The 144,179-nt window shown below is 45.0% G+C and overlaps 2 long non-coding RNA genes across 2 annotated transcripts; one reads left to right on the top strand and one right to left on the bottom strand.

The window, feature by feature from the left end:
* The first annotated feature begins 59,098 nt into the window (after positions 1–59,098).
* On the top strand, positions 59,099–85,607 carry LOC142469520 (uncharacterized). Its single transcript, XR_012789059.1, has 3 exons — positions 59,099–59,340; positions 61,191–61,280; positions 85,381–85,607. It is a non-coding gene; the product is annotated as an uncharacterized LOC142469520 (long non-coding RNA).
* On the bottom strand, positions 79,271–103,961 carry LOC142469508 (uncharacterized). Its single transcript, XR_012789058.1, has 3 exons — positions 103,403–103,961; positions 99,165–99,342; positions 79,271–79,910 (listed from the first exon to the last, which is right to left on the bottom strand). It is a non-coding gene; the product is annotated as an uncharacterized LOC142469508 (long non-coding RNA).
* Positions 103,962–144,179: the final 40,218 nt, after the last annotated feature.

Below are 144,179 nucleotides of genomic sequence, written 5' to 3'. Positions count from 1 at the left end.
TGTTAAGCTAGTTTAGAAATTATTTTAATTTGATGCCCTATTCCGCTCCCTCTTTACCCTTAGGCTGCGCTTCTGGTGCAGGCTACATTGACTGCGACACGACTGGTGACATCACCCGTTGCCGTCGCATTACTTGTAATTCATGTGATTGTCTTATTGCCGTCACGTGGTGCGGCCATCCCAGTAAAAATCAAATTCAATTGATTTCAGCGATTTTGGTCGAGCCGTCGCGGTCGGGCCTACTATAGGCGCACGCGACGGATTACAGTTGTTTGTTTTGATGCGGTGCGCCGTTGCTGTAGCCGGGACTATAAGCATGGCCTAAGAGTAAACTTCTACTTATAGTAATATTAGTGATAGTTAAAGGCATTAAGCATGGGTGACATACAGTCCTTCAGGAATACTTCGCACCTTGCACAGTGAATATGGTTGCAGCATACACCTATTCATCAATACATATCATATTACTAAGGTGTAATAATATAGCCCTCCCCCCCCCCAGTTAAAATTCCTTACCTGGCTATGGAGGTCCTCCCTGGCCCTGGAAGTTTTCACATTCTTCCACGTCGCAAGTTTGGAGCACTGGGGCGTCCTCTGCCACAGACAATACCACCCTCTTCCTCTACAGTGCACACTTCCTCTTTCGATCTGCGACTGCTCTGCTCCTGGCCTCCCGTGAGTCATGATGCTGCCATCACCCGCCACCGCCCCCCAAAATATGCCACTGTAGGTTGACTAGTGCTTGCACTGGCCCTGCCTCCTCATCGGCTTCTCCCCACATGCTCCCCTCCTCAGCAGCTTTGTCCTTCCTAACCAGCTTCTCCCCACATGCTCTCCTCCTCATCAGCTTCTCCCCCACATGCCTTCTCTCTCACTTCACCTCCACCCCACTCAATCACTCTCCCCTCCAAACCTCTCTTTCTCACTCCCTCCACCCCTCTCTCACCCCCCTTCAACCACTCTCTCTCTCACCTCCCCCTCCACCCCTCTCAACCCGTCCACCCCTCTCTCTCACCTCCTCCTCCACCCTCTCTCTCTCACCCCAGTCCACCCCTCTCACCCCCCTCCACCCCTCTCGCCCCCTCCACCATTCCCTCTCTCACTCCCCTACACCCCTTCCTCTCTCATCCCCCCTCCACCCCTCTCTCATCTCCCCTACACCCCTCTCTCTCTCACCCCCATCAACCCCTCTCCCTCTCACCCCCTCAACCCCTATCTCTATCTCTCTCTCTCACCCCTCCAGATCTCTCATCCCTCTCTGACCCCAGTTCTCTCTCACCACGCCTCTTACTCTGTTTCCCCCCTCCTTCGTTTTATACCCCGCCCTCCATTTTACAACCCCCCCTTTGTTTTACACCTCTCTCTTATCCTAAAGAATAGTTGTGTGCAGCAGCAGGGAGAACATGTAGCTGCAGCAGGAGAATGCTGCAGCACAAGCTTGGCGGGCCGCATGGGAGGTAAGCAGCCTGCTCTGCTCCTTACCTCCCTCGCGCTGTCTCCACAGCCCCCCAAAATGTGCCGCCCTTGGTGACCATCTAGATCACCTAGTGGTTGCACTGGCCCTGGTTAAAGCAGCGATAATAAGGACCTTTTCACAGATGGGATGTCAGCATTATTTTTGAAAGCGGCATATGCAAATATGTATGCAAATCTATGCAAAATTAATTGTCGGTGTCACAGGAGACCAGGACTTTTGACACTTATTTACAGTATATTTATACCGGGATCATTCACTAGGCAAAACAAGGTAGTAAAAACAAAATGTAGTTTATTCGGGTAAACCTGTGTACAACACAAAATACAGATAAAAACACACTTACTGGGGGTCGTTGGGTGAAATCTAGGCTCTACTAGGCGCAGGGCGTCTGCTTCGGTAGGCTTACCCTGACCGGGATATACACCCGGGCTTCCTGGTCCTCTTTTCGGCTTAACTTCCTAGCCGCCACCACTCATTCAAAAACGAGAGAACTTGGCCCTCACGTCTGACTTGGCCCTCACGTCTGACTTGGTCTCTGCAGGGCAGACTTTCCTAGCTTCAAAACAAAGCTGGTTGCTCTGCTATTCATGATAGAGCAACTTTGAAAAGCCGGCCCTAGCTTTATCGACACAAGCCACTAGATCGACTGGTTCTCTGACTGGGGCATCTCCTTGCATGCACTCCGCTAAGCTATCCTTAGCATGGAGGTAGGAGGAGCGACCAATCAGAGCATGGGAACCCTATCCCACTAGCCAATAGACTCGGGATGCTCCGTGGGCGGGACATATGAATTGACCAATGGTAAACGCGATGACATTCTGCCGCTGTCTACCCATTGCCCCCTACTGGGCAGGCTCCACTGAGTCTGGCAGACCAGAGTGTTCTCATCGCAGGGGGTCTCTGTTCTCCAGACCCAGTACTCCGCCCTGCCCCGGCCACTTAGCACCCCAACACCTCTCAACATCCCCTCTCCTCTTTAAACTCCGATGTCTAGCCAGACTTCCCGACACCTATATGGATGCCCGGCCTGACTGAATAGACATTTATAGTAAAAGCACAAATGAAATAAAATATACTTTAATACATGGGAACACTTGAGGAGCAAACGCTGATCACCCCATGTGTGTCCTATAAGCATCATGTCCATCCTCCATTGATAATCCGGCGATGATGTCATCATTGCGCATCCATCTTGGTTGAATCCTGTGGTCTCACAATATCTACATCATCGGTGACATCACAGTGGGCGGTCCTTCTAGTGCCTCTGTGGCCGTAGCAGGCTCCTCCTATGGTTGTCTAGGGCAGCGGTGCACAAAATGGGGGGCGCGACCTCAAGGGGGGGCACGAGACTGCCGGCGGGGGGGCGCGGGGATTACAAAGGCCCCGCGCGCTTCCCGAAGGCACTTAAATTAAGTGCCGGGGGAGCTGCAGGGCCTCTATAAACCTAATTTACCTAGGCTCCGGCGGCTTCCTTCCTGCGTCGCCATGGCAACGCGGCATCAAAATGACGCCGCGAGGTCATGTGACGTCACGTTGCTATGGCAATGTGACGTCATGATGCCGGAGTGCAGGTAAGTGGGGTTAGGGGGGGCGCGGGAGTAAGGGGACAGCCGGCAGGGGGGCGCAGGGAAAAAAGTTTGCGCCCCCCTGGTCTAGGGCACACCCCTTTCGTGATGCATCGTGGGCAGTCCTAAATGCTCCCTGGAGTTTAAAGCTGTATCCTCCTCTGTCCCAACGCCATGAAGCATTGAATAGATGCTAATTCAGGCATGAATAGCCCCTTGTAGTGTTGAAGCACATTGGGGATCTCTTTGGGGGGGGGGAGGAGGGAGAAGACACGGCTCGTCAGCTCACGAGGTTAATGCGGCACATGTAAATAATGGAGGAATAAAGGATTAATAGATGTGTAACCCTGCTTCCCCCCTTCCCCCAGACTCTACGGTGGTGTCTAGGGTGCATGAGGGCAGATTACATGCGGTGTGGTGCATACCTGTGAGGAACAGGAGGGCCTGAGCTTCCCGCGATGTTGTTGGGGAGCCAGGACCAGGCTTCTGGGGTGGTAGCCTCCATGATCTCTTCGTTTTGCAGCGCCTCCATCTTCTATACTCCCAGGAATATGGGACAGGACCTGTATAGAAGAACCCCTTGGGTCCCAGAGTAATAGCTTCCAATTCACACACAGTCTTGGGTAACAAAGGATAGTCTCTTTTATTAGCAGATCAGCAATTCCTCACGGTAGTGGCGTCCAGTAGCCGCAACAACAACAGCCAAGCTGTACTTATTTCTCCGCTCTCCTCCCACACAGATAATTCCTCCTCTCCTTCCCTCCAAGTCTCTCCTCCGACAGGATGGTCTGGGCTAGGGCTTCAATACCCCGTGGCCCACCCCCGAGGTTATCCTCGCGGTGGGGCTTGGATTCTCCCCATCACTCCTGGCAGTGGGGTGAGGGGCATTGGTCCACCAAGTCTATAATTCTATCAGTTCAACTAAAGGAAGCTGAATCTCTCTACTCCTCTCTCTCTGCTCCTGCACTCTGCGCAGGGGAGACCGCGGTCTCCTCCAACTCCTCGGACCGATCCGCAGGACTCTTCGACTCACGGCATACTAACTGAACTGCATACTCTCGGCATAACTAACCGGCAACTCCAGACACTCGGTATAACTAACTCTACTCACAGGAGTTGGCTGCTAAATATAGAGCTAGCCCCGCCTCTCGTGATGTCAGCAGAACCTCCCCTCTTGCTCACGCCTGCAGCAGAGTCCGGGCCTGCATCTACCACTCAGGGCAGGGCTATGAAGGGGGAAAACCCATGATGATTACTGGAGCCTGATCTTAACAGGACTTACCACAGTAGAAGGAAGATAGGTATAACCTGTGCTGTTTACAGGGGGCTACAGATGCATAGGATGAAATGAGTGCACAGTGAAATAAAACATCTATAATATATACATAACAATGGAATAGATCTGCAAACACACGTTTGCTGTGGGGTGGTGTGTTTGCTCACCTGTTTCACTAATTTGGAGGGATATATAGATGGGACATTGTGTTGTTTGTTCATTACCAGTCACTTGACAAAGGCCTAAGTGAGGCCGAAACGTTGTGCATCTTGAATAAATTCTTTCCTAAATAAACCCGTGGAGCCCTGGATCATCTTTCTTGTTGCTGTATACCTGGATTGCTGCAGATAGCCATCCCTGAACCAGGAGCTCCGGCATTGCGCAAGTATCGCATTTATTTGCAATTTTTTGGAGTGCTGCACACCCATATATCTCAACACTAGAGGAGACCCATATTTGTAAGGGAAATAGGACTGGGATATCTGGGCTTGAAAACCAGGAGTCTGGGGGACACTGGGCAGCCCCGGTGTAATTCAACCCGCGTACCAGCCAATCTTGCCTTCACGCCATGGAGAATTAGGGGACTACAGGTATCTTTGGCCCCTGAACTCCTGCAAACAAAGCAATTACATTTCTACCCAAATATCCCAACTAAAACTTACATATAGCAAGTTTCATGAGCCTAGGGTACAGGGAACATGAAAAGTGGAAAAGCAGGGGACACTTTAACTTTTACATGTTACAATCCCTGGCCCCTGGCTTGTGGTGCTAAGTAGGTGCCAGTGGCCCATGGCTCTCAGGGGTAACCAGAGGGGCTTGACCTTTATTGCATGGCCTGGTTACCCCCTTACTGTCACAGTCAGCTAATTACTTATTACTTAGGTACACACTAGCAGGACACAAAGGCTAATAAACGAAAAAATGTATTATGAAAAGGTACTAGTAACAACAATATAGAGCAATACTGACAAAATAAAAGGTGAGAAGCACATATACTGTAAATACCTGTCGTCAATAGCTATAACTAACTGATTATGTGTATACAATCCCTTATAAACCAAAAGAATCTCCAGCAGGGCTAGCTTGATTATACTTTCCCTGGTTCCCATTCATAATACCGGAACGGGGCGTAGCCATTCAGCGTCATCTCTTTAACTTGCTGACCTATCCTGGAAATCGGTGGCCGCGATGGACCAATCACAGATTGGGGCACAGTTTTGGACCTTCCGCACAGCCAAGGGGAGTTCCTAGAGTGGTGGGAAACACAAACAGGCCAATCAGGGAAGCCTACCCAGCATGCAGCCAGAGTGCAAGGTTCCCCACAGAGCTTGGTGCCTAGCTGCCCGTGTAGCACAATGCTCCGGCTTGAAGGGCAAGTAACCTTCTACCACCATGCCACAATGTCCCTGAAAATGTAATGCCCTCAACAGTAATATACTCACCATATATACTACAGTTGCCCAAGTAGGTATTTAACATATACAAAAGGGTAGACCTATTGATGGCCAGAGGCAGCATGGGGGCTTGACCTTTATTTTGAAGGTGCCTGGCTGCATCTTTCATCACAACAATTGTGATAATCCATGTGGGATTCATCATTAATGATTTATAGTGTTCTACGTTAGCCAGTTATTGTTATTACTTTATAATATTTCGTTTTGTCATTGGTGACCCTTTGCCCTTCCCTTATCTGCATTTTTATTGCCAGTATCAGGAGCCCCTTCCATCTGCAAAGAGCATCCCTTCTGACGTACTAATGCTGAATCTATACCCTTTACTTTTGTGACCAATTCGATGTCTCTACTTCCCTGAGATGAGTACCACATTTCAAAATGTGAAGAGGTCATAAATATTTAGGAGTGGAGAGAAACTACTATTACCTTCACACATTCTTAGATCCGTAGTGTTACATGTTGCCTTAGGCTTGTTTATGTCAGAGTAAGTGGGAAGAGAAATCTACAGAAGGACGAGTCAACAGTACTTGAATCTAAAAAGACACTCCAAGTCACCTTTGAAGTATGTAAAGGTTTAATAGTCTATTAAATAATAGACTATTTTGCACAACCACTAAGAGGTTGATGTCGGGAGAGGTTACTGTTGCAGAAAGGAAGCAAAATGGACATACCTGTTGAATAAAGTATCTCCTTATGGTCTTAAGGAACGGATATCATTTCACTCTCTCTTATAATAGTTTCCGCTTGCACCCCTAGACTGGTGTTATTTGGACCCTGTACCTATGTAGAGAACTAAGGAAAGTCGACATTGTTGGAGCAGACTCTTGGAGGCCTAACAATCCATTTTCACCCTATTAGAACTGGAATCCTGTTGGTGCCATAGATAAAGGAGAAGGAGTATAGTCTGCTGATAATATCCATGTATTTTTCTGATACAATGTGTTCTCTCCTCCTAACATTGTTCAAAACCATTGGTTCAATTGATTAATATGATTTTCTAACCCAAAGATAGAGGACTACTACCTTGTGGAATTTTCTTAAACTTTTTTGTGTTACTGTACATCATTTTTTTTCTCCCTATGCTCTACCTATAATATATGATGTAATCTTTACCATGTATTTTTGTGCCTTGCATGAGTTATTTTTTCGTGAATCCATTGAATCCGTGTTACTTGACATCCTACTCTAAATGGGCGTTTATTTGCTTTTGTGTAGGGATACATACATATTTATAGACTGTGGTACAGGCAGGCTACTGCCAATACAGGTTGAAAGATACACACCCTGGGTACAGTACCTTGCAGCGTATTTAACTAGTGGCCCAATCCATGACCAGCAGTAAGGGTGTAGTCTGTAATCTATTTGAACAGATCCTCTTTTAGTTTAATTGATGGGAGATCCTTCACTTGCTCTAACATTAAAGCTGCTTCACAATCAGGCTTATACCCTGTTCTGTCATATGACACAATTGTATCTATACTTTTGATACTGACCAGTATATTTGTTTCCATTGAATCTGTATAAAAAAGGACCTGCAACCAGACCCAGTGTGCACCACAGTTTAGGTGAAAATGCTGAGCATTGGTGCTCTGAACTAAGGCTCAGACCATAGATATTTCTCCCGTGCGGAGGCGCGCTGAGGCTGAGGGAAAGCGGGTGCTTTCCCTGGCCTTACTACATGCGCCGTCTGGGGGGGTGTCTTTGGACGGACCAGTGATGTCACGGAGCTGGTCCGCCCTCATTGGGCGAACCGCTCACATGACCAACCCTCCGCTCCCCTCAGCGCTGAAACAAAAAAAAATTTGTCTGCTACGCCTCCGCACGCCTGTGGAAGCGTGCGCTAGCCCCTGCTAAAGCTGCTCTCATTGCGGCTCACTGACAAGCGTTAGCGCGGCTCAGCGCGGGTCAGCAGCTAAGCGCAGACCATGCCCGCGGCCTAAGCCTTCCAAACTATCAGTTTACCAGTGCACACCATTTGCAGTTGCTAGTGTCTAGGCAACTGCTCTCAGTCTGGTACACAGTACGGGGGGTAGAACACCCTTTTCAACTCACTAAATTTAGAAGCACCAATAAATGTTTGTTTTATGTCCTTGCTGTAACTATTTTACTTATGCCTATTAAACATGACATTTTATTATCTAGAAATATTTCATTTATTACTGTGATAATAGTGCACCACTAAGGGATTTATTTTCTCTATGTACATACTAGTACATGTTGTGTTAGTCTTATAACATCCCAGGTAGCATACACCTTCCTCATACAGCACGTTTTGAGTTTGTGCGAGTTCCCTCTATCTGTTTCTTCTTGATTTGTGCCCATTTGATGTTTTTGGAATAAATGCAGATTTGCCTCCTGTAAAAGCTGTGTAACACAAAATTGAACAGGCCAGTAACAATATATTGTGTTCAACGCAGCCCACCGTGGTTTATGTTTATCTGCAGTTTTCATTGTAATGCAGCTCTGTGGTATTGTCACTGCCTTTGAAGCTGATGAACTAGGCTCAAATTGCAGTGTAAGTTCTCCTTATGACCTTAAACAAGTCACTGTGCCAAAGCACCACAATTAGATTGTAAGCTCTTCAGGGCAGGAGCTCATTGTTCCTGAAAATTTCAATGTACTGTGCTGTGCATATTGGCTGTCCTATATAAGTAAAAACATCATTTTTGAGCCTTGTGTTCACATGCTGACAAAAAAATACCCCAACACGTTTCACTCTCAGAATGAGAGTTTTCCATGAGCCCTCTCCACATGAGTGTTTCATAATGTAGTCTTGAAAAGGTGCAGTGCGCGCTGTCCTTTCTTTCAATCTCTTCCTGGTCTATGCACTTCTCCCAGTCTCCCGTGATCAGCGGGGAATATCCAAACGCAAACACATATAAAGGGGCGCATAAGAAAAGAAACAAAAGACAAATGAGTCAATTAAAACACAATTTATAAGTACACTAGGAACATGTACAACTTACATAAAAATGTGAGGTGGATCACAGTGATACCAAACGTCTGCAATATCCCTGAGGTGGGCCCGGGATTGTCTGAAACCCCACGCCAAAGTCCCAGTATAAAACAGCCTCCGTGATGCATATAAGAGGCCGGATCAACTCTCAATGGTGTCCTCGTTGGTATACGTGACTGCAGCTTCCGTGGTTCACCTCCCCTGAAGAAGTGTCGCTTCAGACACGAAACGCGTCGCGGTGAAGTCACAAGCAGCGATGTGTGTCTTGTGACGACGTACCACGGAAGCCGCAGTCGCGTATACCCACGAGGACGCCATTGAGAGTTGATCCGGCTTCTTATATCCATCACAGAGGGGATTCCTTTTAAATACTGGGACTTTGGCGTGGGGTTTCAGATAATCTGGGGCCCACCTCAGGGATATCGCGGACGTTTGGGGTCACTGTGATCCACCTCATATTTTTATGTAGTTGTACATGTTCCTAGTGTACTTATAAATTGTGTTTTAATTGACTAATTTGTCTTTTGTTCCTTCTCTTATGTTTGATACTGTACGTGGGCTGATGATGCTCTGGTATTGCAAAATGTGTCAGGATATTTGTAGATCAGCCTGTTGGCAGTAATCTGTTAATAATATATATTTTTACAGTGGAGTCATTGGGGGTTATGCACTAAGCAGTGATACGTGGTTTTAAGTGAGATAAAAAGCCATTATAGCGTCATATTGCCTGCTGTGAGATTCACAAAGCAGTGATAAGTCTTTTAAGTGAGATAAATGCCTTTATAGCGCAATACTGTCTGCTATGAGATTCACAAAGCAGTGATAAGTGCTTTTAAGTGGGAAAAAAAGCCATTATAGCACGATACTGCACTGTTATCACTGCTTTGTGAATCTCACAGCAGGCAGTATCACGATATAAAGGCAGTTATCTCACTTAAAAGCACTTATCACTGCTTTGTGCATAGCACCCAGAAAACCCACTTATCACTGCTTTGTGCATAACCCCCATAGACTTGGATGTTATCTGTTACTTGCTATAGATGTTATAGATATTGGTGTTTTTGTAAATAAATTGATTATTCGCTGGTTTATATATCTTTTGGACCAGCATAAAACTTCTACAGACTCTAAGCAATGAGGAATTAATATTTATCTTAACTACATCAAAAAATTCAACTTTAGATACAAGTGTGGTAGTGAAGCATTTATCCGCTCACAGATACTGTAGTAATCCAACCACATTTCTAATAATCGAATAATCACAGTAAAACATGTTTTTGTTGATCCTTCAGCAAATATGCTGGAATTCCCCTGAGTTCACCCATGCAAAAATAGCCGTAACTTCCTAAAGGTGAAAAAGCACTGACACGTACTACAGCTGCACTTTTGTAACCTGGAGATAACCGTTGAACAAGCTAAAGGTCACTTATTAATATATTACACACTTTCCCTTCTGAGATAATTTTTTCTCCCTCACGCTGCAATTTTTTTACATGCTGCAACCTTATTCGTTCCAAAGCAGAGAGCTACCTTTGCCCGAGGCACATTTAATACTTTCAATTGGAAAATGTGACAATTACTGTATATAGTTTAAAAAGCTATACAATTATTTGATGAAAAAGGCATAGTGGTCTACCTGTGACCTAAGAAAGCCCTTTGGTGTTGCTGTTTGATTTCAATACCTATTATTAATTTCATCCCCATTTAAAACCTTACCATTTCATAAACTTCTATTTTATAATTTTATAAATGGTGAGAGCTGCCACACATAATTGTCACATTTATTTCCCCACCTGTGGTGCGTTTGATAATTCATTAGATAATCAACTCATATAAGACTTAAGGTGCAGAATCTCAATGTAACTTTCTGCAACTTACAGTAGGTTCTCTACATCAAGACAATGAAAAAACCTGCAATTTTGTCACTAAAGTTAGTGGTGAGAGGCATGTTCTTCCTGTATCACGTGTAGCCCTCGTTGGTTTTGGGCTTTATGAGTTTTTACTTTTTACTTTATTTAGAGTGCTGTCTATTTGTGTATATATTGTATTTAAGGCACTGCACTTCCTGTATTTAGGCAGTGTTGCCTCTACCGTGAAAGAGGTTAGTCTACCCGAGAAAAGTGTGCAGGGCTCTGTACACTGTGTGCCCTCCCTCTGGGGATCGGTGGGAGACTGTTCCTCTTACTCTATTAGGGAGTAAGGTAAGAGCTGGGAGTGAGGTCCAGGGACATCCTGAGGGTGGACACCCTACAAGCTGATATCTTGCTGCTGAATACAGAGAGACTCAATGCACAATGTGTTTTACATACTTCTGGCCTTAGAGTGAAGTCCATTGGGAAGAAGGTAAAGAGATTCTTCTGCAGAGACTTCTCCCCATACACCTGGGGGCTGCAAACAATGGAGGCGCTGCACCTGTGAGTACGATTTGGGCAAGATGCCAGAAGCCTGTCCTGTCATTCCCTTTTAACACCATGCGGGAGACCCAGGGCCCTCTGTTACCAGCAGGTTTGCACCACACTCAACCATGTAACCAGAGCAGCTTTCCCCGAGATAGGGCCGAGATGAGATGGGGGGGGGGGGGGGGAGGAGGGGAAACAGGAACAGGTTACACACGTATTGCCAGTACTTACACCAACTTCTTCCTCGTGTGTCAGCATAATTTCAGGGGTGTTAGTAAGAGATAGGAGAAAGATAAGCAATACGTTATAATAGGATGTATTACATTCTGCCTTTCTGTATGTTCATTGTTCTTCTTTTCATAAAATTGAAACGTTTTGCCAGTTCTGAAGTAGTGTAAATTCCTCTGACTAACAATCTATCAGACTCAAATAAAGGACACTTGGGGGACAGCACTTCTCCCAGCAGCACTGACACCGTGACACCTACAGTATCCATGTTAATCCTGTTATTATCGTGCAATCTCATATAGCCGGACAAGAAAAAAAAACAACAGCCTTTTATCAAGAATCTATTCAAAACGAAGGTAACCACACTAAAAGCAAATATTTGGATTATTTTGTTTCCATGTAAATGAATTGCAAATTGCATTTCCTAAAGGCTTCTGAATTGAATTGACCATTAACCCTATTTTTTTTTCAATGCAGTGGCTCATGTTTATCTTTATTTACATGTTTCATCTATTGATTAAAATAAAATGAAAAAATTGAAAAAAACAAAATTTAACAGAGAGAAAAGGTAATTTCTTCAATATGGTACCACAGCCATACTATAAAAATACAGAACACACAATTAAATACTGTATGTATAAGCAGTTCCCTTGAGTGACAGGGGGGAGGCATATGGCCTGGGTACTGCCCATACGGGGCTGAGACCTGGAGCAGTTCCAAATTTAGTGTGTGTGGAAGTGTGGAGCCAGGGCTCTGGTTCACCTTCCCTCCCCTCCCTCAGGGGAGTGGGATCATATATATATATATATATATATATATATATATATACAGTGGTCGACAAATCACCAAAAAATCTACTCACCGAACAAAAAAATCTACTCGCCACCTAGTACCACACGTGTGCTGCTTGGGCCAATAGGAGCTCGCCACGATGTTAAATCCACTCGCCCGGGGCGTGCAAATGTATAGGTTTGTCGAACACTGTATATATATATATATATATATATATATATATATAGACTATAGTTTATATATATTTACTTTTCCTCATGCAAGACCTTTAACCTCAGCTGATGACATGGATCTAATTGTATTCTCTTCACAGGCATGTCCCTGATCTGCAAGTCCTGTTTTAAAGAATTACCCACGGGCCTGTAGTATTGATATTTTGGTATGTCCCTGATCTGCAAGTCCAGTTTTAAAGAATTATCCACGGGCCTGTTGTATTGATATTTTGGTATGTCCCTGATCTGCAAGTCCTGTTTTAAAGAATTACCCACGGGCCTGTAGTATTGATATTTTGGTATGTTTGAATATAAAAAGATGTTTTTTTTCCCCCTAACTGTGTGCTGCTAATTGACCAACTGGAACAAGCTGGTTTATTGGGGAGCGGGAGGGTCATGTGACTGCTTTAGCTGTATAAAACCATTTAAAGTGAGCTTTTTAAGTGAGAATATATAGTTAGATTATAGTTGGACTAGAGGTGACTGGGGACTTCATCTTTCTACTAACTCTTCTACTCAAGGCAACAAACGGTGAGCTTATATGACCGCACTATGATCCTATGCTTGTTTGCCTACACAATTTAACCCCCCACCCCTTTAGAACTTATCTCACTACAGCCTCACCCGACACTGACTGCACACAACTACCTCCTGCACTACTATTAACTCAGCCCACTGCATAGACCCAAGCATTGCAATGCAGAAAAACATTTGACAAGGCAAAGGCACACCCCTGCTCTTTAGTCTGTACACACTTGGCTCAAAACAGCTCCATACAGCACTGCCTACCTCTGGCATAATGAACCTGCTTTTTACCTCCACTTTGTTCTTTCTCGTGGCCTCATGGAAATGTTACCCCCTCTATCCACTACAAACTCCCCCCTCCTGGCACATGCCCAACATCACCATACACTCTGGATTTCTCAAAAGCCTTGCACTATCTACTGAATGTTGGTGGACAATTTTGAAGACCAGCACACCAACCACTGCACACACAAATGGCAAACATCATAAAGTTACAACTTGCAAACAACTACTCACATTTCTACTCATACCATTACTCTCTTTAGCAGGTGATATTGAACCTAACCCAGGCCCTCCCATTTCAACTATGTCCCATAACTCTGAGTATACCCCCTTCAAATTCCAAAAAGGGCTCTCTGTTGCCCATATAAATATCCGGAGCCTGCTGCCCAAACTGGATGAACTAAGTGCATGGTGCCTAATGCATAAACCCAAAGCCATCATTCTTACAGAAACATGGCTAACCCCTAAAACTCCTGATGCACATATTGCCATTCAGGGATACTCAATTTCTAGGAGAGATAGGTCAAAGAGAGGAGGAGGGGTGTTATTTTATATTGCAGACACCTTACAATTTACACTGTTAAATTGCCTCCCAAGCCCAACCTCTTTTGAAATCCTAGTTGGCAAAATCTGCCTCCCTTTTTCTAAGCCTATCTTGGTTGCTGGCATCTACCGCCCCCCTAAAGCCCCTCTACAGTCCCTGACTGATATCACCCAGTTTCTTGGCTCCATTTCCTCTCTCAATGAGAAGAGTGAGCTGCTAGTTCTTGGGGATTTCAACTTCAATTGGCTTGACCCTTAAAACCACAAAATCCAGATACAAATCAAATCGCTTAACCTATCGCAACTCATTTCCCAACCCACACGGACAAACCTGAAATCGCACAACCATTCCTTGCTAGACTGGATTCTCTCCTCAAATCCCAGCAGAATCCAATCCTCTAGCATCCTTCCTGACATTTTCAGTGACCATGCAATAGTGTACTGTGTAAGGAAAATTAAACCACCACAATCACTAGAACATTTAGAAACTTTAACCCACAACAGTTTATGGCTGACCTTACCAACTGCCCCTAGCACAGAATCGATTTAATTCCCGACCCTAATTCTGAGCTTGACTATTTCCAGTCCGAGTTCTTAAAACTCTGTGATACCCATGCTCCACTACGCAGAATAAGGGTACGGGGTGCCCACCTTCCATGGGTTACACCTGGCCTTATAACACTCTACCAGTTCAGGGATGCCTTGTGGAAAAGCTACAAAGTAACTGGCACTACCAAGGATCTCATTCACTACAGATGCCTGCGGAACATGTGCACAAGGCAAACAAGGCATGCAAAAGCACAATATTACTCTGACAATCTCATCCTGAATACATCAAACCCAGAAAACTTCTGGAAGGTTATCAACAACATATTCCAGCCTTCTAACCAGCCAAGTAATATCACTAAGGGGGATATTACTCTGACAAACCCCACTGACATTGCAAATGCATTCAATGATTACTTTGTGGGGTGTGCTACTAATTTATTAGCGAAACGCAACCAAAACCAAAAACCTGAATCTCATCCTGGGAGTACCCATATAGCCCCACCCCCTCCCAACACTGCCCACAATTTTCAATTTGGCCCATTATCTGAAGAGGAGATTACACAAGCGCTCCTCAAATTAAAACTAAGCAGTCAATGTGGACCTGACTTACTACAATCTAGGTTCCTAAGACTTGGTGCCCCAGCAATTGCCAAACCAATTGCTTCCATAGTCAACTCTATCCTGTCTGTAGGCTATATCCTTAACACCTGGAAAACTGCCAGAGTTGTCCCATCTTCAAAAGTGGGGACAAAAACACTGTCTCAAACTACAGGCCAATCTCTCTTCTCCCAATACTATCCAGAGTCATGGAAAAATGTGTCCACTCCCAATTAAGCGATTACTATACCAAGACAAATTTCCCTAGCCAATTCCAATCTGGCTTTCGCCCCAAACACTCCACCGTAACTACCCTGCTAAAAGTTTGCAATGAAATCCAGTGTGGAATGGAACGGGGCCAACTCACTGGTGCACTATTCCTAGATTTTGCAAAGGCTTTTGATACTGTTGATCATGCTATCCTGCTTAACAAACTCCAGAGCACTGGAATAGGGCAGCATGCTTTAAACTGGTTTCAGTCCTACCTATCAGGTAGATCCCAAGATGTGTCCATCTCAAGCTCTAACTCCAATCCCTTGGATATCATCTGTGGCGTCCCACAAGGCTCTGTTCTGGGGCCCCTACTCTTCTCAGTGTTCATCAATGATCTTCCCACAGCTTGCAAGGAAGCTTCCATACACATGTATGCAAATTACACAATCCTATATGCGCACAGCCATAGCCTCTCTGACCTTCAAAACATACTTCAGACTGACTTTTTGAGACTCGAAAACTGGATTTCCCAAAACAAACTGTTTTTAAACACTGACAAGACTGTAACAATGGTATTTGGGACCAAGACTAATTTTTTAAAGCTTCCAGTGACTGAGCTCCAGATCAGAACCATCGCTAACACCACCCTAACTCGTGTTACTAGTTTTAAATACCTGGGCATATGGTTTGACTCCCACTTAACATTCAGGATGCACATTGATACCCTGACATCCAAAACCTATGCCAAACTAGGTGTACTTTACAGGAACAAATCCTCCCTAAGCCTGCTGGTCACAAACGTATCGCACAGCAGATGCTAATGCCAAATATCAACTATGGAAACATAGTATATGGCTCGGCACCCAAACCCACCTTAGCAAACTTGACACCCTCTACAATTCAATTTGTCGTTTCGTTCTCCAATGCAACTACAACACACATCACTGCGAAATGCTCAAAGAACTAGATTGGTCATCACTTGAGTTGTCATGTAACAGGATTCCATATTTCTCTGTCTCCTTTTGTAGCTTATGGGATTCATATCTCCCTAGTTTAGCGGCCTGTTATTTCCCCTGTCTCAGCAGCTTGCTGCATGTGCAAAGGCAACATTTTTTTATACACATGTTGTTTACTCAGACATGGCCAGTGAGTTGCTATAGCAACCTCAGCCTTTCTATCAGAATGGGCTAGTCTACTCTCTCCCCCTCAGCCTTGCTCACAGATGGTCTGTCCCCAGGCTATCCTGTTACCCAGAATTCCCTCACTGCTTCCTTTTACATTCTACACTGGCTGAGTGAGTACGTTTTCTGTTTACTCTCTACCGGCAAGGCCTCATCCTTTTCACCTTTCCCCACTATCAAGCACACTCACCATAGAGACATTCTCCCACAACATCATCATTCACAAGTGCCTTTGTAAATCCATGCTTTTCTCAATAAAGTGAAGAAAGACAAAGAACTTGTTGTGCTTGTAAAAGGAATGAGTTTAACCTATCTGGGCTATTCATACCACTCATGACTCTGGCCTCAGAATATGAGTCTAGGCGCAAAGTTCACCTTTGCTGTCTTGCCTTCAAATACTTTCTGGGCAAGCTACCCATCTATCTGAACAAGCTCCTCACCCCTACCACATGCAGCACTTACACTGGCGACACACTTTATTCGAGCTTGGCTAGTCCCACGAATTCGGGTATACCCGGGTGTATTGAGGTTTGTGACTGTTTTCTGCCCGAGTGCATTGAGGTATTTTCCAAGCAGGGATTGAAGCATTTTATTCCCGCTGGCTGCAATACTGCACAGTATATATATATATACTGCATTACAATTTATGAATTTATGCCATCTGGTAGACACGCGAAGCATTGCAGCCTATTAAATCCTAATCATTATCATTTAACAGATCAGCCGCCCGTCAGCCAGGCATGAACCCAGGCTGGGAAGGCAAACGCAACGGGGCTTGTCAGAGGTGAGGAGCGGCGCATTCCAGGTATCTGCCAGGTACATACTGGGTATTTGCTCGAATAAAGTGTGTCGGTGCAGTATCATCTGAGATCAGACTCCAAAAGACTGTTCATGGTCCCAAGGCTCAAGCAAGTATCTGGTCGCTCCTCCTTCTCTTACCGTGCACCCCAAAACTGGAACAACCTACCGGAGACTCTCACATCCACCACCAATTTAAGTTCTTTCAAAACTAAGGCTGTCTTACATTTTAATCTGGTCTGTAACTGTTACATACGCCTATAATATACATCTCCTCTAGCTGTGCATGCAATGTATTGTATATAATGTATACCTTGTTCATTTATGTAACTGTATTTGTAACCATGTATTATTTGTCATTAACTATGTCCAGGACATACTTGAAAATGAGAGATAACTCTCAATGTATTACTTCCTGGTAAAACATTTTATAAATAAATAAATAAATAAATCTACCCCATACTCCACAGAGAGTGCGGGCTTTTGGTGCTCATGCCCCGGGGGTTGAGTGCAGGGACCAAGAGAACAGCAAGCTGCGAGGCGACACTCCGCTGGGTTATGTAGGGTCCAGTGGGGGATAATCTATCTTGCTGCCAGGGAAGAGAGTGTACGAATGTATGCTGTATACTGTATGTTGGTATGCCGTTGCTGTATCCTGAAGAATCAGTTACTGTTTTATACTCCTGCCTGAGGCTGCAGTTCTTCAGGGAGAGGGTGGGAGTGTTTTCCACAGCGGACTGCAACTATCTGAGATAGGCCCTGTGGGAATGGAGGCGCTGCAACACCGAGAGAAGAACTAACAAAGCACCAAAAGCATGTCCTGTCTATCTCCAACAACATCGGTGGATGCTCAGGGCCTTCTGTGAGCCTAACAGGTAGCACCAACCGCAGGTAACAGCAGTGAATCTCCCTTGGGGTGGGGGATCATGTGTTACAAATACGTAATATAAAGTGAAGCCTTAAGATGCAACAGTATGTGCTTTATGAGATGTACTGTACCATTTGGCTTCTTTTCGTCTGTGCTGCTACAATACACTTGAAAAACAGACGTATGTGGTTTTGAAAGTGCTGTGCACCATAAGGTCATTCATCTGTAAAAATTGTCCTAATGAACCATTAAAAGTATCACAATACCCGCAGAATAACAAGACTTCTCCCTTACCAATGCGATGACTAAATCGGTGAACTGTACATATGTATTAGATTACCAAATGGCCCTGTCTTGACTGTGTTACCCCTTCCATGCTTGACAGATCTGCACCACATTGCCTTGCAGGGCACGCAGCAGATAAATGCTGCAATCATCATCATTACGTTTCCATATATGAAGTTAGAACTAAAGATATCAGCTGCAGAAAAGGGTGCATTTTTGGCCAAAGTTCTCATTCGTAGTGGATATGTTTTTTTTTTTTTTTTGCAGTAAATATTTGCACATTCGTTTGGGGGAAAAAAGGCACTTGGTGTTTTATTATTTCATTTGAATATTCGATAATACAAACATTTGTGCAAGTTCGAAAACTCGAAAAACAAAACCGTTAAAAAAGGTCGTTCTATATTTGCAATAACTTTTTCCCCAAAAAGATTGGAAAAAAAACGTGAATCGAATTTAGAAACATGTGCCCAGCTTTAATCAGCTGCACAGATATGCCAACTATACATAATTCAATCATTTTCTGGAGAGAGGACCCTCCAACCAATGCAAGTCATTGAAAGAGGAAATGTCCCACATTTTCCTGCCATACTGAATCTCACTGTAATCAGATTCAGTGTATTGTAAAACAAAGGGATTAGCAGTTTATTTACTCATGTCTTTAACATTTATGTTTTTAACATAAAGTCAGAAAATACTGAAGAGTATATCATACATCCCATATAGCTCATTCAAGCCTCTGGACTCTAAAACATCCCACTTCTTACAAACTACAGACAAATATAGACGCTATTTGAAGACATCACTTTTTAACTTCCAAATTCCTTTTTAAGAGGCATTTTCTCGTAGATGTATCCTGAATGAGTATTATAACATTGCAGAGAGAGGCTACATTTAATAAAGGGGGTGAGGGGGGGAGGGGGGGGGAGGGGGAGACTTTACTCATATTAGGAAAGCTATAATATCATTGTAATTAGGAATATTTTTTTAAATTTTATTTTATTGAACTAGTGACATGTCTAGACTTTGACACTCAATTATTATTTGTAATGCCATTTAGAAATCATTAAACTTTGTAACTCTTATAAAGTAGTCGGAGATATGTATAAGAACTTTGCCCAGCTGCCGTCACGGTTCTTTTGCATGGAAATATCTGCAGTTAAAATAAAACTCCTGAATGTCGATAAAAGCAATTGCTTTCATCTGGAATGTATCACAGAGTGTGGTACAGGCATACCCCGGTTTAAGGACACTCACTTTAAGTACACTCGCGAGTAAGTACATCTCGCTCAATAGGCAAATGGCAGCTCACGCATGCGCCTGTCAGCACGTCCTGAACAGCAATACCGGCTCCCTACCTGTACTGAAGCTGTGCGCAAGCAGGGAGACTATAGAGCCTGTTACACATGCGTTATTTACATCAGGTATGCACGTATATGACGATTGCAGTACAGTACATGCATCAATAAGTGGATAAAAGGTAGTGCTTCACTTTAAGTACATTTTCGCTTTACATACATGCTCCGGTCCCATTGCGTACGTTAATGCGGGGTATGCCTGTATTGCAGTTACAAAACTGATTGAATACTGAGGGAGGGCATTTTTGTATTTGAATGTTGGAAGAGAGTTACGTAACGAAGGTTTTATGCCAACTAATGTAGCTAGCTCAGCACTCATTCCTCACAAGTGGAAAATACAACCTTGTTTATTGTTTAAATAGTTTAAAATTCATGCGGAAAATATAGAACATAGACAATTGGTGTAAAACCCTAATGCATTCCCCTCCAGGACTTTTTTTTAATGACACAGGCCCTTTTATAAGCTGCAATAGCGCCAAGCTTAAAAAGCTCTATTGACTTCTGCGTAATAGCATCAGGACCTAGCCTAAGGCGTAAATACTGGCCTACTGGTATGCCTTTTTTTCAAAGGTTCAGTGTGATGACTGTCGGCTTGCAAATAGTAGTTAGTTTCTGTGATTTTCCTAAAGGTGGTGGTTTGGATGGTTCCATTTGCATTTTTGGGGATTGTGAGATCCAGAAAATTGATTTTCTGGGTATATACTTCAAAGCCTTTAGATCATATTAGTTTTTATTGAGGGCCTTGATGAAACTGCTGAGATGTTCTTTTGAGAACTTCCAGATTAGTAGAATGTCATCTATATACCTAATCCAGAGGTCTATGGACTCTGTATATTCCATCATACGGTTTTCCGTCAAATACAAAATAATTGTGGGTAAGGACAACATTTAGCAGATTAGGAATGAATTCATTATGTTTGATGTAGTCCATGCTCCTAGATCGTAGAAAGTGTTTCACTGCATGAATCTGCATGAGAAATGCTTGTATATAGGGATTCCACATATAGATTAACCAATAGTGCATTATCGTCTAGAGTGATGCCTTCAAATTTTAGCAGAACATCTTTGGTATCTCTTACGTAAGATGGTAAAGAGGTCACAAAACTTCGGAGTGCCTTGTCCAGATATATAGAGGCCTTCTCACTGAGATTCTCATTACCAGATACTATAGGTCGCCCTGGAGGTTTTCTAGCATTTTTGTGTACCTTAGGAATTGAGTAAAAGGTTGCTATTGTCAGGTTATTGACTGTCGTGAATTTTAATTCATTTTCGTCAATGACTTTATTTTTAAGGCCTTCCCGCAGAATTTTCTTTAATAAACTCTATAGTAGGGCCCTGGTTTAAGATTTTGTAGCATGCGTGTCACCTAATAGTCTTAGGTTTTCTTTTTTGTAGTCATCTGTTTTGAGTAAAACAATGTTGCCACCTTATCAAATGGCTTCACTGTTATATTCTCATCTTTGCTCAAAGCTTTGAGAGCTTCCCAGTTCTTCTTTGCAAAATTGTTTCCTATGCTATGTTTCAGCCGTGATAATTTTTCAAAATCTTTAGACACAAGGTTTACAAAGGTCTCAATGTAGGCACTTATGTTAAGACTGGGAGTGAATCTGCTCTTTGGTTCAAGCGTTGTAAAGGGTCCATGCCCTGGTTGATGATCATTCTCTCCTAGAAGTGAATTTAATAGATTTAAGTTTTCCAAATCATCTGAATCAAAGTTGCTTAAACTGATTGTTTTTATGGTGTTTCTGTCTTTGTTTTTAAAGAGCTTATGTAAGGCCAGCTTCCTTGCAAATAAATTCAGATCTTTGGTATTTTCAAATAGATTACATTTGTGAGTGGGTTGAGAACGACAGCCCCGTAGTGAGGATCTCTTCGTTGTCCTTGTCTATTAAAGAGTTTGCGAGATTTATCATTCTTGTTTGGTCCTCCGCTGTGTTTAGATCTATCAGAAGCGTCTTTGTCTTCCTCTGCGTGGCCTGAATCCCCAAATCTGACAATCTCTTAATTCCACCGCTCCCTCTCCTCGTCTTGTATCTATGTGGTACCCCCTAGTGTTCGGGGTGCCCTCGTCTAAAAAAAAGAGGACCCAGAGGAAGAGGCGGACGTAGATGGGTTGGACTGATACATTGTTCCTTGTGTTCTCCCCCTAAAGTATTTAGATTTTTTATTTTTACTTTTAGCAGTCTTCTCAGTCTGAGTATTCCCACTCTGTTGATGATTCACTCAAGTCGTTGTTAGTATCTGTATTTTTTGGCACTTTTCAATGGTGTTACATTTTTTTCTGGTTTTGAAATCTTGACGTCTCTTTGGAATGTTTTGGGGTTTCTTATTTTGAGTTCCTGAACTTATTTCTCAATATTTTTCTCCAATAATTGTTCAAAATTACCAAAATCTGGTGGGGTATTCCAGGTTGTGGCTCCACTTTTTTGTTTGTCCAGATCTAGTTTAACTATTTTTAGGTCCTTTAGGTCTCTTGCTCAATCAGAAGTTCAATCAAATCATTAGAGCATTTAAGCAATATGGTGTCCCAATTAAAAAAAAGAGTTCCACCCACCATTTGGTGTGAGGGACTTAAATTTGCCCTTACCTCTTGGGAAAAGATTACATTTTAGGTAGTTTTGTAAACTTGTAATTTCCCACCAGAGGCATGATTGATGCTTATATGTCTTCTCTAGACTGAGGAAATATTGTGTAGTGTCCAGAGATACTGAGCTGATTGGGGTTGTAGCTCATAAAGAGAAAATATGCTCAGAGTCTGCTTGCCAGTTGCTGAAATTAATTGTTTGAGATGGGAAACCAGACATCCTGGTGCAGTGAGCTGAGCGTAAAGAGAGGATAAACATCGGGGGCATGATAGACAAAGGTAAAGAAATAGCTTTGCGATCTATTTCTGTACCTTTGTCACTTCTATTTTTTAATCAGTTTTACCTGCACCGTAGCTCACACATAGCATACACAGTGCTCCTTAATTTTAACCCCTTAGGCAACACATACATGTCACGCATCCCATGCTGTTGGCTATGTTATTCTTTAGATTCTTCTTTTCTCTATGCAGTTGTAGAAATACAAAATACATCATATAAAATAGGTAGTGTAGGACCTACTGAGAGGGTTTACCTTGGCATGGTTGCAGTGTTGAAATGTTTTGGCCAAAGGATTGAACTAAATACCCTATACTTATGAAAAGAACAGAGAAAAAACAGATAGTAATGAACTAAATAATGTGTCACATTGGATGTAGCATTGGGGCCTCTTTGTCTATTGTATACTTTACGTCACTATCCCATTAGAACTCAAATTGACACAAACAAATTCATCAATTCATATCAATTATATGTGTAGCCCTGATTCCTCTTGAATACAGAAAGGCTACCAATGCTGTAATTAACCTGTTGGCTCGCAGGGCCTGAGCCTCTGCCACGGAGAGCCTGGGGCGATGTATTACCAATACTTGATGCAGCGCCTCCACCTGGGAGGGATCCCAACGGAGTGGGAGTTGCCCCTCACAGGAACCCAATACAATAATGTGCACACTTGATATTAAATAACAAGTACCTTTACTGATATAACATATAGGCATATCACTCACGAACCCTTTCTCTCTAGGAGTACAACTAGCCAAAGTGTCTCGCAGGACACAACCCTCGACCGTGACCCCACACTGTGTCCAATGTCCTACACCCAAAACTCCTGTATGTGGTGACCGCGTGGCCACTATAAAGAGAGTGTTACAGTTGGTGCATGGTTCGCTCAGGCCAGCAGACAACTTCAAAAAGGATCCGCTGACACACAATCCCTTCCGTGACATCCTTCAGGGGCGATCCCACCCAGGTAGTATCTCTGTCTATGGAGAGGCTTGGTCCCAAACCACTTCTAGGGAAGTGCAGCGTCCGCTGTGTCCCTGAACTATAAGCAATAATGGGGCAGGTTCCCCATTCTAGGGCCTGTCCCTACAGCAACCACGAGCTTTAAGGTGACTGGGGCCTACCTGGGGCCTAGGGGAGTTCTCTGGCCTAGTGGAGAGGCTGCTTGCCTCTCTACACAGACACCTCCTACCCCTCTCCCTTCCTGGACCTGACTGACTAGCGTGCTCCCCTGTTTGCCACCTACTTCCCTTCCTACAAGAATCCTGGCACCCTATTGGCTCCCTGGCATCAGGTGGTTGTCACAGAGGCTCATGGGACTTCGTGGTCCCTGCCAAGGGCCTTCTCCTATTGGCCGTGGCTTCGCGCGTTTGTCCCTGTGCATGCGCGACATGTAATGGCCGCCGCGGGTCTTCCTGCACATGCACAAGTTGTCTGACTAGTGTGTGTGAAGTGTTTAACCAAATCTGGCGCTCATATACATTTACAATAACAGTGATATAATCAATACAATACAATAGTGATAATGGTGATACTTAGACAAACACAATGGTTGATTGCAGCTGTGACCTGGTGTAGGATTTCTTTCTCAATCCTCATAGAAAGTGGCAAGTGGATCATCAGGAAGCGCATACCATGTGGGAACATATAAAAGAAAATGCTTTTGGTGCAATATTGTGCAAACAGTGGTGGAGTAAAATTGCTAGCACAGAATGTATACACAGAATACTCACAAACGTGAGGTAGGATGAAGGCACATAAAGGTATCTTTAAGAGCTGGTGTCAATCTGTGGACTATGGTGTTGCCAGAATAGTGTGGTTCCCAGCTGACCTTAGGACAGGAAAACACTGGACATAGCGTAGACCGTATAACAATTTAATAAAAGAAGTAGTTATAATCCAATCTACTCACATGTTGAAAAATTAAAAACAGCATTTTAGATCTCAATGATCTCTGCAAATAGCGCTCGATGCTGCCACCGGATGGGGCCTCTCTCTCGGGTCTCCCTCCTTCTCTGCTGTGCGTGTCACGAGTGCGTATTAGCAACCGGAACTGACGTCATCGGCATCCGAGGGTTCCGGTGGATAGAGACAGCGTCACTCTACGCGTTTCACCTTTCTTGGAGGACGCCAAGAAAGGTGAAACGCGTAGAGTGACGCTGTCTCTATCCACCGGAACCCTCGGATGCCGATGACGTCACTTCCGGTTGCTGATACGCACTCGTGACACGCACAGCAGAGAAGGAGGGAGACCCGAGAGAGAGGCCCCATCCGGTGGCAGCATCGAGCGCTATTTGCAGAGATCATTGAGATCTAAAATGCTGTTTTTAATTTTTCAACATGTGAGTAGATTGGATTATAACTACTTCTTTTATTAAATTGTTATACGGTCTACGCTATGTCCAGTGTTTTCCTGTCCTAAGGTCAGCTGGGAACCACACTATTCTGGCAACACCATACTCCACAGATTGACACCAGCTCTTAAAGATACCTTTATGTGCCTTCATCCTACCTCACGTTTGTGAGTATTCTGTGTATACATTCTGTGCTAGCAATTTTACTCCATCACTGTTTGCACAATATTGCACCAAAAGCATTTTCTTTTATATGTTCCCACATGGTATGCGCTTCCTGATGATCCACTTGCCACAAGCTGTCTGACGCCTCCACAACTCCTGTCCTCACTGTGCTTGCAACCTCGCGCAAGATGGTGGCACCCTCAGCCGGAGACTACCACGAGCCGGGGTGATGTGCTCGCCCCCCTTACAACACCCCCACCCGCCGGCAAGGTAAGCGAGGGGAACCGGAGCACCAATGGGGACCGGGGCTACATATGATATTGTGGGTTTGGGTTTTGAGCTTGCTAAGATTGTGTATTTCTAATTGTAAATTGGAAAGATTGAATTCCGCGTAACCAACTTTTACATTTTTTTTTCATAGATGTCGATTTTGATGCCCAGATTGGATGTAATTCGAGTGGAGTAATGAGCTTTCAACTCTTATAGCCGAGGGCTCATTCTTTGGCAGTGTTAGATTTAGTGGATTGCTAAAGGTACCATCATAGCTGAAGGCGCTTTCAATGGCTCTGGCAGCGAATATTGATCAAACACAGATTTAGCAAATAAACATTGCAGCATCATTCAGATGTTACATAGTTACATAGTAGATGATGTTGAAAAAAGAAATACGTCCATCAAGTTCAACTAATAATAATAATAATAATAATAACATGTTCTTGTATAGCGCTGTTAGTTTTATGCAGTGCTTTCCAGAGACATTTTGCAGACACAGATCCCTGCCCCATGGAGCTTACAATCTATGTTTTTGGTGCCTTAGGTACAGGGAAATAAAGTGACTTGCTCAAGGTAACAAGGAGCTGACACCAGGAATTGAACCAGGCTCCCCTGCTAGTCAGTGTCTTTACTCACTGAGCATCTCCTTCTCCCTATGCTAAATTTAGACGACAGTTACTTTATCCCCTATCCGTACTTACAGTATATTGATCCAAAGGAAGGTAAACATCATCCAATGATATCTCATAAGGGGAAAAATAAATTCCTTCCTGACTTCAATGATGGCAGATTTCTCCCTGGATCAACATCCTTACCATGTTTAGTTATTAGGTATTTCCCTGTATACCTTTCCTTTCTAAAAAGATGTCCAACCTTTTAACAGATCTATTGTATCTGCCACCTCAGTCTCCATGGGTAATAAATTCCACATTGTAACTGCCCTTGCTGTAAAGAACCCTTTCCTTTGTTGCTGGTGAAATTTCCTATCCTCCAACCTTAAGGGATGGCCCCGAGTCCTTTGTACTGCCCGTGGGATGAATAGTTCTTTTAAAAGCTCCTTGTACTGTCCCCAAATTTATTTGTATATAGTTATCATATCCCCTCTTAGATGCCTCTTTTGTAACGTAAACAAATCTAATTTAGCTAGCCTCTCCTCATAAGTCAGATTGTCCAACCCCTTTATTAATTTGGTGGCTCTTCTCTGCACTCTCTCTAGTTCCATAATGTTCCAGATGTAATGGAGCAGCTTTCCTAGTTTGTTTTGTTTTACTCTTTCCCCCCATCCGTCCCATTTTTTTTCATGTTCATTTCAGCTCCGAGGACCTACTATTTCCCCAGTTAAGCACCGGGGAAGGTGCTGCCGGCAGCGGTTCCTCCAGGGGGAACAAAACGGTGGGTTGAATCTCCCACATTATGGCTTCTTATTGGCCCACGTTACACTCCTGCTTCCCACCTGTGTAAAGAAAAGAAAAAAAGAAGTGATCAAGGACTGCTTCTTTAAAAAAGGCTGACTGCAGTGTGGCAGAGAGTCATAAGGTGAAACTGTCCCAACCCTAAACACAGGGTTCAGAGAGATGGATCCCCACCTCAAAACTGAATGCTGGCTTTTATAATCATAACGGTGCCTCAATAACAAAGGTGCATAACATGCATTGCAGAGCTATCAAACAATAAAGGCTCTTATGTCATTACCATAATGACTGAAGAGGTGAGCAGGACAGGAGTATTGTTCTAATGCAAAGAGAGTCTTTTCAAATGTTTATTTCGCAGTACATTGTAGGCCCCGCTGGGAGAAAAAAAGTTAAGAATGAATGCTCACTGAGCGAGCACAAGAGACAAGAACACCGTGTCTGCTCTGCGCTGGTAACCACCATTCACCGTGGGAAATGTCCATAAGCAGGGGCGGACACTGCAATATCCTTTGTATGCAGCACTCTTGGCTTCATGGTCTAAAAATGTTGTCGTAATATAGAACAGAAACAACTTAATCTACTTTATAAACCTTTGTTTATTTTTCACTTGGACTCCCGAGATGAAATAAAAGTCTGGATATATGCCAGTACTAGCTTAATATAAATAGGGTATCATTTTATATGAAACTCAGAGGTTGCTGAGGCACAACTTTGTACATGTTTGCAAACATTTTTTGGTATAACAAGAGTGTGTTTTTTCTCTATATAGTTCACGTGGTGATATAACAATGTACTGATGTGATACTTTTGGAAGATATTACTTATTAATGGTATTCATTGCCTCATTGTATTATAACCATCCAAGATTCTTTACCACTCTTATTTTGAATGGATATATTTATGGTCCAATATTTGCTAATTATGACATTGACGTATACTAATGTACCTACTGCTCACCTAGTAGTCTTAGTTATTTACGAACGTATACCAGGTGCATAAGGGAATATAATACCTACGTATATATGTAGCCAGGTCCCCCTCTGCCTTGCGGACCCCCCCTTCAGGTACTCACCGCGACAGCCGGGAGCAGAGCGGCCGCTCGTGGGGAGGTGCGGGGGCATGTGCGCGCTAGTGCGCCTCTTCATGTAGTGAGGGGAAGGTTGCCGGGGACGCCCGGCGGTGCCTGCCGAGGGGGCTGCCATCTTAGATTGCGAACGCATGCGCAGTAGCACGGGAAGCAAGGAGACAGGTCGCGCATGCGCAGTGATAAGCGTGCTAAACCCCACCAATGAGGAGCAGGCTCTGAGAAGGGACTAGAAGTCCCATGAGCCTAGGACACCCCACCTGGGAACCAATAGGGTGTTAGGCTCCTCTGAGGCAGTGGAAGAGGAAGCCGTCACAGAGCCCACGCAGTCAGTCAGCGCCAGGAGAGGCTAGGGGAAGGAGGTGAGGGTGCAGGGGTCAATGACTCACTGCATTAGGCCAGTAGCCCCCTAGGCTCCAGTTAGCCCTGAGCCACCCAGTAGTTTGTATTGCGTCAGGGACAGGCCCCAGGTTAGGGACCCTGCCCCTTACTATTACAGTGCTAGTTAGGGACACAGCGGACGCTGCGCTTCTCATCCAGAGGCTTGGGATCAAGCCTACTCTGCAGAGAAAGCGGAACTGTACCAAGGGTGGACAGCCCTGACCGATCATCTCAAAGGAGGAACCGGACGTCGCCTAGAAGTCGTCGGATCCTTTGCGAAGATCCGTTGAACGCCCAGGTGCCGTCGCACTGGGCAGGTATCGTTAAGCACGTGCACCACACGAGTACTCACACATTGTGGCTGCCTGACCACGGGACAAGTGGGGGTTATACTGTGGACATGATGTGGGGGGTTACGTTATATTCTACCCCAGTGCTAACATTGAATGTGATTGGTACAGAGTATAAGTTATGTGCATATGTTTAGTAAAGCCAGTCCTGTTTTACACCCGTGTGCTTATCGTGATTGTTTCCTGTGAGGTGTGGAAAATAGCTGAAGCGCTCAAATGCAGGTATATCTCAAAATGATAATAAGCCAGACCACTGTACCAGGGTACTAACAATTGATATAGTACCTATTGTGTCATATAATGGGTACTATCCTCCTGAAGACAGGTGGTGTGTGGTGCAACCCACTCACCATCAGTCTCATTGGCAGGTTCCCCTGAAAAATATGCAAATACTCACATCCTGGTAGGGCAGGCAGGCAAGCTGTGCAGCTACTCAATGCAATACAGGGAAAAGGGAGACCAAAAAGCGCACCAGCACAAACGGAGCAGGAAGAAACCAGGACAAAAAAATGATTAAAAAGGCACTTTAATGTGGCAAAAGACCCATCCAATGCATTTCGAACGTCGCAGCGTTCTTTTTCAAGGATAAAACACAATGTGATAACATCCATTATATACCCTCTTACCTGTGGGCCATTTCGCGCCAAAAATCAGACCCTGATGACGTCATAACAGAGCGACTCAGTGCCGATCTAAGGCCAAAAGGAAGTACCAAAGGCAGTGTGGCCATTTTGGATGTGGGCAAACATAGGAACACAATAACAAAGCTTTATTGACCATTCCAGCAGAACAAAATACATTGCTGCTAACTGGACAAGCATAATTAAACGAAATAAAGCTATATTAAACTAAACTAATGCTTAATAAAGGGTACTATTATATCAAGGAAAAACATGAACAAGGTGGATTAAAAAACTAGCTGTGTTGCAACTAAGTTATATACAAAAAAAAGTTGAAAATAAAAACCTCTAGACATGATTAAAAAAATGTGCAAGAAAAGTAAATTTAAAGACATATTACACATACATACTGCATAAGAAAAGGGGAAGGGGAAACACAAAATGAATGTGCCCCCAAAAGAATTCACTTAAATGCACACCACCCAAGTGTAAAAATTTACTTTTAATAAATCCTTAAAACATATATTACCAAAGTAACGTGTGATGTGAATTAAAATTGTATTAAATCATAGCTATTAAGCAATCGTGTCGTAAGTTATTCATACTATCCCAGTACCAGTTGATAGGATGGGATGTTAAAGACAGGGAATGCTATGAATAGGGTGTTAACCCCTCTGGGGCAACGATGAGACTAATTGTAGAGTTGTATATAAATATATTCAGGTGAGTGGCCACCGGATTTAATATCCTATTAATGCTAAATATAGCTCCCTTGCACATTGACATAGAGATTTAGTCTGAACAATAGCGCTGGCATGTGATAGTATAATAGCTGTATTATAGATCTTCCAAACACAGCAGTGCTGGTTTGAATACACAGCAATTGGTTAAAGACACCTCACATAAGGTGCAAGGATAGCAGGCTCACTGACCATAAATGATTAATAAATGGTTAACTCATATGGTCTTCACAGTTACACCCAGGATACTGCAAACACTACATTAAAAACAGCTCCAAGTAGGAGACTGACAACATTGCGCGTCCAATGTTGTCAGTCTCCTACTTGGAGCTGTTTTTAATGTAGTGTTTGCAGTATCCTGGGTGTAACTGTGAAGACCATATGAGTTAACCATTTATTAATCATTTATGGTCAGTGAGCCTGCTATCCTTGCACCTTATGTGAGGTGTCTTTAACCAATTGCTGTGTATTCAAACCAGCACTGCTGTGTTTGGAAGATCTATAATACAGCTATTATACTATCACATGCCAGCGCTATTGTTCAGACTAAATCTCTATGTCAATGTGCAAGGGAGCTATATTTAGCATTAATAGGATATTAAATCCTGTGGCCACTCACCTGAATATATTTATATACAACTCTACAATTAGTCTCATCGTTGCCCCAGAGGGGTTAACACCCTATTCATAGCATTCCCTGTCTTTAACATCCCATCCTATCAACTGGTACTGGGATAGTATGAATAACTTACGACACGATTGCTTAATAGCTATGATTTAATACAATTTTAATTCACATCACACGTTACTTTGGTAATATATGTTTTAAGGATTTATTAAAAGTTAATTTTTACACTTGGGTGGTGTGCATTTAAGTGAATTCTTTTGGGGGCACATTCATTTTGTGTTTCCCCTTCCCCTTTTCTGATTCACTTTCAGTTCACAGTTTGCACCCACCTTCTGATTACCTCACTTATGAATATAAATACTTCATTCAATTAGTATGGTCCTGTGATCACTCCCCACTCTTTGTTGTTACATACTGCATAACACAGATTGTGTACCTAAATCATAGGAACCAGGGAAATACAACCATTATAAAATATGAAGTATTATCCACAAGATACATCAAAGAACAATTTAAGCTTACATATTAGCATAATATTTGCATGATAAGGCATAGGTTCAAAGGTTATAATGATAAGAATATAATGTCCAATATAATGACAATTGTCTTATTTAATCTGTATTACCAACTAATTACACCATAATTACACCATTATGACGTCATCAGGGTCTGATTTTTGGCGCGAAATGGCCCACAGGTAAGAGGGTATATAATGGATGTTATCACATTGTGTTTTATCCTTGAAAAAGAACGCTGCGACGTTCGAAATGCATTGGATGGGTCTTTTGCCACATTAAAGTGCCTTTTTAATCATTTTTTTGTCCTGGTTTCTTCCTGCTCCGTTTGTGCTGGTGCGCTTTTTTGTCTCCCTTTTCCCTGTATTGCATTGAGTAGCTGCACAGCCTGCCTGCCTGCCCTACCAGGATGTGAGTATTTGCATATTTTTCAGGGGAACCTGCCAATGAGACTGATGGTGAGTGGGTTGCACCACACACCACCTGTCTTCAGGAGGATAGTACCCATTATATGACACAATAGGTACTATATCAATTGTTAGTACCCTGGTACAGTGGTCTGGCTTGTTATCATTTTGAGATATACCTGCATTTGAGCGCTTCAGCTAAAAGAATGCTGCGACGTTCGAAATGCATTGGATGGGTCTTTTGCCACATTAAAGTGCCCTTTTAATCATTTTTTTGTCCTGGTTTCTTCCTGCTCCGTTTGTGCTGGTGCGCTTTTTGGTCTCCCTTTTCCCTGTTTCCTGTGAGGGCCTCCTCCCACTCCGTTGGGATCCCTCCCAGGTGGAGGCATTGCACCACGAGATAGTTATATGTATGTACCCCAGGCTCCCTGAGCGGAGGCTTAGGCTCCTGAGAGCCATACAGGTAATATACAGTATCAGTAGCATCTGTATTCACAGGGAATACCCGTTACATATATATATATATATATATATATATATATATATATTCACAAAATGGATGAAAGATATAAGGAAGATCCTACATACACAAGAATCCCGTTTGCATTGCACTCATGGCCGGTGGGTGAATAAAGGGATCACCAACACCTGCACCAATATATTGACTCTTTGAAAAAGCGCTGTAAGAGCGCGAAACATGTTAGAGGAACACTTTGTCCTCACCTGCATGTTCATGTGTGCCACAGTCATGGATTAAAAACCTTGTCTGCCGCATATTATCGTTTGGTCCCCGCTTTTTGTTCCTGTGCTTTCCTGGTTCCCTGCGTCCATCCGGATCAACAAGGAACTCTTTATCTATTCTACTGCGCTAAGATGGGTTAAGTGTATGTCTTCAATGTGAAAAACAGATACTGTATTTTCACTAAAGTTTCCCTATCCGCCCAGGGTGGTCAGATTCACTGATTGGCAGACACCTTAATACACTATCATTTAAGTTTAGGTGTTTTTATCACAGTGCACCTCTCACGGTTAGCGCAGCACAAGTTTCCTTTATTGTATGTCTTACATGTGTAACTTTATGTGTAGAGTATGATTACCGTGACGTGGTCACAGACTTAAAATGTTTTGGCCAAAGAATTAACCAACGGGCCCATTCTTAGGCTACGGCCCCAGTCCCCCCGGCTGCACGCGTGCCTGCCGGGATGGCGGCGCATTCAGCGACTACAGCCGCCATCGGCGGTCTTTAGGGGAGCTCTAGGGGAGCACAGGGGGAGCGGGGCCATGATGGGGGTCGCAGCCAAGACGGGGCATATTTGCCCTGTCATTGGCTGTGTGCCACCATGTGACCGCGGCACGGGAAGACAACATTCTTGTCTTCCTTGCCAGCGTACGCATCACAACGCTTTGCGCGCCCACACACATACAGCGTCTGGGGCCTGCCCCATAGAGGCCTGTGCTGTGGTGTGTGGCACGCACGCCGTAGCGCGCGCCGCTGTGACTACCGGGGACTCAGCCTTATGAAGAGAGAATATAGATAAAATACATAGTAATGTATAGTACTGAATAATTTGCCATATTAGATGTACCTTTGGGGCTTTGTTTTATTTTGTTGTATACATTAGGTCACTATCCCAGCAGCACTCCCACTGACACATATACCTGATTTTCTCCAATCTAAGATGCCACCGACTGTAAGATGCACTATTGATTTAATAACAATTTTCGGGGAAAAAAGAAACACTACATTAAATGTACAGAAAAAAAACGTTTTCACTTCATTTTAATGCTGCATCGTAGTGACGTCTGTTGATGACATTTTAAGTGACAATTAGGGATGCTTTCTATGCACATGCAATGACAACTTAAATGAAGCACCTTCAGCCTGTCATAGGGCAACAGCAACCATCAGGAACCATAGAGTTTTTCAATGTCATCGATTGTTAGACGTGTCCCAATTTCAGAAATGGTCAAATGTGAAAAAGTGCGTCTTAAAATCAAGGAAATACGGTGTATGTATGTATGTATATATATATATATATATATACATACATACACCGTATATATATATATATATATATGTAACCCGTTTATCCCATTCCCCCCTAAGTGAGATGGGAGGTGCTCTCCTTCTGGGTTACTACAATCTGTATGGGTGCTGCAACCTGCTGGCAACAGGAGGGCTGAGGGCTCCGCGGTGGTGTGGGGAGAACCGGGACAGTGACAGGAGGGGGACAGATTACCTTTGTATCTCCAGATGGTGCAGCGCCTCCAGCCAGTAAGGATCCTCTGGGGTCTTCAGAGGATGAACCCCCACTGACACTCCTTCATGCAGAGACAGGAAGCCACACAGCTGTATTTTATTTAGCAGACTCCATGATAAAGAAGCAGTAGCAGCATATCTCTCATGCAGTAATCATCATTCCCGCTCTCCTGCTTTCTGGTCCTAAGCTGTAGAATATCTCCTCCCTCCACCTGGTAGCATGGGGAAGGGAGAGACAGCTTCTTCATCTGTTGTCTCTTCTCTTTCTCAGCTCACTATCTCTACTGACTAACTGAATAACTGACACACTAATTTAGGAGGCATGTCCCAATTTGAACATCTCAGGGGAGTGTCTCTAACTCTGACTCATTACAAGCCAAAGCCGGATACAGATTGGCCCACACACAGCAGGGGGGCGTTCCAACCAATATCCACCCCTGAGATTGATAACCTCAGAGTTGCAAGGCCCGTCCTCGAATATTGCTACAACATTCAAGGCTGAAATACACATACAGGCCTAAAACTGGATTTAACCTTTCCACTGCCTGCACTAACAGGACTGACAGAGGAAAGGTACAGAAACAGAAGTAACTGCCGGGAAGCCATGTTACATATATATATATATATATATATATATATATATATATATATATATATATATATATATATATAATATGATCAAATTATGTAACCAAAAGTCTCCTTTGTTTTACAGATTTAGTTTTCACTGTGAATATTTATTTTCCCATTTGTTGGTGGCTCGGTGGAGAAGCGCTGGGATTCACTGTCTGTTTTACACAAATGTAAGGCCAATGTTTTCACTAGCTGCATGCTCCCTACACGGAGAAGCGCTGTGAATATATATTTTTGTTTACATTTTATGTTGGGCCGAATTAAATCCTTAGCAGCATGCTCCTAGTGGGCACCACTATTTTACATTAGTAAACATTTAGTATAGGGACCTGCTACTGAGACTTACATTGATGTGGTTAGCAGGCTTATCATTATTTGATCAAATTATGTAACCAAAAGTCTCCTTTGTTTGACATATTTAGTTTTCATTGTGAATATTTATTTTCCCATTTGTTTGTGGCTCAGTGGAGAAGCGCTGGGATTCACTGTTATATATATATATATACACACACACACACACACACACACACACACACACACACACACACACACACACACACACACACACACACACACACACACACACACACACACACACACACACACACACACACACACACACACACACACACTGTAGTGGGTTTGGGTTTTGAGCTTGCGAAGACTGTGTATCTCTGCTAAACCTATACTCCATTTTGTCTGGCAAATGCTCAACAAGTGAGCACAACAACAGTGCCATAGAGCATCTTATTTTGTTTCAAACTGACAGGTCATTTAAAGCTGCAGTTCAGTCTTTTTTTTTTTTTAATTTATTTTTTTACTTCAATAGTTTCATGTGTGCAATCTCTAATTACCTAAAGAACTGTATAGCTGCAGCTCAATTCGTTCTCCATGTATTGATCGGCGAAATTTGGTGACATCATTAGAGCTGGCATATGTTTTTCTTCTGCTTCTTTCTCTCGGTGGAAGCTCATGAATATTCATGAGCACTCCTGCACTGACATGTGCTAGAGGGAGGGCAGGGCTGACAAAGGGGTGTGCCAGGGCTTGTGACAGGACATGAAGGGGCAGTGCCTTAGCAAATGGCTGTTAAAATAGAATACAAGAAAATTGGTCTTTCAAAGTTGTTGTTTTTTAAACAGAAAATGCTAAAAGTATTTTTTCTTACTACAGAACTGATTTATTAAAAAAAAACACACATGCGGGATATTGACTGAACTGCAGCTTTAAGGTTATGTCGCCCAACAGGATGTGCTTCCGTGACCCAGACAACAAAAAAGTAATGTTAAAGCAGCTTATTGATATCCCTTCCTGTTTGAGTTTCATTGTACATTTCTTGAGAGCAACCAGTAGACACTGCATTTGTATGGAGTGTATGAGAAGGCAAACTGCACATTTGTCCTGTTCTTCAATGTTTAATTATATGTGAATGAATGAATGTCTTTATTTATATAGCGCATTAATGTACATAGCGCTTCACAGCAGTAATATTTACAATCATATAAATAACAGATAATATAAATAACACAAAGGGAAGAAGTGCTCAGACATAAAAGTAACATATAGGAAAGGGAGTCCCTGCTCTGAAGAGCTTACAATCTATTTAGTGCATTTATCATTGCACTTCAATATTTGAGCAAGTGAGAGAAGAGTAGGTGCACAAATAGTTCTGGTCCTGAGATTCTTAGTAATTCTGAATAATTGTCACAGAAATAGAGAACAATAAAGAGAGAGAACTCAAAGTATGGAGTGGGTCTTATTAAAACATGGTCACCTTTTGTTAGCAAGGTCGGTGAGATCTCTTACACATCAATTAAATTGTAAGCTCCTCAGAGAAGGGACTGCTCTTCCTTAATGTTACTTTTATGTCTGAAGCACTTATTCCCATGACCTGCTATATATATTATTTGTTATTTATATTATTACAACATTTATTACTACTGTGAAGCGCTATGTACATTTATGGCGCTATATAAATAAAGACATACAATAGACATACAATACACATATAGATAATTGTGAGCCCTCCTGAAGGTAATAGCAAAAGATGGCCTCCCACGATGCTGCAACCTCATTGGGTGGCAAAATCACTTCAAATCTTCAATAAGACAAAGTATTCACATTTATGTTAGTTTGAATGCCAACAATATTCTTCTAGAGCTTCTCAAGTCAGGTGTCCCAAGCCGCATGTAGAGAGAATCCAGATAGTAAATGCAAAAATCCACAGCGCACAACCAAGGGAGCCAGGCCAGGTGATAGCAAAAATATTAATGTATTGAATCACAGAAAAAGGTCAAAGGTCCTCCTACGCGTTTCACGCTTTTGGGGTACTTTATCAATGATTATCAAGGATAAAGCGCCCCAAAAGTGTGAAACGAGTAGGATGACTTTTGACCTCCTTTTTCTGTGATTCAATAAATTTATATTTTTGCTATCAACTGTCCTGGCTCCCTTGGTTGTGCGCTGTGGATTTTTGCATTCACTTTAATATTTGACATTATAAAATTTTATATTTTACATTATAAAATAGTAATATAATAGTTGAGGTGTGACTTTAACCTTTTGTTTTTTGCTCAAGTTGTTGGATACTTACACTTAGATTGTAAGCTCTTTGGGACAGGCACCCCCCTTTCCTATTGTTACTGTCATGTCTGAAGCGCTTATTCCCATTATGTGTTTGTAGCCATGTATAAAAATGGTATACAGTTCTCTCTCATGCTGGCAGTAAGCCTGGTAAATATACAGGATTGCCAGCATCAATCATGGAGGTTTGCCCTCACACCCTGGTGAGGTGTCATATGTGTTCAAGGGGAGTGGTAACATACTCTGAGTCCACTGTTAGTGACATAAGAGGTGTGGCCATTTCCTAAGGTATATAAGACACAGCACTGCCCAAAGTTAGTGTGTGTCAAGTAGTGGTTCAAGAGTATGGTTATATAGAGATCAGTTAAGGAAATCAAGGTCTGCAGCAGTAAGGCTGGCAGGTATACAGCGAGTGTCTACACTGTGTCCAGGGACCTGGCACAGGTGGTGATCTCCCTGAGGGGAGAGGTGATCCAACTCCATTGGGAGGGCAGAATCTTCTGAAAGACAGGGTTGTAAAAGAATGAGCGGCTGAGCTGATCGCTGCGAGGGGCAGTTTGCCTACACCATGCAAATAAAGATGCCCAGATTCAACAGACCCTTGCTGTGTATGTGTGGAGTCATTGCACAGAAGGAGGCACCACAGAGGAGGTCCTCATCAGAACCATCTCCCTGCGGACACAGAGATCCTGATGAGGTGGAGGCGCTGCACTGGATGTAGGTAGGACTCACGCACACTACCTCAGCTGCCTGTCTGGGTTGACAATCCCCATACCAACATCATGCGGGAGACTCAGGAGCCCTGTAGCCAACAGGTGCACCACCAGACACAACCATGTAATGGGGACCGGTTAGACCACAGGGGCCAATCTGAGATTGGGTGGGTCAGGAGGGTTCAGAAATACCGTTACATGTTATATTATTATGTCACGTGTATTATTGCTGTGAAGTGCTATGTACATAGATGGCGCTATATACATGTAGCCCCGCTCCTCGCTCACCTCTGTGGAGCGTGGGGAAGGCTGCAGGGAGGCACCCGGGTGCCACCGGAGTAGCGGGCAGACCCGGCATAGGTGCAGGGAGCCTTCTGGTGTGGGCTGCGGCAGTAGCTGGAGCTGGTGGCGGAGCTCCGCAGCACACCCAGCAAGCAGGGGGCTGCCATGTTGAATCTCGCACAATGGAACAGGAGCGCATGGTTCTGACCTGAATAGTGCAGCAGCCATTAGGCAGGCTCCGCACGGGACTACAAGTCCCAGCAGCCCCAGGGGCTGCTTTCCATGTGAGGGCGCACAGCCAATAGTGCTGCTTGATCCCCGGCAGCCAGAAAGATACATTTGGTGCACTTGAGGGAGACCACACCAGTCGGGAGCAGGACAGCAAGGGGTGAGGTAAGGTCCAGGGAGAGGTGCTCTGCCGGACTAGGCCAGATATCCCTCACATGGTCCAAGCTAGGCCCCGATCATCTATATCTTGTGGTGCTGTAGGGAAGGCCCCCAGATATGGACGCTCCCCTTAGCACATTAGTAGTAAAGTACTGCACCGGTGATGGACATCACATGGTGAACTGTGGCCTGCGGTCTGGGACCAGACCACAGGCACTCTAATAGACATTTTTCAGGGACACACTCCACGGGAGAACCCTCCAGAGGCAGACGCCTGGCGGATGAAGAGGATCCAGTAGACCTCGTCCGACGGATCACCATCTAAGTAGGCCTAGTCTGGCCTAAGATCAGGAAAGGTACCCAACGTGCACCAATGGCCACACACAGGGGGTAGCGCTACTCCACACACTCATTGGGTGGGCCTTGTCTGTGGACACATGTGGTTAAATGCCCAGGCACTTCAGTACTTTGGGGGAAAACTGAACTGGGGTGTGTACACTGTGTGGGGGTATATACCGTGTGGGTATTACCCTATTTCCTTGATTCTAAGACACCATCGATACTAAGACACTAAAAACACTATATTAAATGTGCAGAATTGTTTTCTGGGGGGAGAGATGGGGGAGAGAAGGGGGGGAGAGAATGGAGAGAAGGGTGAGAAGGAGAGGAGAGAGGGGGGAGAGAGGGGAATGGGGGGAGAGAGAAAGGAGAGGGGGAGGAGAGATAGGAGGGGGGATAGGAGGAGGAAGGGGGGATAGGAGGGGGGAGGGGGGATAGGAGGGGGAGAGGGAGAGGAGAGAAGGGGGAGGGGCGATAGGGAGAGGAGAGAAGGGGGAGGGGGAGGGGCGATAGGGAGAGGAGAGAAGGGGGAGGGAGAGGAGGGAAGGGGGAGAGGGAGATGAGGAAATGGGGTGGAGGGAGAGGGAAAGGAGGGAAGGGGGAGGGAGAGGAGGGAAGGGGGAGAGGGAGAGGAGGGAAGGGGGAGGGAGATGGAAGGGGGGAGAGTGGGAGGGTGAGGGATAGGAGGGAAGGGGGAGAGGGAGAGGGATAGGAGGGAAGGGGGAGAGGGATAGGAGGAAAGGGAGAGGGATAGGAGGGAAGGGGGAGAGGAATAGGAGGGAAGGGGGAGAGGGATTGGAGGGAAGAGTGAGAGGAATAGGAGGGAAGGGGGAGAGGGATAGGAGGGAAGGCGAGAGGGAAGGGGTGAGAGGGATAGGAGGGATGGGGGGAGAGAGATAGGAGGGAAGGGGGAGAGGGATAGGAGGGAAGGGGGAGAGGGATAGGAGGGAAGGGGGAGAGAGATAGGAGGCAAGGGGGAGAGAGATAGGAGGGAAGGGGGAGAGGGATAGGAGGGAAGGGGGAGAGGGATAGGAGGGAAGGGGGGGACAGAGATAAGAGGGATGGGGGAGAGAGATAGGAGGGAAGGGGGAGAGCGATAGGAGGGAAGGGGGAGAGGGATAGGAGGGAAGGGGGGACAGAGATAGGAGGGATGGGGGAGAGAGAGATAGGAGGGAAGGGGATAGGGAGAGAATGGAAGGACACACAGAGACAGAGACACACAGAGACACACACACACAAAGATACACACACACAGATACACACACAGATCTCCTTCTGCACGTGCAGCTCACACAGAGATTTGACAGGGGGAGGGGTGCTGCTGTGAAGACATACCCCTGTCCATGGGATCTCCACTGAACTCTCTGCACCTCATGGAGGGGGGGGGGCGGCCATGATCTCTCTGCACAGAGGGGAGGGGGAAGGGGGGGGCTGTGATCGCAACTATGCTGTTATGCTAAGACCTGGCCGGCATCTGCAGCATATCTCTCTGCACGATGGGGAGGAGGGGGGCCGTGATCGCAGATATGTTTGCTGCACACAGAAAACCCGGCAGGCATCTACAGCAGCGCCTCTTGGCTGTGTTTTTTTCTTCTTCAGTACATCGATTGTAAGACGCAGTCCTATTTCCGCCACGTGAAAAAGGGAAAAAAACTGCGTCTTACAATCGAGGACATACGGTATATGGTTGGGGACCTTAAACTACAGGCCAATCTCACTTCTCCCAATTCTATCCAAAGTTATGGAAAAATGTGTCCACTCCCAATTAAGCGATTTCTACACCAAGACAAATTTCCCTAGCCAATTCCAGACTGGGTTTCGTCCCAAACACTCCACCGTAACTACCCTGCTAAAAGTTTGCAATGCAATCCAGTGTGGAATGGAATGGGGACAACTCACTGGTGCAGTATTCCTAGATTTTGCAAAGGCTTTTGACACAGTTGATCATGTTATCCTGCTTAACAAACTCCAGAGCTCTGGAATAGGGAAACATGCTTTAAACTGGTTTCAGTCCTACCTATCAGGAAGATCCCAACATGTGTCCATCTCAGACTCTAACTCCAACCCCCTGGATATCACCTGTGGTGTCCCGCAAGGCTCTGTTCTGGGGCCCCTACTCTTCTAAGTGTTCATTAATGATCTTCCCACAGCTTGTAAGGAAGCCTCAATACACATGTATGCAGATGACACAATCCTATATGCACACAGCCATAGCCTCTCTGACCTTCAGCACATACTTCAATCTGACTTTTTGAGACTCGAAAACTGGATTTCCCAAAACAAACTGTTTTTAAACACTGACAAGACTGTAACAATGGTATTTGGGACCAAGACTAAATTTGTAAAGATTCCAGTGACTGAGCTCCTGATTAGAACCAACACTAACACCACCCTAACACCTGTCACTAGTTTTAAATACCTGGGCTTATGGTTTGACTCCCACTTAACATTCGGGATGCACATTGATACCCTGAGAACCAAGACATATGCCAAACTAGGGGTACTTTACAGGAACAAATCCTCCCTAAGTCTCCTGGTCAGAAAGCATATTGCACAGCAGATGCTAATGCCAATTATTGACTATGGAGACATAGTATATGGCTCAGCTCCTCAAACCCACCTTAGCAAACTTGACACCCTCTACAATTCAATTTGTCGTTTTGTTCTCCAATGCAACTATAACACACATCACTGCGAAATGCTCAAAGAACTAGATTGGTCATCACTAGAGTCTAGGCGCAAAGTTCACCTTTCCTGTCTCACCCTCAAATACTTTCTGGGCAAGCTACCCAGCTACCTGAACAAACTCCTCACTCGTACCACATGCAGCACCTATCACCTGTGATCAGACTCCAAAAGACTATTCATGGTCCCAAGGCTCAACAAAGTATCCGGACGTTCCTCCTTCTCCTTCCGTGCACCCCAAAACTGGAACAACCTACCAGAGTCTCTCATATCCACCACCAGCTTAAGTTCTTTCAAATCTAAGGCTGTCTCACATTTTAATCTGGTCTGTAACTGTTTCATACGCTCATAATATATATTTTCTTTAACTGTGCACGCAATGTCTTGTATATAATGTATACCTTGTTCATTTATGTAACTGTACTTGTAACCATGTATTATTTGTTTTACTCTGTGCCCAGGACATACTTGAAAACGAGAGGTAACTCTCAATGTATTACTTCCTGGTAAAATATTTTATAAATAAATAATATGTTATTACGTATTGAGTTATATATATATGTCAGTAAAGATAAGTTAAGTTTGTTATACCAGTGTGTGCATACTCATTTCCTGAATGTATTGGTTAAGGTGAGGGTTATCCTGCTGCGAAAAGATTCCTCCCAGGTGGAGGTGCTATAAACAGGGAGAGATGAGACAACCCCAGGCTCCCAGCGGCAGATGCTTGGCCTCCTGTGAGCCACACAGGTAATCCTAGCACATGTAGTCCCTTAGTCACGGGGAAAGGGGGCTACATACATAAAGATATACATACATACATACGTACATTTACATTGAAGTAGAGGAAGGCAAATAGCCAGTGTTCTTAACAGTCCTATTACACAATGTGGCCCATGTTTACTTAATGTATCTATATTTAAACTACAATAAGTAATTAGGCTTTAAATAAAGAAATATGGTAGAAAAAGGTGCGTTTCCTAAACTCTATCCTGCACAATTGAGTAAATGCTCATTTAGAGTCGTTAGCATTACCTCCTTCAGTGTAGTACTTTTCAAATTTATACTATTTTCTTTAAAAGGAGAGGAGTACTGGGAGTATAGGTTAAGTAAGAAGTTAAGTGAACAACATCGGGTAAATGGAGGGATTTACGTGCCATCAGTGCCGACAGCTTTCCCGGGGCCCAGGACAAGAGAGTTTCCTGTTGCCCACCCCCCCCCCCCCCCAAGTCGGCAGCCTTGTGAGATCTTCCCCCTTCTCACACACCCATTCGCTCTCTAACCCCCTTCTATTTCTCTCTTATTTCTCACACTCCTCCATCTAATTCTCCCTCTCCATGTGTATTTCTCTTCCCCCTTTTACTCTCCTCCTTCCCCACACACAATAACAGTAATCTCCTTCCCCAATACACACTCAATAATCCCCCTCCCCAACACGCACACAATACTTTTCCCTCCCCAATGTACACACAATAAACCCCTCCCCTATACACACACACAACCCCCTCCCCAAAACACACAATAACCCCCCCCCCCCCAATACACACACACACACACACAGTCTATCAGCTTTAATTTGAGGTTATTCACATCAAAATTGGATATAGGCTGTTTCATGGACAGGTGTGGGCTATTCCTTTGTTATTTCATCATCAATTAAGCAGGTAAAAGGTCTGGAGTTGATTCCAGGTGTGGCATTACCATTTGGAAGCTGTTGCTGTGAACCCACAACATGCAGCCAAAGGAGCTCTCAATGCATGTGAAACCGGGCATCCATAGGTTGCAAAAAAAAAGAAAATCTGGTGAGCTCTGCAACACAAAAAGGCCTGGATGTCCACGGAAGACAACAGTGGTGGATGATCGTAGGATCCTTTCCATGGTAAAGAAAACCCACTTCACAACATCCAGCCAAGTGAATAACACTCTCCAGGAGGTAGGCATATCATTATCCAAGTTTACCATAAAGAGAAGACTTCATGAGAGCAAATACAGAGGGTTCACCACAAGGTTCCTCAAGAATAGAAAGGCCAGATTAGACTTTGCCAAACAATATCTAAAAAAGCCAGCCCAGTTCTGGAACAGCATTCTTTGGACAGATGAAACTAAGATCAACCTGTACCAGAATGATGGGAAGAAAAAAGTATGGAGAAAGCTTGGAACGGCTCATGATTCGAAGCATACCACATCATCTGTAAAACACGGTGGAGGCAGTGTGATGGCATGGGCATGCATGGCTTACAATGGCACTAGGTCACAAGTGTTTATTGATGATGTGAAAGAAGACAGAAGCAGCCGGATGAATTCTGAAGTGTATAGGGATATATTGTCTGCTCAGATTCAGCCAAATTCAGCAAAGTTGATTGTACGGTGCTTCACTTTACAGCTGGACAATGACCCAGAACATACTGCGAAAGCAACCCAGGATTTTTTTTAAGGCAAAGAAGTGGAATATTCTGCAATGGCCGAGTCAATCACCTGATCTCAACCCGATCGAGCATGCATTTCACTTGCTGAAAACAAAACTTAAGGCAGAAAGACCCACGAACAAACAACAACTGAAGACAGCTGCAGTAAAGGCCTGGCAAAGCATCACAAAGAAGGAAACCCAGCGTTTGGTGATGTCCATGTGTTCCAGACTTCAAGCAGTCATTGCCTGCAAAGGATTCTCGACAAAGTATTAAAATGAACATTTTATTTATGATTGTGTTAATTTGTCCAATTATATTTGAGCCCCTGAAATAAGGGGAGTGTAATAAAATGGTTGCAATTCCTAAACGTTTCATACGAAATTTTTGTCAACCCCTTAAATTAAAGTTGAAAGTCTGCACTTCTATTGCATCTCGGTTGTTTCATTTCAAATCCATTGTGGTGGCGTACAGAGCCAAAATTATAAAAATTGTGTCAGTGTCCAATTATTTCCGGACCTAACTGTATATACACACACATATATACACACACACAGTACCTTCCAAGACTGTCGCTCACAGCATACACACAAAAAGTGTGCGTCACGTGCACTCGCGTTCGCACAGGCACACGCGCCCGTACCTACTATAGAACAAGCCTTAGAGACATTGATTATCTAAGGGCGGGCCTAGCAACAGCCAGAGAGTGTCAGCCTGAGGGGTTGATACTGATTGGGCACATACTGGATGTGATGGCCTATCAGTATCTAGATCTGTCTTATTATGAGACAGAGTTACAGTCACACCCAAATGGTATAAATACTAGGATGCCTCAGGAGGAGCATCACCATCACCAGGCATAATAGGAAAGATATGCAATGCTGTGAGATCTGTACCTGCAAATAAACACCATTGTGATTCACTGTCTGAGAACCAAGAAAAGGTGTCAGTATGGACCCTTCTTCCATCCAAAGTACCCATGCTGACTGGAGATGCTGCAAACACGAATAAGGTACCCTGTAATCCTGTCCAGTTCTCCTCACAACACTGCGGAGCACTCAGCCCTCTTGTTGCACACAGGTCTGCACCACCGCACATATGGAGTGGCAAGAGAAGCAGACCCCCATCTCACTTAGGAGGGGGGTAGTAAAAGGGCTACATACTATTAAACCGCTATGAAACAAAATATTTTTTCCTATATTTTTTCTAAGTCCTGAGGTAGAATGAAAAAACGCTTAGGTTCATTGTCACGGTTGTATCTCATTCCTTTTAGAAACTGGACTTAGGTTTCATAAAAACCGTTGCAACCTCATATATGGTTGGCATACCCCCAGAACCTCTATTCCGGTTCTAGGTAACTGGGCATTGAACTGGGGATCCCACTGTTACAGGGGGAATCACGGTACCATTCTGGGGATACCTTACACCCCTATGCCCCGCTTACATTTCTGGTCTGTGCTGAAGCAGTGAGTCCAGCAGGGAGTCCTAGCGGTGAGTCATGAAAGCGTTTCCAGAGCGGGAGTTTGACAGGAGCCTTGTGCCTACATGTATCCGGGCTGCCTTACCTGACTCCTGGGTACATTATTGGGGCGCCCAGCAACTCTGGACCCCGACTATCTAGGCACAATCTGATTAGACTTTCTCTGCAAAATCCCCCCTGAAACTCCTAGCCTAGCAATCTCTGGTTGCTAGCACCCAAGAAAGGTAAAACACGTATAAATTCTTTATTGTTGCACAATCACATACATTGCAGATACAATAAACAGGTTCAAGAGCTGACACTCTAAAACCCCAAATATGGATCAGAGGTAACCAGCAGGACATAATACCTTTATTGATGGCCTGGTTATCCCCTCACACTCACTCACTCCCTCTCTTACACCGCCTCTCTCCTCTCACTCTCCCTCCCCTCCATCAAATGCCCCACTCTCACTCAATCCTGCTTCCTCAATCCCCCCTCCTCACACTCATTCCCCCCCCTCCACCGTGCAACACATACAATCCCAGCCACAATAATTACCCCCACAAATACATACAACCCCTCAAATACCTTCAAAAACCCCAACCACAAATAAATACAACCCCCACCCCCCAAGTACATACATACCCCCACCTGCAAATACATACAACCCCAACCCTAAATATATACAAAAATCCCAACCCCAAATAGATACAACCCCCCACCTCCCAAATACATACAACCCCCACAAATACATACAACCCCCAAATACATACAAAAGAAACCTCCACCCCAAATACATGTAAACCCCCAAAAACATGCACCCCACCCCTAAAATACATACAAACCCCCCAAATCCACCCCCCAAATACATACACAAAAAGACCTACAGACTTATATACCCTGGGGATGGTCTCAGGCCTCTGGTGCCCTGACTTTCCCCAGCTGTGTGGGCCTCAGACAGATGCCCTGCAAGAGACAGTGAGGGAGGCCCACAGCTGGGGTGAGCCGGGGCCCGGCGGCTAGACAAAGTAGTTGGCTCTGGCTGGGCCCAACAGTTTTGCCTTGCTGCCGGTCCTCTAGTTGCTGCTGGGCCCTGGCTCTCTCCACCTGCGGGCCTCCCTCACTGACACTAACACTGTCCCATGCCGAGCCTCTGATGCCAGTGCGCACCGAGCCCCTCTCTCATGCCGGTGCACGCCAGACACTGGGCCCGGTGTTAGTTGATATCAGAGGCTCAGTGTGGGACAGTGTTAGTGTCAGTAAGCGAAGCCCGCAGCTGGGGAGAGCCATGGTCCAGCGGCAACGAGAGGACCGGCAGCTGGACAAAGAAGTTCCCAAATGCTTTGTCCGGCCGGCCAGGACCCCCGCAGCAACCAGGCCCATGACACTTGTCCCAGCTCTTCCCAGCTCTTCCCCCCTGTCGGCAGCCCTGAGCACAGGTCTCAGAAATGTATTCTGGAATTGGAAGACTTGTGAATATAGGATACACTCTGAATGTGCAGTGTGTGCTTCTCTTTGAATTAAGTGTTAAATTAATAATAATAATAATAATAGCATGTTCTTGTATAGCGCTACTAGTTTTACGTAGCGCTTTACAGAGACATTTTGAGGCACAGATCCCTGCCCCGTGGAGCTTACAATCTATGTTTTTGGTGCCTGAGGCACAGGGAGATAAAGTGACTTGCCCAAAGTCACAAGGAGCCAACACTGGGAATTGAGTGCCAGCCAGTGTCTTTACTCATTGAGCCACTCCTGATCTGAGAAGATGGGGGAATGACTAAACTAAATACAATATGTAGATTATTGTTAAGAGTTCTCAAGAAGGCCTGTCATGTGTTAAGCATGTGAAATGAAGAGATCAGCTATTAGGCATCCACACAGCTAACCACAAGAAAATCTTCAAATGCCAGACTTTTCAAGGATAAAGAGATGACTCCAGATAACAATGAATAGCTTCAACACACAGGATATAGCAGCCCTCCAATATATCATAAGGCAGAGTGCTCAAATGTAATTTTAGGGCTATATAAAAATTTTTTTTAATGCACTTACAGATTAATCTGACTCTAGTTTGAGTACAGAATAGATAATACCTCGGCACTCTCCTAAACAATGCATGAGGATAATAGAGAAATGATACCTGCTTTAGGGGATATAATTCCCCCCTGTGTTTGGAGTTTCCTCCTAAGGCTCAACCCCACCAGGATCTATCCGGGATCCTTAACATAAACAGAAAACAAAGAGGAATTGGGGAGCACAATGTGGACAGTAATAAAAAATAATAAATAAATAATAAAGCCCCCGTATAGAGGTAAACGTAGAAGAGGTCAGAATAAGCGAATACGAGTGCTGCGCTTGGTGCTCAAGGAGTCTAAACCCCAGTCAAAGCATCACTGCTGCCAAACTGGGGAAATAGGAATACAGAATAAAATAAAATGAATCTCACACGGCCCTGTGTGAGCGCTGTTGTGTAAAGGTATCTTTAAATCTCCTATGGTGTAGCCCAATGAGTCGTCTTCCACTTCTGTATCCTTACTTCTGGTTGATGGTAGGCAATCTCCTCCTCAGTATAGATATGCACATATACAGCAAAAAATCAGTCTATGGAAGAGATATGGGGTATGCAGGAATAAGGGATCGGGTTACCCTAATGCACAATTCTGCACTTCCCCTTGACACAGTGTGGGGGGTGAGATATACCCAACTTCAACATCAGGTGCATGTGTTGACACATGAATCGGGCCATTTAACACCTTTCAGTGCCACCATAGACATGGTCTGACCTAAGACCAGGATGGTACCCAACGTGCACCAACGGCCACATACACAGTGGGTAGCGCTTCTCCACACACTTTGGGTGAGCTTGGCTCTGCGGACACTGGGCGGTTAGGTGCCCAGGGCACCTCAGTACTTTGAGGAATCTCTCCGGGGTGTGTACAGTGTATGGGGTCTTTGCATTGTGGGAAGGTTGATTACGGTATGTTGTTATTAGTGCGTGTGAGTAAACTGTTAAACTATACCTGTGTAGTGTGTATTACTACTATTGTATTGGTTCCTGTGAGGGGTTATCCTGCAGAGATAGGATCCCTCCCAGGTGGAGGCTCTGCACCAAGAAGAACGAAAGCATACCCAAGCTCCCAGCGGCGGAGGCTTAAGCCTTCTGGAAGCCACAGGTAACGGCAGCATGCATAGTTCCCTTAGTCACGGGGGAAGGGGGCTACACTAAATTGAATTCTACCTTCTTGGTGAAGTATATTTTAATCCTCTTAGTGACCCATAATGTTGAAGCAATGTCATATTGAGTGCCACCCCAGTGAACTTATAACATAATGGAATATGTACTTGTTTCTAGGGCAGATGGAAAACTCAGTTCTTATTGATGTACGAAACGTCTAGGTGCGTTTCATCTAGCTTCACCATCTTGCTTGATCTTGCAATAAATTGATCTCCATACTAGAGTTGCCCTGGATTTTTATTCACTAATTTTTGCCCGATTTTTGTCTATTCCCTGCTGTGCTCTGCATCTCTCTACATCTTCTGGATCTCTTCATCTACAGACTGCACGCCCTGGATGCCTTGGAATGATGCAACACACAGACAGGTAACAGATTCAACTGTCAGTATTGCCTTGTCACTATATGAACTCTATTTTGCTACACTTGATTGGGAACATATCACTGTTTTGTTCTTTGTGGGTCGTCAGGTGGACACCACTAGACACAGACCCATCCTTGTGTTATACTATACATATTGCACATTGGACATCCATTAAACATCCAGGAAATTGAGAAACCTATATGAAATAAAGAGAAAAAGATTTTGTCTTTCATAGAGCCACATGTGATTTCTGTGAGCACCATTTTCTAAACCACAACCACTGTAAGGGATATAGGACTGAGATATCGGGGCTCGAAAACCAGGAGTCTGGGGGGACACGGGGCAGCCCCTGTGTAATTCCACTCGCGTACTGGCAAATCATGCGTTGTCCCCGGGTAATGGTAACGAGAAACCAGACTTCTTTGTGTCAGTGCTCAAGCTCCAAATGTACCATAAAATGATGAATCACTTGTGTAGAGAAAGGACCATATAAGTCAAAGTGTATGCCACTGTGTTGGTGTATATAACTGAGCTCATAGATGAGGAGTGTATAAATATCCAGGGATGTAGACAAGGAAGTCTGTATGTAAACAATCTCTACTATCAGGTGTAAAGGATCGGGGGACTCGCTCTGCCCAGCGTGTCCCCGTCACCTTGGTTCCTCCGGCTAACCCTCTCCCTTCCTTGCCTTCCCGATCTCAGCCTCATTCCCTCGTGGCGCGGTCACGCTCCGGTTAACGGTCCGCGCACACGCACGCGTTCCCGGTCCCTGGTCTCCCGTCAGGGGACTCACGCCCCTCGGTGTACCTCCGTCTCCCTACCTGGTTCCTCCGCTCTTTCCCCCTCTCATACTCTCCAGTCGAGCACCTCCTCTGCGATCCTTCCCCCACGCTCTGGTAATCGCGCATCGTGCGCCTGCGACTGTGTTACAGAGGGTGCGCGCACCCGCTCTACTTACCAACCCTCCCCAGGTACTTGCTGCGCCCCCGGAGCTTGCAGGCTATTACCCTTGATTACCTTCCTGTCCTCCCTTGCTCCGTCACACCTATCCCTGCAAGCTCCCAGTCAAACCCCTGCTCCACCCCTTCCTGCTATTTGTCCTCCCTCCTTTATAACCCCAGTCTGTCCACTCTTTCCTTGCTCTGCATAGCTTTCCTGTAGCTCCTGTGTGTGCAGTGTCTATGCCTAGCTCCCTTGTCTGTTTCAGCTCTGGTTCCTGTCCCTGCCCCTGTTTGGATTCCCTTGGTTGAACTTGAACTCTGCTTTGGACTTTGACTACGCTACCTTCTCCTGCCCTTGAACTCTGCTTTGGACTTTGACTACGCCGCCTTCTCCTGCCCTTGAACTCTGGCTTTCGGAAATCACCACGCTGCTCTTTCCAATCCCTGGACACTGGCTCTTGGACAATACCTTCCGACCTCTGTCGCCCCGGACGCAGCAAGTATAACGTTAACCCTTACTCACCAGGCCCGGTAACGCAATTACCACACTCCGGGCATGCCCTCGTGTGTGCGTGTTATACTCTTACCCACCTCAGTACTGGGGACTGGCCAGGTCTGCGGGCATACTGTGCAGGCGTTACATCAGGTAAACCTGGAAAACTCCTTAGAGCTACACACAATAAATACACATGGTCTTCCAGGTCAGGGAAGAGTATGGTTACTCACGACCGGTACACTCTGCAGTCTGTCCTGTTGATCCACGTGCATCACGCTGAGGAGACTTGCTAGTAGAAAATCCAAGTGTGAAAAATAGCGGAGCACTGTGAGAGCAAGTGAATAACAAAGGGGGGCCCATGAACCTTGGATGGGTTAAAAAATACCTTTTATTGATCTGACGCCATCAGGAAAAAAGATGTGATACTCGGACACGTTTCGCGCTACAGCGCTTTGTCAAACTTGTCACGATCAAGCACCCGCCTGTTTTACCTCCACAAACCGTGAGTTATGTGACTCTGGGAGAGTATTAAGGGTTAACACGGAGGTTCAGGCTTCTCACTGATCCACAAAGACTTGTGAGTGTATTACTTTGAGCACCGGACTTGGGAGCCAATCAGGTTGCAGTGTTCTATATAGTGCTGGGTAGCTGCCAGGGACCCACGGGACCAAAGAGAAACCTTTATTATGAAGCCTGGTTACCCTTGCCCGTCACAAAACTGTCAACACATATTCAATGATAAATTCAAGTTAAAGAACGTATGTCTAATGTTAACTGTGCAATAATGGCTTTTCACTATATTGACATATGATAAGAACAGGAACACAGTGCGATAGTGCAGATGTGACACTAGAGCAAAGAACCTCCAATCGGGTCAATGGGAATTTGCATGTGGCAGTGCCAAATCTGTATCAAACTTTATTCAATAACCCCAATTGAAACCAGCATGCCTTTGAAAATGTCCGAGGAGCAGAATTGGTTTACTCTCTTCACTTGACAAGGACAGTCAAGTGGCTCAATCTGCAGATACTGAGTAGGCCTTTTAGAGAAGAGTGTTTGGAGATATATCAGGGCGGCATTAGCATGTTTTCCTTCTTTAACAACTGCAGCCTCTTGAAAGCGATAAAACAACCTTCTAGCCAATGCTCCTGAGATCACTGACAGCAGAACAAAGCAGCAACAGAGAGCTAGCTGTTTACCATTAAAGTGATGGTCACAGCAGCTCAGTGGCACAGTATTACAGATCCGTGCTTGGAAGATAGAGCCAGGTCTTTTTAATGAAATGGAAACCCAATAATTGTAACTGAAATCTGATATCCAGTCAATTTATTCCACGCATATTTAGGATTAAATATTTATTTTTGGTCTGAGAATTAGATCCTCTTTACAGCACTCAGAGATGTTATTCTAAACGTAATGTATAAAGGCAGCTTTGCCGCATAATGGACAAAAGAGCATCATTTTTATGTTTTGTTTCAGTGGGTCAAGGTACATTGCCCCAATATTGATTTATGTGCATCAGATTGCCATTCAGGGAGTGTCGATACAAGGAGTTACTGTAATGCCCCAGTTGTCTGTGGTGCTGCTCTCTCCATTCTAAGGTAGAGGAGGGGGAAGAGTCTGTCTCTAAGATGACTCCCATTGTGGCTCAGGGATTGTGGCAGGAGGGAACCACTCACCCGTAAGTGGCTTTGGCTTGCTACAGCAATCCAAAGCCAGTTTCCTTAAAGGGACCGGCATGTGGCTGTTGTGGAGGAACCAAGAAAATCATGATTTTATTAATCTCCAATGTCTGAGGTTCCCATGGGCTTTGTGTAGAGCTCCATTTTAATCTCCCTCACACTCATTATTTAAAACGCTTGTACAGGGGCCTGGGAAGCAACAATGTCCAGGACAAAGTCCTTAACTTTGGTTAGGCCACGGCCAACCACAGGGAACTTTGGCTTCTTGGACGTGGCCACAACAGGCCGGCGTCTCCCTCGGTCTACCACCTTGTAAATATAGCGCTCCATTTCGCGCCAGGAGAAGGCAGTACTCACCGGAGCGGTCGCAGCCCAGTCCAGGTCCGCTCCGGCGGTCGCCACGGAAGTGATGTCATCAGGGGTAGACATCGCGGGATTCCGGAACAGGTCCAAGTCCCGCACTGGAAATACGTCACCCGCAAAGCTCTGCACCGGAAGTTCGGCTGGGTCTTTCAAGCAGAAGTTGGTGCCGGGCTGGGCCTCGTCTCCGGACTCCTCCGTCGTGGCCTGTTGGGAGTAAGGGGGTGGTGGTTCTTCACCGCTCCGCTGGCTCGTGATGGTTGTCCGATCCTCATCTGGGACAGTCGCAGGTACGGCCTCTGCTGCACTGGGCATCGCCATGGCCGTGGAACTTCTCCACGGTTCTGGGCGCACCAGCACTCACCATGTGGTGGTCTCTGGACTCGGCTGCTCTACATCGCAGGTAGGTGACTCTTCCTTTACAGCACCGCTTGAGTGGTCCCCTGGTTGGCACATCACCACTGTGATGGGAGGAAAGGCTTAATACCTGATTTGCCATGCATTACTATTGTTGCCCTGTCCCTGCCATTTTTATTCCCCATGTGCAGGCCATTCCCTGTCTGCGAGGGTAAAAGACAAGATGCATTGCTTGCCATACCCTCTAACCAACACATGATAGCAGATCTTAAATGTAAGGCAGGATGTGGTTTTTTTTGTACTGTAAGTCCAAGCAGGAATTACTTGGCCCTCCAGCTGTGATATGGGTGAATGAGCTTCGGTATTTTTATGACCAAGCCTGAAAGGGCTGTTATTATTTTTATGATGGAGCCTCAAAAGGCTCCCACAGATTTAGAGTCCCCCTGTCTAAAAGAGTGTCAATTATGAAAAGACCCAGATGCCCATAATGTATACAATACTGGCATACTGATGCACAGCAGATGTCAGCTAGTGACACCTTCAAGACAGAGACCAGACCCAGGGGCACCAAGAAATGGGTGTAGCCCAGGTATGCTAAGTAGCATGGGCGTCAACCTGACCCATGCGCCCTGCCCACCGGACAGCCCTTTTGACCGATCTTATGAATTGTGGGTCACTTGGCTATTCGTGGGTTTTTTTGTTCCCATGAGGGGATTGGATCTACATGTTAAAGATAGCTTTGGCCAGTCTATAACTGTGGCTCCCCAGGTATTTCCCAGTGTGATTCCTGAATTTTAATCCATGATGTAAAGATGCAAGACTTTGTTCCAGTACAGCAGCAACCAGTCCAGGAGTGAAGGGGTTAACAACCACATAACCACAGGACTTTTAAAACCAAGGCTACATTTCTTGCACTGGCAAGCAAAGGACAATTTATTTCGTTCCAAGGACAATTTCTTCCATTTCCTTATCCCAGTGAGTGTTTTAAGTGTATTCTGCAGATGTCGTGTGTTTGTCTATTAAGGAAATAAATCACAATTTATTTTGCAACTTGTTCTGTTCAATCAAGTACCCAGAAATATAAATGTGTTGATAAAAGTTGATGTCATCGTGACTACCACTGATCTGGAGCTGCCGTCATCATCCGCTGAGGACAGGTACCTTGGTACTTCACCTTGGATTGCGGCTATGGAGCAAGGGCCATCTGGCTTTGCTGACACCAGAGGCCCGTCGCTGGTGAGTCAGGTTAGTTCACCTCACCCGGTGATTCTGACATCTGAGGTTCCGACTCTGGAACCCGGGTACACGGACCACCTGGAACATTTATTATAGTTTACGGGCCCTCCACATGGATAGCATCAATGCGGCCCGCTTCACTTGGCATAACAGCTGGGCCATCACTCTGGGCACAAGGGCACTCTGGATATGGGACCGCTGCTACCTTTACTGCCAGGAGATTTCCGGACAGACTATACTTGAGAAAGTCACAGTGTGTCATCTCGGGCGTGAGTAAGGTACATGGAGGGAGCAGGACAGGTAATATAAGTCCTCTCTCTTGATTAACTCAGAGGAACTGAGGGTGCGGCAGCTTGCATCCGGCTCCTCCCTCAGTGACGTCGGTGGATGCGGATTGAAGCTCACTATGCCCCCTCCCACTGGTGGAGTTTAGAGGAGGGGCACACAGTAGCATGGAGTGACTTCGACTCCACTTTAAGCCATTCGCAATGTAGGTGGGCGCGGCTTCTGCTTTCACGCCACCCACCTCGCAGGGGTGCAGCTCTGCTTTTCGCACCGGGCCCCGCACAGATTTTGCAGAGGAAAGCATGCAACTTTCTGCAAACGGTGAGCAGTACTCACCGGAGCGGTCGCAGCCCAGTCCAGGTCCGCTCCGGCGGTCGCCACGGCAGTGATGTCATCAAGGGTAGACATCGCGGGATTCCGGAACAGGTCCAAGTCCCGCACTGGAAATACGTCACCCGCAAAGCGCTGCACCGGAAGTTCGGCTGGGTCTTTCAAGCAGAAGTTGGTGCCGGGCTGGGCCTCGTCTCCGGACTCCTCCATCCTGGCCTGTTGGGAGTAAGGGGGTGGTGGTTCCTCACCGCTCCGCTGGCTCGTGATGGTTGTCCGATCCTCTTCTGGGACAGTCGCAGGTACGGCCTCTGCTGCACTGGGCATCGCCATGGCCATGGAACTTCTCCACGGTTCTGGGCACACCAGCACTCACCATGTGGTGGTCTCTGGACTCGGCTGCTCTACATCGCAGGTAGGTGACTCTTCCTTTACAGCACCGCTTGAGTGGTCCCCTGGTTGGCACATCACCACTGTGATGGGAGGAAAGGCTTAATACCTGATTTGCCATGCATTTCTATTGTTGCCCTGTCCCTGCCATTTTTATTCCCCATGTGCAGGCCATTCCCTGTCTGCGAGGGTAAAAGACAAGATGCATTGCTTGCCATACCCTCTAACCAACACATGATAGCAGATCTTAAATGTAAGGCAGGATGTATTTTTTTTGTACTGTAAGTCCAAGCAGGAATTACTTGGCCCTCCAGCTGTGATATGGGTGAATGAGCTTTGGTATTTTTATGACCAAGCCTGAAAGGGCTGTTATTATTTTTATGATGGAGCCTCAAAAGGCTCCCACAGATTTAGAGTCCCCCTGTCTAAAAGAGTGTCAATTATGAAAAGACCCAGATGCCCATAATGTATACAATACTGGCATACTGATGCACAGCAGATGTCAGCTAGTGACACCTTCAAGACAGAGACCAGACCCAGGGGCACCAAGAAATGGGTGTAGCCCAGGTATGCTAAGTAGCATGGGCGTTAACCTGACCCATGCGCCCTGCCCACCGGACAGCCCTTTTGACCGATCTTATGAATTGTGGGTCACTTGGCTATTCGTGTTTTTTTTTGTTCCCACGAGGGGATTGGATCTACATGTTAAAGATAGCTTTGGCCAGTCTATAACTGTGGCTCCCCAGGTATTTCCCAGTGTGATTCCTGAATTTTAATCCATGATGTAAAGATGCAAGACTTTGTTCCAGTACAGCAGCAACCAGTCCAGGAGTGAAGGGGTTAACAACCACATAACCACAGGACTTTTAAAACCAAGGCTACATTTCTTGCACTGGCAAGCAAAGGACAATTTATTTCATTCCAAGGACAATTTCTTCCATTTCCTTTTCCCAGTAAGTGTTTTAAGTGTATTCTGCAGATGTCGTGTGTTTGTCTATTAAGGAAATAAATCACAATTTATTTTGCAACTTGTTCTGTTCAATCAAGTACCCAGAAATATAAATGTGTTGATAAAAGTTGATGTCATCGTGACTACCACTGATCTGGAGCTGCCGTCATCATCCGCAGAGGACAGGTACCTTGGTACTTCACCTTGGATTGCGGCTATGGAGCAAGGGCCATCTGGCTTTGCTGACACCAGAGGCCCGTCGCTGGTGAGTCAGGTTAGTTCACCTCACCTGGTGATTCTGACATCTGAGGTTCCGACTCTGGAACCCAGGTACACGGACCACCTGGAACATTTATTATAGTTTACGGGCCCTCCAAATGGATAGCATCAATGCGGCCCGCTTCACTTGGCATAACAGCTGGGCCATCACTCTGGGCACAAGGGCACTCTGGATATGGGACCGCTGCTACCTTTACTGCCAGGAGATTTCCGGACAGACTATACTTGAGAAAGTCACAGTGTGTCATCTCGGGCGTGAGTAAGGTACACGGAGGGAGCAGGACAGGTAATATAAGTCCTCTCTCTTGATTAACTCAGAGGAACTGAGGGTGCGGCAGCTTGCATCCGGCTCCTCCCTCAGTGACGTCGGTGGATGCAGATTGAAGCTCACTATGCCCCCTCCCACTGGTGGAGTTTAGAGGAGGGGCACACAGTAGCATGGAGTGACTTCGACTCCGCTCTAAGCCATTCGCAACGTAGGTGGGCGCGGCTTCTGCTTTCACGCCACCCACCTCGCAGGGGTGGAGCTCTGCTTTTCGCACCGGGCCCCGCACAGATTTTGCAGAGGAAAGCATGCAACTTTCTGCAAACGGTCCATGCGGTCTCCCAGGTCGGCGGGAACCGCCATTTTGGATCACACTGCAGCCCACACTCAATACAGGTTTTACTTGCGTAGTTATCACCGGCTGGAGATCAGGCACATCATTTGCAGTTTCCCACATAATCACAAAGTCCTCACTGTCTGCTCCCTCTGGTGAAACCAGAAGATCCACGCAGCACAGAAAGGGCGTGGTAATGGCTTTCGTGCCATCCCACAGCAAACTTGCAAAAGTCAATTCTGCATTTTGCACATCCTCCACACAATTCCAGTGGGACTCCATTCTTTGTGGTTCTCTGTAGGACATATTTCTCACAGCCTGTTTGCACGCAGCACCTGCGCCATCCAGGCTTGGCGGGAGCTACCATTTTAGATCCTTCGCACCACGTGGTGCGCTATCAGGCATAGCAGCTGCCATCTTAAACTCACAGAAATCTTCACCCATTGCGCTCTCTTGCTGGGCAGCCGCCATTTTAGCTGAACCCACAGTTTTCAACAAAGCGCGACCCTCACTGTTTGGAAGGGGGTCCGCTCTCCTGTGAACGACTGCAATCCATGTTAGCCTCTGCTCAGTGGTAATTCAGCATACCCCAGGCTATTCAAAACTCTATCTCATGTACACTGCACACGATGACAGTCAAGTACAAGTGCTCTCGGTGATAGTTTGGCCACTTGGTGTCACCTCCTCTTGGCTGCCAGTATCGCAGACCCTCTCCAGAAGTTGCTGAACTCTGTTACCAGTTTACTTCCTTCAGGCATCCTATGATCATTCGCCACAGGGGACTAGAACAGCTATAGCCTTGTTGCCAGTTCTATTCACCTCTTTAGGCCAGTCTTAGGTAGTGCTTTCGAGGTTCAGGGATCCTCTGACTACATCTAGACTCCCTCCATCAACACTTGCTCTGGAAGCATACATCCCAATCTTCCAGTTCTGCTTCTCTGAAAGCCTGTCCTGATAAATCTCAGCAGCGCCTCCACATGTAACCCTGTTTCCCCCACCCAATCTCATCTTGGGCCTGTTGGGGAAAGCTGCTCTGGTTACATAGTTGAGTGTGGTGCAAACCTGCTGGTATCCCACATGGTGTTATAAGGGAATGACAGGACAGGCTACTGGGGTCTTGCCCGAATCGTACTCACAGGTGCAGCGCCTCCATCTCTTGCAGGCCCTAGGTGTATGGGGAGAAGTCTCTGCAGGAGAATCTCTTCACCCTCTTCCCAATAGACTTCACTCTCAGGCATGAGGTATAGTAAAAACACAGGTCCTTTAATCTCACTGTATTCAGCGCCAGATTTGATCTCAGCAGCTTTCAGGCTTTCCACCCTCAGGATGTCCCTTGACATTCACTCCCAGCCTATGTGCAATCCCAGCTCTTCCGAGCAATCCCAGCTCTTCCCTTCTCCCCTGGTGGGATAAGAGGAATAGTCTCCCACTACTCCCCAAGGGGAGGGCACACAATGTACAGAACCCTGTACACTGTTCTCAGGTAGACTTATCATCTGTCAGGGGGGTAGAGGCAGACTGGCTAAATACAGGAAGTGCAGTGCCTTATGTACAGATCCAGTAGTAACCACCCCTGTATCTCTGATTGGACACAAGGCCTGATTACACTACCTTCTCTGACTCAATGCACTGCTATGAGCGGGAAAAACCCATGATTACTCCTGGCACCGCTACCCTTGCTAGGCATTACTGCCAGGAGGAGAGCAGACCTATAGCCCCAAACCAATCAGGGCTACATATGTTATTTTAATTTTGCAGGTTTTTTCATTGTATTTTTTTATTTGTATTTTTTTCATTGCCCATTGATTGCCAAAGTATTTATGTATGCCAGACATGTCAAACATGCGGCCCGCGGGCCGCACAACGGATATTTTTGCGGCCCGCTCACAACCAGAGCGGCGGTCGTTTGTGTCGGCGAGCGCGTGGGTGGCGGTTAAAAGTTTTGGCCGCGGGAGTAGCGAGCGCGGGTGTGGGGGAAGAGAGTAGCACGGGCGGAAGTAAAATCTGGCCTGCAGGGGTTGGAGGCGTACGGTGGCCGGGTGCAGTCAATCTGCACTCGTGCCGTGTGTGGGAGGACACGGGGGCGGAGTCAAAACCCCGGCGGAGACATTCTCCTTGAAGCCTGGTAAATGTACGTGTGTGTGTGTGTGTGTGTTTGAGTGAATGTGTGAGTGAGCGTCTCAGTGTGTGTGTGTATCTCAGTGTTTGTGTTTGTGTGTGTGTGTGTGGTCAGCTCTCAGGCTTACATGAATGATGAGCTTTCCTCTCCAGCACTGCGGCATGGAAATCACTATCATGCCCCCTCCGGGAGGAGGGCACAAGGTATATACCTATCCCATAGGTCTCAGACCTGGAAGTCACAAGCCTCCTGCATAATGTATTGTACAAGGAGGAGAACAGCAGCAGCACTGGGTTTCTCCCCTAGATCCAAATCACTGGGATCGCAGGGACACAAGCGATCCCCTGAATGCAGTGATCCCTGCAGAGGGCGTGTGCGTTGGCGAGCGCGTGGGCGGCGGTAGCAAGCGTGTGACCGGGAGTTGCGAGCGTGGTGGCGGGCGGATGTGGCAAGCACGGCTGAAGGAAGAGCTGGCCTGCTGGGGCTGTACGGTGGCCGGGCGCTGTCATCCTGCACTCGTGCCATGTGTGGGATGTGGAGAGCACAGCAGGGGCGGAGCCAACTCCCCGGCGGAGAAAGCTTCAGAGATGTCTGTGGGACTGCCTCCTGCCTGGAAGCCTGGGAATAAGGTAAGGACAAGATGCTGATGGGGCATGGGGGCCAGCCTGGGGTCACCCACCCGACCCCTGTCACCCCCTGCCCGTCACCCCCTGCCTCTGTCACCCTCTGTCACCCCCTGCCCCTGTCACCCCCTAAAAACCCCTGTCACCCCCTGCCCCTGTCATCCCCTGCCCCTGTCACCCCCTGCCCCTGTCATCCCATGCCCCTGTCATCCCCTGCCCCTGTCACCCCCTGCCACCCCGTCACCCCTGTCCATATCACCCCCTGTCACCCCCTGCCCCTTTCACCCCCTGCCTCTGTCACCCTCTGCCTCTGTCACCCCCTGCCCCTGTCACCCCCTGCCTCTGTCACCCCCAGTCACCCCCTGCCCCTTTCACCCCTTGCCTCTGTCACCCCTGTCCATATCACCCCTGCCCCTGTCACCCCCTACCACCCCTGTCCATATCACCCCCTGTCACCCCCTGCCCCTTTCACCCCCTGCCACCCCGTGTCACCCCCTGCCACCCCCTGCCTCTGTCACCCTCTGTCACCCCCTGCCCATGTCACCCCTGCCTCTGTCACCCCCAGTCACCCCCTGCCCCTGTCACCCCCTGCCTCTGTCACCCCCTGTCATCCCCTGCCTCTGTCACCCCCTGCCCCTTTCACCACCTGCCACCCCCTGCCAACCCTTGCCAGCCCTGTCACCCCAGTCACCCCCTGCCTGTCACCCCCTGCCCCTTTCACCCCCTGCCAACACCGTGTCACCCCCTGCCTCTGTCACCCTCTGTCACCCCCTGCCTCTGTCACCCCCTGCCCCTTTCACCCCCTGCCCCTGCCAACCCCTGCCACCCACTGTCACCCCCAGTCACCCCCTGCCTGTCACCCCATCACCTCCTGCCCCTGTCACCCCCTGCCCCTTTCACCCCCTGCCCCTTTCACCCCCTGCCCCTGTCACCCCCTGCCAACCCCCTGCCACCCCCTGCCTCTGTCACCCTCTGTCACCCCCTGCCTCTGTCACCCCCTGTCACCCCCTGCCCCTTTCACCCCCTGCCCCTGTCACCCCTGCCAACCCGTCACCCCCAGTCACCCCCTGCCTGTCACCCCATCACCCCCTGCCCCTGTCACCCCCCGCCCCTTTCACCCCCTGCCCCTGTCACCCCTGCCCCTGTCACCCCCTGCCACCCCCTGCCTCTGTCACCCCCTGCCCCTGTCACCCCCTGCCTATGTCACCCCCATTCACATCTGGTTTTCCCGTGCCTTGGGCGCTTTCAATAGTAAGCGCCATTAGCGCTTATCTATTGAAGCGGCCGCCGCGCGAGAAACTCCTTTTTTAAACAGAGAGCGGACCCATGGCTAGCCCGCTACGATCCCGGCCAGCTCCCGGCAAGCTTTAGACTGAGCTTAGCCGGGACAGTATATCCATAAGATTCTCTTGGTAGCCATGAAATCTTTGTTTTTAATACATTTATGTAATTCATATGTTTTTTAGGACTGTAGGGAGGCTCTTGTATAAAATATATATACAATTGGTCAAATTCATGTATGTACATCCTTATTAGATATTGCAGTAGTTTCCCCGTCAGTCATTGTGTTTATATGTCTGTTTGTCCATTCTTCCCTGCATGTGAAGCTTATACCTCCTCGGCCCCACCTTTGGAGGGGAGGAGTTCCAATTTTGAGTAGGCGGAATATATTAAATGCTTACGAGGCCCTATTGACTACACTGCAGGGAAGTGTGGGTATTTTAAGGAGTTCCGTGTGATATGTAGTGTTCTCTTTGATAAAGCGCGAAGTGACGCGCGAAACGCGTTAGAGTGTTTCTCTGGCTGCTATGTGCCAAATTAATTTTTTTGACCAGTAAAGAAGCCCCGGTCTGCAGTTTTCTTTTCAGGAGCAGTTGCACCGCCAAACTTCTCTTCTACCCCGGTTGGAGCACGCTGACGTCCAGGAGCCCTTACACACTCAAACAGTGAGTTTGTTCCATTATATGAGTATACCCCATACAAGTTATTCCTCGGGACAGAGGCTATTGGGGATACTCTACCACTGTGTTATTTATGTGTGATACACAAGGGGTTAAATTCCACATATGGGACAGTCTCTGAGAAGTATACCAAGTGATGTCATTTAAACTTGCATAACTGCACAATTGCTGGACTCTTTTGAAGTAGCGCCGCTAGGGAGCTTGGGGCTCCCATTTCTCTCTCTATATCTGGCTATGCTAATTTGGTCTGGGTTTCTCATTTTTGAGGCCAGAGTTCTGCCTCTCTGAGTGCTGGAAGGTGTAAGAGGGCCATACACAATCTTAGCAAGTTTTAAACCCAGACCCACAGTATTTTATATTTATACAGGTCAATTGTAGTGCTACTGGAAAAGTGACCGCAAATATACAACAGTACATTGGGGCATCTTTATTTACAGGGCTGAAAGGGACACCACCCCATCCTCCATCCTATAAACGACTTCATCATCATCACCAGTTACATTCATACATACATAGCATTCATCTTATAATGGGAAGTATCAAAATTCTCCATCTCTGTGCATCATTATTTCACCTTTTAGTGACACAAAGAAATCTAAATGTAAAGTGAGAAATTGTATTCAGTACACTTCACAGGCTAACAATACGTGCCACGTGCCTCTATGCATTAATACATCTCTACTTGTGCTTTTTATCCACATGCTTTCGATTAATAAACTCAATCACTTCTAGTTTTACATACTGTGGGGGCTATGCACTAAGCAGTGATAAGTCGTTTTAAGAGCGCAAAGTGCTCTTAGAACGTGAAGTTCCGCCGAGCGCTATTCACTAAGCCGCACAAACAGACACTTTGTGCTCTAAAACTGACTTTTTCTTGAAATGTTTTCAAAGTCCAACTTTGCTCGTACGATCAGCTGTTTGTGCTGAATCCTGCCCTTCTGCGGGATTCACTAAGCAACGCAAACTGATCGTACATGAAAGTTGCGCTGAATATAGCTCACCAGCTAAAGGCAGGTGATAAAAAAGCAGGACTTAGAAAAAATTCTTTGTTTACATTTTTGCATGCGCAACACCAATACAACAGGCCGGGGGGTGTCCCCGGCTCACCAAGCGGGGGTCCCCGCGGGAGTGCGGGGGTCCCGGGGTACCCGCGGGCCTGCGGTAACAATGTTGTGCCTCCAAAAATAATAAACAATATTAATAACTAAATACACCCCCCTAACACATACAATACAGTAATGGGCAAAATAACTATTATCCACATATGGATAATAATGCATTTGCCCATTGTAAATACATATAACTTTCAATAAATACAGTCAATATATATTACACTTACCTTTTACAGGCACCCACGATGAAGGCCATCTTCATCCTCATCTTCATCCTGCCCATGCCCCCTCCGATGCTGCAAAACATACACAAGAATAAAAACAACCAATGTAATGTCCCCTAACCGCTTAATCACCATAGCGGTTATTAACCGCTACAGTCATTAAGGGGTTAACCCACCCTCACCCACCACTTGGGAGGTCTACATACCCTCCCCCCTTAACCCCCCACCCTGTGAGGCCTAACCACCCTCACCCACTACCCAGCCGGGAGGTCTACCCACATACCCTTGGGGCCAATACCCCCCACCCCCAGTACCCACAATAAAAACAATACACAGCCCCACAATAAACATCATTCTATTTATTAAATACATAACCCACCCCCTGTGCCCCCCCATAAATACATGATTTATACAGGGTTCATACCCCAGGCCCACGTGAGTCCCCGGTGGGCCTGACAAGTCACCTCACAGACCTACAGGTTACCAGCAACTTGTTTCATACAGGGTCTGGAGGCCTGTTGGTGGGTCCCGCCAGGCGCCATGGCCCACCAGGTGGTCTCCGCGGGTCACCGTGGGCCACAATTGGGTCCCCACGGTAGGCCCGCGGGTCTCTGGGGGCCCCGGGTCAGACCCACAGGTGTCTGAGGGGCCTCGGGTGGTTCCCACGGGGGTCTGGCGACCCACGGGTGGTCCCTATGGGTCCGCGGTTCTCCCACAGATGTGTGGCCACCGGTTCTTCCCCGCAGGTGTCCCCCGTGGACCACGCAGCCTGGTACCCGTGAGAAGCCCGAGGATACCGCAGGTGGTCTCCAGAGGTCCCTCACAGACCTGAGGAACCAACCCTGTATGTAAAAAAAATAAACCGGACCTATACATTCAATACATCAATCCCCCCCCCCTCCCAACACATACAGTACAATAATGTGCAAAATAACTATTATCCAGATATGGATAATAGATTATTTGCCCATTATGAAACACATAAAACAGGCCTCCAGACCCTGTATGAAAAAAGTTGCTGGTAACCTATAGGTCTGTGAGGTGACCCGTCAGGCCCACCGGGGACTCACATGGGCCTGGGGTATGAACCCTGTATGTAAAAGTATGTAAAAGAATAAATCATGTATTTATGGGGGGGCACAGGGGTGGGTTATTTATTTAATAAATAGAATGATGTTTATTGTGGGGCTGTGTATTGTTTTTATTGTGGGTACTGGGGGTGGGAGGAGGGGGTATTGGCCCCAAGGGTATGTGGGTAGGCCTCCCGGCTGGGTAGTGGGTGAGAGTGGTTAGGCCTCACGGGGTGGGGGGTTAGTGGGGGAGGGTAGGTAGGCCTCCCGAGTGGTGGGTGAGGGTGGGTTAACCCCTTTATGACTGTAGCGGTTAATAACCGCTATGGTGATTAAGGGGTTAGGGGACATTACAGTGGCTGTTTTTATTCTTGTGTATGTTTTGCAGCACCAGAGGGACATGGGCAGGATGAAGATTAGGATGAAGACGTCCTTCATCGTGGGTGCCTGTAAAAGGTAAGTGTAATATATATTGACTGTATTCATTGTAATTTATATGTATTTAAAATGGGCAAAGGCATTATTATCCATATGTGGATAATAGTTATTTTGCCCATTACTGTATTGTATGTGTTAGGGGGCAGGGGGATGTGTGTTGTATATTGCTATGTTTATTGAGGGCAATTGGCCCCAATAAACATGCTATTGTGCCTTAACCCCTTCATTGCCTTAGCGGTTAGCTGCTAAGGTAATGAAGCTGCTTTAATGTATTTTTATTAATAGTGTGCGGGAGCAGGGGGTCCCCTGAGCTGAACCGCATTGATTTCTGCCTCAGGGACTCCCTGCTTCCCGAGTTACAGGCCCCGGTTTGGGGCATCGGAGGCCAATGTCGCCGCCATCTTTATAGAGCCCACGTCGCGTCTTGGACGCTGTAAAGATGACGGCGACACTGGCACCCGATGCCCCATAACGGGGCATGTAACTCGGGAAGCAGGGGGTCTCTGAGGCAGAAATCAATGCGGTTCAGCTCAGGGGACCCCCTGCTCCCGCACACTATTATTAAAATGCACATTAATGCAGCTTCATTACCATTGCAGATAGCCGCTACGGTAATGAATTATTGTTTATTGTTATGTGTGTTTTGACAGTAGTGTAGATGTGTAGGGGGTCTCCCGAGATGAACCGCATTGGTTTAAGCCTCGGGGACCCCCTACTTCAGGAGATACAGGCCCCGTTATGGGGTGCCGGTATCCCCTGCAGAATGTAAATGTCCCGGTCACGTGACGCGGGAGCTTTAAAGTGCAGGGGATACCGGCACCCCATAACAGGGCCTGTGTCTCCTGAAGTAGGGCGTCCTCGGACCTGAAACCAATGCGATTCAGCTCGGGAGACCCCCTTCTCATGTACACTATTGTTAAAATGTATTTATTTAGTGTACAATCGCCTGTAACAGCCTTGCATGGAGATGGCAAATCTCCATGCAAATGTTACATGCGGCTATTTTTTCTATCAGGCAGCGTACGGGAACTTTAAGTGTGATAGCAGGGGGAAAAAACCTTGCACGTACGATAAGCCAGTTTTGGGCACGTCCGATAGAAAATGGGCTCAGGGCCTTGGTGAATCGCGCTTCATTTTTTATCGGACGTGCTAATTTTTTTCAGCCCGGCGCGTAAGCTCGGAGCTTAGTGCATAGCCCCCTGTATCTCATTTTTGAACCATTGTCTATGAGAAAATTTTATTCTGTTCCTCCTAAGAGAATAGGAGTCCCTGGTACTTTAAAGTATGAGATCATGCTTCATGTTTGAATAGGAAAAGTAGCATTAGAAATCCCAGAATGCACTGGAGTGGGAGCTATATAAACAAAGCTCATGTAATTGTGTGTTTACCTGGAATAGGTACAGCAAAAACAAGCTAGTCTAGCTATTTACATCTGTTTATTTTGTATCCATCATTTTTGTCAGCATGTCAGCAATGTGATGAAAAGGGCAGCAGGACTGTTAAAATAAAGGTTAAGCCCGGTCTAGCTGTCCCTACCTTTATTGCCTATAGATGTATTTTCGCAAACCATGTGAAATTGTAAATCTTTATTATACTTTGCAAGAAGTGGTCATGTGTATGTTATGCTTTAACACGTGTGGGGCTGCAGTATCACCTTGCTGGACATAATGGGCAAGGTCAGAGACACCTTTCTCCCTGAGAACCATTTCCTCCTGCTGGACAATTGATTTCCCTAGGCTGGGGGGCCTGCCCATGAAAGGGCCTGTAGGCCCCCATTTCTGATCAGTTTGTCAGGACTTGGCAGAGTTCACGGAAGGTTCTGACCCAAGGATTTCCCGTGATTTTACCCACGGACTGGAAGCAGAGCCATTTTGGGCGCCGCCAAATCAGCACCATCTTAGAGATGGGAGAAAGTTCACATTCATTTACAATTTTACCTAACAAGATTTCTTAAAATATTCTATCACACAGTTAATATAAATATCATCATTTTTTTTCTTTTTTTATTACAACAAAATTAAGTGGGTATTAATTTCTGGTTGATTTTCACTCAGAATCCAAGGTAACCACACCTTCTGAAAATCTGTGTACTGCACCGACACACTTTATTCGAGCAAATCCCCAGTATGTACCTGGCAGATACCTGGAATGCGCCGCTCCTCACCTCTGACAAGCCCCGTTGCGTTTGCCTTCCCAGCCTGGGTTCATGCCTGGCTGACGGGCGGCTGATCTGTTAAATGATAATGATTAGGATTTAATAGGCTGCAATGCTTCGCGTGTCTACCAGATGGCATAAATTCATGAATTGTAATGCAGTATATATATATATACTGTGCAGTATTGCAGCCAGCGGGAATAAAATGCTTCAATCCCTGCCTGGAAAATACCTCAATGCACTCGGGCAGAAAACAGTCACAAACCTCAATACACCCGGGTATACCCGAATTCGTGGGACTAGCCGAGCTCGAACAAAGTGTGTCGCCAGTGTAGGTGTCGTTATTAAAACAAACCATTTTTTCCATGTAGCAAATCTGCCAGTTAAAAATAAAGTCTGGCAGATTTGCTACATGAAAACAGCAAATTTTAATGCCTTCGAAGTACCGATACCTTTTAAATATCGAAACAAAAGTATCAATTCCAAATATCGCTAGTATCGAAAGAAACAAGCAAACGATGAAATTAGCATAAAAATGAGTAAAAATATCGGGGACACAGGCCTCTAGAAATAAAAGTGCCTAGGGCCTACGAAAGTCTTAAAACGGCCCTGGTTACCCCACAGAAGTCCAGAATCTGGCTATGTTATGTGTGTTATACATTACCATTGGTTGTGTGTTTTAATTGTGTTTATGTTTGTGATGTTCCCTGTTAACCCCTGTTTATTAAACCCCCTTACTCTGCCTTTGATACCTGGGTAAGTCATCTCGTCTTCCGTGACAATCAATAATTAGGTTTTAATACATAAAATACATTACAGCCATATAATTTTTGTACAGCAAATGTGAAATCTGCGACTACTAAATATAGTATTCATCATTGGTAAATTATCTGCAAGTTTTGTTTTTTACACGTTACAGTACATCAGTCTCATTTAGTTTCAGAACTAGCTTTTATTTCAGTTCTTTTATAGCTATCATGCAACAGTATTCAACAACACTTTAGTACAGGGGAGCACAATCTTTTTTCCCTGCGCCCCCCTGTCGGCTCTTACCCTCTCTTCGCGCCCCCTCCCCTCTTACCTTGGCTCCGGTGTCGGCATCATGATGTCATGTTGCCGTGGTAGCGTGACGTCACATGACCTCGCAGCATCATTTGACGCCGAGTTGCCATGGCGACGCGTCTCCAGGAGCAAGGTATGTGCAGTTTACAGAAGCCTTCGCCGCTTAATTTAAGTGCCTTCGGGAAGCGCGCTGGGCCTCTGTAAACCCAGATAATCTCGCGCCCCCAGTTTGCGCACCACTGCTTTAGTATACAGTAACATAAAATAACCACTTCCTTTTTAAACACAGTGAGCTGATTGTAAATTAATAAAAAGTAATAATAGTTACAAAAAATTATTGAGCTAAAACATTCAGATAATATTTATTTAATGTAATGTACATACATATGTAGCCACTAGCCATACTTGGTCAATGAAATATGAACCCTTGAATTTGCACCCCATGAATTTGAAACGATTTGTGCCCAGGGGAAGGAGCCAAAATGCTGACTGTCGAGTGTGGCCATGAGAGTTCCCTCTCTGCAAGAGTTCATTATATCTATGGCCCGTCAAATGATTGGTATGGAACCCGGCCGAGTTACTGGTCTATAGTGTCGCCAATGGATTTACCTTTAGGATATGAAAAATACTCAATCAGTCTAAATTTTATTTGCTTGTTTTTAAGGAGGGAGAAGGGGTGGGTTCCACTCCCAAAGTAGAAATGAATGAGTCAGGTAGTGATGGGATGTGGAAAGGACCAGCCATTCAATCCATTTTCAAATCCTTGCTGATTTGGTCGGGTACTATATGTGCATGGGTGGTAGCTGGTTTTAGATTTTGATTCACTCGCGTAGCTTGCAACTCACATCCAAAGAAAGGTACACTTGCCTTGCACTCCTTGTTTGAGAAGGGCGTGTCAGCTCTCCCTTGTGATTTTAGCAAGTCATATTATCTCACTGTGCTATGGGCACTAAAATCACATTATATGAACTCTTGGTATTAAACTGTTACGTTTATCCTGTGTTGCAGCTCTTGTTAGGTTCATGTACACCGATGTACAGTAGCACACCAGTCTCATTGTTTTAGTAAATGATTCTTACTTTATTCAGGTCATTAATAGCAATTCTTTGAGGGTGTGGTAGCACCCACAATGCGTGCATCCGTGCCAGAACCTACAATCCCTTCCCTGCGTACACTGCTTATCATTGTCAGACCAACATTCCCCTTTCTTAAACTTCCAGTGTGGTTGACTACCAAGCCAGCCATCCTCCCCCTTTGTAAAGGGGCCGCACTTTTCTGGCATCACTAGATGCAACCAAAGATCAATATCCATTGTACCAAATTTTTAAATAGTGTTCCCAGGGCCGCCGACAGGGGGGGGGGGGGCAGCTGGGACATGTGTCCCCAGCCTGGTGGCTGCGGGGGACATGGCGGCTGGTGCTGGAAGTTGGCCCTGACCTCTGGCTAGGCCCAGCTGCCGGTCTCAGTCGGAACCCAGCTCTTCATCAGCTGTAGGCCTCTTCCGCACTCGGTGTCTCAAGCCGAGCTTCCAATGCTGGCGGCGTGTGACGAGCCTCTCTGATGTCAGTGTGCCGGAAGTAAGCTGGGCCTCAGCTTCCGGTGTGCGCTGACTTTAGAAGCTTGGCATGGGACAGAGTGAGGAAGAGGCCTGCAGCTAAAGGAGAGCCAGGGCCCGGCCGCGACCGGCAGCCAGGCCTGGCCAGAGGTCAGGGCCAACTTGCAGCGCCGGCCACCGGGCCCCCCACAGCCATCGGGCCTGGCCTGAGACCATCCCCACTGTAAGTCTATTTTTTTATTGGGGTAGTGGGGGTCTTTTTATATGTATTCGGGGGAGTGGAGATCTTTTTATATGTATTGGGGGAGTGGGGGTCTTTTTATATGTATTTGGGGGAGTGGGGGTCTTTTAATATGTATTGGGGGGAGTGGGGGTATTTTTATATGTATTCGGGGGAGTGAGGGTCTTCTTATATGTATTGGGGGTTGTGGGGTCTTTTATATGTATTGGGGGGAGTGGGGGTCTTTTTATATGTATTGGGGGGAGTGGGGGTCTTTTAATATGTATTGGGGGAGTGGGGGTATTTTTATATGTATTCGGGGGAGTGAGGGTCTTCTTATATGTATTGGGGGTTGTGGGGTCTTTTATATGTATTGGGGGGAGTGGGGGTCTTTTTATATGTATTGGGGGGAGTGGGGGTCTTTTTATATGTATTGGGGGGAGTGGGGGTCTTTTAATATGTATTGGGGGGAGTGGGGGTATTTTTATATGTATTCGGGGGAGTGAGGGTCTTCTTATATGTATTGGGGGTTTTGGGGTCTTTTATATGTATTGGGGGGAGTGGGGGTCTTTTTATATGTATTGGGGGTAGTGGGGGTCTTTTAATATGTATTGCGGGGAGTGGGGGTCTTTTTATATGTATTGGGGGGCAGTGGGGTCTTTTAATATGTATCGGGGGTAGTGGTGTCTTTTTTATATGTATAGGGGTAGTGGGGGTCTTTTTATATGTATTGGGGGAGTGTGGGTATTTTATATGTATTGGGGAGTGGGGGTCTTTTTATATGTATTGGGGGGGTGGGGCTCTTTTATATGTATTGGGGGTGAGTGGGGTCTTTTTACATGTATTGGGGGGTGGGTGGGGGTCTTTTTATTATGTATTGGGGGTGGAGTTTTTTGGTATGTATTTTGTGGGGGGGATTGAGTAAGTGGGGTAATCGTCGGAAGGTGAGGGCAAGTGAGAGGGGGTGAGGGAGTGAGTGAGGAAATGAGGGAGTATGTGTGAGAAGCAGGGGAGATAAATACATGCGAGGAGGGAGGGGGGTGAGTGAGGAAGAGGGAGTGAGACTGAGGAGAGAGAAAGACATGGAAGAGGGGGGGAAATAGAGGGGGCTCGTGAAGTATGAAATGGAGGAGGGCTCACAATACCACCGACACGGAGGGGCGACACAAGGGGGCCCGGACGTAACTCAAATACTGGGCCCCGGGAAATGTGTCTGCAGCCCTGAGTGTTCCCATGTTATACCTAAACTGCTCATCATGTTCGTGCCATGTGGAGCCTTCATATGTTCCATAGTAGATGAGGTTGAAAAAAGACGTACGTCCATCAAGTTCAACCTATGCTAAATTTAGACAACAGATACTTTATCCTATATCCTTACTTACAGTATATTGATTCAGAGGAAGGCAAAAAAAAAAAAAACCCCAGTGACACATTATCCAACGATAGCTCATAAGGGGAAAAATCAATTCCTTCCTGACTCCAAATATTGGCAATCAGATTACTCTCTGGATTAATATCCTTCCCATGTATACTTAGTTGGAATATCCCTGTATACCTTTCCTTTCTAAATGATGTCCACCCTTTGTTTTACTGCTACTAAATACAAAGAAACCTATAAGCCAGTTAATAATTGTTTTATATATACTGTATTCCATCCCATTGGACTGACTTCCTCTGCTGTTTGTGTCCTTTTCTTGTCTGCCAGCCCCTCCTTAGTCATCTAAAAAATGTCAATGTATTTACCTTTTGTTATGGCCTTTTTATTTTTGGATGATAGGTGATTGCAAAGGTAGCTGGTAGTACAGGCATAGGTGTTGTTACTGTTGCATGCCATGCTATTGCCTTGGGGCCTTCTTTTTTATGGTGTCACAGTTGGATGACGAGGGTGAATGTTCATCCTATCAAGGGTAAGAAACACATTGATTGGATTTTATTTAATTGTGTATTTTTTTTTAGATTGCCCATTGAATGGCAATGTGTTTATCTAAGCCCCTTTCAGCATAGATACACACATTGTCAATCAATGCATTTTTTGGCAAATGTTTGTTTTTATTAAAATGTCATTTTTTTTAGGTTGCCCATTTATTTCCATTGTGGCAATCCATACCCATATTGTGGACATGGTTTACCACAGTGACAATCAATGGGTTTATTAGCTACTGTGTAATGTATTGTACTGTTACTGTATGTCTGTTATTTTATTGTGTATTTCTTTTAATTTGCAAACAAATGGGCAAACATGCTATTACCCATTTATGGCTACTAGTCCTTTTGCCCATTTGTACATTATGTGTGGTGATGGGGTGTGGGTAGTTGCCCTGTGGAGGATGGCTAGGCCTCCCAGCGGGGTAGTGGGCAGAGTTAACCACTTAATAACTATATCGGTTAATAACCGCTAAGGTAATTAAGACGTTATGGCCAGTAGTTAGTCTTTTAAATTTTAATGTTGCTGCCCATGGAAGACGCGGAGGACAGAGATGAGTAAGAGGGCGGACTTCATCCTGGGAGGGTTAAGAACAACTTTAATTTATTATATGCTGGCTTGGTACTGTTTTATTTTTAATGGACAAATGCACTATTATCCAGATTTGGATAAGAGGAATTTTGCCCATTTTTGTACTGTATGTGTGGGGGAAGGGGGGTTGGATGGGTGGAAGTCGTTTGGGGTAGAAAGTTTTGGTAGTAGGGTTGTTGAATTTAATGTTTATTGGGGGTAGAGGGAGTTGGTGAAAGGGGAAGTTGCCCTGGGGTCAGTGGTTAGGCCTCTCGGGTGGGTAGCAGGAGGGTTTCGCCCCTTAATTACCTTAGCAGTAGTAACCTCTAAGGTCATGAAGGAGTTATCTCCTGTCGCAACCTTCCAGGTAGGCCTAACTAACCCCAATAGGCCAGTTATAGCCACTAGCCGCTAAGGTAATGAAGCTGTTTTTATTTTATTTTAATAACACAGTATTGAAGCAAGGGGTCTCCGTAGCTAAACCGCATTGATTTCAGACTAGGTCTAGACCTTGCCCCTAGGACTCAGCAAGTGTGAGGAACAGGCGCGGGCGCCTCCCCCGAGACGGCTGCATTAGAAGCAAGCAGACTTGGCTCCAGACTTTGATGCAAACTGACTGCTGCTTTCCCTCATCACTACCTGCTGTGCTGAGCTCTCTCAGCAACGAATCAAGAAGCTGAGAAGCTGCTGCACTCTATGATTGGCTCATCTCCCTTATGCTCAGCTAGTGCTGCTGCTATTTGACATAGTTGCTATCTTCCTGTGACATCATGCTTGTCGCAAGCACTTTACTCCTGCCTTGCCTTGTCTTGCCTGCTTCACTGTCCTTTATCTTTCAGTTCAACGGAGACCACGGCTACCTCTCAACGATCCTATCTCTCTTCAACCCTCGACCACAGTTAGTGACCCCAACGATCCATACCTCCTCCTACCAACGACCACGGCAAGTAATACTACGATTCTCTCTTCTCCAACACTGACCCGGCTACCCATGACCACGACTCTGCATTCCGGACATGACCTCGCGGCCTCAGATCGGTGTTTCTGTATCCTCACCTTGGCCTCACGGTTCAGTCCAGTTTGGGGCGGGCACCCATTACAGTATGCTCAGCCCCACAAACATGGACCCCGCTGAGGTGGGTCAAGTTCTGATCCTGCACGCCGTCATGCATGAACAAATGCAGCAGTACCTAGAGCATATTAACAACCGGATGGAGTAAATCCACCGCGCTGTGCTGCCAACTGCAGATCTGGCACAGCGTGCAGCGGTTAAACCTACTCCCCTAGTTGTGGATGTCCCGACACCAAGTGCTTTTTGAGTCCCGTCTCCCCACGCCTAATCGTGGAGATCCCCTCAGCTGTCGTGGGTTTCTAAACCAATTTATTTCAATTCAATTCAAATTCTCGTTTTGTGTCTCAGCGTTCTAAAGTGCACCAACCAGCAACTCAAATTAGTGGGCAGCGCTGTTTCACACTTGGGTGGGTGTGGGACTCTGAGGACATGGTGTTGGGGAACATGGTGTGGGGTTGCAGCCCTGTGAGGCTTAGTGTTGCAAGGTGACACTACTGTTATATAACTGTTATGCATATAGTAAACTGTTTTACCCATTATCTTGTGTATTGGTTACTGTATGTGGGTCCTGTGTCAGGGGTTATTCTACACCCTAGAATCCCACACAAGTGGAGGCACTACGAGCATCGTTCCAGGATACACCCCAGGCTCCCAGCAGCGGAGGCTCAGACCTCCTGTGAGCCACAGGTAGTGCACCACACACCGTAGCCACACATATCCCAACCGGGGGGTGGTGGGGAGTGATATATGTGTTACACACCCTACAGTTATGTTACATGTGATCAGCTGGGGGGAAACAGCACACACCTCCTCTCCCTAGGAGGGGTGGAAGAGAACTCTCTATAATTTAGCACTTCCTCTCTGAGACACCAGAAGGGGAGGGCACAAGGTCCGCACCATTATTGGCTATACACAGACCCTGTGTCACCACCACTCCTGCCACTCAGAGAGTCAGCATGAGGGGGGGGTCAATACCCCTAGGATAGCCTGCCACAGCCTGTAGCTACTAAGGACTTATGTGACAGGAGGCAGAGAGGCAGTCTGGACTATCCACGGCTACACTCTCCCCTGGGTGGAAAATCCCATGTATTCATGAGCCGAATTTGGAGCACCATCCATTACCCTGGGCCTGCAATGCAATAACAAGTTACACATAAGAGATGGTACAACATGAACCCAAAATACATATAAGACAGCAAGTACCCAAATCATCCACTGGTTGCAACAATGATATTTCTAACTCTTCCAACATGAAGATTATGGGGTCACTACATATAATGCATGGGATCAGGCTTTTGAATCACCCGTCCCTCAAAATCCTTTACCCACACAGAAAACACCTTAGGGGCACCAGTCTGCTTTCGGAGTTCTAATCTATCCATGAATATACAAGTCCCTGTAAGCCATTCTCTCATGATGGATCATGCTCACCACAAACAAGGCGGGACCCCGGTACTGAGGTGGGAATGGGTATAATGCCACCCACAGCAACGGGGGTATGTCTGAAGTGCGGATGGTCAGCAGCTGGGTTAGGATTGGAGAGAGTAGGATGGTTAGGTACTTGCCAAGGTCAGAGGTAGGAGCTGGTAGAATGGTCAGTGTCTGTTTAGCTGTGGTCAGGGGTTGGAGCCAGTAGGATCGTATAGGTCCATATGCCGTGGTCAGGATTGGAGAGATGCGGAAGGTCAGTAGTAAGCCGGGTCGATAAGCCAGAAGTGTGGAGTCCTAGGAGATAGCTGGGTTGTCACACAGGAGATCAATCTGAAAGCAAGGCAACAGGGAACAAGACAAGGCAGGACAAGGAACCAGGAAGTGTGAGAACAGCGCTAACTGGAACTATGCTCAGCCAAAGTGCAAGTGGCACAGCTGAGCATATATGGGAGAGCATGACCAATGAGAGAGGGGGGCGGAGTGGAGACGCGGCTTCCGCGGAGGCATGGATAGGCGTAGAGACACAGGAGACAGGTGGGCCTAATAAGGAGAGTTGACACACAGCTTGAGAGCGGTACACAAACATCAGGTGTGCACCCCGCGTGACGTTGATGCACGTCGCAAGCAGGGGGCAGACCAGACTCCGCGATGTCAGAAATGCTCCTGCAGGAGTGCGCGCACCCTGTAAGGACAGTGGAGTTGCGCGAGACATCAGGTAAGGGGGGAGTGCGCCGCGGGGAACACGTTCCCCGAATCCTTACAATACCACCCCTTTGAGGAGCGGCCTCTGGACGACTCCAATATGGCTTAAGAGGATACTTTGCGTGAAACCGCTTAATGAGATTGGGAGCATGTATTTGGTGATGAGGAATGCAAGATCTTTCTTCTGGACTCCTCTCGAAATTCTTGAATAAATAATAGAGTGTACCTTGTATTCTTGTCCTTGTACGATAACAGGAGCAGGAGTAGAAGAGGTTTCTGGAAAAGTGAACTTTGGAACACAGATTTCAACAGAGAGATATGGAAGACGGATGGTATCCTCATAGAAGAGAGAAGTTGAAGGCGGTATGCAACCGGATTAATCTTCTCCAGGACGGTGTATGGACCGAGAAACCTTGGGGCCAATTTGACAGTAGGTGTTTTGAGCCTTATGTTCCTCGAGGAAAGCCACACCCTGTCTCCTGGCTTGAACGCCGGCACTTTGCGCTGATGACGATCAGCCTGAGATTTTTGCCTGCGAGTGGCTTCTCCAAAAGTCTTTTGTATTCTTCTCCAGGATTCTTGTAGAGAATTGATTCCGTTGTCAGTCGCTGGGACCACGGAAGAGGAGGAAGAGATGGAAAGCTGTGCAGGATGGAAATACCTGTGAGGGTCCATGAGAGCTCAGTGTCTGCAGTGTTGTGGGGTAACAGGACAGGCTTTTGGCGATCTTTAGAGCTCACTCAGGGTGTCAGCGCTTCCAGCCATAGCGGGCTCCAGGGTTCCCAGAGATAGTCCCCACCATGGCAGACTTCAGAGTATACCCCTACCCAAAATACTGTAGACTCAGACAGAGGTATATAAAAGGGATGCTTTATTTGGACATCCACTGTGATTGCCATACAGTGGATGCAGGATAGATTGAGATGGATCCCAGGCCTCTGGATAATGCTTGGCCCTCTGATAATATTGAGGCCATGCTCCCAGTTCTCATCTCTCTCTCAGTCAGCCCAAGAGGGACTGACTGGCATGTCTTAACCCCAGCTAGGAGGAAACAGCACACACACCCTCTCCCTAGGAGGGGTGGAAGATAACTCTCTATAATTTAGCACTTTCTCTCTGAGACACCAGAAGGGGAGGACACAAGGTCTGTACCATTATTGGCTATACACAGACCCTGTGTCACCACCACTCCTGCCACTCAGAGAGTCAGCATGAGGGGGGGGGGGTCAATACCCCTAGGATAGCCTGCCACAGCCTTTAGCTATTAAGGACTTGCGTGACAGGAGGCAGAGAGGCAGTCTGGACTAGCCATGGCTACATATATATTTACTATCACCTTGCTTTGCTCCCTTGGCTGTGCGGTGCTAATTTTTTTGTACTTTTCATCTGGATCTTTCTATCTGCGGCTTGTCACGCCTCATCCAAGAGACTCTAGGAGTGGGTAAGAACTCTTATATACCAATGGAGAAGAGATCTAATTCAATACCAACACAAAAGTGAGTACTCTGTTATGTTGAAGAGTCTAAACTTATCCATACCCCCAATGAGGTTTCAGCACTGTGGGACACCATTTTTTGTTGTCACCTTCAGGAGGGTTTATAATTACCAATATTTTCAAAGACATCTCCACTCACCTTATCTAAATACCCACTCCATGCATGAGTTCTCTTTTTCACCTTTATATATTTGTGATATTATTCAGATCATTAGGTCCGGAACTATATGAGCACCCATTCTCTCTCCCTAATATGAAATCCAGGCTATTTACTTCGGCATCAGTATTCAAAGAAATGTGTGAAACACTGAATCAGACAATCTCGATACCTTTGCATAGAAGATTGGCCACAGAATTCAAATTTTAAAGACGGGGACAATGAAATAGAAGAATTAGCAGATAATTTTTGATTACTTGGAAGACATACATTGTGAGCTTTCAGAAAACTGAAGAATAGTAAAGGAATTAAAACATGAGAGGAACTTTGAAAAAATAATTGAAGCGGTTAATTCAATACCAGTTTCCACTGCAGAGGAGTTCCAATGGAATGAATTCGTCCATGTCACCACAACGTGTAAATCTTAATGTGGAACACCTATGAAACATACTTTTGATAAACTTGATCGGGCCACCTCTTTTTCTCTTCAATCCAGAAGTTTATGTTAAGTCTTCGGGGGTTATGCACTAAGCAGTGATAAGTGCTTTTAAGTGAGATAAAAAGCCATTATAGCGTGATATTGCCTTCTGTGAGATTCACAAAGCAGTGATAAGTCTTTTAAGTGAGATAAATGCCTTTATAGCGCGATACTGCGTTCTGTGAGACTCACAAAGCAGTGATACACTACCGACACACTTTATTAGAGTGTGGCCGGTACCGCAAGCCGGGAGATTTCCCGGCTTGCTAGTGGCCGCCCCTCGGCGTGCTGCGCGTCATAGACGCGCAGTCACGCGTCTTCGGGAGCGTGCGCCCCCTGCACGCGCGTCCAGGGGCTCCCCGAGGGAGCCCTGGTGTCCCGCGATCGCGGGACAGCGGCAGGGGGTTCCGGGGGACCCGGCGGACCCGGCAGCGGTAGGGAGAGCGCCCCGATCGGAGGGCGCTCTTCCGCTGCTTCGGCGCGCGCCCGTCACTCTCGGGCGCGCGCCAGGCTACTGCTGCGGCCAAGAACGGGCAAATGCTCGAATAAACTTGGCCGCAGCAGTAAGTGCTTTTAAGTAGCCAGTATAGCAGGTTACTGCACTGTTATCACTGCTTTGTTAATCTCACAGCAGGCAGTATCACGCTATATAGGCAGTTATCTCACTTAAAAGCACTTATCACAGCTTTGTGCATAGCACCCAGAAAACCCACTTATCACTGCTTAGTGCATAACCCCCTTCTTCTGGGAAAGCACTGTGCTGAAGAAACTGCATGTCATAAAAATCAGCGACATGATGATTACAAATGTAAACGTTTGGGGGACATTGTATAATTTATTTTAGTTTCAGTAATTTTATTTTTTAAATGCTCTGTTGAAAAATGTTTATACCTCTTTGTAAACATAACGCCGCTTGGTTTTGTGCTGATAAGTGATAACAGCTCTTTATTTTTATTTATTAGAATTGCTTTATGTAAATTTGATTTATCTTGAATGCTTCACATTTGAAATTATATGACAGGTGGCAATTGACCCATGATTTTTTTTTTTGGGGGGGGGGAGAAAGAGTGGGGGGGAGGGGAAAGAGGGGTTAATAACATCAATGGATTGAGCTATAGTCCAGTTCAAAAATCCAAATTCTAGCGAAATGGGGTAGAGGAAAAACAGTGATGATGATACTCCTTACTAACGGACACCATATATGCAGGATTTATTTAGCCATGTCACTTAATTCAATGGTATTTGTTTTTTAACTACAATAGCTTTTTGTTAGTATTAGGTTGTTGTGGCAGGATGGGCTTTTGCTTCTCTAAACACACCGTTTCGGATTCTGGCACTGAGTACTAGAATAAGAATGTGCTGTGCAGAATTATGCAGTTTGGATTCCGACTACTAACATTCCAATTTAACCACACTCGTGCCAGGATCCATCAAAGCATCAAGTGAAACTGCCCAACTTGGAAAAGTAAATAATATAAAAGAGTAAATCAACACACCTAACTTAGTCAGCGTACAAGAACTTTAAGAAAAAAGTCATTTCAGCAATAACAAAACAAATCTTACTTTCTTTTTTTTAGTAGTTATCTCGTTAAAAAACAATTGATCTTTGCTTGTCCAGGCTTGGTATTTCAGGAATGAAAAATGATACGCATGTGAAAAACCTTGTTCAACAAGCAGTTTAAAAGGGTAGTCCCTTGCTGGAGATACCTAATGCCCACTGTACTGATTTGGGGGCATACAGCAAGTAAGCTACCATCCCTGGAAACACAATAGTGTATTGGAAGCTCGCTGCAGTCAGCAGAAGATTGCCAGAAGGGACTTGCTTTACTAATGACTGATTCTTTTAATTTTGCTCTGCGTCTACTCTCATCTTCGAATGGCAGCAGAAATGAAGAAATTCCCAGGCTAGCAAAGCTTGTCCAGAGCACAGCAGAATTTGTAAGAAAAGCTGTTTCATTTCTCCCAGGCTGGCAGGCAGCCAACTTTTATTTCCTTCTCTTCTCTCGACTGACTTGGAATTGCCCCCTCAGGAGCACTAAACTGTGCCAGTCCTTTAGATAAAGGAGTCAGGAGACCTTGGTCACATTAAGAGGGAGACACGAGTCTGCAGCTGACCTCCGAGATCCTGTTTGCAGAAGTTTTGCTCGAAACAGATTTATATTTAATCTCTGCGAAGAATGAATGTCATTCTTGTGTTGGAATGAAATGTCGGTGGGCACATGATCTGGACATAATTTGTCGGCAGTTGTATGAGGACGAGTTTTAGAAATATATATATATATATATATATATATATATATATATAGAGAGAGAGAGAGAGAGAGAGAGAGAGAGAGAGAAAGCAGTCAACCCTCGCAAGAGCAGACACAAGACAGCACTGAAAAAAGCCTGTATTAAAAGGTGAAAACAGCACAAACATGACCAACGTTTCAGTTCTCGTGGGACCTTCCAGGTGGTGCTAAGGACAACTGGCCACAAAATCCCTTATATACCCCTAAACCCATGCCCAATTAGCACAAACAGACTGACTGATTGGCCGTGAAGGGAGTCCCGTGATACGCCCCGCCTCCTCTGCCGTCGCGCTCATGACTTCATCGGATTAGCTGGAAGTTCACTGACAGCTACTGATGTGCGCGCAATTCCAGTCAGCGGCCAATCATGATGGAGGAAGACAGCGTCCTCCATTGCTGGGGTGCCGCGCTGCTGGTCGCCATGCCGCTGTGGTCCACTGCAGAGGGGATTTCCACAGCGCAAGTCACTGCGCATGTGCGGCCACATCACCAACAGTAGAGGCAGCACCAGCATCCAAGCCAGCTGAGAGACACAATTCATACCCTCCATATCATGGCCATTCAAACAGCATAGATAGCCACAGGCTGCGCATCAGGATGGATCCAGGCATCAGTGCTGTGATCCAAACGGGACAGCGGATAAGGCCTCCAGGGGCAATCTAAAATATCAGAAAGTGGGGAACAAACGTGAATGAAGGGTAGGGGAATTAAAAGCATCGAATTCTCATGGTAGTGGGTTAAACCAGTTAATCAGTTACATAGTTACATAGTAGTTACATAGTTACATAGTAGATGAGGTTGAAAAAAGACATAGGTCCATCAAGTTCAACCTAGGCTAAATTTAGATAACAGATACTTTATCCTATATCTATACTTACTTATTGATCCAGAGGAAGGTAAACAAAAAAACCCATTAAGGGGAAAAATTAATTCCTTCCTGACTCCAAGAATTGGCAATCGGATTAATCCCTGGATCAACATCCTTCCCATGTATAGTTATTTGGTATATCCCTGTATACCTTTCCCATGGCGTTTTTGTTTTTCATTTTTTCACATTGGATTGAAGCAGGGGGTCTTCAGAGCTGAACTCTATTCATTTCAGCTCCACCGGCCCCCTACTTCTGGAGATTTTTACCACCATAGGGAGTGCTGTTGGATGCTCCACTTGGCTGGCATGATTCCTGTAATGGCAGTGTCTCAAAGTTCTCGTACCCTGCGGGCCAATATCAAGCTTTGAAGTCATCTGGTGTGGCTTCCTATTGGCCAATGTGACACCGAAGCTATAAACTTTCAATCTTCTCACATTCAAAAGGTAGCTAAAACCTGTCGTTTTTTCCTTCGCAATATTACAAAGATTCGCCCTTTCCTCTGTTGCTCGACTGCAAAAACTCTGACACAGACCCTCATCGCTCCCGTCTCGTTTACTGTAACTTCCTGCTGTCCGGCCTTCCTGCCTTTCACCTGTCTCCCCAAAAATCTATCCCAAACGCTGCTGCCAAAATCACTTTACTCTTTCTTAAATATGTCTCTGCGTCTCCCCTCCTGAAATCCCTCTCCTGGCTTCCGATCAAATCCCGCATCTCACACGCAATTCTCCTCACTTTTAAAGCTTTACACTCTTCTGCTCGCCCTTTTATATCTCAGCCCTAATGTCTTGCTACACACCATCCTGACTCGCGTTCCGTTCAAGTATGACTTCTCTCTACACCCTTTGTATCTAAAGCCCTCTCATGCCTTAAACCTTTCTTACTGACTGCCCCACACCTCTGGAATGCCCTTCCCCTCAATATCCGACTAGCTCCCTCTCTAGTCACCTTTAAGTACACCTCAAAACACACCTGCTTAAGGAAGTATATGAGTAGCTCCATGGCTGATAACACCTCACACCTTGGCCCACCCAACACCTTGGCCCCTTGCAGACGCACTTACCAGAACACCCTCCTACTATCTCTGTACGTTCTTCCTACAAACCAATTATATTGTAAGCTCTTCGGAGCAGGGACTCCTTTTCCTAAATGTCACTTCTATGTGTAATGGTGTTTCCCCCACCCAATCGCAGATAGGGGCCATTACAGGGTGTGTGGTGCATATACGTGCTGGCAACAGGAGGGCTGCGTTGTCCGCCGATGGTAGTGGGACACAGGAACAGGCTTCTGGGGTTCATACCCCAGATATCTCTTTAGCAGTGCAGTGCCTCCATCTGCCATAGACTCCAGGAACTGAAGGTGATCTTCCATGGTAGAGCTTATTACCTCTCCCCCCAGTAAGGTCAAGCACCAGGCAGGAGGTATATAACAACAGGAACGGTTTATTTACTCTGTACAGCACAATTACACGACAGTCTTCTACCGGATGCAGTACTCCCAGCTCTCACTGAACTATGGTATCTGGACCATCACTACAGGCCAAGGGCACCCGCAGCCATCTTAGCTCTTCCCCACCACCCTAGGAAAGGCAGAGGTATGATCCATACTCACTCTCCCACGGAGGGTAGAGCACATGGGAAGGCCCCAATCTCAGGCTCCCAGTTGTGTGACCTGTCTTCCTCAGAGGGGGAAGGAACACTCTAACTTTAGGGTGGTCCTGCCCTTAAGTACAGCCAAGAGGCGGGCACCCCCTTGTCCCAGCTACAACAAGATGTAGCAGCCCCAGCAGTCACTCAAGTGCAGTACCAAAGGAGAGGGGGAAAACCCCATAACAACTACTGGCAACCTGATTGTACCAGGGTTTACTGCAAGTCTAAGGGCAGAATAGTAGCCATCAGGTGAGCTGGCTACATATTTCTGAAGCACTTCTCCCCTTTATGTGTTATTTATAATATTTGCTATTTATATGATTGTCACGTGTACAGCAGCGGCAGCTCTTATTCGAGCAAATGCCGCTGGCTGAATGAGGCTGGGAAGCGGGTAGCCGCGGCGCGTGGCGGCGCACTGTGACGTCACGGTCACAAGCGCGCCCGGCTTCCCCGTCTTCCCCGGCTTCCCCAGGCTTCCCCGACACCCCTGGAGTTCAAATCTAGGTAAGCGGGGGTGCGGGGAAGCAGAGGGGCAGAGTAGAAGCCGGGTTCGGGGTGTCTTTGGGGGGGTAATTGCGCGCGATGTGGAGGGGGGGTGCGTGGGGGAAACGCGGCGGCGCGCGTTTCTGACTGGCGGCAGCTGGGGTAGATCCCGGCATGCCGCCGGCATTTAGTCGAATAAAAGATGTCGCTACTGTATTACTGCTGTGAAGCGCTATGTACATTAATGGCACTATATAAATAAAGGCATACATATACATATACATACATACATACATACAACCTCAGCTAGCTCAGCCGGAACGGCTACCAGCACCCCTTGCTTCAAACCTATGTTAAAAAATTTAAAAACAACTTGAATTGCTCCTATAAATAAAAATGGACTTATTTTTAGAAATCACTCATTACTTTTATCTGCATATTTCCTGCTGCCCATCTTTTTTATTTTGATAAATGAAGGACAACGGTATGTATGATTATCTTTATGGGTTTATAAGGCAGTAAAACATTTTTTTATGAGAGAGACAAACTACAGTAATTAATAACAAGCAACAGTACATATTGTAGAGTACAATGTCTTCCTAGTTGCATCACATGATAACTTCTCCTGCTAGGGGTGCTCCCTTATTAATAAGAAGAGATGTTAGCAGTAGATACACTAATGAAATAATGAGACATGTAGTAAGAAAGCTAGAAGTGTGCCTTGTCCTGAACCCCAAGGGAGTGGAGAGAAGTGGGTGTTCAACCGTATCAATGCTGCAGACAGGTAGAGTAGAATTAGGCTGCGCTTATAGTGCCGGAGATGGCGACAGCAACGTGACGTCGCGTCAAAACAAATGCATTGCCGCCATCGCGTGCGCTTATAGTAAGCACAACAAGATGGAGCGACGGCTTGGTCGCGATCGCTGGAACTCATCTCAATTTGATTTTTCCAGCGACCGTAGCCTGATGTTGCTGTCGCCAGCAATACAAGCGCAGCCTTAGAAGGGAGTCACTAGTATTTAGCTTTGTGAAGGTCATTTGCTACTGTGGTGAGTGCTGTTTCAGTTGATTGAGATATTCAGAAGTTAATTCCATAAGGTTCTTTACTGTCTTGACTGAACTTTCCCCCTACCCATTTGATTGAGGGTAATTTTGACAAGATGTGTGAAAAAAGTCACAATCCCTGGCAAATTTCCTAAATTGAACATTGGAATACCATATATGGCAAGTACAGTATGCCCTTCATACGTACTACCACAGGCACTGCTACTATTGCGTTGTGTGCACATTTCTGGATAAGCAGATATAAAGAATAATAATCAGTGACTATTAAATAGTCCTTTGAGTTACAGTAAATAAATCAGCACCCATCTTCTCATAAACTGTGTGGATTAGGATACGGCTTCATGTGACTCTGCCTGTTGGCACTGTTTGTATTTAAAACAGGTATCTACCGCATTAGTAATGTCTTGTTTAATTTACAGCCAACAGATTACTTCAGTCTGCTCCTAAATGACCCTAATGGAAATTTTGCAGCATTTCCAAAGGCTCATCTGTTTTACAATCTTACTGCCCTTTAAAATAATTCCTTATATCATTGAATGTTCATGTCTGCAGTTCCAGTAATCTCTTACACTTGTAGAGCCATTTCCCTTTTCATAAAGCCACTCATGCATTATGACCTCTGCAAGGATCCTTAGGGATTCGTCCTTCTTTGGTCCTTATTTGTTTATTTGCAGTTGCTGGTTAGCTTTAGAGGTTAAGAGCTGTTATATACAGGATGCGGCCGTGTGGCCGCGCGTTCCTATGCCAACGCGCATGCACGTGCCACATGCTTTTCCTGTATGTAGTGCCGGGAGCTGCAGGTAATGTATATATGTGTGTATGTGTATGTGTGTGTTTGTGTGTGTATGTATGTGTGAGTATATATGTGTGCATGGGTTGTGTGAGTGAAAGGAAGTGCTAGAAGATTTTTTAAAGAAAAAAAAACTTTAATAAATATATATTTTTTTAACTTCTGCAATCATTCACACACGCACGCACGCACGCACGCACGCATACATACACACATACACACACATACATACATTTGAGCGCAGGCAGTGGTGCGAAAAGATGAATTTCCTCATCTTCGCCGCTGTCTGTCGGCTCCCCTCTCCCTGCCGTGCGCGCGCGGCCCTTCTATAGAAAGGCTGACTAACGTTAGCCAACTAAAAATCCGCGCGCGCGCATGGCGCAGCACGCGCCCGGCACTATAGAACGTGCCTAACTTTACAATTACAGCAGATCAACATACAACAATTTCCAGAGATCTTCTCATTGTGCATTGATGGAGCCGTTGCTCCAGAAAGTGCATCTGCTGTAAATATGAAATGACCTGGCATTTAAATTGCAACTAAATCCTAATTCTGCAACTTTATCATCATTCTTTGAACCCTTCATTTTCTAACTAAGGTTATCAGGGGCTTGTGGTCTGTTTTTATTTCCATGGTCTGACCATTATTTTATTGATTACAATTGTTCACAGGCAAACAATATTCAGCTCCTTCTCAATCTGTGCATACCTAGTTTCCGCATCAGTTAATGGTCTGAAGACTGAAGCCACAGGTTGCCAACAATCATTGTGCTTTTATTTTTTTAGATTTATTGCACCCAGCCTCGTTTGTGATGCATTTGCTGAGATTTTAATCAGCCTTTCTGGCGTCTAAAACATCAACATGGTTTACTGCACCAACTGTTGTTTCAAACTTCCCCATGATCTCTCCTGCTCCGGACCGCATAGCTATTCATTTTTAATTACCACCAGGAGTGTCCTCAGTAGTGCTGTCTTCATTGATCGATTAGGAATCATTTTCCAAGCTAGTTCACCATGCCCAGAAACCGCTGAACTTCCTTCTATGGGTGCTCTATGGTTTCATAACGTTTTTGCATGCATGTAAAAAATATGTATTTCTCAAAGGTCTCATTGCTTTTTGAGCACACAGTATTCCTCAAATCTGGTCAGTATCTAATGAAACTTCATACTTGTATTGTACCTTCTTTGAACTTGAAGTTGTTGTAAATATTTATTGCTTCCTTCCCCACAACATGTAGAAATATTGATGATTTAGCTCTATCACCTTTCTCCTCAGCTCCTGTGGCCACCAAATGTAGTTTAAGCGTCAGACTGAACTCTTTCCAGCTCACAGTCACATTGCCAGATAGCTGCAGGTTGGATGGGGGTTCCAATGCATCCCACTTACAACAGTCTTTTTGTGCCACTGTTGCTGACTGCTCTACTTGCTCTATCTGTCTTCAGCGTCCTGCACTGAAAACAACCGTTTTGGATATTCACATTTGCAATGGTTTTATTGCCGAAATAAATGCCAGTTTTACTCTTTGGATGTCGTTCATTTTAAAAGAACGTAAGCAAATAGGTGCACTCACTCGACCGCAATCAACTGCTGCGGGTGCTCGACATCCGCCCACATGGGGAGATGAATATAAGATAGACAAAGGTCAGTGTTAGTAACCAAAACGTCAATTCTTTTGAATTAAAATCATTTGTTTCAAAGACACTTGGCATGCCGGTTCATTCTGCTCATTGGAGGGTACGTATTTTATGTCCATTCTGAAACTACAGTATACTGTTACAGTATATGTGGTTGGCGTGTGCTTTAAATACTCACAATTCCCTATTTTGCCCCATTCTCCTCCTCTCAGCCTCTTTGCAAAGCTGGGATTTCCCCTGTTAAGTGAATTCTTGCGCAATATTTTACAATACCATGCAACTTCTTTATGTGATGCGGTTTCATAATTTCCATACACAATTTGCATATTGAATGGAATTTTTCAGTCAAATTGCTACAGACCCTAGACATGCTAGAACTTTGAATGAATATGATCTTTAATGAATAGGCCCCTGAGATAACGGAGGAGTGAGATAGACTCCTGTAAGGAAGGCTGCCCAGTGATAAAGGATCTGCACTAAGATCCTGTATGTGAGACTGCTTGCCAATGAGAGATATTGCCTTAATGTAAGACAACATCAGATCCCAGAGGTACTCAACTGGTCACTTTATCCTCCACTAAATAGAAGTAAGTTGGTTATTGCAACACACCACCAGTAATACAAGGTAGAGAGGATGACTCAAAAAAATATGAAAGGTTTATTTGATCATAAAACGGGGGGAGAACGGGCCAACATGTTTCACGCAAAAGAGCTTTGTCAAGGTCTCTTTCAGAACAAACCTCAAACCTGGGTATTTAAATGTCCCACGATCCCGGAAGTGAGGCGGTTTCGCGCCAATCAGGCACATGTCCAGACGCTGTGAGGATTCGGGGGTCACGACGGTCGCAGCGTGACCTCCCCTCACCTCTCGTTGCTCCCGCTGGTGAGGGACGTCTCCCTCGCCGGTCCCGTCCGGTTCCCGTGGTTGGGGGACTCCCCCCTCGTCCCCGGCGGGCGGTCGCTGTTCCGCGGGCGGCTGGGATTCTGGCGGCTGCTACCACTCTTGGGCGCGCGCTCCCCCTCGTTACGGAGCGCGCGCCGGACCAAGTTAATTTATTCAACTTTAACTGAAGCCACGCCCCCAGCTCACGCACAGGCTGCAATCATACCCCAAAGCTGCTCACCTGCATTCTCCTCAAGGCAGCCTATCCAGGACGGCTCCATGTACTTCCCCAGGTCTGCCCCCTCTTCCTATTCACCAGCCGCACTATATAATGCCTGTCTTGCCATTCCCACATTGCTCGACATAGTCTCTACTTGCGGATGTCTATTCTGGCTCTCTCTCTTGTCTTCGTTTATTCAGGTTATAACCCGGCTTGGCGGACTTCACTCTTTGGCTCTGAACCCGGCTCTGGACCCGGCTCCCACTTGACCTCGCTGCTTCTCACGCCCCTCCATCTCAGCTTGGACCCCGACGTTCCGGATCTCTCCTCTCCCAGACCTTGGCTAACGGCAACGACTACGTCTCTTCTTTTACCGGTACCGGCAAGTATTGCTACAGCTATTTCCACCTGGCCTGGCAACGCCAAAACACCACACTCCGGGCACGCTCCTTCTGCTGCGGGTGCGTGCACATATACGTCCCCACCTCCGTATAAGGGACGGGTCTGGTCTGCGGGCAGCACCGGCGTAACAGATGCCCACTGAAATACCCAACCCTTAGTAAAAGACATTTAAACATAGCTTAATGATGCAGTGGAAACGAAAAGTATAACAATGTAGTTCAATCCTGCAAACCGCACAATGGTTTCTGAAGACACAATGAAAACATTACATAAAATCGATACATTTCCTTTACAACAATCTATTTACAGGAATCAATCCATATGGTTTAAGGATTGTCATCTCCTGCACACAAAACAGTTTAAAAAAAGTGTGTGACATAACATTCATTGATATATATATGGGTGGGTTTTCTGGGTATGCACCTTAACCCTGGCTGTGCTCAAAGCTGTGACCATGCAGCAAGCTTAAGCCTATAGGGAACCATGTTAAAAATGGTTTTTGAAGCACAAAGTGGCACTGTGTGCTCATTTGCATGTCATTTCCCACAATCCCTTGCTGCAATGGAACTGCTGTGTGCTGGGTGATAATGGTGAAAGGTGGGATTGCAGACCTGCCTAAGACATGCAGATGAGCATACAGTTTACATTTTTATATATATATATATATATATATATATATATATATATATATACAGTGCTCGACAAACCCGGTCGCCAACTCGCCAGCTGCGATCGGATATTGGCTCGTGGCCAGTAGCTTTTCCCCTGCTCTGCAAAAACAAAATCCCCTGCTCGAAAAAAAAAAAAAACCCTCTGGCTGTGACGCGGCTTCCCTCTGGCTGAGAGAACAGCCTTCCTTTATTACATCTGGACAATATGCACCTCAGGCATTAGGTCAGGGAAACAGGTCTGGCCCAAATGCAGTGAGCAACCCGAGGCAAACTGCCTACGAAATGAGAATGCCAGGACTTCAAACCGCCCTTCCTTCTCTGCACGGGTAAGTAATGGGGGGGGGGGGGGGGTTGGGGGTGCGCGCGCGCTTGCATCTGCTGCTCCTCCTCCTATATATCCTCCTGTATAATTGTGTCACCTCCTGCTTACAAGACCTGCACTGATCCGGTCATGGAGAGGATTGTGGACACATGCTTGAGGTGGGGGGAATTTAATGCACTTTAATAAATATTTATATATACTGTACTGGTGTTTCTCCCCCCTTCCTCCGGCGCTGCCCGCTGCCTGCGCGGCTCAGGTGCTTCACCCCCGCTCCCTCCGGTGCTGCCCGCGTGGGTCGGGTTTCACTCCCCCCTCCCTCCGGTGCTCCCGCTGCCCACGCGGCTCGCTTGTCACTCCCCCCTCCCTCCGGTGCTCCCGCTGCCCACGCGGCTCGCTTGTCACTCCCCCCCTCCCTCCGGTGCTCCCGCTGCCCACGCGGCTCGGGTGTCACTCCCCCCTCCCTCCGGTGCTCCCGCTGCCCACGCGGCTCGGGTGTCACTCCCCCCTCCCTCCGGTGCTCCCGCTGCCCACGCGGCTCGGGTGTCACTCCCCCCTCCCTCCGGTGCTCCCGCTGCCCACGCAGCTCGGGTGCTTCACCCCCCTCCCTCCGGTGCTCCCGCTGCCCACGCGGCTCGGGTGCTTCACCCCCCTCCCTCCGGTGCTCCCGCTGCCTGCGCGGCTCGGGTGTCTCTCCCCCCCTCCCTCCGGTGCCCGCGCGGCTCGTGTGTCTCTCCCCCCCATCCCTCCGGTGACCGCGCGGCTCGTGTCTCTCCCCCCCTCCCTCCGGTGCCCGCGCGGCTCGTGTGTCTCTCCCCCCCATCCCTCCGGTGACCGCGCGGCTCGTGTCTCTCCCCCCCATCCCTCTGGTGCCCGCGCGGCTCGTGTCTCTCCCCCCTCCCTCCGGTGCCCGCGCGGCTCGGGTGTCTCTCTCCCCTCCCTCCGGTGCTCCCGCTGCCCAAGCGGGGCGGGAGGTAGTAGCAGGGTGTGTGTGTGTGTGTGTGTGTGTGTGTGTGTGTGTGTGTGTGTGTGTGTGTGTGTGTGTGTGTGTGTGTGTGTGTGTGTGTGTGTGTGTGTGTGTGTGTGTGTGTGTGTGTGTGTGTGTGTGTGTGTGTGTGTGTGTGTGTGTGTGTGGTGTATGGGAAAGAGAGAGAGAGGGGTATGGGAGAGAGAGAGAGGGGTATGAGAGAGAGAGAGAGGGGTATGAGAGAGAGAGAGAGAGAGAGAGAGAGGGGGATGGGAGAGAGAGAGAGAGGGGGATGGGAGAGAGAGAGAGGGGGATATGGGAGAGAGAGAGAGAGGGGGATATGGGAGAGAGAGAGAGAGAGAGAGGGGGGGGGTATGGTAGAGAGAGAGAGAGAGAGGGGGGTATGGGAGAAAGAGAGGGGTATACGAGAGAGAGGGAGAGAGTGTATGGGAATGAGAGAGTGTGTGTATGGGTATGAGAGAGTGTGTGTATGGGTATGAGAGAGTGTGTGTGTGTGTATGAGAGAGAACGTGTAGGACACCAGAGGTACCCAGTCACCCCCCACCCAGTCAGTCAGTCACCCCCCACCCCCACCCAGTCAGTCAAAAGTCAGTCACCCCCCCACCCAGTCAGTCAAAAGTCAGTCATAGTCTGTCATCCCACCCCCTGCCCAGTCATCACACCCAGTCAGACAGTCAGTAATCCCCACCAAGTCAGACATCCCATCACCCCACCCCCCCAATCACCCCACCCCCCCAATCACCCCACCCCCACAATCACCCCACAATCACCCCACCCCCCCAATCACCCCACCCCCCAATCACCCCACCCCCCAATCACCCCACCCCCCAATCAATCACCCCACCCAGTCACCCCACCCCCCCAATCACCCCACCCCCCAATCAATCACCCCACCCAGTCACCCCACCCCCCCAATCACCCCACAATCACCCCACCCCCCCAATCACCCCACCCCCCAATCAATCACCCCACCCCCCAATCAATCACCCCACCCCCCAATCAATCACCCCACCCAGTCACCCCACACCCCCAATCACCCCACCCAGTCACCCCACACCCCCAATCACCCCACCCAGTCACCCCACACCCCCAATCACCCCACCCAGTCACCCCATCCCCCCACAGTCACCCTCTCTCTGTCTCTCACCCTCCGTCTCTCTCACACTCTCTCCGTCTCTCTCACACTCTCTCTGTCTCTCTCACCTTCTCTCTCACCCTCTCTCTCCGTCTCTCTCACCCTCTCTCTCCGTCTCTCTCACCCTCTCTCTCCGTCTCTCTCACCCTCTCTCTCCGTCTCTCTCACCCTCTCTCTCCGTCTCTCTCACCCTCTCTCTCCGTCTCTCTCACCCTCTCTCTCCGTCTCTCTCACCATCTCTCTCCGTCTCTCTGTCTCACAATCTGGATCTGGATATCTTATTTACCCTGTATATCTTAACTGCCCTACACTACACCGAAATAACCTATACTGCTTTCTTCCAGATCTGACTCAAGTTTCACACGGGAGACATCGGAACCCCCCCCTAACCCAGAAGACAGGTAGGGAACACATCCCCTCCAATGTATAACATTGCGGGAATGAGGGTACCTGGACATTGACGGACTGCAGATCAGGTAAGATCTCAGGCGGGATTGCTGCTTTAAATATTGTGAAGTGGGGACGTTCAGACACTGGTTAAGGGGTTCAGGAAACTAGTCATTCACATCTGGCTTTTTTTCTAGATTTGACATTTATACACAAGGACTAATTGTAGTATAATGTAATACAATAAATAAACTTATGTCAAAAACGAATGTTCTTACTAGGAATTTATTCAATTTATTTCATTTATGGTTTTTTTAAATGCGGGTCTGGGGGCGGGATTAGAGGCGGGGTTGGGGGCAGGACTAGGGGCGGGATTAAAGGCGGGGTTGGGGCGGGACTAGGTGGCGAGTAGATTTTTTGGTTCGGCGAGTAGATTTGTGGGTGATTTGTCAAGCACTGTATATATATATATATATATATATATATATATATATACAGACCTCAATCAATGTTCTCAAAATCTTAAAGTCTATTTTGATATCTAAATAGATCAAGCTTGTAAATGTTGTGTCAATTGCTATCGATATGTTAATGTCAAGTTCCCTTGCGTGCATCAAAAAAACATAGAGGTATATCTATATATAATAAAACTGAATCTTGTGAGTCTGGTGCTAGATGCGGCGAATCTGATTGGTCCACAGCCTCTTGCCAACGATATTTGGTGTCTGTATGACTAAACATGAGTTAATGTCCATCTTGTGTTTTGTCTTCATTTATATCCTATAACAGAGGTTAGCATGTACTAGAATATGCTGACCTTATATGAATTAAAATATTGTTTTATTACTAACTGTTGTTTGTTCTATTTCAGAGCTCCTACCTGTATTTGATTAAAAATGGTAATTTTGTATTTTTTATATTTTGTTGTTTTAATAACCTGCAATATTTTAAGTATAGGTATCAATGCCATACACGATCGGTATGTGAGTGGTTACGTGGGATTCACCACAACTAGCCATGACTGATGTTAACACCATCTGGGTTACTGCTCAGGTGTGTAGATAAGCTGATCATGATGTGATGTGTGGGTGGTCACACAGAACCAATCAAATATGACTGCTGGGGTATATATACTCCTCTACTTAAACCAATTGTAATCCCTGAAGAAGTAGCTTGCGCTACGAAACGCATAGGATAGATGGTTAACGAGTAACTCTAATATCGATCTAGATATCTCTAGCCCTATTTTGAGTGTCTCTGTTTCCGATATACGTGTATTTCACGCCTACTGACTGCCAGGACTTGTGACGAGGCTATTGGCTCGCGACCGCCCTTGCTATACGGCGTCTCGCAAAGTGCCGTAAAGCGACATGGAGAAACAGTGCTGCAAGCCGGACTGCGCCCATTCCAGCTACGGTATCCTAACCGATCTCTGCTATCATCGATCACCCGACGGAGGATCAGCAGATGCCAGAGGAAAATCCCCTGATGCTGGAATAGAAACGAACTTGCATACCTGACACTCCTGTCTGACGGTGCAGCTGTTCTTGTGAGCGGTGTGATTTCAAGTTCCCCTGATGCTGGTGACGTGCGGTGCTGGGTAACATATGCCAGAGTGCATGAAATGCCTTACTGAATTTGATCTGATGTACGCAGATATTTTATTTTTTGCATTTTAATATATTTCTGAACATACTTCACTATGCGTTTGCGCTGTTGTTCTTTTGTTTTACTGTTCTAGGGGTGCGGAGTCACTCAGTTTGATACAGCAGCAGAAGCCATTTCTATCAACTAGAGGTTGTTACTTTATATCTATCACATAGGTGTTATCAATAATTGGGTGTATTATCATCACTTTTAACAATAGAGAGTACTATAAGTAGCGCACTTTGATTTGTTTTCTTTTTGTAAGCTATTTTTAAATGTCTTTTACTGTGTTGAGTATTTCAGTGGGCATCTGGACATGTGCCTGAGTGGCTTAGCTCTGTCTGACGGCGCGAAACCGCCTCACTTCCTGGTTCGCAGCACATTTAAATATCCAGGTTTGAGGTTTGTTCTGATAGGGACCTTGACAAAGCTCTTTTGCGCAAAACATGTTGACCCATTCTCCCTCCATTTTATTATCAAATAAACCTTTCATATTTTTTGGAGTCACCCTGTCTACCTGGTTTTAATGTGGTGCATCGCAATAACCATCTTACTTCTATCCATCTACTCGGCGGACGGCACAACAGAAGATCCCAAGCTTCCACGAGTTACAGGGGGACACACGAGCAACAACAGTGAGTTTCCTCTGATTAGACTGGAATTGACGTTATAATAAAAGGAGGCTGTTTTATATCACTGTAGCCTTCTTTCCCCTATGTCAGGGCGACTACATATGCTGCTAATACCTGCGCAGAAAACAAGAGGCTTGATCCTCCACCACTGGGAGCCTGGGTTGTATATATATCTACTAAACAGCACCTCCACCTGGTTAGGATCCTCACATAGTAGGATAGCCCCTCCCAAGACAATATGCCCAGTAATACACACACAGAGTATTGGGAACATTATTTACTGGGAGGTAATTAACAGTAACAAGAACTGGCAATATATCTATATATACTGACCCGAGGAATATCCCCACAGTACTTGGGTGCAGGGGCAACAGTGTCCAGACCCCAAGGGCCTTTCCCACCCCCAAGTGTTGGACAGCGCTGCCCACGTGAATGTTGGTGCACTTATGAGGATACCTTCTCAGGCGCTCCAGCACCCGGGTGCCGCTGGGTAGTAATTGGCAACCGATCCGTCTGTTCCAACGAAGATCTGCCTCTGCATTGGGTGGCTTCCCGCGTGTAGTGTACCACCTCAGAATAGCCTCTGACTTGGTTGGACCTGGTTCGGGCCTAGACGCAGGCCGCGCACACCACATGCATCCGTTGCAACTGATACTGGCCTAGCAGGATAAGGGGAGCATCCCTATCTGAGGAACCTTCCCTATAGCACCACAAGCCATGGATGGTCGGGGCCAAGCTGGGACCTGAAGCAGGTAATCTGGCCTAGTCCAGTGGAGCACTTCTCCCTGGACCTTACCTATCCCCTTACTGTCCGGCTCCTGACTGGAGTGCTTCCCTGAACGTGCCAAATGTATTTATCTCCTTGCAGGAGATTCTGGGCACCCTATTGGCTAAGTAGCATCACCTTGTCCGCAGTCCCTTTGCTTTATGGGACTTGTAGTTCCCTGCGGAGATGCTCCTTTAATTGTCGCCACTATGTGCCATACTGCGCTTGCGCAATCCTTCTAATAGCCACCGGGTGCTCTGATGCGCATGCGCGAGCCTTCTGTCATGGTGGCACCATGCTGCTTTGAGTCCTGTAAGTTGCTCTTCCCTTTTTCCGTCTTTGTGAAGTGGGACTACATTTGCTCTTCTCCAATTATCTGAAACTACACCTGTTAATCGTGACTGGTTCAATCTGTGGATGGTGTTGTCAGAACACCCTAAGCTTTCTTAATAACATTGGAGATATCCTGTCTGTCCCCCATGACTTTCACTTACAGTTTTGAAAGTTCCATTAAGACTTTCTTTTTTAATGGACTTGTGTTCACCTTCTTTCCATTACTATTTATGTTTCCTATGTAACCCTCCTTACCAGGCTCTAAAGGAGGTCATCTCAGTTTAGTTATCTACAATGGCAGTGCTCCGATTTTCAGGCTTTCACAGGGTGCTGGGTATATGCCAGCTGGGAGTGAAGAGAGGAGAGTGGAGAAAAGATGGATGGCAGGAACTTTTATAAATCTAAAAGGTGCTTTATTGACAGCCGTCTAAAACACTTCACATGTATAGAATACGGTGCATTCCGACAAAACTCGTGGCAAATAATAACTCTATGACGACAGTGGTGGTCAAGCTGCGGTAGGGGCAACCCTATGAGTCCAGGACAATTGGCATCTCTCTCCCACAAACTCCCTGTTCCTTCAACAGGCGCTAGTTTAGAAGAGCATATTACTAAATGGAAAACAACAAACGATGACAGGACACTTCTTAATACATATTACCAACCACACTAACATATTTACAGGACTCACAGTGAGGACCCCAGTCTGAACCTGCGTCTACATCATAAGAGGCGCTTTACATACCCTTACATTGACATTACACATCACATGGTGAGAGAGGGGAGTAACCTCAGTGAGCCCACCCTAAGGAAATAAACCCTTTACAGAAATTAGTAGTCCTCCAAGAGGGGGCTACACCTAATTCGAGGTTCCTTCCCTTAATTTTCTGCCAGGTAGAATTGAGCAAACATAATTAAGGTGGTCTGCTATACTTTGACATCACTATGCTCTTCTGTCTTTAATTGTTATATTCCGTCTTTTTTTATTCTCCTTTAGCTAATTATACCTGTTTTGTCTTTACTAACCTGGCTATTCTCTCCTCTTCGTGGATCTTTGCACATTCTGATTACTGCTTAGCCTCCTTCTGTTTAACCTGATATGGTTTTATATCTCCCTTCTTCTGAGTAGCCTACATTTCCTAAAAGCTGTCCTCCCATGATCTAAAAGTTCAAATCTGTTCTTGCACTTCAGGAATTTCTTTTCATGACACGCATGAAGGGATGTAACGCATAACTGTTGGGATTATTGGAATAGCAAGTGATCAAGTGAGGTACACTAAGACAGTGGCAAACAAATTAAATAATGTGTGTCCCAAGAAACTCAAGACTTAGATTTAATTCCCAGAATTGATCTCTTTTTCATTGTATCCAGGATACATTAACCCTGTGAGTGTCCCAGGACGTAGTAACTATGCAATGCTGAAAAGTCTTGTTTGCTCCGGGTTAGATCGTGTTCTGCATTCCCAGGGAGTGGAGAACGTGAACAAACCAGTGAGGAAATGGAAGAGGAGGATCCATCCTTTTAATCCATGTGGCTATTGAACGTGGTTATGTTACAACGCTGTGCCAGAGAGGTATTGGCACTAGGGCACCATATCCCCTCTGGCACCCATAGGGTTAATTCAGGCAGAAACTATTATGGATTACAGAGTGTCTACTATGTATTAGGGCTCTAACGCGTACAAGCATTGATACATATTTACATAGCTCCAAAAGTGCACTAAAATGCTCCCCAACGGCAGTGATATTTATTAGTGCTTTAAAGGGATAATCCAGTAAAGGGCCTTATCCTATACAGTATATGCCAAAAATCCCCATTAATGTCTATGTGGATTTTCGGCTGAAAAAATATATACAGTTTGAACAACTTTTAAGTGCAATAGTCAACCACTTTGTTTCCTGTGTAAAAAGTTTCTATTTTCTTGGGCCCAAGTCTAATTTTCGGGAGGAATTATTGTTCTTCCCCTTTGCGATAGCAGCATGATTTGCTTAAACAAAACAATAAAATGAAAATGAGCAGCTCAACAATCAATAATATACTGTAGTATGTAATAGTAAAACAAAAAGTCTGATCACAAAATTGGTAAAGGACATAAAAATGTGATTCAACTTATTTGGTTACAATGGAGATATTAAACATTTATATAATTATTTAAAACGACTAATATTTATAATAATACTAAATACGTGTCTGAATTTTGTAATACTGGTGTTAGTAAATGACATTTAACCTATCACACGTCTCTGCCATTAATTTATGTTGGTCCTTGGAAGGCGGACACTTCAAAGTACTTTACACCAGCATTATTTTATTATTATTATTATTATTAATAATAATAAATATATTGACACAGCAAAAAAAGTGCATTGAATTTCTCAAACACAATCCATTGCCAAAGCTCCTGCTTAACAGAAATGATATTCACAGAAATAACTTCTAATGTGGGTTCTGCTACGGCGCAGCATTATTGGTGAATTTTCCTTGAACGATAGCTTTCATTAAAAGAAAACAGATACTAGAAGAATGTATTCAAATAAGAGAAGCCTGGCAGACGGTGATAATGATATGGCTATTCAACTAAAGCTAACGGATCCAAGCCAGTGGGCCAACCGCCTTACAATGGGGTGTGGTATCTGATTTCCAGAAATTGTAAACTTTTTAAACGTTTGACTTTTTCTTAGAATTGTTAATGCTCTTTAATCAGAAACTAAACATTTCATGAAATAGAAATTGGAACTGTTTTTTTTCTTCAAATTTTTTATTAAGTGTTGTGCACTTAATGTTTGGTTATTTATATACATAGTTACATAGTAGATTAGGTTGAAAAAAGACATCCGTCCATCCAGTTCAACCTATACTAAATGTAGACGACAGATACTTTATCCTATATTTGTACTTACAGTATATTGATCCAGAGGAAGGCAAAGAAAAAACCCCAGTGACATATCATTCAATGATATCTCATAAGGGGAATAATAAATTCCTTCCTGATTCCAAATATGTTTACTTATTTGGTATATCTCTGCATTTCTTTCCTTTCTAAAAAGATGTGCAACATTTTTTTGAAGATATCTATTGTATCTGCCATTACAGTCTCTGTGGGTAATGAATTCCACATTTTTGCTGTCCTTTTCTTTGTTGCTGGTGAAATCTCCTTTCCTCCAACCTTCAGGGATGACCCCGCGTCCTTTGTACTGTCCTTGGGATGAATAGTTCTTTCGAAAGCTATTTGTCCCCGAATATATTTGGACCCCTCTTTTCTAATGTAAACATATCTCATTTAGCTAGCCTCTCCTTATGTCAGATTTTCCATCCCCTTTATTAATTTGGTGGCTCTTCTCTTCACTTTTTCTAGTTCTAAAATGTATTTTTTGTGCAGTGGTGCCCACAACTGTCCTGCATATTCAAGGTGCGGTCTTACTAATGCTTTATAAAGGGCAGTGGTGGATTTCCCATTAGGCCTGATAGAGTCTGGGACTAATGTTGCAAAATTTTGGGGCAGGATGCACGATCGGCACTTACCGGGTCACTGATCGGGTCACGCATGTGAGATTGGCGCTTGATGACTGTGCATGCGCACGCGTGGCCAGCAAGCACCAATTGCGCATTCGCGGCCGGCAACAGGATCTCACACGGTGTTGCTTTGATGGCAATGGGACAGTGCGGCGCTGGAGGAGGGTGGCACAGGTAAATGTCTAAGGCGGCACTTTTCTAAATCTGACACTCATAAAGGGGCATAATTATGTTTACTTCCCTTCCATCCATTCCCTGTTTAATGTAAGATATGATCTGTTTGCCTTTGCAGCTACTGCATGACATTGGGCACTCTTGCTAAGCCTGCTGTCTACAAGCACTCCTACATTAAGGATTCACCTGTAACAGGGACTTATCCCTGTTTAAATAAAGTAGCCTCGGAGCTCTGAAAATCCAGCAGAGAGATATTTAATTGCAGCCACTCAATTAACTAGTCTCCACCTGGACTAAGGAGAGCTCTGTAAAAAGCCTCATGTGAGACCCAGGACAGAGATTCCTTAGCTCACATTTGAGCTGACATAAGGAGAAGGAAGATTGTAGAGATTTTCCTTAGCCCACAACTGGGCTGACCTGAGGAAAAGATGATGTATTGGTGCACACAGAAGGAATGTATGCTGACAGTAAGACAAGGGGACAATACCTCTATACCTGGACACAGACATTTGAATAGCACACAAGGGTGCTGACCCAGGAGAGCAGAGAGGCCTTCCCCTACAGCTACAACAACAGATAAGAGACTTCTCTTGTTGGACTCTTGTGTGTGTGTATATATGAATATGTGTGTTTGGGGTGGTAACTAGCTTAGCTACCCCTCAGTTAGAAAGAGCTGGAGCAAAGGTTTAGATATTCTCCAAAGTGGAGTAGGCCTTTATTTTTTTTATTTTGAATATTTTGCCTTGGTAAAGGAACAGGCGCAATAAAGTCAGGATTTAAATTCACCCTAATTGGTCTCTATTAAATATACCTCTGCACACATCTCTTACAATTACCTATTTAATTTATAACTTGCCTGTTAATTATTTTATCCCAAATACATAACCGTACATTTATCTGTATTAAACCTCATCTGCCATTTATCTGCCCAAGTTTCCAGTCTATCAAATTCCTTCTGGAGGGAAATTACATCCTGCTTTGATTATACTACCTTACACAATTTAGTGTTAAACAAATAAATAAATAGTGGTAACAACCACACTTTAAGAACTGTTCAATACAATTATTATAAAGCCATATGTACCTAGGGACTTTGTGACTGCAATAATTCTTCTAACCCTGTGCACAAATATAATTCCAGGGATCCTTGCAGCTCCTCACAGTTTGATTTATTTCCCAAGATACCTAGAAAAAGAGAAGCATATGCTCCTATCGCATAATACATTTGAAATTTTGTTTTTAAAGGTTTAAAAATAGAGCTTGTACATTCACCATAAAAAAAAACTCTTATCAGGAGACCAGAGGGTTTAGCACTGTACTGCTGGACCGATGGTGAGCGAGACGGAATTCTAACCTTGATATTAGATGTCGACCGTGTTAGCTCTATGAAGGCATCTTGTCCAAGTAGATGGCTCCGCTCTCTCAGCGTTTGTCTTGTTACTCTGTGCGCGATGTCCTCAGTGCGTCACCATACACAAATAGAAAGACATTATGGAGCAGCAGCAACTAGCCAAATATCCAACATCAGAAACCTGTATTATGAAAAAGTATAAAGTTCTTTAATGAGAGATATAGAAAAAATGAATGGTCCAAGCAAAATCTCCCACGCGTTTCGCACCTAAATGGTACTTTCTCAAGCTTCGACACACAGAAGGCTATGCACAGCTATACTAACAGCTGCCACAAATCCTCATCAAACAGACAGCTGCAAATACCATCGACCCCGGATTCCTCACACGAGGTAAGATCATTACTTTCCTTATAGGTCCTGGGTAGGTGTTAGGGATTAATGCAATATATTTATATCCCAACTCAACGACCTACATCTAAGTACATACAGTATTTAATTCAGCCATCTGTGGAGCATGCCAGTATTTTTATTTTTGTCTCCATACATACAATTTGTTGCTTTATTGATTGCTGGTAATTTTGTTGTGTTTACTTTTTTATTGTTTGAGTACAATTTTGGGCACCAATCCTAAGAAAAGACATTATGGAACTAGAGAGAGTGCAGAGAAGAGCCACCAAATTAATAAAGGGGATGGACAATCTAACTTATGAGGAGAGGCTAGCTAAAGTAGATTTATTTACATTAGAAAAGAGGCGTCTAAGAGGGGATATGATAACTATATGCAAATATATTCGGGGACAATACAAGGAGCTTTCAAAAGAACTATTCATCCCACAGGCAGTACAAAGGACTCGGGCCATCCTTTAAGATTGGAGGAAAGGAGATTGCACCAGCAACAAAGGAAAGGGTTCTTTACAGTAAGGGCAGTTAAAATGTGGAATTAATTACCTTTGGAGACTGTGATGGCAGATACAATAGATTTGTTCAAAAAAAGGTTGGACATCTTTTTAGATGGGAAAGGTATACTAGTACTAGAGCTTTAATAGTATGATAAAGTTATCACTGCTTGGTGAATAGCAGTTACTGGAAAAAAACGTCGGATTTGATATTTTTTGGCCTATCGTACAACTTTTTTTCACTGACTGTTTATGGGTGATAAAAAGCCATTATAGCTATGGTGACTAAATGTCCCAGTTTGACGTCAGTGAGAACTTCCAGTGTTTGCTGCCAGGGCTCAAGATGCTTCCCCCAACCCATGGTCCACAGTTACAGGTATGGTCCAAAATGGGGAGAGGGAGACTGAATAGGGGGAGAGAGACACAGCATGGGGGGAGAGAGACACAGAATAGGGAGTGAGAGAGACACAGAATAGGGAGAGAGAAATACAGAATAGGGAGAGAGAGACAGAATACGGAGAGAGAGAAGGCATGGGGGAAGAGAAGTACCCAGCATGGGGGACAAGGCTGCCAACAGAAATCATGGGGTCCAGGACAAACGAACGGTGCAGGGCCACACCCCGCCCCCAAACAAATATTTTTTAGTGCTCAACTTTTACTTAATTGTTTTCTTCTTATTGTAATACGGAAAAAAATTACAATGCAATCTGTTTATTTTTATATTTTCAACAAAAAACAGGTGACTGCCTGGGTGGGTGGATGACTGACTGCCTGGGTGGGTGACTGACTGCCTGGGTGGGTGGGTGACTGACTGCCTTGGGTGGCTGACTGCCTGGGTGGGTGACTGCCTGGGTGGGTGGGTGACTGCCTGGGTAAGTGGTTGGTTGGTTGACTGCCTGGGTGGGTGTGTGACTGCCTGGGTGAGTGGGAGGGTGACTGCCTGGGTGACTAAGTGACTGGGTGGGTGGATGACTGAGTGACTGGGCGGGTGACTGGGTGGGTTGGTGCAGAGTGACTGGGAGGGTGAGTGACTGGGTGGGTGAGTGACTGTGTGGGTGACTGTGTGACTGGGTGAGTGACTTGGTGGGTGAGTGACTGGGTGGGTGAGTGGGTGACTGGGTGGGTGATTGACTGAGTGACTGGGTGGGTGGTTGGTTGACTGACTGGGTTGAGTGATTGGGTGGGTGACTGAGTGACTGGGTGGGTTAGCGACTGGGTGGGTGGGTGATTGAGTGACTGGATGGGTTGGTGACTGGGTGGGTTGGTGACTGGGTGGGTGATTGAGTGACTGGATGGGTGGGTGACTTGACTGAGTGATGGGTGAGTTGGGTGGGTGACTGGGTGGGTGACTGACCTTGACCGGGTGGGTGCTGCTTTCTGCCCCGCCAGACGCTCCCCCCCTGCCCCCGAGATCCCCGCGGCTCCTGCCCTCCTGCTTGAGGGGCGTGGGAGGTGGGCGGCTGTGGGGGACCGAGACGTATATTCCACAGTTGGGGGCGGGCGCACGGGGGAAGCTGGGTTGGCGAGCGAGGTCCTGCCATGGCACTTCCCCTCTGTCCCACGTTGGGAGCGGGGAATGGTGGGGAACAGGCCCAAAGGCACAGGCTGACAACCTGCTTTCCTTGCTAATGCGTGCCGGGACCTCGGCTCTGTGCATGCGCACAGGGGGTTTGCCACCATTTTTTTTTTTAACTTTTTTTGGTTTTTATAAAATGTGCACTGCCGGGCCCCCTGCCTCACGGGGCCTGGGATGCCAACACCGGCAGATCCCTCTTGCTGGTGGCCCTGATGGGGGAGAGAGACAAAATAGGAAGGGGAGAGAGTAACAGCATGGGTGAAGAGAGACACAGAATAGGGACAGGCAGACACAGAATAGGGAGAAAGAGAGCATGGGGGGAGAGAGACACAGCATAGTGGAGAGAGGCACAGAATGGGGGAGAGAGACACAGAATGGGGGAGAGAAGCACATAATAGGGGAGAGAGACACAGCATTGGGGGAGAGAGACACAGGATGGAGTGAGAGACAGAATGGGGGAGAGGGACACAAAGAGAATTGGGGGGAGAAAGAGACAAAGAGAATGGGGGAGAGAGATGCAGAGAATGGGGGATAGAGAGACAGATGCAGAGAATGGGGGGAGAGAGAGACAGACGCAGAGAATGGGGGGATAAAGGGACAGACGCAGAGAATGGGGGGAGAGAGGGACAGACGCAGAGAATGGGGGGAGAGAGGGACAGACACAGAGAATGGGGAGAGAGGGACAGATGCAGAGAATGGGGGGAGAGAGGGACAGACGCAGAGAATGGGGGGAAGAGAGGGACAGATGCAGAGAATGGGGGGGGGAGAGAGGGACAGATGCAGAGAATGGGGAGGAGAGAGGGATAGATGCAGAGAATGGGGGGAGGGAGGGACAGACACAGAGAATGGGGGGAGAGGGACAGATGCAGAGAATGGGGGAGAGAGAGACACAGAATGGGGAGAAAGAGAGAGAGAGAATGGGGAGAGAGAGAGGGAGACAGAGAATGGGGGAGGGAGAGAGACAGAATTGGGAGAGGGAGGGAGACAAAGAATTGGGAGAGAGAGAGAACGGAGGGATGGTGGGGGGGAGAGAATGGAGGGATTGGGGGAGAGAGAGAATGGAGGGATGTGGGTTAGAGAATGGAAGGATGGGGGAGAGAGAATGAGGTGTGTGAGAAGGGGGGGGGCAGAGGAGCGGAGAGACGTAAAGGGGAGGGGTGCAGTTGGTGGTCATTTGTTTTATAAATATATTTTTTAATGTGTCCCGGTGTTGACTTTTCTGGTCACCCTAATTATAGCGTGGTACTGCGCTGTTATCACTGCTTTGTGAAGAGCAGAGCAGGCAGTATCGCGCTATAATGGCATTTATTGCACTTAAAGCCACTTATCACTGCTTTGTGAATAGGCATATATATATATATATATATATATATATATATATATATATATATATTTTTTTTTTTTCATGTAGAGGTATCAGTATTGTGTTAGCCGAGCTTCAATAATCAAAAAATAAATAGATGATACCGTTCTGTGGCTAACGAAATGCTTTTATTTGTGCGAGCTTTCGAGATACACTGATCTCTTCTTCCGGCGATGTTACAATAACATGTAACATCGCCGGAAGAAGAGATCAGTGTATCTCGAAAGCTCGCACAAATAAAAGCATTTCGTTAGCCACAGAACGGTATCATCTATTTATTTTTTGATTATATATATATATATATATATATATATATATATATATATACTGTACACTGAATATATATTGCAACACAGATTGCTGCTTTTAATTCTTAATGACTTGTAACCTGTCATGCTGCACTCACCACAAACAGGACTAAGACCGCGGGGCTGAGGTGGGGATGGAAAGGCACCGACCCACAACCACGCAGTCTGGTCTGGAGTGCATAATCCAAGTCGTATCGCCTAGTCGGGTTGTAGAGGTCAGCATAATCAGGGTACTTGCCGGGGTTCAATGTTGGAGATTAAAGAATAGTAGATGTCCTTAAACTGAGGTCCAGGGGTAGCGAAGGTAGAATAGTCGAGGTACGTAACCAGGGTCAAGGGTTGGAGAGCATTGGGAATCCGAAATGAAGCCTAGGGTCAAGACTGGAGAAAACAGACAGGTCAAAAAGGCAAGCAAGGTTCAAGGCACAAAACAGACGAATCTTCAGCAGTGAGCACAATTATAAACAGGAGTTTATGCTCAGCAATGAGGAAGTGGGAGAGCCCAGTATAAGAAGGGCAAAGAGCCAATCAAGGAGAGGGGTGCAAGGGATTCCTCCAATGGCGGAGCCCAGAGAAAGAAGTAGGGAATCTGCATCAGGTGTGTACATTCCGGCGATCACCGGATTGCTGGTTCAGTGACGTGCGCATGGGAGGTGCGCGGCGTGGCCTGATGACGTCACGTGACGGCGCGGGTGTGTTGCGTCCCCGCCGGGGTCGCGCCTCAACGCCACTGCCACTACATGCGCACGCAACTCCAGCCGTGCGCGGCCCAGCATCCCTGCCGTGTGACGTGCCCGAGGAGCGGGGCTTAGCGACGGACCTTACATAACCCCACTTTTACAGTAAGAAAAACCTTTGTTAGAGCTTAAAACATAAATCACATTGCCTTGTTTATTACTATTTTTTACATTAGTATATCTTTATTGAAGACCTGCACATTTAAAAGTGTTCAGTTAATTTAAATAAAGTATATGGGTTTATTCTCTATCAAATATGCAATCTTCTACAAAACCTTTCTTTATATCACTGCTTAATGCTAACTCCTATTGTCTCCAAGACTTTGAAAAAATGTGCTTATGGCTCTGTCTCCTTCCCAGTAGTATTAATAATAATAATAATAAGAAGAAGAAGAATAATAACACGATAGCAAGATTGATCAGGGCACTGGAGTTATTTAATCTCATGTTCCTTCCCCATACAGTATAGTACACTTAGAACTATGTTGATATTTGCCATTTGCAAACACAAAATACTGTATTCAAGGGATTGAATGCTGAACTACCAAAATTAAAACCCCCAAATAATTAAATGCAAAAGTTAACTTCCTATGGTGAACTTCTTGAAATAGCATGAGCAATGAATAATACTTTGTGTCTCTATACAGTGGCCCTCAGTGAGTGGCAGTGATTCAATGGTGCTCGTAGAACAATGAGTTCACTGTGCTGTGGAAATTGTTCTTTGTCACATATTGGAGGGATCTGTTTTTCATATAGTTCCAAATATACTAGAGACATAAATAACGGGTTTCCCTTTGCTTGAGATCAGATATCGCCTGTCCTTTGCTGTAACAATGATTTCACTGTACAGCATAAAAAAAATATAGAGCTTTCATTTATTCCCATAAAGTGAAGGAAATTATTAGTGTTGTAAAAGGGAGGTTGTTTTAGCAATAAGCAGATAAGAAGCTATTTTAATTGTTAACTGGTGGGTAAAGATCTGACTTGTGAAAACCGTGGCATACTTTTTTTTTTTTTTTTTTAAGCAAGGTATTGGGTCCAAATTAGCTTTTTGTTACTTAACAGCATGGTGTGCCCAGAAGTGAACCTATCTCAGATTTGTAAACTTGTTGCAATTGCATTGCTACTCAATATTGTACCCTGCATTTCAAAGTAAATTTTGCTTTAAAAGGTTCAGACAGTTGGTCACATGGTTGGTCACATGACTGCACCCCCTTGCAGTCAATTCTTAAAATGGCTTAGCAACTCCCAAGAGTCCTTGGAGTTCACACAATGAATACTTGAGAACCCTTGAGACAGTGGCAAACAGATGGGGAATGTGTAGGGTGAATTGTAAGAAGCCTGGCAGAGAGTAGGAGCACACAGAACCAGTGGTGAGACGTGCATCATTGGACACTCGGATGAATGATATATTCAATGTATGTATATATATATAAAAATGTTTTACCAAGAAGTAATACATTGAGAGTTACCTCTCGTTTTCAAGTATGTCCTGGGCATAGTTAATATGACAAATAATACATGGTTACAAATACAGTTACATAAATGAACAGGATATACATTATATACAATACATTGCATGCACAGTTAGAGAAGATGTATATTATAGGCTTATGTAACAGTTACAGACCAGATTAAAATGTGAGACAGTCTTAGTTTTGAAAGAACTTAAACTGGTGGTGGATGTGAGAGTCTCTGGTAGGCTGTTCCAGTTTTGGGGTGCACAGTAAGAGGAGGAGCGGCCGGATACTTTGTTGAGCCTTGGGACCATGAACAGTCTTTTGACTAACGATATAAAACAACCTTTATTCCACCCAAAAACGCTGGAAAACAACTCCTAACACTCACTCATTTAATCAGGATGTCAAAACGGCAGGCCAAAACCCCGAAACCAAAGGGGCTCCCACAATATTTCGGCAGTACTAGAAACAGCGCGGCTAAAGCTACAATGGCGCCGAGTTCAAATCAGGGCTCCGATTCAGAGCGGGAAGGAGAGAGGGAGGACAGTGGAAATCCTGATTACCAGCCAGTTCGGCTTTGCGATTTTAATCGCCTCTATACTGACCTAAAAACCTATTACAAGCGGAGATCAAAGAGCTGGGGAGGGAGCTCGGTAGCCTGGGGGAGCGCACAGGACGAGTGGAGACCCAACTTGATATAACTACCACAGCTGCTAAACGGAATGCTAGAAAAATGGCGGAGATGCAAATCCAAATCAATGATCTCAAGGAAAAGCAAGAAGACGCCGAAAACCGTGAGCGGCGCAACAATATCAGGATCCGGGGGGTCCCCGAGGAGGCAGGGGATTGTGAGGAGTTCGTCCTGAGATGGCTGGGAGAACTGTTACCGGACACCCCCAAAGAGAGATTGGAGATGGATCGCTGCCATAGAGCCCTAAGAACAACGCCTATTCAATCGGAGCAACCGCGCGACATCATAGCGCGTTTGCACTATTACAAGACTAGGGAGGCCATCCTCCACAAGACTCGAGCTACCCCGGCGGTAGAGTTTGAAGGAGCAAGATTGCTTATATTTCAGGACCTATCCCCCTTGACACTGCTGCGACGCAGGGCCCTTCTCCCAATAACAAAAATATTAAGGGATCACAGTGTCCGATACCGTTGGACCTTTCCATTCGGGCTTTCAGTCAGCAAGAATGGCAGATCCTTCTACATGAGGGAGATCGGAGAAGGAGAGGCATTCCTCCAGAAGCTGGGTCTTAAGGGGGCCCCGCCAGCCACTGAGGAGACGGAGGAGATCCCGGGTCCCAGCTGGGCAACAGTGGGACAAACTCCCCGGTCACCACGAAATAAAAGCTGAGGTCCAGCAAGGGAAAGACCCTTAAAATAAACTACAATGTTTGGTTACAAAGTTTTCCGGTTATCAGTTGAAGGTTATCAGTTATTTCGCTACAGCCTCGCGTCAGCTTACACTACATTAGGCTGAGGAGGCAACAGGCCAGAGGAGAGGAACTTAATCGACGATACAGGGCCCAAGTCAAGATTCCATCCAGTGAGAAAATCCTCGCTTGATCACCTGTAAAAGACGTTTCACTTACCTGAGCGATGGCAGCAGGAGGCCCAAAGATGGCGGCAACCACGAGGATGGAAGGGAACCCAGCCTGGAACGCAGGAGCAGGAAGTCCCCATCAGCCGAGCAGAGAGCGCGAACACAACCGCCCAGGATGAACGACGCTCCCAAAATGGCGGCGACCGGATGTCCGGGCGCCAGTAGCGGAAGTGAGCGGGCGACCATCTTGGAGGGGGCAGAGTTGATTCCCGGACGACGCAAGAGGGCGACACGCGTCATGCGAGAGGCCCAGATTGGCGGGAACTTTAAAAGTTCCAGGAACAGAAATACACGGAGCGACCGCAGAGGCCTACGAAGCAGCGCCAGAGGGACGAGGGCCCATTAGCAACACCTAAAGAGGCAAATTAGGTGTAGAGGCCCAGGGGCGAGGGAGATGGAGATACAGAGAAGGAGATAAGATAAGGAGCTAGGGAATAGCGACAGCGACCGGGGCAGATGAAGGGTTAGGCAGGTGAAGTTTAAAAGAAGGAGGGCACAGTCCGGGTGACAATAAGAGTATGGAAGGGGTAACAGGGCAAGAGTGGATATGTAAGTGGAAGGCGTAAGGGAAGTGTTAGTGGTAGGAATGTGACAGAGGGAGTAAGCAAGGAGAGTAGCAGTGGTTAGGAGAAAAGGGGTGAAGGGGGAAGTGAGAGAGGAGGGTAAGAGTAAGTGTTATAATAAGGATGGAGATGGTACAGAAAGTGATTAGAGAGCAGCAGTAAGTAGATGACGGGTGAGTAGGTTACAGGGATGATTAGAAGAGAGATGGATGCAGGCAATGGGATAGAGACAAGGGAGGTTTTGACAGAGAGAGGAGACGAAAGCGACATTTGGAGGGAAACACGCTATACTGAAGAGAGAGCCCCAGAAGAGGGGTGTGATAAAGAGGCCACCCAGTCGGATACGTAGATAAGAGTTAGGGACGCGAGAGGTAGCACATTATACCTGGGTTAGCGTTAAATCTAGGAGTTACAAGGCATAAAGGTTGTGTTACAGTTATTAGATTAGGAGCGGGGCGGGAGCTGAGGGATCTCGGCCTGCTCTGCGGTCCACATGGGCCAGGGGCTGGGAGAGGGTAGACCCAGCAAAGTTCTTTGGGAGGGAGGGGGATCACGGGGTGAGATAACAACGGAGAGCGACCCGTGGCAGATACCCAGTCCCCAAAGGCATTGGACTTGGAGCCAAGTTGGCGGGGCCACAGCTCTGAGGACATTAATTGTGTGTTGTTGTCTATGTGTTTCCCCCCATGTTTCCCTGTTGTTTCCTCCCAGTCCACAGGACTCACCAACCATGGAACCTCGAGAGCACAGCGGTGCGGAGACTGCCCTACATCGGACAAGGTTAACGGCGGATCAAAGAACACTGTTGCCCCCTGCTGCAGGTTCAACCCATTCTCCAGATGAGTAAATAACTGATCCTTATCTCACACAATGTTAAGGGATTTAGTAACCCAATAAAACGTAGACTCGCTTTCCGGGACTATATCCGCAAAAAAGCAGATATAGTGTTTGTCCAGGAAACACACTTTTCCAAATCTAATCATCCTAAATACCTGGACAAACACTTTAGGACAGTCTTTATGTCCTCTGCGGCAATTAAAAAAAGGGGAGTGGCTATACTAGTCCACCACAGATTGCCCTTCCAAGTCATTAAGTCATATGTTGATACGGACGGGCGATATGTCATAGTCACAGGCACAATTAACAATGAAGAGGTCACCTTAAGTTCTATATATGCCCCCTGTGAACAGACCCCACAATTCTTACGACATTCTTTGACAAGCTACACCAGGTGGCAAAAGGCTGTATAATACTAGCAGGGGACATGAACCGCACCCTAGACCCAGACTTGGACAGATGCACGGGGACTAATCTACCACAGAAACATGACGTACTAACCATACTTCAAGGGTTACGAGACTGATCGATATATGGAGGGAACAGCACCCCACTGAGAGAGCATACACTTTCTACTCACACCCCCACAACAGATACAGTAGGATAGATTACTTCCTGGTCTCTAACAAGGCGGTTTCCATAGTCTCCCATTCTGGGATCCATGATATTTCATGGTCGGACCACGCACCAATTGAGCTACGGTGTGCTCTGCGGTTAATGGACAGACCGGGGCGAACTGGAAATTAAATGAGCTGCTGTTAAAAAAACCCAATATCGGAGCGGGCGATAGGAGATAAAATCAAGGAATATTTTGAGATTAACAAAGGGAGCGTGTCTTCCCATTCCACACTCTGGGAGGCCCATAAGGCGACCACGAGGGAACTCCTAATGAATCTAGCAACACAAACAAAAAGAGCTAAGGAGTCTCAGATAAAAGATTTGCGTGAGAGACTGGCACACCTTTCCGCACTTCATATATCCAGCAAACAGAGTGCTACCGTGAAGGAACTCTCTGATACCAAAACTAAACTCAATTTGTTGCTAAACTCCAGAGCCGAGAGGGAGTTGGCCTGGTCTAAGCATAAGTTTTACGACAAAGCCAACAAGCCAGATACTCTTCTTGCCAATAAATTGCGTAACAAACTTCCGAATTATAGTATCTCCTCAATCCGCACTAAGGAGGGGGACCTTACCTCCGATCCTAGACGAATTGTTGAGGAATTCAAAAAATTCTATGAAGTTCTCTACGATGGAGATAAGGTCAGCCACACACAGAAGATAGGAGAGAAAACCCAGAAATTCCTAAGAGAGGCACGCCTTCCCAAATTGGGCAGAGTAGAGAAGGAGGCATTGCAGGGAGACTTTACGTTCGAAGAATTATCAGAGGTTATAAAAGCCCTTAAACCAGCCAAAGCTCCGGGACCAGATGGTTTTTCAAATTTATATTACAAAAAATTCCTTAAAATACTAGCGCCACAGCTTCTAAAATTATTTAATGAAATTCTAGCGGGAGGCTCCTTTCCATCCCAGATGCTCCAGGCCTCAATCTCCCTGATCCACAAGCCAGGCAAGGACCCGGTAGACTGCAAGAGCTACCGGCCCATATCCCATATCAATTCTGATGTGAAAATATTCTCTAAACTACTAGCTAACAGGGTGGGCACTGTCCTGCTCAGGCTAATCCACCCGGATCAAGTGGGATTTATCGGAGGAAGGCAAGCGGCAGACAACACGAGACGGATCATAGATTTGATTGATCTGGCCAATAAAAAGAACATCCCGTCTATGTTGTTGAGTCTGGATGCTGAGAAGGCCTTCGATAGGATCGATTGGACCTATCTGAGGGCAGTACTAGGAGCATTTGGGTTCGAGGGACACCTCTTAGAAGCCATCTTAGCCCTGTATAAAGGCCTCACAGCTAGGGTGCGCCATCAGGGCTTCCCTTCGGAGCAATTTACCATTTGTAGCGGGACGCGACAGGGATGCCCCCTGTCCCCGCTGCTGTTTGCATTATGTATAAAACCCCTGGCGGCTCATATTCGCCTAAGCCCAGATATAGCAGGGATAGATGTAGGGGACCAGTCCCATAAAGTGGCATTATATGCTGACGACGTCATCCTGACTCTGTCAAGACCGCTTACTTCCCTGCCCAATGTCTTTGAGATTCTGGGAGCGTTTAGCCAAATTTCAGGGTTCAAAATTAACCAGACTAAGTCTGAAGCCCTAAATATTAGTCTCCCACGTCCAGTGGAAAAATTAATTGAACTAAACTTTAATTTTAAATGGCAAGCCTCCTCAATCAAATATTTAGGTATCCAAATTACTAAGACCTATGGCTCCCTATACAAAGCCAATTATCCCAAACTATTCCGAACTCTAAGGGAGGACCTGCGGGTGTGGGCGGGGTTTGGAATTTCTTGGTTCGGAAGAATTCATAGCATTAAGATGAATCTTTTGCCAAGGGTGCTTTACCTGTTCCAGGCCCTGCCGATACCTTTGGTGCGGGCAGACATCCTCGCCTTACAGTCAAGGATCATGAAATTCATATGGCATAATAAGAGCCCACGAATTGCAAAGGGCATACTAATCAGACCTACGATTAGAGGGGGACTAGCGGTACCTTGCTTGATGGCATATTATAAAGCAGCACAATTGGGTCAGATTGTCCAGTGGCACATAGATCCGTCCCTGCGGAGATGGGTGGCGCTGGAGAAAACCTGCTGTGCACCAATAGAGTTGCATAATTTAATTTGGCTACCAAAACGATGTGACAACACGGCAGGGTTGCTGCTACGGACCACGGTAAACTCTCTAGCGGTGTGGAGGAGTTCCAAATTTAAACATAATCTAACGACAAAACACTCCTTAATGACCCCGCTATTCGATAATACGGAATTCGCCCCGGGGATGGCCGGAGACCGGCACTTTAAAATTTGGATACAGTTGGGATATAAGCGGCTAGTAGATCTGGAGGGGCCTACATATATTAAAACATTTGAACACATCAAATCAGAAAAGGGCCTTCCAAATACCGAATTATTCCGCTACCTCCATATCAGAGCATTCTACAATAAATTTCCAATTAGGCCCGCTAGGACTAATTTCGAGCAGCTGTGTTCTAGAGCCACAGACACAAGGGGACTTACCTCTAGAATGTACCGGGAAGTGATCTGCCCAAATGGACCTGACGCTGACAGACTGAACTACATGACTAAATGGGAGACGGATTTAAGGGAGACTTTAGAGGATGAAGACTGGGAGTGGATTCTACAGGCAGCAGCCAAAAGCTCCATCTGCTCAACGTTAAAAGAGAACGCATATAAGGTCATGATGCGCTGGTACCACACCCCACTACGTTTGTCCAAATTTGTCAGCGGATACTCCCCGCTCTGCCGAAAACAGTGCGGGGAAGTAGCGGACTTAGTTCACATGCTGTGGTCCTGCCCTAGGGTACTCCCGATTTGGGAGAGCATTAGAGCATGGGCACAAAGAATCCTCGACTTAGAGGTCCCCCTGGACCCGTGGCTGTTCTTGTTGGGCAGGCGGGCCCAGGGGCTGCCGAAATCGGCACACAAATTGGTCGCACACTTGGCTACTGCCACCAGGTACGAGATCGCAGCATTGTGGAAACAGCAAGATTTACCAGTAATCCCCAAAATTCGAAACAGAATGTGGCATGTTTTCCAGATGGAACAGTTGACAAGCTGGGTCAACGATTCTGGCCGAAATTTCCTAAAAGTATGGGATCCATGGATTACCCAATCAGACATCCCCGGGATAGATGCCAGCACAATTTTGCAATAATATCTACAAGTGCGTTCTCTGGTGACTGAGCGGAACATACTATAACATAGATACGCGACAGGTAGGAGCCCCCGCCCGGTAAAAACTGATCCACGATGAGGAGTCGTCAGGCTCTACTAAGAGAGTATAGCATCTACCGAAAGAAGGTTCACCGACACCGGAGCGCATGGTGGAAGTCCGCCCCCCCCCCTTTTTTTCCCTGGTGTTCTCACCCTCTGTTGTCTTGTCTTTGGTCCGGTCAGTCTTGTTTGTCTAGTCCTGTGAGTATATGTTGTCCGTCCCACGCTGATTATGAGTGATTTTACCCCTGATGGTGAGAGTGAAAGGGGAAAACCTCGGTGGGTTTCGAATTGTTTAATAATGGGATGTGGTATAATGTACATGTTGTGAAACCCAATAAAAAACTTTGAAGTTAAAAAAAAAACTAGTAACAGGAGTTAGGGTGGTGTTAGTGTTGGTTCTAATGTGGAGCTCAGTCGCTGGAAGCTTTAAAAATTTAGTCTTGTTCCCAAATACCATTGTTACAGTCTTGTCAGTGTTTAAAAACAGTTTGTTTTGGGAAATCCAGTTTTCGAGTCTCAAAAAGTCAGACTGAAGTTTGTGTTGAAGGTCAGAGAGGCTATGGCTGTGTGCATATAGGATTGTGTGATCTGCATACATGTGTATTGAGGCTTCCTGACAAGCTGTGGGGAGATCATTGACAATGTGTCACAGGGAAACACTGAAGAGTGTCAGATAGAGCGTAAGCCTCCTACATTCTACTTCGTACCCTATGAGGTGTAAATGCCCTTCAAGTTTACACTTTTGGGAGTGCAACTCCTTTTTTTATTTTCCTAATACACTGAGATGTGCCACATTTGTACCCAAGGTTGCAAACTCTCTCTCTCTCACACTCCTTTTCCTCTCCAGCAAAAGCTCTATTTCATGATCTGACCTATAAAACGGTATGGTTAAGCTGCAAATTCTGGTGGCAATGTGCCATTTTTGCGACATTTTACCCCTTTGTGGCTTGGCAAGGAAGCAAAGCTAATAAAACCTCGAAAAATGAGACAACTGCATTTGAGATAGTTTTGCACATCTTTAACTATAGCATACACTATTTTTCTATGTGCAGGTCTCTAAGATTAACCGTCTCCAGAGATCACGATGGATCTAAGAAGAATAGACATACAACACTCCTAAATCTGATTTTACTAGTTCATTGGAATATATATTTTTGATTTTTATATTTTTTAAGAGCTTACCTCACTATATATTTTTTCCTCTTTTCTCTCCCTACATTTTTCTCCACTTGCACCCTGGGAGATTTTTTCTTTTCCTTAAAGTATACTTGAGACCTGATTTAGATGCAGCAGTGGTTTGCACAGTTATACAGTGCTGTACTGTTGAATGCTGCCATATTCTGCTTTTGTAGTACTACATGTCACCGGAGACCAGGAACTTTTAACACCTTTTATATTTGTACCAGGATCATACATTAGGCAGAACAAGGTAGTAGAAACAAAATGTAGTTTATTTTGGTAAACCCGTGTACAACAAGAAGACTTACACAATAGACAGCAAAAGCATACTCACTGGGACTCTGGGGGGGAAATCTAGGCTTTCCTAGGTGCAGGACGCCCGCTTGGATGAGCTTACCCTGACCGGGATATACACCCAGTTTTCCTGGTACTCTTTTCGGCTTCAATTCCTAGCCACGTCCGCTACGTTCTATTTGTAACTTTGCCACAAAAGATGGGACTTAGTCTGTGAGACAGACTTTCCTAGCTTCAAAACAAAACTGGTTGCTCTGCTATTTGCAACAGAGCAACTTTGAAAAGCCTGCCTTAGTTTCATCAACACAAGTCACTAGATGGTCTGGTTCTCTGCCTCGGCCGTCTCCTTACATACACTCCGCTACGCTATCCTTAGCATGGAGGTAGGAGGAGCGACCAATCAGCGCATGGGAACCTTATCCCTCTAGCCAATAGAAAAAGTGGCTCGTCTCTTAGCTGACATCAGAGGAGGGGGCGTGCCAAGCCGGCTCGGGATGCACCATGGGCGGCACATATGAATCAACCAATGGGAAACGCGCCGACATTTTGCTGCTTCCCCAGTCAACCCATTGCCACCTACCGGGGCTTGAAAACCAGGAGTCTGGGGGACACTGGGCGGCCCTGGTGTAATTCCACTCGTGTACCGGAAAATCATGCCTGCTCGCCGGGAACAATTAAGGTATTGTTCTACCAGTAGCTCCGGACCCCAAACTCCTGCAAACAAAATAATTGTATTCTTTCCCAAATATCTCACCTAAAACGTACACACAATGTTTCATGAGTCTGGGACAAAGGGAACATGGAAAAGCAGGGGTCACTTTAACTTTTCATGGAGAGGGAGGGAGAGGGAGGATCTTATTAGTGCTTTAGATAAAATTAATCAGCATTTGTACTAAAAAATTTATAGTAAGCACATTTGTAAATCACCACAATTTTATCAACACCCCAGATCTCTCTGTATAAATTTATGGTAAAGTCAAACTATTATAAAACAAATATAACGTTCACAGCCATAGTAATCTAATGACACCCAGCTGGATATTGAATTGCTATACCACAGAGAGTATTCAATGTGAAGTTGGGTGATTAAAAATCCTTACATAATAAAAAGACTCAAATTAAAAATAGATATGACACCAGCCCTGGGGCAGCACCAGAACAGGTTAATTGCCACTGTTGATGACAAAGTTATTTAAGGTACTTAGGCAGAAACAGGAATAGAGTAATGTCCTTCACAGGTTGTAAATAGAGTAATACAGACAGTAGTTATTGTTTCATTTCCCACAACTGTTTCAAACTTAATGGTTACAATAGATATTTTAAACATGCTGTTTGAAAAAAACAAAAAAAAACAAGCATGTATTTAATTAACTATTTTGTTTGAAATTGTTGTGGGAAATGAAACAATAACTACTACCCATGAGACTGCATTACTGTACTCTATTTACAACCTGTAAAGGACACTAATGCTGTTTCAGCCCAATCTTAAATAACTTTGTCATCAACAGTGGCAATTAACCTGTTCTGCCCTAGGGCGGATGTCATATCTATTTTTAATTTGAGTCTTTTTATTATGTAAGCCTTTTCAATCTCCCAGTCCCGCGTTGAATACTCTCTGTGGTATATCAAATCAATACCCTGCTGGGTGCCATTAGATTAATATGGCTGCAAAATATATATTTATTTCACAATAGTTTGATTTTACCATTATTTAACAGAGAGATCTGAGGTGTTGATACAATTGTGGTGATATACAAATGTGCTTACTATCATATTTGTTATTGAAAATGCTGATTTATTTTATCTAACGCACTAATAAAAGTACATTTTTAGTACATTAATCATCTGGTCTACATGCATCTTTCTACTTAGTGCGTTCCTGACCTTTGGGGTTTTCTGCATCCCTGTGTTGTGGTTTCAGTATCTATTACCTTAGGTAGCACCTGAATATTCACACTGCATTTAACCATTTAACTATTAATGATTGAGCAAGAGCATTTTTGTTCCCTCTCCTAGAGAACAATGTTGTGTTTGTACCTATTGATAGCAGTAGACTGATGTACCTCCCCAAACACTCTTTTATACCACATGCCTCTATTTTTCCATCCGCTCCAGCAAGAGCCATATTTCAAGCTCTGGCAAATCACTTGCAAATTGTGACTGAGCTGCGATTTAACGAAACAGCGAATTGCTGGTGAATTGTGTCATTTCTGAGAAACTTTTAGGTTAAACTTAAAGGTTCTGCAAACTGGATTGCCAGGAATTAATTTTGGTCAAACGCAAAAAGTTAACAGATGCCTTTTGGAAAGTTTCGCACATCTCTACAAATGACTAATAAATATGAGTTTGTCAATAGGCCACTAATTGGTAGCCAACAGCATAGAAACATGGCTTCAATGGCATATTGCATGTAGATTTTCCCTTACAGTGTATATAGTGACACCGACCCAATTTCCTACATTGTCCTCCGTACACAGATGCTGGCTTCTATCATCAAGCAAAAATAGAGTATTGGTAAGTCAGTAACCATGTTTTAATATGATATATAGCTGCTGGGACAACTGAGATCACTCTGCTTATGTGACAAAACATGATTAGCCGGCTTCCCAGACACTGCACAACAGCAGAGTGAAAACACTTTTATTTGAGGACTGATGAACAGGCTCATAAATATGAATCAATGCAGCTGTTCAATGCTTCCTGGCAAGTGTTAAGCTTAACCCGTCTGCCCACTTCTTATGTAAATTACAGGCATACTCTGCTATGAACAAGAACAAGATGCTGAACCACTGTTTTGCTGCTTGGGTAGTCTGTGGGATGTGGCATGGTTTGCGCCTCTCTAAAACTTAAAAACTGATCAAGGAATAAATGTGACGATAATAAAGTCTAAATGTCCCCAAATATGATTGACAGAAGAAGTAAATATTGAGATTGTATGTACCTAAGCATATGATTGAAGTAATGTACACTGCTTGACATGACATTTTCCAAAAATTAAAGGTTTTTTTCCAACAACAAACACATGATCATTCGTTTTTTTTTCTGAATGATAAAAAAGTCATGTTTCCCAAGTGATTCAACAAAAGAAAATGTTCACGGTAATGGGGTTATCTCTCACTCTCTAGTGTGTGTGTTTGTGTGAGTATATATATATATATATCTCAAATTGAAATATTACTGTATGTTCATTTGCATGTCTTAGACAGGTCTGCAACCCTGTCTTTCACCATTAAAGACAGGGTTGCAGACCTGTCTAAGACATGCAAATGAACATACAGTAATATTTCCATTTGCTATATGCTTTACTGTGGAGGGTTTTTGTCACTTTTTTCACACACCATAACCTTAATAAGTATGATAAGTGTGATTATATATATACAATATATATAAACTATAAAATACTAAGTGCGCAAATTGATACAATTTAAACCAAAAATTAGTAACAGTTGCTGCCTGAAGTTAAGCTACACACAATAGCATATATATAGGGGGAAAAGGGGGAAACAACAGCGCAAATACTGCTAACTATACAATAAATTTTAAGCATAAATATACTGGGGGTATAAGTTTGGATTGCTGGTTACTAAAGTAGCAGATGTAAACAAGCATATAGGATATAATAATCCTCTCCGTCCTGCTGCCTGCAGTTGTGATGTAACTGTTCTCCACGTGGAACGCCGGAATCCACCGTGCCGGTTCTCCTCTGGCTGCAGCTCTTCTCCTTGACTTCCTGGTTGTTCCTCCGATCTCGCGAGACTAGCCCGCTGATGTCACTCAGCTGAGATTTCGGCCGAAGTTCGAGTATACTGTCCAGGAATAATCGAGGGATTCTGCAGGCATGTAGATATTAAATAGGGGAGCTGAAAGTTTGTCTTAGAGCGTCCTCCCTACGCGTTTCGTCCTGGAACTAGGACTTCATCTGGGGAATGATAGATATATATAATATATATATACAGGCGACACGTTTTATCCGAGCACGGCTAGCACCGCAAGCCGGGGGATGCCCCGGCGCGGTAGCCGCACTCCCTCAGCGTGCCGCGCATCACCGATGCGCGGTCACGTGTCATCGGGGTGCCTGCGCCCCCTGCACGCGCGTCCAGGGCTCCCCGAGGGAGCCCTGGTGTCCCGCGATGTGGGGGACGGCGGCAGGGGGTTCCGGGGGACGCGGCGGACCCGGCAGCGGGAGGGAGAAAGCCCCGATCGGAGGGCGCTCCTCCGCAGCTTCGGCGCGTGCCCGGCACCCTCCGGCGCGCGCCAGGTTACTGCTGCGGCCGAGAACGGGCAAATGCTCGAATAAACTCGGCCGCAGCAGTATATATATTCGCTATGGGTGGCTTAATTTTTTAATTTACTTATCCAGGTAACCACAATTTATTGTTTACATACTGACTGCTTCAAAAATTGTTTTTAACAAAAAATAAGATTTATTTAAAAGTTAATTATGAAAAACTCAATTTTGCTTAACAAATTATCCTAGTAACTCAACATGTTTTCACAGGAGTTGTCAACAACAACAAACTCATTTTCAGGATCCCACTCTCCTTGTCTTAAAATATATCACTTGTAGAACTTAATTTACTTTGGCTGACATCTTTTTGCTATAAAATCCCACTAGCACACCATCCTTCCTATTAACTGACTGAGTTGGTTGATATATTTTTGTGTTAGTATAATGTATTTTTGTGTATTTCCGTTTTTATAGTAGAGTAGTGAATGCATGATCATTAGACACCATGCCATTGTATTACAGCTATAAGTCAGTAAGGAATTACAACCATTCTTTTTTTGAGGCCATATTATTCATTTTATTTCTTGAGGTTTCCATGGCTTATGTACTCTTTGATTTCTTGCCTCTTCCATAGGACCCACAACCCCCCAATAACCACGTACACCTTAACTGAGTTCAAATGGCCATATCTTTTATAACAAGTCAACTGGTCAACAAGTAGCCTCAAAATATGTCAATGCTCACTGCTGCTGCTGACCCAGTGAGCACTCTTGATTCAAACCCCCTGCGGTCCCTTGTAAGAGTAACCAATGCAATTTAACGGACAAGGGCACATGGATTTGAATGGAAAAAAAGAATTTATTGTGCCATAAACAACAAGTAAAGTGGCTTAAACAACAAAACAAACATACATGCTTTAAAGTGGCTTAAACAACAAAACAAACATACATGCTTTAAATACCCATAGTCCAAATTAAAAACCTTGTGCATTCATGATCCACCAATCCAGCCTTATTAAATCAGCTGGTTCCCATTTCTCCTTGGGGGGGGGGGGTGTCTCCCGGTCTCCGTGTTGATTGCAGTCAGCATCACTCTTATCCAATCCTCTTCTTCCTACTCGGGGGGGGGTGTCAGCATCATCCTCCATAGTATCCAATGTTGTCATGGTATCCAATGTGTAATATTAATTAATCTGTGTATGGAGGAAGAAATGGTTTAAAAGGCAGGAAATGGAAGTGTTTGTCTCCCCTGGTTTGTGTACAGACCAAATGTATGTTACGTGTCCTTGCTACCTAGTGCATGCAGACTGCATGTATGTGTCCTTGCTACCTAGTGCATGCAGACTGCATTTATGTGTCCTTGCTACCTAGTGCATGCAGACTGCATGTACTGTATGTGTCCTTGCTACCTAGTGCATGCAGACTGCATGTATGTGTCCTTGCTACCTAGTGCATGCAGACTGCATATACTGTATGTGTCCTTGCTACAAAGTGCATGCAGACTGCATGTACCTGTCCTTGATACAGAGGGACACCAGGACATCCCGTCTGTACCTGCAAGTCCTTAATCCAGAGGGACTTTAGTTACTGAAACCCATGCACAAGAACTTGCAGAACCCTAACCCAGCAGCAGGTAACTGGCCTCCACTATGCTGCCCAGTTTTGTGTGCCCTACACTATTCTACCCTATGGGCTGGCAGTAAACCCTGGTATTTACAGGCTTGCCAGTAGTCATCATGAGGTTTTCCCCTTCACTTTTGGTACTGCACTTGAGTGACAGCGGGGGTGGTATATCATGTTGTAGCTGGGACAACGGGGTGCCTGCCTTCTGACTGCACTTGAGGGCTGGACTGCCCTAAATTTGAAGGTGGTTCCTTCCCTCTGAGAAAGGCAGGTCGCATGACTGGGAGCCTGAGATTGGGGCCTACCCATGTGCTCTTCCCTGCTGGGAGGAGTGAGTGGGAACCCATACCTCTGCCTCCGCAAGGGAGACAGGAAGTGCTAAGACGGCTTTGGGTGCCCTTTGCCTATAGTGGCGGTCCTGGGATCATCTTCAGTGATAACTGAGCCAAGAGACTGTATACGGCAGAAGACTGCTGATCACTTGTTGTGTTACTGCAGACCATAGTAATAAACCGTTCCTGTTTGCAATATACCTCCGGCCTGGTGTGTGATCTAACTGTGGGGAAGAGGTAATCAGTTCTACCATGGGAGATCTCCAATTCCCTGGAGCCTACGGCAGATGGAGGCGCTGCACTGCTAAATATTATGTGGGGTATGAACCCCAGAAGCCTTTTCCTGTTTCCCGAAGTCATTGCGGACGACTCAGCCCTCCTGTTGCCAGCAGGTATATGCACCACACACCCTGTAATGGCCCCTATCTGCGATTGGGTGGGGGAAACAACGTTACACACACATACACATACACATATATACAGTATATATATAGTAAATGCAAACAGTCGGCACTCCAATAGTCAAATATCCAACATGTACGACCCCACAAATGGGACCTTCCTCAGGGTGGTGCAGTGAGTGAATGACATAAACCATTCTAATATACCCCTAAGCCCAGGTGCAATAGTGATAATTAGCATAACAAACACAATCAACACAATTAAAATGCCGAAAAGCCCACTAAACATAGAAACTCTAGGGTGCTTTCCTAGCCATTTTGAATCGATCCGACGGCCATCTTTAAACGGAGACTGTTTCACGCATGCGCAATGCATTTCTGAGTTACAGGGAGACTCCACGTTACTCCTACGCATGCACGGCAAAGCCCGGCATATACAGATGCAGCAACGTGTATCCGAACACTTGCCTTTGAAAATCTGGGGCAATCTCCGAGAAATGCTGCACCATTTCTGTGACATTTCTGAAAACAGACTAATGGCCCATCGGATTAACGCAGCGGGGATCCCTGGCAGTCTCATTCAGTTTGAATGGGACTGCCAGGGCCCCCCGCTGTGTTAATCCGATGGGCCATTAGTCTGTCTGCAGAAATGTCACACAATGTCGCAGCATTACTGGGGTATTGCCCTAGATTTTCCCAGGCAAGTGTTCGGATACTCGTGGCTGCATCAGTACACAGGAAACAGCGGCCGTTGCTAGGCTTCTGAATTGACGCCGTAGCTGTTAAATAAGGCCTTGTCCAGGGTGGCGCTGAGTTGGTGGGCGTGCTCACTCTGGCCGCGATGAAACACATGGCGGCATTGTGTGTGGCCAGCGTGAGCAAGCGCCTGCGCCCGCTCTGCGCTCAGAGCAAGCAAATCTGAATTTGCCGCTCACAAGCACGTCACGTGAGCGGTTAGCCCAATAAGGGCGAACCAGCTCCATGACATTGTGGCCACGCCCCCCAGGCGAGCGCACGCCTAGCCGGCCACGAATCGCCCCGGCCGAGCAGGGCACAGCGCCTGGCCGCAGCCTAATAGTACACATGAGCGAGTGGTTCGCTTAGGCTGAAAACGGGACAACCAGTGAATACAATTGTCTCCCACGGGCAAAAATTGGTCCGCTCACATACATGAACGCAAAATCGTGACATATTGTTTGGGGAACATAAAGTATATACATGCTGACGATGTAAGAAAAAGATACACAAATAAAATTATGATAATCAAAACTTAAAGCCAGGATAATCATGTGTAAAAGCCAATGCAGCAGTGGCCATAATGTGAAAAAACACTATACATTTGCTTAAATAAGTGAATGGATAGGACACAGTCCCCAGAGAGATGCAACTCTCTTGATGTCCATAATAAACACCATAATAAACATATGGGGGAAGAGGTACCTAATTACAGCATCTATCCGTCTGTATACATAAGTGTCTTTAAGGAATGCCAACAGACATGCTAATGTCAAAGATAGGTCATGACAGCAAAGTCATTAAAACCTGGATAATTAAACTTCCCAACAGCCTGGTATGATATCAGAGTACTTGAATGATAATGTCTCCGAAAAAACCATAAGGTTAATTATCTGGGGGAAAAAACATCAATCCCGATAAATCAAGGCAACTCCTAGTAACATCAGTCCATTGCTGCAAAAAAGGTTAGACATCCATACATACATTTGACACAGAACATCAATTACAAATGTCACCCAATCCTGCCATGCTCCCATGTATATTAATCTTTTATCTCTGAGAAAGGTGATCATGATTAGTAATCAATCATCTTTACTCCTTTTCTCCTCCGTTAGGAACATCATCATTGTTCCCAAGAGAACAATCAATCACTGCGTGACGGGAGAGCCTCCATAATTGTGATCTTTGCCCTTTTCTCCTCCGCTCTAGGCTGCTGTGGACGCGGGAAGCCTCCTATTGTCAGCAGTCATTGTAATCCGATACGAACAAGTTGCTAATGTCACAAAAAGCAACTTTAATTTAAAATCTTCGTTGAGTCCTCTCGGTCTGAGCGTGTTGAGGCTGTGGATCATCTTTGCTTCCGATTGAAGAAGTACTCTATTACGATCTCCCCCTCTTGCTGGAGCATGGGCTTGCATGATTGGCATGCATCGAAGAGTGGACAATCCATGTTGATGTTCTTTAAAGGGTCTAGAAAAATGTATCACCAGAAACTATGGCCCTGTAAACTGTTAAACTGTAATATTAGGTTTGTGCAATGCCAGAAAAAGTAGAAGCCAGAGTAATTATCGTGGCATCATCATGCATTCCATCCTTCCATTGCCATTAATGACATCATAAATCAAAGCTGTCTGCCTTTTGACTCCTCATGTATAACTGATTATATCTAAATTATTTAATTTTATTGTAGATTTCCTTTTGTATAACTCGGCTAATGTACAGGTAGACTTTTGAAATAGTGTAGCCTTTTTAATGTCAGTCCAGTTTTATCTTTCTTAACTGACAACAATTATTTATTATTGTTCACGGGAGCAGGCATAGAGATGCTAGGAAGGTTGATGACAGATATGGAGTAGACATGTTTTGTGTAACCCAAAGAAATGTATTGTCTATCCTTGTTTGAATAATGTTTTTTTTACACAAATGTATAAATATTACATCTGGTCAGAAAGGCATCTCTCCAGCTGGCAGTCCAGCACGGGTGGTTACAGAGATGCAGCGGCCGTTATTCGAACACTTCACGCGTTGTATACCTCGGAATACCCATGTCATGGCGCGCAATTTCTTCCAACCGTACCGCCTTAAGACGCGGGTGCAGGCGAGTGCAGAAAATGGCATTTTAGTGTTCTGGCTTTTAAGCACCTGAAATTGACACAGTAGTACAGTAGCACAGTACTGTACACATTACAATGCATTCATTTAATTGCACCCAAAGAAACAGAATCCATGAAATTCAACACAGCAATCGCAATAAGCGCGGGTGCCTGGGGCGATTGGCGGCTTTAGTGCCGCGTGGAGTACAGCAGAGCACACGAAAACAGCTCCGTGATTTGTTTGAATAAAGGCCGCTGCAGCTGTAGTTAGATATCAATACTTTACTGGACCAGGTATTGGCTCTGATGATAAAGCTAGGGAGGACCACTGGCCACATGACTACTGACAGACAGCTTACTGACTGTGCACTTCTTTAGCTCAGACTGTGCTGAAAAGCTGTGTAGTACGGCTGGCATAAGTGACACACTGAGGCGTCTATGCTATAAGAGTTCATAAGCCACTTATCGAGCACTTATCGGCCAAAATGCCTAATACAGTACGATTCTGCAAGCGTCGATAAGTGGGCGATAAAAGACTGAATTGCCCAAATTTTGAGCTTTTAAAAAAAAAAATCACAGAGTGAGCGGTGATAAGCCACTTATCAGCAGGTTCTGAAACTCGTGCAATTCTAGTAGCTGTGATTAGCCGTGATTGCGGCTCTAGAATGGCGAGTTTCTCCCAAAATCATCACGCCAGGAAAAGTTGGTGTGAAGGTGGTGAGAAGCTGCTGTGAGGCGAGACATAGGGGAAAAAAATGCTTTTTTTCTACATCGGATTGATGCCAGGAGTCTTCGGAGCTGATACCCATTAATATCAGCACCGGAGACCCCGGCATGAATCCCATGCAATAAAAATGCATTTACAGGCAACTTCATTACCTTAGCGGCTAACCACTAAGGCAATTAAGGGTTAACCTCTCCCACTACCCACCAAGGGCCAAATACCCCCTTCACCCATCCCGCTACCCACAATAAATACTATTACTCACCTCCTCTACCCCCAGATGATTGATACCAGAGGTCACAGGTTTCCATGGTCCTCAGGGTGTCCACGCGGGTGTCTTTGTGTCTTCAGGTGATCCTCGTGGGTGTCTGTGGGCCCTCAGGTGGTCCCCGTGGGTGTCTGGGGGTCCTCAGTTGGTCCCCGCAGGTATCTGTGGGCCCTCGGGTGGTTTCTGCGAGTGTCTCAGGGTCCTCAGGTGGTCCCCGTGGGTGTCTGTGGGCCCCTAGGTTGTCCCCGCGGTTGTCTGGGGTCTTCAGGTGAACCCCGCGGGTGCTGCTGGCGTGGGAAACCTGGTTGATTAATGCACCTCACAGCTTGCACACAGTAAGTAGCACATTGGAGCACAGCACGTTTGATATATAGAAAAGATTTTTGGCACTGACTATTTCCCTTTTTTTGCACGGCACTAATCACCTCCTGCCTTAGGGCCAGGTTGGAAGGATGGCACCACACAGAGTTTTTGTATCTTCCCTTGCCTTTTGGTCAGGATGTTGTATTATGCAGCTTCGTACTAGAGCAATGTGTTGCACAGAGGCAAAGGCACTTTGTCGTCCTTTCCATGGAGAGAGGTGATGAGAGCGGCATTGGACATCCTGATTTGGTCAGCTGACCAAAGACCCTCACAGTCCGAGGCAGATGACAGAGCACCTTCAAGTCGAAATCTCCACTAAAGAGCACGGATTGACGAGTGGCACCGGGCACAGTACAATCAGGAACTTTTGCGAACATTTCTCCATAGAGTACCTGAAAAGACGCACCTGAGCAAGTACATACACTTGAGCTATTGTATTGTATGTCTTTATTAATATAGCGCCATTAATGTACACTGGCGACACACTTTATTCGAGCTTGGCTAGTCCCACGAATTCGGGTATACCCGGGTGTATTGAGGTTTGTGACTGTTTTCTGCCCGAGTGCATTGAGTTATTTTCCAAGCAGGGATTGAAGCATTTTATTCCCTCTGGCTGCAATACTGCACAGTATATATATATATACTGCATTACAATTCAGGAATTTATGCCATCTGGTAGACACGCGAAGCATTGCAGCCTATTAAATCCTAATCATTATCATTTAACAGATCAGCCGCCCGTCAGCCAGGCATGAACCCAGGCTGGGAAGGCAAATGCAACGGGGCTTGTCAGAGGTGAGGAGTGGCGCATTCCAGGTATCTGCCAGGTACATACCAGGTATTTGCTCGAATAAAGTGTGTCGGTGCAGTACATAGCGCTTCACAGTAGTAATACATGTGGTAATCAAATAAATAACAGATAATATAAATAACAGATCATGGGAATAAGTGCTTCAGACATAAAAGTAACATTAAGGAAGAGGAGTCCCTGCTCCGAGGAGCTTACAGTCTAATTGTTAGGTAGGGAGAACGTACAGAGACAGTAGGATGGAGTTCTGGTAAGTGCATCTGCAGGGGGCTAAGCTTTATGTATCGTGTGTTCACAATATCCACAGTGCTATTCATATGCTTCTTTAAGCAAGTGTGTCTTAAGGTGGGTCTTAAAGGTGGATAGAGAGGGTGCTAGTCGGGTACTGAAGGGCATTCCAGAGGTGTGGGGCAGTCAGTGAAAAAGGTTTAAGGCGGGAGAGGGCTTTTCATACAAAGGGGGTAGAAAGAAGACATCCTTGAGAAGAACGCAAGAGTGGATGGTGCATAACGAGAAATTAGGGTTGAGATGTAAGGAGGGGCAGAAGAGTGTAAAGCTTTAAAAGTGAGGCGAAGAATGGAGTGTGAGATGCGGGATTTGATCGGAAGCCAGGAGAGGGATTTCATGAGGGGAGATGCTGAGACAGATCTAGGAAAGAGTAGAGTGATTCTGGCAGCAGCGTTTAGGATAGATTGTAGGGGAGACAGGTGAGAGGCAGGAAGGCCGGACAGCAGGAGGTTACAATAATCAAGATGGGAGAGAATGCGGGGCTGAGTCATCAGAGTTTTAGCAGTCGAGCAACAGAGGAAAGGGCGTATCTTTGTTATATTGCGGAGGAAAAAGCGACAGGTTTTAGAAATGTTTTGAATGTGAGGGGCGAATGTGAGAGAGGAGTCGAGTGTGACCCCTAGGCAGCGTGCTTGGGCAACTGGGTGAATGATCGTAGTTCCAACAGTAATGTGGAAGGAGGTAGTAGGGCCAGGTTTGGGAGGAAGTATGAGGAGCTCTGTTTTAGCCATGTTGAGTTTATGGCGGCGGAGGGCCATCCAGGATGATATGGCAGAGAGACATTCAGAAACTTTGGTTTGTACAGCACGTGTAAGGTCAGGTGTTGAAAAGTATATTTGTGTGTCGTCAGCATAGAGGTGATAATTAAACCCAAAATATGTTATTAGGTCACCTAGAGAGAGTGTGTACAGAGAGATCTATAGAGGAGGAGTAGGTGTTAGCAGAAGAGACACTGAAAGTACGATGGGAGAGGTAGGATGAGATCCAGGATAGAGCTTTGTTCCGAATACCTAGAGTATGGAGAATGTGAAGGAGAAGAGGGTGGTCCATGGTGTCAAATGCTGCAGAGAGGTCGAGTAATATGAGCAGAGTGTAATGACCTCTGTCTTTGGCAGCATGGAGGTCATCAGTTATTTTAGTGAGGGCTGTTTCCGTGGAGTGAGCAGTGCGGAAGCCAGATTGTAGAGGGTCTACGAGAGAATAGGTGTTGAGAAAATGGAGCAAGCGAGAGAATACAAGACGTTCAAGAAGTTTAGAGGCAAAAGGCAGGAGGGAGACAGGTTGATAGTTAGAAAGACAGGTAGGGTCAAGCTTGCTGTTTTTGAGTAATGGTATAACTATTGCATGTTTGAAGGAGGAGGGAGAGGTACCAGAGCAGAGGGAGGAGTTCAAAATGTGTGTGAGTGTAGGGATTATAGTAGGAGCAAGAGGTTTTAGGAGATGGGAGGGAATGGGGTCAAGAGGGCAAGTGGTAGAGGGAGAAGAGGCGATCAACAGCGACACATCCTCCTCTGAGACAGTAGAAAAAAGCTCCAAGAAAAAAAAATTGTCTGAAACATGTGAATGTGCTCACAAGTGGTATTTATATTTCCTGTACACTGTACGGTGGATAGTTTTTACTCACCATAATGTCTTTTCAAAAATTCTCAAAATCTACTGACCTACTGTAAATAAGTTTAGGATTCTCACTGTATCAAGGAGATACTGTGGTTACTATTCCTTCTCCCACAATCCCCTGCATGCCTGACAGTGTTTTTGATCTCCCTTCCAAGTGATATCATGATAAAATGTAAGCTTTATCTTAATTGGTGGTATTTCCCACGCAGCAGGAGTTCTTTCCCTTAAAAAGCCCATGCGCTTAGGCAGGGGACTCATGGCGAGCGGGCCGACCTCTCGTCATCTCTCTGTCCCTCCTTTTTCACTATATGTTTGAGTTGGGTAGGTCTAGGAAGGGGGTAATGCATGGGAGGATAGCCTGGGGGGGAGGGGAGAGCCGGTTGCTAGTGAGCAGGTCTAACGGAGATAGTGAAGGGTAGGGGCCTCTTACCTCATGGCCCCCCAAAGTGTACGATGCCCTCTCTCCCCCTCTGTTTTGACTTGGATGTATTGTGTTTACATTTTATGTTCTGTGTTTCATTTTTTTTAAAAAGAAAATGAAAAAAATAAATGGATGCATATTTATAGTAAAAGTTTGGTTATTATAGTTGTTGTCATAGCTGTCGGCGGGTGTTGACCTGTCAGGCTGAGAGCTCAGGAATAAGGAGGTTGGTTAGGAAGTGTACACCCTTTGTATTGTATTGTATTGTATGTCTTTATTTATATAGCGCCAAAAGTATACTCAGCGCTTCACAAAAATACAGTATGGAGAATTATAATAATACAATAAGCGCAGCAAAATCAGACAATAGGAAAGGCAATCCCTGCCCCGAAGAGCTTACAATCTAACTGGTATGATGAGAGAATCAGTACAGAGACAGCAAGTGAGGGAATAAGTGCAGTAGATGGCAGAGCTTGGTCACAATAGTTGGTAGGAGTGACTGTGGGTGTGGGACAATAGCCATGAGTGCATGCTATTGGGATGCTTGATTTGTGGGGCGAGTTTTAATGTTAGTCAGTATTAAATCAGAAGGTTAACACCATTTACAGGGGAAGAGATGGCAAGAAGGCATGGGATAGATCAGGTGTGTATGTCTAGTTTAAGGCTTAGGGAAGATGCCCAGCAGCAGGAAGGAGTAGATAGAGGGTGTGAATAGAAGATTTGTGTGGGTGTTTTTTATTGAGGGGTAAAGAAGTTGTTGGGAGAGAGGTGTATAAATAATGGTGCATTGGGGAGTGGGGAAGTTGGAGAGAACAGAGACGTTCACAAAGGAGTGAGGAAACAGTAAACAGAAAAAGAAATAGAGAGGGTATAGTGAGATGCAGGAGGAGAGACTTCCCAGTTATTGGAGGATAGGAAGAGTACAAATAATCACAGCATTTAGCAAGTCAAGTTCTCACAATTGCAAAGTTGTTGTTGTGCAGAGTCCAGATCTTCTTCTAATCTTCACCTCCAATTTCAACTGCAAAATTAACGCTACAGACACTTTAAATGTGACACTTTTATGTTACACACAGCTGTATACCAAATAGTTGTTAATTAGATGTTAAGTTCTCTTTCAATTGATAGAAGAAATCAGCGCACAGAAGCCCTTTGTGGGGCTAGTTGGTAATGCTGCTATATGACAATGTAGCAGTGTAAGGATTCTGCTTGATCCATGCTGGGTTTTTCTGCGGTCGGGTTTTCCTAGTCACCTGTCCATTATGCTCGCTGTGACAGTTTTGGGTACTGGCAGCCTGCTATATAAGGCTGCAGTTCCAAGTGGGAGTTGCCGAGCCCAGTTTGCAGCTCTTGTTGGTCTTTGCAGTCATGCTTTACCCTTTTGCCTGTTTTGATTCCATTGTTGCTGACCCCCGGACTGTGACCCCGACCTCGCTGCTTTCTGTCTGCCCTTACCTCTGCCGGTCTCCTGGACTTTGCAACTCTGCCGCCAGCCCTGACCCCTGCCTGCTTACCGACTATGGATACTCTTTCAGGACTCTGTCCCTGGGCTCTGGTCGGTTTATTTGCATCCCAACCTCAGCCCTGCGGGTCCGCTTCCTGATTTGAGACAGGCACGTCACAAGCAGTGGGAGTCACGGCTATGCTGTTGGGCTCTGTACTGTGGTCGGGCAGCCTTGCAGTGGGTTTTGATTAAGGAATTGAATACTTAAAGGTAATTGCACTCAATACAGCTGTGGCCTTGTTCATCTAAAAACTAAAGCAAATGTCTGGTGTCGTTATTTGTTTTAGGAGAGAGGGAGAACTGAAGGGATTTCCCCACAAAATATTACGTACACTATAAATATACACACAATATACTGTACATTATCAGTATCTATAACCGTATCTGGTCATTTGTCAATTATTATTTTTATTTAAAAATACTGTAAGACAAAGAAATAAAATTATAGAAACATCGAATTTGACAGCAGATAAGAACCACTAGGTCAACATAGTCTGCCCATTTTCCCATCTGCTGTTAATATGACATAACTTATTTTTGCATTTGTAATCTGTCATACCAATCTTCTCACCAAGATAGCCCTAACCATACTCCTTGAGAAAGGGCTTTTAGAGCCCGAAACGCGTGGGAGGTTTTTCCTGTCCTGTTATGTTAGTTTTTTTGTTTTTTATGTAGTTCAATAAACGATTTTTAACTTTTCTACTTACCTGGTGAGCTACAAGAAAAAAACAAAAAAGTATAAAAGCGCCGAATGGGTTGTTATTTGAATATGGGCACTGGAGCAAAATAAAATGGAAAAAATCACAAAAACAAAAACAAAAAAAGGCATGTGACATGAACCAGTCCGGTGCAAATGAGTGTTAGCTGATGTTACATTAAAATAAAAGGAATTAAAGTAATCACAACCCGATGGTGGGTGCAGCTTCTGATGATAGGGAACCCCCAGTCCCTAATGTGGGTGTAACAACAAGAAAGAAAAAAGTGAGAAGCGCAGACAGTAGGGGTTGTGATTAAGCTAAAATTCTTTATTAAATGAACTAGTCCCAGGAAGAAAAAAAAACCCTCCTAGGACAACAATGTGAAATAAATACATAAATGGTGATTAAAAGTGGTGCTGATGGAATGGATATGCGGTACCAGTTTATCAGTCTCCAGGGGATTGAAAACGGGAGTTACCCGATAGACAGTCTTGGTCCTTTAAATAGTGCACTGCCCGGGCAGGTATTGGTGAAGAGGGGTACCCCAGGGTTGAGACAGTGTTGGAAAAGCTCACCCTTTGGATAATGCAGATCCTTGGCGGTCCTGCTGTCCCTCAGATCACGGAAACCGCTCCGGTGCACACAGCATAGATGTGCTGTAACTCGCGATACCACACAGCCCTCCGGGTGTCCGGGTCTGATGTCACTTCCGGCTGTGACGCACAGACCCTTCCCGGTAGTCTCTGGGCTCCGTCTTACAACGCTCCACCTCCTGATGGTACAGTGACCACACAGACAGGGCGGCAAGTGGTAATGGCCGCTTCCTTCAGACGCACTGTTTTGCCAGCAAACACTCTATTTGCTCCTCCTCCTACGCGTTTCACCAAAAGGCTTCGTCAGGGATAACGTCACACCATGCGCCTTCATACTTTATAGCCCAGTTAATTACAATCGTTTGAATGCCCAAATAGTGGCTCATTGGTCTATAATATACATTCAAATAAATACCACTCTTGGAACATAATGGTGCAAACATTATATATGGCTGGTTCATGTCACAAAAAGAAAAACAAAGAAACACACACAATGAAATTATACAAAATGCTTAATAACTTTATAACTTTATATTTGCATATTTGAAATATGGATATAGCTAAATTGATATTAAAATTGATATTTCACAAACAATAATCCAATAAAATGAATTGAATACATTCCTTATTAATTCAAATAATAACAATCAATGTTAAATACTGAAAAACAATGATAAAAAGTGTTTATTATTCTTATTAAAAGTTTTTTTGTGTTGTTATTGATGTATGATGTTTATAAGATTTATAACAAATAAAATATAATATATAAAAGTGAAGTCAACTATTTTATTTTCCACCTCTATTCTTATTAATATTATATTACTGTTTTGATCTTCCCTTTTCATATTGTGGGCATTGGTGACAGACTTCAAACTATTGGAAAGCTAAAAGATCAAATTCTTCGTTTAGACCTACTGGACTCATCGTTTGTAGTTTAAATATCCAGTAGGTCTCCTGTTTCCTAAGTTTTAGAAGTCTGTCACCCCTTAGAGTTGTATGACTAATGTGTTCGATACCCACAATACTGTAAGACAAAGAAATAAAATTATAGAAACATCGAATTTGACAGCAGATAAGAACCACTAGGTCAACATAGTCTGCCCATTTTCCCATCTGCTGTTAATATGACATAACTTGTTTTTGCATTTGTAATCTGTCATACCAATCTTCTCACCAAGATAGCCCTAACCATACTCCTTGAGAAAGGGCTTTTAGAGCCCGAAACGCGTGGGAGGTTTTTCCTGTCCTGTTATGTTAGTTTTTTTGTTTTTTATGTAGTTCAATAAACGATTTTTAACTTTTCTACTTACCTGGTGAGCTACAAGAAAAAAACAAAAAAGTATAAAAGCGCCGAATGGGTTGTTATTTGAATATGGGCACTGGAGCAAAATAAAATGGAAAAAATCACAAAAACAAAAACAAAAAAAGGCATGTGACATGAACCAGTCCGGTGCAAATGAGTGTTAGCTGATGTTACATTAAAATAAAAGGAATTAAAGTAATCACAACCCGATGGTGGGTGCAGCTTCTGATGATAGGGAACCCCCAGTCCCTAATGTGGGTGTAACAACAAGAAAGAAAAAAGTGAGAAGCGCAGACAGTAGGGGTTGTGATTAAGCTAAAATTCTTTATTAAATGAACTAGTCCCAGGAAAAAAAAAAACCCTCCTAGGACAACAATGTGAAATAAATACATAAATGGTGATTAAAAGTGGTGCTGATGGAATGGATATGCGGTACCAGTTTATCAGTCTCCAGGGGATTGAAAACGGGAGTTACCCGATAGACAGTCTTGGTCCTTTAAATAGTGCACTGCCCGGGCAGGTATTGGTGAAGAGGGGTACCCCAGGGTTGAGACAGTGTTGGAAAAGCTCACCCTTTGGATAATGCAGATCCTTGGCGGTCCTGCTGTCCCTCAGATCACGGAAACCGCTCCGGTGCACACAGCATAGATGTGCTGTAACTCGCGATACCACACAGCCCTCCGGGTGTCCGGGTCTGATGTCACTTCCGGCTGTGACGCACAGACCCTTCCCGGTAGTCTCTGGGCTCCGTCTTACAACGCTCCACCTCCTGATGGTACAGTGACCACACAGACAGGGCGGCAAGTGGTAATGGCCGCTTCCTTCAGACGCACTGTTTTGCCAGCAAACACTCTATTTGCTCCTCCTCCTACGCGTTTCACCAAAAGGCTTCGTCAGGGATAACGTCACACCATGCGCCTTCATACTTTATAGCCCAGTTAATTACAATCGTTTGAATGCCCAATTAGTGGCTCATTGGTCTATAATATACATTCAAATAAATACCACTCTTGGAACATAATGGTGCAAACATTATATATGGCTGGTTCATGTCACAAAAAGAAAAACAAAGAAACACACACAATGAAATTATACAAAATGCTTAATAACTTTATAACTTTATATTTGCATATTTGAAATATGGATATAGCTAAATTGATATTAAAATTGATATTTCACAAACAATAATCCAATAAAATGAATTGAATACATTCCTTATTAATTCAAATAATAACAATCAATGTTAAATACTGAAAAACAATGATAAAAAGTGTTTATTATTCTTATTAAAAGTTTTTTTGTGTTGTTATTGATGTATGATGTTTATAAGATTTATAACAAATAAAATATAATATATAAAAGTGAATGAGAATGAGAAGGAGAATGAGAAATCCAATCATAGGCCCTCAAATATAAACTCAGGAGTACCTAATAGGGGAGGTTACTCAACGCCTAAAGATTTAGGCCAGGATTCATTTAGACCAATATCAGATACATTTAGAATAAATGAGGTCTCACACATTGAAGGGAATCTGGGAGCAAGACCGAAGACTAGGTCAGGCTTCCAAGAAAGCTTTAGGAATACACCAAGGAAGGAGCGGAAAGAATGTAGAGCATCAAAAGCAGAAACAGAAAAAAGATCCAGATTTAAAAGAAGCTCGGGAGAAGGAGATGCTACTTCTAGAAAAGAGAAAGAAACAATTAGTACAGACACAGAAAGACCTGAAAAAACTAGAAAAAGAGGTAGCAGAGGGGGCAAGGAGGTTCAAAGAAAGAGACAATGTAAAATAGCCAGGGAATCAAAGAAGGGAAGTATTTTCAATTTGTCCAGCTTTCCACTGACTATAGATCAGAACAGAGTTCTAGAGAAGGGCCTCTCTTTTGCCCCAACTAGTGGACCAGTTTTATTTGATCTATTCATTGACCTACACAGATTTACAAGAAAGCTAACATTGAAGCGACATTTTCTAAAGAATGGTACTAAGAATGTTCCTATATATGATAATTCTGTGCAGGAAAAAGAAAAAGAATGCTTAGCATCAATGGTCGCACTACTTGAGGAAAATGAGGGGCCTTTAGAAACAGAGTTTTTGTTGAATGAAATAGGGGATCAAAACGTAACAATACATTCCAACTTCAAACCTAAATCTAATTTTAATCCAACACAATCAAAGGGTCCCAATGTAGAGGTATTTTTTGACCTTGTTTTAAAAGATTTGGAGAACCTCTGTGAGCATCCCCCTAAAACAAGACCTAACCTAACACCCATTGAGATTGAAGCAGTTGCTGATTTGAAAAATAATCAAAATATCTTTATCCGCCAAGCTGATAAAGGCGGAGGGATAGTGATACAGGACAGAACTGACTATGTGTCGGAAGCCTGTAGAATCTTGGGAGATGGGGAGTCATACTCAAGTCTCAAAACAGATCCATTGATTGTTTTTCAAAAAAATCTTATGCATTTATTAAAAGATGGGAAACAGCAAGGTGTATTAAACAAAGCAGAGTTTAAATTCCTCTATGTGGAAAATCCTAGTACTCCAATAATGTATCACCTACCCAAGATCCATAAGAGTTTGATCAAACCACCAGGTCACGCGATTATCTCAGGGATAAATTCTCTCACCTCAAATTTGTCTGAATTTGTGGATTCATACCTCCAGAACCATGAAAAAATTTGAAATCATACACGAGGGACACAAAACATATTTTAGATTTATTGATGAACATGAAATGGGCTGATGACCTTATATGGGTTACCTGTGATGTCACTGCACTTTATACAAGCATCATCCATGAAAAAGGAATAGAAGCAGTAGACTATTTTTTACAGAAAGATCCCTATATGAGTAAGGAGAAACGTTCGTTCTTAATTAAAAGTATTGATTTTATTTAAAAAAATAATTATTTTTTATTTGATGATAAATTTTATATTCAAAGAATCGGAACAGCAATGGGGACAAAATTTGCCCCCAGTTTTGCCAACCTTTTTATGGGCAAATGGGAGATAGAGAACATCTGGCAGAACAATCCTTTTTTTAACAACATCTATTTTTATAAAAGATTCATAGATGACCTTTTAATAATATGGAAGGGCACCCAGGAAGAGCTTTTAGAATTTTACAACTATTTGAATAATAATGAATTGAATTTAATATTTACACATGAGCATCATCCGGTCACTATTAATTTTTTAGATTTAATTTTATTCAGTGAAGGGGACAAAATTCTGACAAAAACATTTTTTAAATAAGTAGATGCAAACAGTTATCTAGAGCGGACTAGTAACCATTCAAAAGCTTGGATCAACAACATACCCTATGGGCAATTTTTAAGAATTTTTAGGAATTGCTCAAAAGATTCAGATTTTATTGAACAATAAGAAGCACTTTTTCAGAAATTTTTAGCAAAAGGTTATAGCAAAGACAAACTAGATGCAGCATTGTTAAAGGTGAAGGGGCAAAATAGATTGTGTTTGATACAAGAAAATAATAATTTTAATAAAAATAACACCAATATAGAATTGTCCAATCAAACTGACTTTTTACCCACAACAGAAAACAAAGATAAAGACGACTGTTTATTCATTACAAAATACAATGGGGCTAGTAATGAAATTAAGAAGATTCTCACGAAACATTGGGGTATCATATTAAATGATCCAGTTATAGGCAAGACATTGAAAAACAGACTAGGGATTGTTTTTAGAAGAGCAAGAAATCTTAAGAATGTTTTAGCTCCTACAGTTTTAAAACAAAACAAAATCAAACAGAATATAACAGGAACAGAACAGACCACATGGTTACCATCATGCCCAGGTGGGTGCTATAAATGTGGACGTACGAATTGTCTAACCTGTAAACACATTAAAAATAAATGTACTGAATATGAATCCAATGTTACGGGAGAGAAATTCAAAATAAAACAGTTTATTAACTGTAATACAACATACGTTGTCTATCTGTTGAGTTGTCCATGCGGCCTTTATTATATAGGCCGCACGAAGAGAAGTCTAAAGGAACGTTTCACTGAGCATAGAAGAAACATTTTAAGAGGTTTCCTTGGACATGGGGTTTCTCGTCATTTTTTAACAGCCCACAATAAAGATGTAGGAGGTTTATCAATTGTGGGTATCGAACACATTAGTCATACAACTCTAAGGGGTGACAGACTTCTAAAACTTAGGAAACAGGAGACCTACTGGATATTTAAACTACAAACGATGAGTCCAGTAGGTCTAAACGAAGAATTTGATCTTTTAGCTTTCCAATAGTTTGAAGTCTGTCACCAATGCCCACAATATGAAAAGGGAAGATCAAAACAGTAATATAATATTAATAAGAATAGAGGTGGAAAATAAAATAGTTGACTTCACTTTTATATATTATATTTTATTTGTTATAAATCTTATAAACATCATACATCAATAACAACACAAAAAAACTTTTAATAAGAATAATAAACACTTTTTATCATTGTTTTTCAGTATTTAACATTGATTGTTATTATTTGAATTAATAAGGAATGTATTCAATTAATTTTATTGGATAATTGTTTGTGAAATATCAATTTTAATATCAATTTAGCTATATCCATATTTCAAATATGCAAATATAAAGTTATAAAGTTATTAAGCATTTTGTATAATTTCATTGTGTGTGTTTCTTTGTTTTTCTTTTTGTGACATGAACCAGCCATATATAATGTTTGCACCATTATGTTCCAAGAGTGGTATTTATTTGAATGTATATTATAGACCAATGAGCCACTAATTGGGCATTCAAACGATTGTAATTAACTGGGCTATAAAGTATGAAGGCGCATGGTGTGACGTTATCCCTGACGAAGCCTTTTGGTGAAACGCGTAGGAGGAGGAGCAAATAGAGTGTTTGCTGGCAAAACAGTGCGTCTGAAGGAAGCGGCCATTACCACTTGCCGCGCTGTCTGTGTGGTCACTGTACCATCAGGAGGTGGAGCGTTGTAAGACGGAGCCCAGAGACTACCGGCAAGGGTCTGTGCGTCACAGCCGGAAGTGACATCAGACCCGGACACCCGGAGGGCTGTGTGGTATCGCGAGTTACAGCACATCTATGCTGTGTGCACCGGAGCGGTTTCCGTGATCTGAGGGACAGCAGGACCGCCAAGGATCTGCATTATCCAAAGGGTGAGCTTTTCCAACACTGTCTCAACCCTGGGGTACCCCTCTTCACCAATACCTGCCCGGGCAGTGCACTATTTAAAGGACCAAGACTGTCTATCGGGTAACTCCCGTTTTCAATCCCCTGGAGACTGATAAACTGGTACCGCATATCCATTCCATCAGCACCACTTTTAATCACCATTTATGTATTTATTTCACATTGTTGTCCTAGGAGGGTTTTTTTTTTTTCCTGGGACTAGTTCATTTAATAAAGAATTTTAGCTTAATCACAACCCCTACTGTCTGCGCTTCTCACTTTTTTCTTTCTTGTTGTTACACCCACATTAGGGACTGGGGGTTCCCTATCATCAGAAGCTGCACCCACCATCGGGTTGTGATTACTTTAATTCCTTTTATTTTAATGTAACATCAGCTAACACTCATTTGCACCGGACTGGTTCATGTCACATGCCTTTTTTTGTTTTTGTTTTTGTGATTTTTTCCATTTTATTTTGCTCCAGTGCCCATATTCAAATAACAACCCATTCGGCGCTTTTATATTTTTTTGTTTTTTTCTTGTAGCTCGCCAGGTAAGTAGAAAAGTTAAAAATCGTTTATTGAACTACATAAAAAACAAAAAAACTAACATAACAGGACAGGAAAAACCTCCCACGCGTTTCGGGCTCTAAAAGCCCTTTTCAAGGAGTATGGTTAGGGCTATCTTGGTGAGAAGATTGGTATGACAGATTACAAATGCAAAAACAAGTTATGTCATATTAACAGCAGATGGGAAAATGGGCAGACTATGTTGACCTAGTGGTTCTTATCTGCTGTCAAATTCGATGTTTCTATAATTTTATTTCTTTGTCTTACAGTATTTTTAAATAAAAATAATAATTGACAAATGACCAGATACGGTTATAGATACTGATAATGTATATTGTGTGTATAATTATAGTGTACGTGATATTTTGTGGGGAAATCCCTTCAGTTCTCCCTCTCTCCTAAAACAAATAACGACACCAGACATTTGCTTTAGTTTTTAGATGAACAAGGCCACAGCTGTATTGAGTGCAATTACCTTTAAGTATTCAATTCCTTAATCAAAACCCACTGCAAGGCTGCCCGACCACAGTACAGAGCCCAACAGCATAGCCGTGACTCCCACTGCTTGTGACGTGCCTGTCTCAAATCAGGAAGCGGACCCGCAGGGCTGGGGTTGGGATGCAAATAAACCGACCAGAGCCCAGGGACAGAGTCCTGTAAGAGGGTCCAAAGGGTGAGCTTTTCCAACACTGTCTCAACCCTAGGGTACCCCTCTTCACCAATATCTGCCCGGGCAGTGCACTATTTAGAGGACCAAGACTGTCTATCGGGTAACTCCCGTTTTCAATCCCCTGGAGACTGATAAACTGGTACCGCATATCCATTCCATCAGCACCACTTTTAATCACCATTTATGTATTTATTTCACATTGTTGTCCTAGGAGGGTTTTTTTTTTCCTGGGACTAGTTCATTTAATAAAGAATTTTAGCTTAATCACAACCCCTACTGTCTGCGCTTCTCACTTTTTTCTTTCTTGTTGTTACCTGGTGAGCTGATGGTGCTTCTTTTTTGGACATTGCTGTCTCGTACCAATCGTTCTCCTGTTCATACTGCCTTGACGATTGAATGGACGCACAGTCGCGGTGAGGGCGCGCTAGATGGGTCCCCGAACCACGGAGGACATTTGATTCCGACACGTGGAACCTAAAGACTTGGCGGAGCGTTCCCGGATGGACCGGAGGTTGTGACGCACATCACCGGCACTCGGGAGCTCCACAGTATCGTTGGAAGAGGAGGACGGCACACTTCTTATAGTGCCCCACACAGCAAAGGGATACAGTTGACGCAGAGCCAAAAACAGGACTACAGAGGTTCAATTATATATTTCCTCTGTTATGCCTACTATATATCCCTACCAGCTCTTATCCATTGGAATCCGGTCACTGCTTACCCTGCCTGTGGTTACCTCCGCCATCTGCACGGACCCAGCACTTGAATTAGCCCTCACATTTAGCCACTGTTGTCCTGCACTACATTGATTATTATTTTTTCTTTCTACTTTCTGTTTGGAGCTTTGAGTAGCTTTTTTTCATATTCTCACCAAGATATACTGTATTGAAAACATGTGCCACAAACCTACTCCCAGCCCACCCTGTCTACTTTCATAGTTACTAGAAATGGCAAAGGCAGTATTCTTATCACTAACCTACCCCTTCAACCCACTACAGTAGTTTTGAATCAAAATCTAATACATGACTTTGACCAACAATTTTTTAATTCTTTCCATTTTACATCAAAATAAAGGTAAAAAAACGGTGCTTCAAAGATTAATTGTATCCATATGACATAAAAATTCCACATTTGGACTCCATATAGATCGTAGAAAGTTTCAACCTCCCATAGCCAGGGAGTAGGGAACTAGTACTGTACCTAGTGCTGCCAATGGCACAAGCACAATAATAAAAGTACAATATATGTCCCCAACCTGAATGATAAACCATGAATATGGAACAGGACTGAAATAACCCACACAGTGGGTATCCTATCCGTCCATGGCCACATGTTCAACAATTCAAGGTTTGTTTTCACATGATACTGAAACAAATAGTACTAAGAAAAATCTGAAAAACAACTTTGTTTTTTGCACACAAATAATCACATTTTTGGAGTTGAGTTTTGGGGATCCAGGTCATTGGAATGTTAGTGTTAGATAGAAGAAGAAATGACACTATAGATTTGTTCTATATTTATCTGTACTGTATGTTACACTGGAGAGAGAACGCCTTTTTAAGATATACTGTACTCACAGTCCAGATCATAACTGTAATCGCATTTAATCGCCTAACACCTTGTGCAATCCTTTCGAGATGTTACCAGTAGAAAGAAAAAACTAATGTCAATAAGCTTTTATGCAACACCACAGAGAATTAATGAAGAATAATACGGTCCAGTAAAGGGAATCAGAGCTCGATCCCACGCTAGCTACAGTTGATTTGATTAAGCTCCGATACTCTTATCAGAGTTTGGATTGAACTCCTATAACCCTTATCAGAGCTCCTCTTTGTGCTTTATAAAGGGCACAATGAATGAACGCAAGATATAGCAAAAATCAATACAAAAAACATTTTGAATAGATAAGTGCAATGCCTAGTAACATAAATAAGAGTAACTCTAGTAACAATGCAAAGAATATGCTGCAGATTAATGTTGCTATGCCAGAAAGCTTCTGTTCATTAGAGGCAATGTGACTTTTGGTCGACTTGACCTGTCATGATGCCAAATGAAACAAGACGCTAAGACTAGGATTCACTGAGCACTGATATAAGGTTACAATACCCTATGGGCCTCATGCAGAGAGCAGCGCTATTTGCAATCTCGCCATTTTCCGGCAAAAATCGCGCTAAAAACAGCCGAAAATGGCGAGGTAGGAAAAAAGCGCCATTTTTTTTTTCTAATTGAAAATCTCGCCGCGCGGCTGGCGAGAAACTACATCTCGCCAGTCTGAAAAATATCCAAATTCAGAAAGGCGCACTCGCCATCTAGCGGCTGTTTTGGGGCGATTATCGTCAATTTTATCCGCCAACTAAAGTTGGCAAGAAGCAAGAGGTCGCCGGCTAAAGGGAAAAAAAAAAATGCGCGATTTTTTTTTCTCCCTTTTAGCTGCGCGCATCTCCTCCTTTACAATTCTCCACATGCAGTAATGCTAAAAATATCGGATTTCGCCCATTTCTGCATATGGAGAATAAAACTCTCCATTAAAGCTACTTTTTCTTAAACTCTCCAATTTATTCTACCGCTGCTCTCTGCATAGGCCCCTATGTCGCTGCTTAGTGCAGCTTCGCAATCACAACGATTCTCAGCATGTAAAGACTAATCCTGCATTATTTTAATTCTGGTAACAATATTAAATTATTCACATTTTACGATCGAAGCTTGGATTGTTGATTTGCTGAGTAACTATTACTTAATAAACGGTCATAAAACATGGATAAACTGTTTATTGCAGACAGTAATCCAATTTTGGTGGGTTCCATCCAGGGTCTTAATAGTTTCCATTAGACCAATAAATCAGTTTATTTTGGTAAACATATGATCTTATTTTCAAAGAGATTTTTTTCTCTCAAACTACTCATCTAAAGCTCCGTTTTTTATGTGGCATTAGTTCTGTCAAAGTAAAGAATCACAGTGTATCTTTAACAAATTAATCAAAAAATTATTGGTATATGGAAGACATTAAGCCGAGGACAGCGAGGTAACTATTTGTGTATACAGTATAGCTAAATGACATTGAATGCTTAGCAACACTGACATCAAACACTGGCTGAACAGACATGCTTCAAATACTATGCTGTCCCTTAACTCTAAACTGTTGGATTGGTTTACATATTTTTGAAGAAATGGCCCTTTATATAAAACAACACAGTGAGTTATTTGCAAATCATATGCCAGGGGAGAACTCTGTGTTTTCTCAAGGGTTTATTGTTTAAGTGTCTGTACAGTATGTGTGTGAGTGTGTTTGTATTTATGTATGTAGGTAGGCATAAGTTGTTCTTCTTATTATTATTATTATATTTAATTTTTATGGTGCTAACATATTCTTCAGCACAGTACAATGCGGAGGTAAGGACAAAAATCTAACCTAAAATACATACAACTATAAACATAATGAAACAGGTAATGAGGTCCTCTCTCAGAGAAGCTTACAATCTAAAAGGAACGGGAGAGTGATGACACAATAGGTGGGGATGATGATGCCGTTCAATGCTGCCGGCTTGTCTGGAGGGTGCCGGGTTAGTCTCCCTAAAGAGGTAGGTGTTGATGGAGCTTTTGAAAGTGTGAGTGGTGGGGGAGAGTCTGATGGAGTGGGGTGAGGAGTTCCACAGTTGGCATCCAGCTCTGGAGAAGTCTTGGAGGCATTAATGAGAGTAAGTAATGAGGCAGAAGAAGAGACGTACTGTAGGTCATGACTCGAGCAAAGACAGCATGTTGGAGAATACTTGTGAATTAGATAAGAAAGGGGCTCTGTCATAGAAAGGTATGTAGGTGATAAACAAAGCCTTTGAATTTGACTTTGCTAGGTGTAGGTTGCCAGTGTAGAGATATGCACAGTGAAGCAGTAGAGATTGAACAATTGGGGAAATGAATGAGGATGAACTAGGGGGCGGAGAGACAGTTATAAGTGGAGAGACTGACTAGGAGCAGGTTACAGTAGTCCTATTAGAATTTGCAATGTTTTGGAGAGAAGCAGCAGGAATTGGTGAGGAATGTGTGGTATAAAGGAGAGGGAGGAGTCACGTATGACATCTAAAGTGTGGTATAGGGAGGATAGTGGAGTTATCTATTGTCAGTGAGAAGTCTGATATAAGGTTAGACTTAGTGGGATGGAAACTGATTACTTCTGTTTTGGACATGGTGATTTTGAGGCAGCAGTGAAACATCCAGGAGGAAATAGCAGAAAGACCATTAGGAATAGGAGATGGGAGAGAGTTCAGGAGAAACAGATGTAACCCCCTGTGTGATGAGCTCCACACAATCACACTGCCCCCTGGCAGTTTCCTCTCCAATGTGCTCTGGACATGTGACTTTAATGGACATGAGCACAGCCAATAATTACGACTATAGAAGAGGAGGGACTATGAAGAAGAGGATCCTTTAAAAGGCTGGGCAGCCATGTTGAATCAGATCTGCACAGACCTAGGTGCTATCAGGTTCGATAGAAGATTGCAGATTGTGTGTGTGCTCCCAAAGCATCCTTTCCGAAGTACAGGCCTGCAACAGTTATAAACAACGAGCTCCCACAGTGTGCCTGCACCATCACAATTATCCACTGTATTATTATTGTATATCATGTGTTGTGATCCTCTGCCGAGGATTAAGGGTTGCCCAGGTTATTTAGAATATAGAAAACCCATTGTACCATCCGTATACTGTGTCTGCTTTTCTCCCACCACCTGACTGTGGGCTATGAGTGGCCATTTAGTATCAATGGGGACTTAGAGCTTCACCTCAGTATTAATCATAAGTCTGAGAGCTAAAAAAAAGAGGGGTTACATTGAGGCACTGCTAAGATTCTTTGAAATTGTTATGATTTAATTAGTGTAATACACACTATAAGTTCCCTAGTTGTACGGTCAGACATAGGCATGTTTGCAAAAGTTGTGCCCCAGACCACATTTTGTTCTACTTCACCATGAGTGCAGACATTTTAAGTGATTGGTGCACATAGGATGGCCTAGACTGTAATAAGACACTAATTCTAATGGTCCTGGATACAGCTGAGGATGTGAGTATCAATAGAGTACTCGTGCGGACCCATCGTGGGGCAATACCAAGGGGCATATGGGGCATATGTATTGTGTATGTGTGAGGACAATATTGACCCTACCAAGGTGCCCGATAGTATTGCGGGGTGGGCCTAGAAGATGTGGGGAGTTTCTGTGAGATGTAAACCTGTTGCGGGCCCTAGTAATGTTGCTGCATACACTATAGTAGACAATGTCTGAGAATTCATAGCTAGCGTGGGGCCTACGATAGAAGAGTTTAGTAATGAAATGTGCACTGAAATACCCACTTCCCCCGTGGGACATTCCCCAGATTCCCCCGAGGCCCTTATCACAGCCATGGGACATGAACTCCGGAGATGTAACGACCCTCTATTTGTGACTCTGAGAGTAGAAAGGGTCTCCCCTAAAGTTTCTAGAGCTACTACGAGAGATACGGGATGAGGAAGAACAGATGGCACTCCGCCTAGCTGCAGGGTGGGACGTTAAGAGCATAGCAACAGCTAGCCAATGAGGATCGGGAGATAGTCCTGCTGGCTTTTGGCCCACCGAAGAAGGACTGATGTGAATTATGACCCCTGAGGCCAAGTGAGAATCTGTCGAACACAGGCTGAGCAGTGAGCTCACAGAAGAGGTTTCGGAATTGATGAATGCCATGAGAATGGGAGAAGAAGTTAACGAGAAAAGTTGAGAGGAATGCCACCGAGAAGCACAATGGCCACCCCATAGAGAGCAAAACTGTAGATGGGGGAGGAAGCCATGGAGAAATCCTGATCCAAAACCAGAGGGCCGGATTTTTGTTATAGATGTGGGGAGGAAGGACACTAAGGACACTATGCCAATCGCTGCCGGAAAAGAGAGAACC

Source organism: Ascaphus truei, chromosome 1 (genome assembly GCF_040206685.1).
Source record: "Ascaphus truei isolate aAscTru1 chromosome 1, aAscTru1.hap1, whole genome shotgun sequence".
NCBI classification, from domain to species: Eukaryota; Metazoa; Chordata; class Amphibia; order Anura; family Ascaphidae; genus Ascaphus; species Ascaphus truei.
Note: the sequence above shows the minus strand (reverse complement) of the source record. Positions and strands in the feature narration are given on the sequence as shown.